The sequence below is a fragment of the Chiroxiphia lanceolata genome, chromosome 12 (assembly GCF_009829145.1).
Source record: "Chiroxiphia lanceolata isolate bChiLan1 chromosome 12, bChiLan1.pri, whole genome shotgun sequence".
NCBI classification, from domain to species: domain Eukaryota; kingdom Metazoa; phylum Chordata; class Aves; order Passeriformes; family Pipridae; genus Chiroxiphia; species Chiroxiphia lanceolata.
The window spans coordinates 8,238,948-8,377,941 of record NC_045648.1 but is presented as its reverse complement, the minus strand read 5'-3'; the positions used below and the strand labels follow the sequence as shown (position 1 = coordinate 8,377,941).

The 138,994-nt window shown below is 48.2% G+C and overlaps 7 protein-coding genes across 14 annotated transcripts; 4 read left to right on the top strand and 3 right to left on the bottom strand.

Moving 5' to 3' along the window:
* Positions 1–52,159: 52,159 nt before the first annotated feature.
* On the bottom strand, positions 52,160–63,775 carry WDR93 (WD repeat domain 93). 3 transcript variants are annotated; one of them, XM_032700707.1, is made up of 17 exons: positions 63,533–63,775; positions 62,878–63,189; positions 61,919–62,114; positions 61,201–61,265; positions 60,879–60,957; positions 59,895–60,022; positions 59,300–59,338; positions 58,325–58,412; positions 57,564–57,741; positions 57,289–57,359; positions 56,757–56,843; positions 56,304–56,435; positions 55,568–55,784; positions 54,828–54,888; positions 53,938–54,094; positions 53,633–53,807; positions 52,160–52,457 (listed from the first exon to the last, which is right to left on the bottom strand). In XM_032700707.1, exons 2-17 carry the CDS (start codon positions 63,139–63,141, stop codon positions 52,346–52,348), a joined length of 2,049 nt encoding a protein of 682 aa, XP_032556598.1. In that variant the 5' UTR covers positions 63,142–63,189; positions 63,533–63,775; the 3' UTR covers positions 52,160–52,345. The 3 variants fall into 3 exon arrangements, with proteins under 3 accessions (XP_032556598.1, XP_032556597.1, XP_032556599.1); XM_032700706.1 differs by having other exon boundaries at positions 63,639–63,775; XM_032700708.1 differs by lacking the exon at positions 63,533–63,775 and adding an exon at positions 63,348–63,502.
* An 82-nt stretch (positions 63,776–63,857) lies between these two features.
* On the top strand, positions 63,858–69,579 carry PEX11A (peroxisomal biogenesis factor 11 alpha). The gene is made up of 3 exons (XM_032700405.1): positions 63,858–63,978; positions 64,722–64,837; positions 66,341–69,579. Exons 1-3 carry the CDS (start codon positions 63,923–63,925, stop codon positions 66,904–66,906), a joined length of 738 nt encoding a protein of 245 aa, XP_032556296.1. The 5' UTR covers positions 63,858–63,922; the 3' UTR covers positions 66,907–69,579.
* A 488-nt stretch (positions 69,580–70,067) lies between these two features.
* PLIN1 (perilipin 1) lies at positions 70,068–78,866 on the top strand. Of its 6 annotated transcripts, XM_032700404.1 has the most exons (11): positions 70,068–70,320; positions 72,597–72,881; positions 73,541–73,631; positions 74,256–74,454; positions 74,584–74,666; positions 74,988–75,240; positions 75,426–75,697; positions 76,215–76,364; positions 77,062–77,295; positions 77,785–78,069; positions 78,614–78,866. In XM_032700404.1, exons 3-11 carry the CDS (start codon positions 73,587–73,589, stop codon positions 78,683–78,685), a joined length of 1,593 nt encoding a protein of 530 aa, XP_032556295.1. In that variant the 5' UTR covers positions 70,068–70,320; positions 72,597–72,881; positions 73,541–73,586; the 3' UTR covers positions 78,686–78,866. The 6 variants fall into 6 exon arrangements, with proteins under 6 accessions (XP_032556295.1, XP_032556293.1, XP_032556290.1 ...); XM_032700402.1 differs by having other exon boundaries at positions 73,573–73,631; positions 77,785–78,866; XM_032700399.1 differs by having other exon boundaries at positions 77,785–78,866.
* A 206-nt stretch (positions 78,867–79,072) lies between these two features.
* Positions 79,073–82,517, bottom strand: LOC116792808 (ras-related and estrogen-regulated growth inhibitor-like protein). Its single transcript, XM_032700166.1, has 4 exons — positions 81,760–82,517; positions 81,325–81,378; positions 80,989–81,065; positions 79,073–80,459 (listed from the first exon to the last, which is right to left on the bottom strand). Exons 1-4 carry the CDS (start codon positions 82,076–82,078, stop codon positions 80,034–80,036), a joined length of 876 nt encoding a protein of 291 aa, XP_032556057.1. The 5' UTR covers positions 82,079–82,517; the 3' UTR covers positions 79,073–80,033.
* A 266-nt stretch (positions 82,518–82,783) lies between these two features.
* On the top strand, positions 82,784–93,216 carry KIF7 (kinesin family member 7). The gene is made up of 18 exons (XM_032700664.1): positions 82,784–83,084; positions 84,447–84,647; positions 84,901–85,312; positions 85,872–86,403; positions 86,718–86,855; positions 87,001–87,225; positions 87,646–87,845; positions 88,126–88,232; positions 88,542–88,697; positions 88,998–89,200; positions 89,313–89,510; positions 89,740–89,865; positions 90,186–90,362; positions 90,644–90,859; positions 91,081–91,287; positions 91,759–91,957; positions 92,050–92,199; positions 92,385–93,216. The coding sequence occupies exons 1-18, from the start codon at positions 82,784–82,786 to the stop codon at positions 92,768–92,770; spliced, it is 4,134 nt and encodes a 1,377-aa protein (XP_032556555.1). The 3' UTR covers positions 92,771–93,216.
* A 1,706-nt stretch (positions 93,217–94,922) lies between these two features.
* TICRR (TOPBP1 interacting checkpoint and replication regulator) lies at positions 94,923–111,816 on the bottom strand. Its single transcript, XM_032700592.1, has 22 exons — positions 111,166–111,816; positions 110,334–110,607; positions 109,519–109,760; positions 109,021–109,264; positions 108,394–108,529; positions 107,558–107,700; positions 106,663–106,875; positions 105,989–106,137; positions 105,230–105,324; positions 104,779–104,872; positions 104,532–104,611; positions 104,190–104,426; positions 103,514–103,610; positions 103,223–103,295; positions 102,376–102,516; positions 101,798–101,888; positions 101,225–101,286; positions 100,246–100,401; positions 99,350–99,507; positions 96,845–99,140; positions 95,487–95,591; positions 94,923–95,391 (listed from the first exon to the last, which is right to left on the bottom strand). The coding sequence occupies exons 1-22, from the start codon at positions 111,814–111,816 to the stop codon at positions 95,273–95,275; spliced, it is 5,856 nt and encodes a 1,951-aa protein (XP_032556483.1). The 3' UTR covers positions 94,923–95,272.
* A 4,011-nt stretch (positions 111,817–115,827) lies between these two features.
* Positions 115,828–124,261, top strand: RHCG (Rh family C glycoprotein). Its single transcript, XM_032700698.1, has 10 exons — positions 115,828–116,343; positions 119,453–119,639; positions 120,118–120,268; positions 121,012–121,159; positions 121,546–121,712; positions 122,402–122,539; positions 122,888–123,024; positions 123,531–123,655; positions 123,865–123,938; positions 124,039–124,261. Exons 1-10 carry the CDS (start codon positions 116,133–116,135, stop codon positions 124,102–124,104), a joined length of 1,404 nt encoding a protein of 467 aa, XP_032556589.1. The 5' UTR covers positions 115,828–116,132; the 3' UTR covers positions 124,105–124,261.
* The last annotated feature ends 14,733 nt before the right edge of the window (positions 124,262–138,994 follow it).

Sequence of the window (138,994 nt, the reverse complement as noted above, 5' to 3'; positions counted from 1 at the left end):
CATCCAACTTCACTTTCGCTATGGCTTGTGGAGGTAACAGCTATTGATCTACAACTATTTTGACAAGGAGAGGTGCTGCAGAAACAGCAGAAATCTCCTCAGGTCGTTGTCAGCTAATCTGGCCACGCAGTAAGGGAGCAAACAATTAACACCAAGCAGTAGCTGCTGGGCTTATCATTATCCAGCAAGTATAAGGTCCTCTGAGGACTTGAATTCACATTTGGGTCCAGCTCATAATATAAAAGCCACACCTGAGTAACATGCCAACAGAGCTGATTTCACAGAGTACAGAAATACAAGCACAGGAGCTGCAAACATGTTTTCCATTGACTAGAGCGTGCAATGTCTTATTTATCACGAGTCATTTGATGACTAAACTCACCCAGCAAAGTCATAAAAGCATTAGTTTGTATTTGTTGTTCACATTCAGAGACATTATACATCAAAAAGGTCAATGCTTCCCAACTAATTCAATTATAACACAGCCATCTATCATACTAGTTCAGTTACTACTACCTTAGCTTGCCATTTCTGAGGAATGATAGAAGTTGGAGTGTCTGTATAGGATATTCCACTTTAATGACAAACCTGTTAGAGATAACAGAGCTCATTGCAAACCTTTCTGCAGCCATTCTTTGCCAAATGCTTTGTATATCTGAACAAGTCTTTGCAGGTGGCAGGGTGTGTAAATGCACTGAGAGACAGTGCTGCAGCCTGAAGCCATGCTACCTATACAGAGCTTGAAAAATGAGAGTCTCCAAGGATGTTTTGTTTGCCTGCATCTGTTATTAAATGCATGGTGACCGGGATTCATTTGTTGGTTTGTTTTCAAGAGATTTCATCAAAGAAAGAACCAGCGTCCTCCCTGCACAGGTTTGAAAATCTGGATGTAAGATAGCTACAAGGCAAGGATTTATTTAATAAATCTGTGCAATCAGACAGAATAAGAAAATATGATATTCCAATTTTTTTAGAAGTACAGGCAAGCAATCTGGACAGCTACGGGTTCTTCAGTTTGATTTCACAGGCAAGTGAGGCTTTTTAATACGTGTTGAAGGAAAGGGCTCTGGAAGCAAATGATGGCAGGAGAAAATGCACCAAGATAAATCACACTCAGAGACACCATTATCTTTCTCTGATAAAAATCCTCATTTTTTAAAGCAGCACATATAACCTATCAGGACTTCAGCAAAACAGCTGATATGGAAAATTAAGTTCACTGGAAATTATTTGGATTAATTCACAACTGCTAGCTACTTCCCCACCCACCCAGTAGGATGCTGACATACCATTTCCAAAGGAGGATGAGCAGGCTGGGGGAGGTTACTAGAGGAATTCCTCCATGACTGGGATGCATTTCCATTATGCTTTACATTAATTACTCCTGGACAGAGCAGAAAGGCACTTCAGTGCCTTCAGTGGCATTAGACAGAAAGCTGGGAAACATTCTTAGAGAAAACCAGAATACTGCACAGAATGAGAGGCCGAGGGATGGGTCAAACACAAAGACATTGATTCTGTACTGAAGGACCAGCAAGAATATCTGTGAGCACCTGGGAGCTCATCAGTTGGGAGGAAGGGGAAGAGCGAAGCATTAGTCTAGCACGGGATGCTTATGAGCATTTGACACACTGTGATCAGAGACAAGCAAAGGGAAATGATGAGTAGCTCTGTACTGTAGAGGGGTGTTGGCACATTTACAGGGCACAGATGAACATCATTGGGAAGGATGAGCACAACCTTGCTGGGAATACCCTGCCCTGCACAGTCCCCCGTGCTCAGCAATGCCCAATTCAGAACAAGAACTAACTGGGATGAGCCAGTGTTGTAAGAGGATACTGGACAAGCTGCTTCATTTAGCTTTGCAAAATGAAGCCTGAGAGGGGCTGTGATTATTTTCTATAAATACATCAAGGGGGTAAACACAGGGGAGAGAGAAGAGCTATTTAAGCTGAGGAAGAATATTGGCACAAGAACAAATAGATGTAAATTGATGGAGAATAAATTTAGACTAAAAAAAACTTCTTCAGAGAAGTGAATTTTTGAAATAGCCACATAGGCACAGGGAATAAACTTTCCCTCTTTCCTCACAACCTTGCCCAGTTGCTGAGCAGGTTTATATGGCATATTTTGGTGGTGTGATAGCACTCTGCTCCCAAGCCGTCCTCACAGGTCTGGGTTCTCACACCAAGCAGACACCAGACAGGCTAGTTTGGTATTTTTGATATCACAGAGGTCTGCAAGCCTCCATTCAGCCCATACCATCTGCACTGTTTCCAAGAGTTTCATACTTTCTGGTTTTTAAGTGGTGAGGTTTTCCCCACGGCTGTGTTTTCCCAGTTGCAGGCCAGTGGCCAGGAGTGCCATGGAACATCCTGCCCTGGACACCAGCATCAGGTACCCATGCAGAGGACTGGGACAGATGCAGTCAAAATCTGTTGACATCCACACAGTGTCATGGTTTGAGATCTCAAACCATGACACACAGACACCTGGGACCTTCTGTCACTGCAGGACCAACCTGCTGATTGCTGTCCTGTGCCTGTGCTGACAGGCATAGGCACCCAAAGGCAGCAGAAGGATTCATACAAAGAAGAGCTCAGAATGATGGGATTTTTAACATTAATGAAGATCAGAGACCATAATTCTGGACTCAGTCCTTATGCTAGCAGCAGAGCAGGTTTTTAAATCACAGAAAATAACCATTATCTATACTTACACAGCTTCATTATAAACAGACTCAGAAAATACCATGGCTAATCATACTGTACCAGGATACCAAGATGAGGGAAACTGAGGCACAGAAAGTCAATGTCACAACTCATCAGTACTTTGATCATTTCATTTTGATCGTAGTGTTCAGTTGAATTATCCTGCTCTAGCCTTACAAGAGGCAAAAGTTCATGGCTGTCAACATCAGAGAGGAGATCTGCACCGACACCAGGGATGGCTTTGCCCAGCTCTGTAGCACCTTGCTGAAGCCACAGCCGTGACCTCAGAGGCACAGCTCCACACGAAGGCATTTCCTCAGGCTGAAGCTTTCAGTGCAGCACATTCACACTCACTGGCTGGATGGTGCTTGTCTGTCAGTTAATACATTTTAGCATCTTCTCCAAGCAGCTTTTTCTCAGGGCAAATACATCATCTTCTCGAGCACTTTTACCTTATCGCAGCAGAGCTGATCTGATGACACACAACTAATGTGGGGCTTTGCTTTTACATTTCGTTACAGTCTGCAGTGAAAGTAGATGGAGGGCTCTTGAGGCACACATTTCAAGTCCTTGCATATCACACTGGAGAGTGCCAACAGGTCTAGCAACGAATGAGTCAAATTCAGAAGCAGAGGCTTTAGTGTTTACTGGTATTTCAATGAGTGGGGCAATAGCACCATAATTCTCATTGCTCTTTCTCTGAGTCATGCATGAGGACTCTCCTGCAGACCCAAATGAGCTCATATATCCCTCAAGTGCAAATAGGAAATGCAGTCCTCTCCTCTGGACATCAGCTACCAATTTGTGTGTTGCTTCATAGTGCTCAGATCATATTGTGGGCTGATATTATCACTTTTACCATTAAGTTTATTGATTTTATTAATGCCAGTTGGAGCCATTTGTTTTAACATAGACTAACACTGTTCTTTATAAATCTTATCACAGGATAAATCAAGAATAACATATATTCTTTGCTAGTCTATGAATCGGTAATTGGGATTTGCTCTCTGATGTTTTATGCAGATGAGGATCTCTCTCAATACATTACTACACATGCAAAAAACCCCCCATGTGCTTCTCTAGAAAACCCAATGAATTTTAAATTGAAACCTTCCATGTTTTCTGTGCGTGAGGGTTGATTTTATTTGCACATTGAACAAACTCCTGGAAGAGAAACACATTCATTTTAACACCTACTGCTGGATCTTAAAACACACCTTCAGAAAAAATATTAATAGAGTATTTGCTCAAAAGCTCTTCTGGCTCTGGGGACTTTCTCTCTGAAACATGAAAGATGCTATGTGGCAGGGGCACGGGGGAGTCCCAGGACCTCAGGGCCCACATCCTCTCTCCCTTTTCCAAGCATCAACTCAGAAGCCCCCAGTGGGGCACAAATCAGAGATGGCTCCAACTGATGCAATGGTCACCAAGAGTTACAAAAAATGGCATCAAAGGCAGATGCACACACCCCAGCCCTTGCTTTTATTCTGATGGACTGTAAATCTTCCTAACGTGCTAGGGCTTTAGGAGAAGGAAAAACTTATTTTAATCTGAATCCATAGCAGAGAAAACAAGGTGTCATGAGTGTGATTCTGCTTGGGGGAACATTGTCGCTTCTTCCTCTTTCCCTAGCATGATATAAAGGGTCTATTAAGAGAGAAAATACCAGTTTCTCATAGAAAATAAAAAACCCATGCCATTTCAAGAGGAATAGGTGTCAGTCCAAACTGATGGCTTAAATTAAATATTAAAGATTAAAAAAAAAAAAAAACCTCCTGAACCAGAATTTGATTTATATAGTACTGTTCCTTTGGAGAGGATTTGTGGAAATGAGAACTCTCTCTCTGTTGTTCTTTGTAAAAGAAAAAGAACAAAATCAATTTCTATAAAGCAAGATTATTTTAGGAGTCAAGTTATCAGAAATGCTGGCTGTATCTGGGACATCTGTTTTTCTCTCCCCCAACCTTTCTCTCATAAGGCAGTAACTGCAGAAAAAACTGTAAAAGAGCCCAGAACCTGCCCAAAACTAGGTTATTACCGCTTTTCTCAATCTGATTAAACTTGTCTTTATTGTGATCTCACCCATTTTCAGCTAATGTGAGCAGCAGAAGAACAGACCCAGCTTTACTGCAGTCAGCAGCACCCCTGGTCTCATTAGGTGGTCTTTCATGCTCTCCTCATGTCAGCAGGACACAGCTTAGAGCACATGGGCATCCAGTAACCAAAAATCACCACTATCACCAGCAGGGCCCTCTCGTGTACAGGAATGCTGCTGGCAGCATTTGTTAACAAAGCCAAAACAATTATTTCTCCAGCAAACCCTGGACTCCCAAACAGGTAATTATGGGGTGATGTTTAATAGCAGTTATGAACCTTGTGCCCCATTCCCAAAAACAGAGACACGGCTCTTTAGTCTCCCAGGCTCTTCTGGAAGGGATATTTACAGCATCTAGCACTGGTATCCAGAATTTTGCTAAGCGTTCCCATCTTTCAGAAGCACGTGCCAGAACACAGCCCAGGAGACAGCAAATGTTAAAGGCTTCTTATGCACAGCCAGTGTTTTACATCTTGTGGTTGGCCTGGCACCAAATCCTCAGCTGCTCAAAGCAACCCATCCCCTGGATTTGGTGGACCAAATCCAGACCTAAACTATGTGAGGAGGTGACCCAGGTTGCCTGGGAGCAAGTAGGAAAACATGAGTGAGAGGAGCTGGTGTGGGGCTGAAAAGGCAGCTTAAGGTGTGGGAGAGCTTAAAAAATGTGGTGGGCACAAGCTGTCCATGGCAGTGGGAGTGTTAATCACATGACAGCTCTCATGAGGGCCTGTCTCACAAAGGCTGTCTTTCAAGGGGAGAAAAATGAGAAAACAGCTGCTAAAAAGAGAGAAAAGATGCTGTGGCGTTAGAAAACTCCTCTGGGCTTGCAATAAGTCACTGGAGCAAGTTTGTTCTTAAATGTGTCTGAAATGCCTCCAAAGGAAACACGTTATTTTGAAGAAGGATGTTTTTATATGGAGCATAAAAGAGATTAGTTGCCAATAGAAGAGCAGAGCAGAAGAAAATACTGAAAAACAACTGGAGACTGTACTAGTGGTTATTACACAGGTCAGCAGTCAATGTTAAACTAATGCTGCCATGCATTAATTTAAACATATTAGAAACTCAAATGAACTAAGGAAACCCACATAAACATAGTGAAATCTGTTCATTCACCTGCCTCCAACCAATTTAGAGAAGCAGTTTTCTCCCATCCCTCATCTGTGGTCACTTGTACAAGTGACATATGAGTTAACAGCAGAATTTCAAACAGTGGAAAACCCAGAAAAATGTTCAAATCAAGTTGGATTTGGCTCCATGACTGCAAATAGCAAATGCAAATCTTGTTATGTGGTACCCACTTGTAGCAGGGTAAAGATAGAGCAAGGGAACTGCTGGGACCTTTGGTAAAGCAACTGACACAAAACTTGCCCTGGATTTCACCAAATTCCCAGAAAGGCTGTCCTTGCTTGTTAGTGTTTTCTCCATGTCTATTTTCTCCCCAGAAAATGCTAAAATATTTATCCAGCTGCTGGTTTTTAATGTTGTCTATGCCAAAGGAACTGGAAATATTTAACAGCTCTTTTAGCAAATTGGTTTTTATGAAAAAAAAAAAAAAAGAAAGAAAATTGAGGATCTGGGTAACTGCGTAAACTTCAACTTGCAGTTATGTGAAGTGCTGTTAGGCAAAACAAGAAGATTTTATTAAATGAGAGATGTGCCTCTTGCCATATATTATTATATGCCTTCCTGAATGCTTACAGAAGCTGATGCTTAAGGCTACAGGATGTTTATCAGGGATCCAGCCTGATCTATGCTACTGGGCAGTGGGTAAAACAGCCCTTAAAAACAAACAATCAAAACCCAAAAAAACCTCACTCAACCAAAACTCCTGAGTTTTCCTAGGCAAACCAGCTTCATCCACTCCCCTTCACCTAATTAACCCAAAACCTTTAAATCTTACAGAAAACCCACCAACCTAAACTCACAGACTTTGAGAGACAAAGTCGACTGGCTGCTGAAAGTTGATTTCTAGCCCATTGGAAGATACTTTATGTGTATGGCTCAGTTGGCTCCGTTATTAAATTAGCAGGTTACAAAGCTGTTGGTACACCATGCTGTGCACTGGGACATTAAGCTTTGGGAATTTTCCTCTCAACACTGGCATTTCATTATCTGCTTCTGTTGATTATTCAGACTGCATTAGATGTCAAGGCTTGCTAGATTCAAAGACCTCACCAAGACAAAGACAGTTATATCCATCACAGACAACGCCGAGGAAATGAGTACAAAAGCTACACCATCCCTCAGGATAACAAGTGAACGGTATGATATAAAATATACCACACCATGCTTTATTTAAAAGCCTCTTGAAATGTCATAATAGCTTAGATTTGATAGGGGAGGTGAGGAGGAGGGGGAAATCCCCCCAGTTTCAAGATCCCAGTCTACAGACAGAGCTCAGTGAATTGCACTGGTTTTGGTTCTCACATCTACAGTTCATACCTAGCTGACTTCTGCAGTACAGACACATTCCAACTCTGAAAAGTGGGAGGCATTTATACAACAGAGGAACAAACTAATCAAGAAATTACACTTCCATGTCCCCTTCCAAAAAGAGAGTTTGTGTAAGAGCAGGTCCAGTCCCCCAGTGCCCCAGCAGCCTGAAATATCCTCTATGGACAAATAACAGCTGCACCTAAAGATAAAGCAACCCCATGGTCTCCAGCTCCAAGGCAGCCTCCTCCTTCCTGCCCCAAGGGCAGCCCCAATGGGACCCTCCAGCAGCACCTCAGTGCTCCAAGCCCTGCTGAGGCTCCCTCCTGCCTGCCACAGGCACCATCAGACTCTCCAAATCAGAGATATTCGATCCCACAGCCTCACTCAGACGCGAACAGTGGAAAATAGCCTGCACAGCCAGAAAATTGAATTTGCTTTTGTTTAATACCAACAAGAAAGGAAAAAAAAAAGTGGAGATTGCCTAATTATTCTCTCAGCTAACCATTTTAACTTTGTTTCCTCCTACTAAGTGAATATCTTATGTGATTTCTGTGCTAAAAGCAGCTGAATGTCAGAGACATTGATCTTGGCTCCAGCCTTAGTTTTTGTAGGGTTTGGATCTACTCTGGTTTGGCAGCACATTATTGGTTTCTGTCAGTGTCAAAGTGCCCCTTTCTGGCTTGTTTTTGCTTGCTCACAAACATCAGTCCTTTGGAGGGCAAGCACCAGCCTAAGTACTTGGGGCAGTTAAACTGTCGTGCGAGGAGACACTTCTCATATCCCCAGAGCATCCTCTTGGTGCTTACAGGGCCACTCAGATGTACCAATGGGGTGAGAAAATTATTTTCACATTAATTCACTGCCTCACTTCTATACCAAAATCACTGTGGACATCACTGCCATCAGGTACCCATCCACCAGCACAGTGGGAGCAGGCAATGATGGTGTTGAAGCAGCAGGACTTACACTCCTGGCTTGGAACCACAATTTTAGTTTGGAAGATGACAGGTATGTCAAATGAGAGGGAAAAACCTTCTGCTCTGTGCAAGCCCAAGGCTCATTAAATTATTTTTCTTTTTTCATAAAAACCTTCAGCATTCACAGCATCCTTGTGGCTTTTATTTCTGTTACCTTCTCCCCAAATACTGGGTGCTGTCTCCAGCTCACTGCACACTCTCTGGAAAACAAGTACAAAGCATTTTTCCCCCATTCTAGGATGATACACTATAAAGGCACATTAATCACAGAGCTCATATTCATTTATTCATGCCATTATAGACAAGAAATATTCTTTGGTTTTAAAGGTTTCTTTCTTTAACAAATGAAGGTTGAGGTGCCAAAAGAGAAAAAGAAAGAAGGAAATGGAAATAAAAGAAAGCTACATCAAAACATTAAACATGGGAGAATATCGAGCCAGTGCACGCATGGATCTTGCCAAAATCACTTGAAAGACTTTCACAACTGAAACCAGGGTACAATAAAAGGAATGAAAATTTTGAACAATTGAAAACAAAAAAGGTGAACATAGTCTGGCTGAAGAAACTTAACTGTGCTCCAAAGGCATTCCCACTATCGACAAGAGCCCAAGAACTTCTCAGGGGCTGGAGTTACCCTTCCCTTGTCAGGCAGTGCCAGGACAGGGGTCCTGTTGATGACACTACTCAGTCAGCATTTCACATCCAGCCACAAACCATAACCCCAGGTGCCAGGTTCTGGAGGAACAGCTTCTGCAGATGGCTCAAAGCAGGGGAAGGGACAAGCATGGTGCTATTTGGGAAAACAAGCAAATGTAGCCCAGTTCCGATTCAGGCTCAGGGGACCATCAGCCATCCCTTCCCTAGTGGGCATGAGAAATGTGAAAGCAGAGAGGGACAGGGACATATGGACAGAAAGACGTATGGACAGGGCCAGTGTTGGATCTGGACCATCTGTCAGAGAAGGCTACTCATTTCCAGCTCAGCCTGCTTTGAAGACTCAAGAGCATCAAAGACAAGTAACAGATGTGGGTTTTGGAGCAAACAGCAGGAACAGCCAAGAAGGTGCAGTGAAATCCAAGAGCTTCTTGTTGTCCACATTAAAAGCCTAATGAGGCAGAGGGTCCTGTGAACACCTCCTGTGGGAAGATGTTATCCACAGGAACAGCGACTGCTCTTGAAACCTAATTAGGTGCCTTGCCTGCATCAAAATGTCAGAAGGAAATAAAGGTGTCTGATCCAAAATTGTCAAGTGCCTCCCAGCATTTCCATAACAGATGGTGTGATTTTTGACAGAACTGTGATGCGTGAAGTCAAGATTCATCTGCAAACTGCAGATGATGAAGACATGATTAAGGAATTAGGAATCACTCTTGGAGCTGGTGGTCTCAATCAATTAGTTTCCATTTCTTGAATGCTTGCCAGTGTAAAGTCTGTTCTATAGACCATTTGCAAATGACCAAGGACACTTAAGTTGCCAGTAGTTTCCTGTAACAGACAGAAAACACAGTAACTGATAAAGCAAAAGGTGAATGCAAGTTATTAAGTCTTCCAAAACTCCTTGTTCAAATTCCAAGTTGGCCATTATTTTATAGTTAATCTTCTGTCTGTTTGTGGTGATGAGGGAGGCAGATGTTTAATTAGTTTTAACAAAAAATTCCATTAAAAATTGTCTTGCTTCTACTGAACTAGATTTATAACCTGTATAGACAGAGACAATTGAAAAGCCAGAGAAAAATATTCCATGGGGAATCCAAGAAAATCTGTATCTCAGAACATTTTCTCCTACACTTGGGGGACCTTCAAGGTCTGTAGACTCGGATAGAAAAACCACTTGCATTTTTCAGCTGTCACCATCACTTATTCACTTAACAAAGGAAAAAGAAAAGCCTAATTACTCATGGGCCCCTTTTTAATTTGCAGGGTTAGCGAAGTTTGAGAGAGGGGAAAAAAAAAAAAAAAAAAGGGAAAGAAAAGAAAAACACACAGATGAATTATCCCTGCACTTAGAGCAGTAAGAAGATAACAATGTTTCCAAGGCAGGTTGGTCCAGAGGGGAGTCTTCGGGAGGCATTACAACCCACAGTGCTATTCCAGCCTACCACTAACATCACAGGGCAGCAACCAGTTTGCAACCCTCTGCATTTTTTTTATTTTCATGTTTTTAAGTAATATTTTGCTCAGGGACTTGTTTTAATGTTATTCTACCCAAACAACCTCTTCAAGGCAATTTGTATACCCACCCTCCTCATGCACCACTTCCCCAGAATCCTCAATTCAGCAGGTCCAGCAAGCAGAGAATTTTTTTCCTGTACCAACAAAACAAAACAAAAAACCTAAGCTAGATTACTTAAAATAAAAAGTGTCTTTTCATCATAGCCTCACCAGCTGTAATAGGAAAACCCTTCTCATGCAGACAAACTGTTGTGAACAAACAACTAAAAAGCAGTTCCAAGATAATGTTTTGCAATCATATATTTTACTATCATTCTGTTGAGCACAGAAAGACTTACAGTTGTGGTTATTTTGGCTCTTCAACCCTGAAAGTGCCCCACACATACTGCTGTTACTGAGAACAGATCCATCCCCAGGAGGCTGCTAACATGACTTCACACGTGTTGCAATTTTCTTTCCTGTTCTCCTAATTAACACTGCTGTGAAACTGGTTGCTCTCCCTTAACCTAACAAATTTTAACATATGAAATAACATCAACAAACCCATCAATTAATTATTTGAAAGTACCAATAAAAACATGTTTTGGGGCACTGTACAACCACCTTGACGTAAATTGGGCTTAGATATAAAGCAGTTCCCTGCCTGAGCTGAAAGGACTTGCTTCTGATCACAGAAAAAGCCTGTAAGTACAATGAGATCTTGGCCTTTTTCAGGCTGCATTCTCATGTTTTCCAATATGAAAGGAAAAAAAATGGCAAGCTCATTGCTTTCAGGGCAGATTTCAGCCTTACACAGAATTGAAATTTTTGTCTTAAATAACTCTAACCTTTTGCCATTGTGAGCAGTAAACTACATTAGTCAAGACCATTTTTTAAACTGCTGTTAAGAAAAATAAGTTTTGCTAGTAAACAGAATCCTGTGTCTAGATTGGGTCTGAAAAGCATCTGCTAAAACCATCCAAAGAGAAAGATGTAGCAACAGCAGATTCTCCTTCATGCCGGAAAAGTTCTTTCCTGGAGATAAAATCTCTCCCCAGGCTCAGCCCCCAGCCCTTTCCCAGGGTGTTCAGATGCATCTGACAGGAAATTTTGGACTCTTTCTCAGTGGGGTCAGGCCTCTGAAGAGTTTTTGCAACACCCGACACCTTGGTCAATAATTGCATCATTAGATGTTGCATCCCTGCCCTTCACCAGCAAATTTCCTCCCTGGCACCAGGGAGAGAGCCTTTGGAGGCTCACACTTCATGGGGAGCAAGAGCTGTGAATCAATATACAGAAGCAAATCCCAGAAGAAAAGGGTCATATCAAGGAGAGGTCATGAAGGTCTTTGCATTTCCATCAGGAGCGGGGAGAGCACAGGAGGTGGCTGCAGCCCCAGGGTTCAGCTCCTGCCTCTGGATCCATCCCACTTCCATGGCTGGCCTGACCCAGCAAACCTCCACTGTCACCTCAAGGCCAGTCCCTGCTCAGAAAAAGCTCAGACGGTTTAGATTATCCTCCTCCCTTTCTAAAATGTGTCTTGTACTTGTGCCCAGGGCAGGAGCAGTTTAGATAGCATAAATAGAAATAAATGATAACTATAAAGCAAATAACAGCAGTGTGGAGGGAATGGCATCTCCCAGAATGTGTTAAGGCAGTGTTAAGAAACATGGAACAAGCACTGAATATCAGATCAGGAAGAATGTCTTTTTTCTCCCTCCTCTTCTCTCTGGTGAAACCCCAAGGCTCTGCTCTGAGGCACAGTGCCAGCGCCTCATTTAACAGAAACTTGTTTTCTGGCCAAGCATGGAGACTGGGAAACTCTGGTCAATCAGAAAATGTCCTGCTCTCAGTAGTCCAGTGGGTGCTGGGATTTTCTAAAGCTCTTCTTTACCTCCCATGACAGCAACCTACAGAAAGCACCAGCAGGAAGACTCTGTTTACTCTGTTTTCTCTCCCTTTCCCCAGTTGAAGTCATCCCTCCCTCCTCCCCAGCTCAGACACAGGCCCACTTCCCTGAGCACATCCTATTCACCAACCTTCCTCAGGGACACTTCTACTCTCTTACTCTTCTGAACTTATCACTTCCATCTGGTGTCTCCCTCTTCATCATTGAAGGGATGGTTTGTAGAAAGCAGTATGGAAGCATGATGTGTGCATGGTACAGGTGCCTAAGGAATCTGTTGAGAACTATTCACCCAAAGAAGATATTTTACTACACCACGTCACTCATCCATTTGGTCTGGTCAATGGATGTGAACAGAGGGCACTGCTTGCAAAGGCTTTAGAGCCCTGCATGGATAATAATGCAGGGCATCAAAATACAAGGAAGAAAATAAATGCCAGATGTAGAGTGATACTAATGTCACAACAGACTTGGGAATTTCCCACATCTCAAACAAGGTGAATCCAAGGAGGATTCCCAGAGAGCTGCTTTTCCCCACCCAAAGCAGGGCTAAGATGCCTGAGCACAGGGAGGGGAAGTGAAGAAACACCCCAGGGATGTTGCAAGCAGAGTGTTCAAGGCAGTGATGGAGTTAATGAAACTTCAGCTTTTTGAGGGAATTGAATATGGAATTGAGTATGGCAGGTGAGAAACAACCAAAGGATGTGTGTGACAGTACAACAACACTGAGCAAGAGCCTTCAGGATCTAGATGACTTTGGCAGGATCCAGAGCCAGCCCCAGGGTAATAGAAACACTGCTGCCCAAACAAACTAGAGCAAGCATCAAGATGCTGTTCAGCATATAAAACAGATGGCAAAAAGGCACAGGGCTCCTCCTGGCAGGTTCAAAGCAAATCACCAAGAACTGGAGGATTATACCAGGGAAGAGTCACTGCATGCCCTGCTTCTCATATAAGGCCACCATTTCAGACTAAGGTCTCTTCAATGCAGCATCACTGAGGGGAGTGAGGGGGAACTCTTGCATGGCAGGAATGGAATAAAAAATAAATATAACTTGCTATGGTTCCAAAACTAAATGAATACTTAACTTCAATTTGCACTCAAAAAAGTGGATTTTGAGTGCTGGGACACAAATAGGATGACTAATACGAATGAGTTAATAGAAACGAAAATCACACCCATCTGAAGTGGAAGTAAAAGCCAGAGCTTAACGCACTCAAGTTAGGAGAATTGGGTAATTCCCTAGGATAATGATAATTAAAAAAAATAAATCTATCAAGGCATAAATGGCAGTGTGTGCTAGGAAACAGCAAATATAAAACTATGTTTAAGAGAAGCCCATTAATCTGACTGCAATAGTGTGCAAGATTTCCTGAACAAGTTATGAGGGGAAAAATAATTAAAAGATATGGTATTTAATGGAAAGCTGTATAAAATGTATCACGGGTGTACAAAGAGAACCTCATGCCAGACTGAATCCAATATCTTTTTTTAGAAAGATAACTGGTTTTCAACAGGAAAAATGTGGTTGGTCTAATCTATTTGGACATCTGTAAGAAACTTGGAAATAAAACTGCATGGGAAATTGCTGGTTGGAACCAGAAAAAAGAAGAGGTACTACAAGAATTAATAACAGGTGAGGAACTCACCAAGGAGGTGACCAGAGGGGATATCAGTCCTGAAGGAGGATCAGCTCTCGTGGACTGAGCTCAAGGACAACCTTGCCTGGCACTGTTGGTTGTATCGTGGCTCAAACAGGACAACTGCAGACTCTGATGGAAACATGGGTGGGAGACACCAGCTCCAATAAGGCTGGGCTTTACTTCACAGGGGGCAGAGGGTGACCTCCAGGACTGAATTAATAAAGCAGGACTAAAAAGAAAAAAACCCCAACTCTAAATTCACTCCTGCATTTAGGCATTAATGAACCTCTGTGGTCTGACGTGAGAGCTCACCAGTTGGAAAGGCAGAGATCAGCCCATCTCAGAGTACGCAAAGTAGCCATGAAAAAGAGAAAATTAGTCCTAAAATGCACCAAATCAGGAATTTCTGTGTAGAAGCCACTCAAAACCTTCATATCAGATTAAAGAGAGGAGTGAGGTGCCCACTAGGGATAAACACACCACTTCATTGCTCACATTTTGGAAAGCTTGAATGGCAGCCGTTATTCAGACATGCACATGTCCTTTCCATCAATGGCTATAAAACTACCACCTTGAGGTCAGTAATATTGTTTAAAAAACCCCAAACCACACACATACACACACAACCTCACCCCCCCAAACAAACAAACAAAACCAACAACCCCAAAAAAACCACACCACAAAACAAAACACAAAAAATCCACACCAAAAAAACTCCCAAAACCACAAAAAAACCCACACCAAAGAACTCCCAAAACCACAAAAAAACCCCCCAAAACAACCAAAACCAAAAAACCCACCAACCAAAATTCCCCTCAGGTTGTGTTTGGCTGAAAACAAATAGCCAACAGATCCTTCCTGCTGATACACACAAGTCCCAGCTCAGCATTCCCTATCTGATAGCTGTATCCCACTTGGAACAGACTGCCAACAAAACATTTTTTCCATGCTATGTTCTCACCCTCCCATCTTTTATCTTAGACTAACCTTAAAAATTTAAGCCACTGCTGGGTTTCTGTGGTTGGTAAAAATTCAGTTCTCACATCTTAGGTACTTAATAAACCTACATGCAGAATGAGCTTTTTTGTTCTGTTCTGTTTGTTTGTTTTTAAAGAGAATGTAGCAATTTATTGTCCTTTGAAGTAGATAGGGACAGTGGTGTATGTCCTTAGTTTTAGCAAAGTTCCACAGAAATTTTATGTTTTAAACCATGCAGTTTCTTCCATTTGTCTCCACAGCTGCAGCACAGTTTTGTTTCTTCACATAGTTTCAGTCCATCCTCTGTCTCTCCTCTGCAAGCTCAGTCACATCATTGCAAATTACACAATGTGAAGTTTGCTCTGTAGTGGCAAAGAGGAGGTCCAGATAAACCACCCCCAACTTTACAGTATGGATATGGCTGAGGCACCAAAGACAGACGTGTGGCAAATCACCTGCCCCATGAGGACCAGCAGCACTGATGTGTAGCTTAGAAAAATACATCCCTTGGCAAAGGAGAGGACCAGGGCCATTCTCCTGCCATCAGTGAGGGAAACTCAGTGTTTATTTATGGCTATTAATCAATATAGCCCTGGCACCAGTCAAACCCAACCTATTGTGGAAAAGCCCAAAGCACAGCTTCCCTGGGCCGTGCCGGGCAAGTCCAATACCAAACAGGAATAACACTGGTCTGGACTGCAGCTGGCTGTGTTGCCACTTGGGAGACCTTTCCACCAAGGCACCTTCTCATTGCCTTGCAGAAGCAAATTCCCGCCCCGAGTTTTCCCCAGGCACAGTGACTCCTCAGCTCTGAGACCACAAGCGCAATTCTCCCCATATTGGCAGAGTGGCAGATACTTTGTCAGCATGAAAATGTCTGTATGGCTATTAAAGAAATAAAATCCGGAAAGGCTGCGCACACCAAGTGGTACTAAACTGCTATAAAATTCAAATCGAGCTGCATTGCATTGCACAAACTTCCCCCAAACCCACCCTAAGTAAGGTTATTAAATGGAAGTGACTCAAGAGCTGTAGAGAAAAAACAATATGAAAATTCCTGAGAAGCCAATGCATAATTTTCCCATCTCAAGGCCATAATGTGGCAGTGCTAGGAAGGTTTCCTATTTTGGAAACATCAGGCAGGCACATTCTGTCTCCATCCCAGCATGCCCTAATCAAAAGCATCCTGATCTCAGGTTCAGCAGCTATTTGCAGGAACAGCCAGCAGCACACAAACGATCAGAGATATTACAGGAGGGATGAGTCCTGCACAAGCAGCCTTAGCGGGGCTAAATATGTTTTGTGCTTTAATATCTCCATATACTGCTGAAGGAACCAAACAGGAACAATATAGCCAAGATGTAGCTGTACAGTCAAACCAGGATTTCCAGAGCATTGCTCAGTCAGGGATGCTGAAAATAATTTGGTTTAATTGTACTTTCTGTGGCTAGTCATGCAGCCTTTGGGTACAGTGAAAAGAGCAGGGAGGAGGTTGGGAGCAGGGCAAGAAGGTGCTGAACCAGCCTGCGAAGCACCTGCAAAGAGCAACAGCGTGTAAAATTAGAAGTTGGCTTTCTAATAGGAGACAGAAGAAGGTCCAGTCCTGATGTAATTTAAGGTTTAACTGTTTTAAAGAGGCTCAGCCATGCAGTGACTCACAGCTCTGCCCTCCCAGAAACCAGAGGTTCAGACATTGTGAAATGGAAATCAATGTTGATGAGCCAGACCTCACTTTTCATTACAGAAATAATGAATAAACAGCTACTCCTCGCAGAGGGCAATAGAAAACTTTACAAGACTATCAACAATTTGAATCTTAACAAGCTTAAAATATATGAATACCACAAGTATCTGATCTTTTATGAGAGAGAGAAGAATATTAATTTACTGCTGAAGAATATTTTGTTTTTTCACCTCCTGTGATGAATATCTCAGTCAAGACAAAATCAAATCAGTTTGCATTACTAGTTGTGTGTCATCAGATCATGCTCCTCAGCATTCAGAAGGTAATTGAATAAAGTTTTTAATCTTAGATGACATTCAAACATAAGTAAACAGTTTTCTCACTATAAAAAAAAAAAATCACCCTTACTTAACAGGCAGCAGACACAATAATGGCTTTTAAAGAGATTGCAGTATTAAGCTGAACAAAGGGACAGAGTTGACAGTGTCTCTTCACTAGTCTGTTGAAAACAGTTCGCTTGCAAACATTAGAGTCACTGTCTCAGAAGCTCTCTGAGAAGATTAGCCATACATGGAGATGTCCAGAAATTTATAGAAGACAAATTATATTTGCAGAAGGTTAAATGCAAGTTTTAAAAAATACACAAGAAAACTGGTACAATTTATATTCCAGTTTCTTATTATTTCTCTTAATTATTCTGTTTCTGCTATTAGCTTTTGGGGAAAATATGAGCATTTTGTCCTAAGAGTTGATATTTAATTGAAATAATAATCATGAGAAAAGACAGTACATAAGCTTAGTAATCAGTATTTTTTTATTTCTGTTCATCCCTATAAAGAAATACCTGGAAATACTGCCATTGAAAAACTGCAATAGCTTTCACCAAAAGCCCTCTTTAAAAGAAAAGAAAAGAGGGCTTTGTTTCTGACACATGGGCAGCTTGCACAGCTGCTCCCTGCTCTCCCAGGTGCCCTCTCCAGTGCCCAGTCCAGATGGACCCTCACAGTTCTGGAGAGAGCACACAGCCACAGGAAAGCTTATGGGATCACTGAAAAAACACCCACAATTACAACTCCAGTTTTCTTTATAACCTGCCTGCAGTCAGTGGTTTGCTGCCCCCAGGCCCCGTGCAGGAGGAGGACAGGCTGCAGTGCTGGCACAGGGAGAGGATGCTCGTGCTGCTGAGCCACAGGGCAACACAGCCTGGGCCACCTCCCAGGGCTCAGCCACCACAGGCCCACAGGAACCACCACAAAAGCAGTGCCAAAAAAGCTGCTTAAGGGTGTTTCCCCCCCTTTTACTTTTGGTTGAGTCCCCTCAGGAGACAGTCCTCATTTCTCCTGTGCCTGTTCTGACAGCACTGGGGAAGCCAGTGCAGCTCAGGTACTGGCATTCAACCCTGCCTCCACTCACTACCTTTTTGGGCATATCTGCCCTTTGGAGGATTTAAGGAAATCAATATCCTCTGGTCTATAAGTGAGACACAGTACTTCTTCCTTGAAGCCTTATATTTTATTAAAACAGTGATGTAGTTTAAAAAAAAAAAAAAAGAATAAAAAACAAAGTAGGAAGGAACACACTTGCCTGGAAGCCTTCCCCACTGCCTTCTATAACCTTAATACAGATATTGCAAACCTCCTTCTTTAGACATATGAACTTTTAAAGAGCTTGCAGAATTTGCTGAACACTGTGAAACTGGCTCCACCTTGACACAACAGTTTCCCACAGTACCTGCAATATTATCCACCTGAAAGCGTCATTGCCATCAAAACCCAGCCTGCCTGCTAAATTGAACGGTCCTCCACAGACTGCAAAATTCCCCCAAGATGAAGGCAAAGTAGTTCATAAGAAAACAATAACCTCCAGATTAGCACTGAGTTCACCCAAGCCAAAATCCCCCAGGGATTTCTTCAGAAGTCTCAGCTCCTGGTTTCAGGGAACCAGCCTCCCCCTCGCTGCCCAATCTATGCATCAAAATATCCCCTGTCCTGCTGCCCTGCACCAGGCTTGGTCCTGCTTAACCTGCATAGTGCCCACTATGTCCCCACACATTTGGGAAACCCCTGCAGTCAGAATTGCTCCCTGTTGAGAATGGTTAACAATCCAATTAGCTCAAAATTAGCTGTTTTTAAGGTGCAAGGCAAGAAGATGTTTAAGTCAGGAGGAATCCTCCTCTTTAATTAACTTTGGTGGAAAACAAGTTTGTCAGATCAGGTATGGATATGTTTGTTTTGGTTCACTAGATTTCTTAATAAACACATTAGGTGTAACGTTCTAAGCTGAGCTTAATTGCACAGCTATAACAAAATTCAATAAAGAACATAGTTAACAATTGCTAAACTGCAGCAGCTCCTGTTATTGCTGCTAGAGTTATTACAGATGGTGGTGGTCATCTGGTTCCTCTGGAGCCGAGCAGGGACTGCGCCAACCCATAAAAGAGGCAGAGAAGGGGAGAGACTAATATACACTTAAATAACTGTGTAGCAGGGTCTTGTAAATTCCAATTTCTGTTAACGCTGCTTCCCATGGAGAACAAACAGCTTTGGCTGGCGTGGTCCATGCTTCTCCCACCCAGGAGCTGTTCTGTTCCCTCACTAAGAGCTGAACTCACTGTGAGCTTTTCTGCAGAGATGCCCCAAGCAAAGGACTAGTCCTGCCAAGCTCTCCAGCAACACCCCAGGATGGAGGATCATGGCATCAATTGCTCCTGTAGTGTTCACTCATAGGCCAGGTAGGAGTAATGAATTGTTTTTCTCTGTAAGACAGTAGGTGGCTTTAAGAATTTCTGTTCATGACCTGGAAATTCTTGGAGGGAAGAGCAGAAGGAAAAGACACCACCAGCAACTCCCAGCTACCAGGGACATGCCATCACAGCTCCAAGGATTATGAGGCTTTGCCCATTTCTCTACCAGAAGGGCACAGCAAACCAAAATGCAGCCTGTTGTTCATTATCAGCATCACTGGAGCCTCAGACAGTTTTTTGGGTGTTTTTTGCCCATGTGCTGCACAAACTTGACTGATGAGGAGCACTCATTTTGCAGAAAGAGGAGTCACTGCTTCCACACCCATAATCTTGCTCTGACAGCAGAGGAAAGCTGGACTGGAGCTGTTGGAGAGTCATCCTGCATGCTGCTAGTGCAGAGTGACTGATTATGCAGGAGCATGGCAAAGGTAGATCAGATGAGCCCCTATACCACAAGCAGCACAGAGCAGCTCTGCACACTTCGGATGAGACAAATCCCACTCCAGGAAACCCTTTGGGCACAGACCCTTCACATCCCAACCCATGCAAGTCCCACACTCTGTACAAGCTGACCCAGCCAAGGCAAGGAGCAGCAGTGACAGAGACACAAATAATTCTAGTTTTGTTTGACATAGCTTCAAATTTCTATTCCTCCTGATAAGCTGAGCAGCTGATCCCAATACATATATATATATAGAACACATTCCTGTGATGGATGTCTTCCCTTCCTACCATATCGCTCAGTCAGCACACAAATTAACCTCAGTCAATCAATCATTCTGCTATCAGCACCTATCACCATATATTAACTCCAGTGATAAGACAAAGTTTAGAAATAGACCTCTAACCTCTGGCTGGTGCAAATGAGTTTACACAGCCCATACTTTCACAATCCCATGAGAAGCAATAATACTTACTACCTCTGGTTTAATGATGAGCACAGACTGTGTATCCGTACTTTTACAGATACCCTGGAGAAAGGTGAGGGAAAATGCACTCCATAAGCATACTGATGAGTTATGTAGAAGTGCTCCCAGTACTCATTAGATCCTTTAATATGATGTACTCTATTAAGAGGAACGGAGACTGGACAAATCACTGTACTCTGTTATTTTGCAAGTGATAGGCAGAGAGGCTGTGGACAGTGGGAAGTTCTCTGACCAAAATTTAAGCAGACAGAAGACAGTACACAGGGTTTTTGCTGCTCTTCTACTCATCGTCCCTGAAGAGGAAAATAATGATCCTTGCTCGGTTGTGCTGGTGGAGAAGAATTACTGCCATGCTGGGGGCGAGGGTTGAGGGCATTTCCTTCACAAAATTGTCTCCAAGAGCTGTTCACTTGGTTTTGCCTCTTCCCAAAAGCCAACCATGTCCCAAGCCATCCATTGTACATACCCTCAAAATGGTATAATTTGTTCCACTCCTTGGTAAAGTCCATTTTGGCCTAAAACAGGGACAATTTAGAAAAGCAAAATATGTTTGACTTGTTTTGGTAGATAAAGCATATCAGTCATGGAAAACGTCTGTAATTTTCCTCCCTCCGCTTGGAATTGCAGACTGTACTTGGCCTCAGGTGGTTCAAAGCATTTATGTTTGGAAATTCTGGTTGTCTGCAACTAAAATTGTGCATTGCCAATCAAGGGAGAATGCAAACATTGTCCCCAAGGGATTTGTGGGTGCCTGACTGACATACTCCTCTCCAGACCACTCAGCCTTCTGAAGTGGCATCATCAGTGACTCAGCTGTCATTCCCCCACTATTTGGTGAATATTCTCTATTCAAAGGCAATAAGAGCCAGAAGAAAGAAATAACCCATTTCAGTTGTGTCACAGCAGAAAGCCTGGAGATCATCAATTAAGGTCAAGGGAAAGAGTTAGGAGGACTAAGAGCACAGGAGCAGTCAGCAGCAAAATACTGCCAATTAACATAAAAAAATGCACAAGTTGTTCATTCTATTTAAGCTAGTTAAGTATTGAAATTAATTCTTATGAACTATTAAATAAGATTAAAGTCAAAATTAACTGCCATGCTTGTTACGCTTCGCCTTATAATGGCTTAGTAGTGGTGCTTGCCCAGGAGCATCACCCCACACACAGCACTGATGCTGCTCCCTCTGGGATCTGCCTGTGGATAGTTCCCGTGCATCAGGCAAGTGCTTGACACTTGTGGATCGGGAGCCAGCCTTGTCCATTGGAGCCACACACATCTAGAGAGGCATTATAGCCAGCAATCACCTCCTGAACATTTCAAGTGACAGCACTCTTCTCAGAGCAGCTTTAAAATCCCCCCCTTCCACATGTTGGCTAATTAGTCTCTCCTAAAAATATGTCGTTTGCCCCGGAGACCAAGAGGATTAAGTCACAGACTTATTTTTTTTCTAAAGACATGATATTTTTATAGGAAGAAAATTTGGTAAATAAATGGAAATGAGCAAACTCTCCTAAAAGGTTCTCTGATTTTAAGTAAAGACTGTTCTGCATCACCAGCTTTTTATATGCGCTGATTGAAGGCTTAATTGACAAGGGGTAATTGCTTATTCTTTCTAATATATGATGAATTACATTTTTATGACTCAGCACACCGTGCTGATGAGAAGCCTGGCTAAACACTTGAGACAGAATCAGTTCAGAGAGCAGGAGCCGCACACACTTTTCAACAGAAGGGGGTCACTTGTCTACCCTGACTGTGTGTGCCTTGTCCCAGGCTCTGGAGAGCCATGCTGAGTCTTGAAGGAAGCTGTGACACCACCCAGGAGGGCTGGATCTCCCTGGCACTCTGAAATAGCTCCGCTGATGGTGCTGCAGTGGTGCCAGCACATCATCCCTGGTATGAATCTGCCATCAAAAACAGACATATTCCAAGTGTACAACAGGATCAGAGTTCAAAACTATGAGAGGGCTTAAACACTGAGTAATCACTAATCAGGTAAATGTAAGACCTACTTAAGACTACAAGCATTTAATAATGCTGATAAAAATTAGCAAAGGCTGATAATTGCCTTGCAGAAAATGCAGCCCAAGGAATGAGTGGGAAGAGGATTTAAACCCCTGTAGTATTTGAAAGTAAAAGATTTTTGTCTGTCCTTAAAATGCTTCACAGTACTTTAAACTAGGCAAAGGGTTTTCAGGAAGGGTTTTATGGATTTGAGAAGTGCATGTGGGAATCTTTCCAGAAGTCTTAGCAATTAAGTTGGAAGAAGGTATTACTGAGTGACCTCAAGTCGAACCAATTCCACAGGCTTAGCCCAAGAGCAGAAAAATGCCTCATTGGTTTAGCATGGCTGTCAGGTTGGTACAAGGTCTGGTTGGTGTTGACACACACAATTCTTCCTTGATCAAACACTAATTTCAGTGCAAATGCTTCAGACAAGTGAGACAGGCCCTGGTGGTACATTATGGATGCTCTCACAACCCACCCCAACCCTAGAGACTTCAAAGGCTTTGGATGAGGCAGTCATAATCCAGGAGTATCTCCAGCTCCGTTTTATCAGATGAGAAGCTTTTTGAAATCTAAGGCAAGGATATTCTAAGGCTCTTCCTTTTCTGGATGTTCATCCTGTTTGTGTGGTCAGTTATTTTACCTAATGCTTTTTAATTCTGGCTACAGAGTGTAATTGGTCGAGATTGGTAGGTATGCAGTTAAAAGTTTGCAGTTCCTTTTTAAATTAAGGCTTTCTTGAAAATAACCTATATCATATATTTAATGAACTCAAAAATATTTAATGCTTATTCAGTAAGTTTCACCGGAATTAATTTTTGTTTTATATCCAAACAACACTCCTGATAGGCTGAAATACAGTATGTCTTAAAATTAAAATCTGCTGTTGGGAGATGTAATTTAGTATTTCCTTCAGATGAAGGCCAACACTAATGAAGACATTTCTTGAGCAACTTTACTGTTCCAAAGAGCTATTAAAGGATGGAAAATATGTTACATATGCAGAGGCCCAGGGTTCATCTTCCATTGTGGGGCACCCAAAGGGTGCTTTTCCGAGTCAAAGCTGGACAAGGAAGAATCAAGGTTGGACTATATCAACTTGATCAGATCTTAAGATGCAGTGATATTGTCCTAGAAAGTGCCACTGAAGAGTCTCAGCAAAAGGCAGAGAAGCACTAACAAGACACAGACTAATAGTCACTTCGGCTTTTCTGTTCTTTCCTAAGGGAGGGAAGAGTCTGTAACAGCAGGAGAAGTGGTCCCAAGCAGCAGTTGAAGCTCCAGGAAGCCTTCCAACCCCACCATGTCCCCAGGTGGAGTACACTCTCTTTGTCACACCAAGGACCAGCCCTTATTCAGTGCAGTGACTTGCCACACAGTGTTAAAGGCTTTGCAGTGGGACATGGGCATACAACTCACGTAAAAATCACCACTTCAGGTTTCTGCTGTTTAATTCAGGAAGACAACAAGGGAATGGTGGAAAGCTGTGAGGCTGGTTTGTGTCTTCGAGGCTTTTTAGGGCTCCAGCAGCGATGCCCAATTAACACAAACAGCCAGTGCCAAGCACACTCCAAAGCACAAGATGCAGATTACTCTGCAAAATAGACATCAGCTTCCCACCTCCATGCAGTGTGTTTTCCAGAGGCTCTGCTGCATTCCACCAAGTTGAATTGTTTTCTTAACCTACTGCTGTAAGCTATGGGTTAAGAAACAATACAACAGAAAAGAGGAAAAATGAGGACAACACAAAGAAAATAAATCTGCACTTGCTCTCAAGGAAGCTGCTGGCACACTCACAAAACACAGCACAGCACTAAGACTACCAGAGTTCAAGAATTGTTTGGACAACACGCTCAGGTACATGAAGTGATTCTTAGGGTGGTCCTGTGCAGGGTCAGTTGGACTTTGATGACCCTTGTGGGTTCCTCCCAGCTCAGAATATTCTATGATTGAATAGCCAAGAATTAAATGGCAGTGGCTGTTCAGCATGGGGTTTGCTGGCTATGAGTATTTGCTGCATGAGCATCAGGTGAGCTGTTAGGTAATAGGGAGCAGAAAGGGTTAAAAGGCCACTTCCAAGGCAGGCAGGTTTGGCATTTCAATAGGGTACTTCTAATTAATTATTAGGACCACAGTCTGGGAACAAGAGAGGGACAGCCAGCCTAAGACCCAGCACAGCAGACAGTTGTGTTTTACAGGGACCACTGGTCTTACCCAGGGCCATTGGAACATGCAGAGCAAAAGGCTCAAAGAAAGCTGAGGAAATGAGTAAGGAAAGTAAGTGTGCTAGAGATGCAGACCTTTTAATTACAGGCACAGAGAGACTCCTGGCTGGCTTAAAGACAGAGGTAAATGAACTTAAGTTTGTTAAGGATCTAACACAAGACAGCCACTGACCTCAAGTGTCAGCACTAAATAGGGTGTAGGAAATTAGCTCTTCAGGTTCATCACTGGTTTGTTTTGCATATCAGGATCCCAGCAGGGCAGCCTGAGCATATCTGGGAGTGAGAAGCAAGCAAGATTTTCCTGCAAACTCATATGGAGAGGACAACACAGGGAGACCAGGGAAAACCAGGAGATCAGCCAAGGCACTCAGAGCAGGGACTTTGCAGTCACAAACCTGTCTTAGTTTTGCAGCAGCTGGGAGATGCCTCTTCCCACACAGCAGCTCTGGCTTATTATGACAGCCTTGTGCCACCAGCTCCACATTCAGACAGAAAATAGCTTTTTCAGCCTTAAGCTCACAGCACCCAAGAGGCCACTGACTTTGTGCTGGCCAACCCCTACCTGATGTGTTAATGAGGACAGTGCAAGGAACCAGAGGTTCAGAAAGAAAAGGTTCTGAGAGTTTCTGAGCTTCAAAAACACACTTGGCTTCTAGTGCCTTCTTCATACTACATAGCTGGGAAAAAACCTAAATCTAAACATAGGCTACCAGGATTGCAGCAGCACTCTTTGCACTAACATACATTAGTTTGTGCTGCCTTCTTGCTCTGTCCTTAGCCTTTTCAACCCAGCCACCACCTAAAGAAAGATGGCAAGAAATTGGAAAAAAAATCCACTTTCCTAGACTCTATCAAAGCTGCTGGCAAAGGAAAGGAGAACTTGAGCCTCCTTCTTGCAGGAGATGCTGAGTGAACAGCAAGCTGTACCCAGAGCAAGACCACTGAGGGCACCAGCTGCTTGGCAGAGCTGGACACTGAGACATGTATTGCCATCCCACTTCTGTTGGCAGTTTGTGTCCCAGACCCTGGTGGAAGCCACCCCCAATGGCACAGGTGCTGCCTCACAGCAGCACAGGGATGCACACAGTGCTCCAGAAGAGAATAAGCTGCCTCAGACAAACAAGAGAACTTGAATTCCTGCCCAGCAAACCATCCCCTTGAAAGGGAACTTTCAGATCAGCATTTGTTAATTCTGGAGTATGATTTTTGTTTCCAAGAAACTTTCTCAGCTGAAACAATGAAAAAAATTGCTGGTTTGGCAAAGTTTCTGATTGAGAATTCAAGTGACAGCATGAGTGTTTTGCTGATAACGAAATCATATACATTTTTATTTTATAGCCACAGCTATTTGCTGCAGAATATTTATGGAATGTGAAAAAAACCTACACACTCAGCACAACTTAAACTTCTTTCCCCAGCCAGGTCTTTACCGAATCAGAAGTTTTGTCTGAACAAAGTGCAGATGTTAGTGCAGATGTTACCTCCCAGAGGTCCAAACAGACACCTCTGCTGCACATATGGGCCAGCTCATCCTTGTGTATAGGACCAGGACTGCCAAGAGCCATTAGATGCAGCATCTAGGAGCTGCACAAGACTCATCCATGTCCTCAAATTCCTGTTAACTGGGATGGAACAGCCCCTGCTGCTTCGAAGCCCCCAGACTCCCTCCTGTTCCTGGTAGAGCCTCAACCCAGCCACAGCAGCAGCTGGCCAGAGCCCTCCAGCCACAGCATTGCTTTATGCAGCATCCAGCCAAGCCTTCACCAAACAGATCTCACCTGGGAGACCACAGAGGTACACACAGTTGTCCTGCCCCTATGCACAAAGCACATAAAAGCCCACTCAACAGCTCTGTTTTCCTCCTATATTTTAAATTGAATCAAATCAACATGAGTACAAATAGATGCTCTCATATAAGCTGTTTCTAGGCAGCCTGGTATATGAATGTGGTTTTTTATGACTTAAAAGTCTTTTTTTTTTTTTTTTCTTTTTAAACACCTCTGGCAGTTAAGACTAGAATCATAAGGCAATTTCCAGCTCTGGCTCTTGCCTTGCTCAGTTTGCCTAATAGATCTTCAGGCAATGCTGCAGATTACTTGATTGTTGTAGATCTCACACTGCCACCTCTGAAAAACGGTGTTGACAGACACCGGTGACTGTAGGTCAGAGCAAGCAGCTGGCAAATGGCTACTAGTGCTGCTGTGGGGGAAGCAAGACTATCAAGACTGGAGCATTTATCAGACTGCAGGAGAGCTGACTTGCCTGCTAAAAAGGGTGGGTTGGGTTTTTTCCCTCCATTCAGATGAGGAGGGAGTTGGAATCTCATATGGCTATTTGCTGGAAAGGAACAGCTTTCCAGTCCAGCAATAGCAGTCCTGCCCGAATTACCACTACCCTGACAGCCAGGATATATTGCCATACTACCTTTTTTAAGAGCAAAATTCATGGATTTGCAGCTACTACCCCTACCATTAATCATCTGTGCTCAGAGGTTTGACTTTTGTGCATCTCCAGAAGAGCCCTTTGATATGCAAAAGCTGTATTAGCCCCCAGGTGATGGCTGTGAGTTTTCATTTGGACAAAAGACCATGGCAGGAGTGTCACCACACCACAAAGACCCTAGAAACCATCCTTGATACCTATTTTCCTTAAGGACATGCACATGCTGGACATGTAGAAGTCTCTGACTCAACTGAGAATTGCAGTCCCCATGCATCAGGTTGGGACACCTTGCTGAACTCTTCAGGCCCAAGTTTCCCAGGTACATGCAGACAGGGCACCCCTTGGAAGCTGTGATGTATCTGCCATCATTACTGAACACAGCTGGTTTCCTTCATTTCTCAGCTGAGCTCATCAATCCATGGAGAGGCTATTACTGTTATTGATGTGCCTCAGACCTCAGGAGGCCTCAGACTTCCAACCCCAAGAGCTTTAAAGTCATGAATTAAGCCCTAAGAGTCATTATTAAAAAAGCTGCAACCATTGCATTATTTTCATCTGCCGTCTGTTTAAATGCTTTAGGCTATACTTAGCTCAAGGTTTCTCTCCACAAGAGCTAGAAATTTACTTGCTCTTAATGAAAAAAAAAGTCCAATAGTCCTGCAGTTATGCAGTGATTTGAACTGAAGTTTTCATTATTGTGATACTTGCAGTTTAGGCAAAATGCTCCAGTGCTTCTAACTTGTCCTTGAGGACAAGTTCAAGGTAGGGAAGGATGAAAATCCAGGATCTGGAAAGAGCTCATCTCACATCATGTGTTCCCACACACCTTTGGAAGACAGAAGTGACACTGTGACATTAAGTCAGTGATTTCCTCAGGTACTTGCCTGCACTCCTCATCATTGATTTTAAACCACTAGATCAAGACTAACTTGGTTTACCTTAACTTTTTCACTTGGATTCATTTTCAAGCCATCACAGGTAAATTGGAAAGTAAATCAGATTCAGTTTCCTTATCCACTCTGATGGATCCTCCCCACTCATCACAGACTTCATTCACCTGCTTTCATCAAGAACAGCACTGATGGCAAAGAATACAGAAAAGAGAATATCTACCCTCAAAACCAAATTAATTTATTTTTTTAAAATTTTGCATTTTCCTCTTTACCGAATTCCCATTCCCCCAAGTCCTAAACAGGAGCAAAACTCAAGTACAGCTGATTAAAAGATGTTACAGTATCAGAAGTCCATAGGCCCCAGCCAGAAATAGCCTGTTTAGATTTTAATTACTTCAGCTCATGTAGCAGAAAGTTTGTGGTTGCAAATTAGAACCCAGTGCTCCTTGAAATCAGTGAAAAAGTGGCACTGAGATCAAACTTGGCCTTGCAAGGAAAGAAAAACCTTCTCTTTCTTTAAGAAGAGCTTTAATTTTTATATTCAGTAGGAATTCAAGGAAAAAAGAATCCAGTATATTTCTCAAGCTGAATAGTGCTTTGGTTTATTTTCTGCTTTATAAAATAATCCTATTGGAAACATCTCTGTGCATACATTCAGTAACTCTATTCCAACAGAACAGGAAGCCCTACCCAATACTGTAGATAGCTTTAACAAATATTGAAAGGATTGCTCTACAAATACCACAGCTCTGCACAGCATTGAAATCAAGAGCATTGCTGGAAGGTGGATGCATCCTCCCCACACGAGGCTCCCCCCCCTCCTTCCACACACCCTTGTTGTGCAATAATCCCCTCTAAGTGGGTATCAACTTAGTCAATAGCAATGTGAAGCAGATTTATAGCAAGACAGTCGCAAGAGAAAACAGTGAGGAAACACAGCTTCCCATTGCTGGAAAGGTAATCGCTCCATTAAGGAATGAGACCATTCCCTGAAGTCAGTGGAAAGGGTTTTTCTTTGTAAATGAGTGTCCACAAGTATATCTGTGCCTTCTACTGTGCCCCAAGCAGTCCCAACCCAGACAGATTGACTCCTTGGAAGTTGTGAACAGACTCAGACATATGTGGGTCCTCACACTCTTGACAAGGACCAGGCCCTTTGCACAAACCCCGTTGCATTTTTGGGTGGCTAGATGCCTACAGGGAAAAACTAAAGGACTCAATTTCTCTTAAGACCCTGAACAAATCTGAGTTAAAGTAATTTTCTGATTCAAAACACAACCCTCCTGCCTGAATCAATTAGTATTTCCTGCTGCTGATACCAAGGTCTCCTTTCCAGGGAGTACCAAAAGCTCTAAAGGACCTGGATCACTCGCAAGGGCAATAACAATTCCTTTAATAAGAAATTTTTAAACCACCTACAACACTCAGCTATTCATGTCTTTGATACTCATCTGCTGCTTTACTGAGGCCCTTTGTTAAGGCACAACATGATAGACCTGAAGCTCTCTAGGGTGAGCCAATTTTCACAGAATATGGCTTTAACAAATTCTATGTAGCCAACTGGAAAATTAAGAACTGGTCTTTTTTTCTCTGGAATTTATTAAGGTTGAAGTGGTCTTTATAAGTGTTTTCTCAACATGTCAGTGCTACCTAATCAATTGAAGATGAATTAAGGGTTTGATCAGACTTTCTTTCGTGGGAATTGACCTGATGATTAGAGACAATACCTTGTGTGTTGCTTCATCCAGTGCAAGGGGAAGAAAAAAAAAAAAAATCAACTGTACCTTGCTACAAGTGGCCAATTTTGGGTACTTGAGTCCACCTGACCTATGAAGCACCACTCAGCACTGCTGTTGCCTGTACAACATTCTTGCTTTGCACTTGACTTTGCAGGAGAATAGTCATAATTATTATTTAAATAGCTTAAAATTGGGACAACTTGAAGTGCAAAGGAGCAGACTGGACCATGCAAACCCAAGCAGCACCATGCAACACCCTGAGGTCACAACAATGCCTCCTCTAAAGCCTTCCTGAGAGAAGAGACAGAAACACCTGATTTTTCTTCTCAAAAAGACAACAGCACAGTCTCCAAGCAGTCAAGGGTGGTTAACAGAGGTAAACCACAGATCTACATTAAAATCAATAAAATCTCTAAGGTTAGAAAAGACCTCTAAGATCGAGTCCAATCATTAAACCAGTGCCACCATGTTCACCCATAAACCACATCCCCAAGTGCCACATACATGCCACATGCCTTTTGAACTCTTCCAGGAGTGGTGATTCCACCACTTCCCTGGGCAGCCTGTTCTAATGCTTGGCCACCCTTTCAGTGAAGAAATTTTTTGTAATGTCCGTTCTAAACCTCCCCTGCTGCAACTTTAGGCCATTTCCTCTCATCCTGTCACCTTCAGGCATTCAAATTCCCAGATCAGGTAACCAGCCATTTCCTAAACCAGTTAAAGAAAAGGCTGGAAAACCCACACTGCCTTCCCTCCAGCCACCTGCATGGTCTGTAGAAATAACCCCACAAAGAGAGAAAAAGGATCACCATGGAGGCATCTTCCCAGCATCCACAGTGTAGTCCTTCCCTCTCTTAATGCACAGAGCAGCCAGACACTAACCTTAACACAGCTACTTTGACTTGCTGTCAAGGAGTTAGAACTGCTGGGCAATATTGACAAATTTGGCCTGATATCCTCCATCCTGAGATGCTTCTCAGACACACAGTTACTGATGTCTGCCAGAGATCCCAAAACAACCAGGTATTCATTTCAGCTAAATTGTCGAAACAGGAATAGGAAAAAATAATACCCACAGGAAAAAATAGTTTCTATTTAAGTATAATGGATGCCCCTGGGAAGACAATCTTTGTGTATTTGTTGATAGAACAAACTGGCGATGTGACTGGGCCACAAGAGCAGCTAATGAGTTTCTGCAATTATTACAGAAGGTCTGCTCAGGAGAAGCTGGAGATTAGTGTCATGGCTCAGGCCCAGGCATCCCAATTCAGGAGAGATCTCATTCAGACTGTACAGAGAACCATAGATGTTTAGTTAATCTCACAAAAGGAGGTTAAAAATAACTCATTTCAGTTTGCAAATGAAAGTCTAGTGGTACAATTGCAGTCTTTGAATAGATCAGGGAGATTACCAGCATCAGACCCTGCCTATTTTTACACTGAGAGCCCCAAGAGTTCCAGTGACCCGTGCCTCCAACAACAACGTGCAAGACAAAAAGCAGTTTGGGCAAAAAAGAAATTTTTTCATTTATTTCCAGCACAAACTCACTGGTTAGTTAAATGTCTAAGCATTACATAAAGGCAAGTCTGGAAAAGCTTTCCCATAGGAGAAGAGGGATAAATAGACATCCTTTATTAAAAGGATCCCACCTGTTTGCAAGTTTCCTGAACAGGACTGGGATCCTTCTTTGAGATAAACTCAATTAAACTTTCAGATACTTGCCTTTTTCCCTGACCCCACACAACAATTTGTGTGGATAAAAACAGCCTCAGTAGCATCTGCAAAGCCATTCCTATTTTTCAGTCTCTCCATCACTGAATATTTCCATGAAGCAATTGCAATTTTTTCAGAAGAGGGAGGAAGCAAGTTTAACATACTGAAAAATTAAAAATTAAAAATTTAGGGCCAGGATAAAACTAATTGAATCTTATGTTAAATTATACAACTGCAGAAATGCCAGTGCAATTTTATCATTCATGCTTAGTCTAATAAAACCCTCAGGCCTTTAATTTATCTCCACTCCAGCTCCATCCTGCACCATGAAAGGGTTTTGCCACAGAGCAGAGGTCAGGCTGCAGAGCACCACAAGCTGTAAATACAGCAACTGGCTTCAGCTGCTTCCCCTGTGGGAATGACATCAGGATGCTTTTTCCTAAGGATAAATCAGAGATAAGCACAGCACCTGAGAGCTTATTTGCTTTCATGTTCTGTACAACTGCTTTGCTCTCAAAAGTAGGTATAAACTTATGCAAAGCAAGGATGGAGAAGTCTCAGCTGGTCTTGGCATCCAGCACAGTGTCCCCACCAGGGGACAATTGTCCACAGGGACAATTCCAAGCTTCTGCAGTTGCTGCTCATCAAGAGGAGAGAACAGCTTTCCTTTTTCCAATGCCGTGGTCCATCCCTTCACTCTGCAAGGTATTTAAGGCATCCTCAGGATTTAGCCATCTTCCTCAGACCAGTCCCAAATCCATTGTAAAGGGGCAGGGCTGTGTACCAACCAGTGGCCACATCTGACCCTAGGAGACAGAAGAGCTAATGCTGGAACTTGCATAACCTGTGAGACCTGATGTACTTTAGTCCCCAGACCTGTAGAGATATGTGACATATTTTGTGCATCTTCTGGACTACAGATTTATTTCACAGTTACCTGAGCTCAGTGTGCCACCTGTCCCACATTAGCCCCATGCCCCTGTATTCCTTTGAAGCCCTATTTTGAGTTGATTGTCTCAAGATAGGAACTCAACATATTCTGAAAGATCCATGTGGCTCCACCTGCCTGAGATCTATGTGGATTTTAACTTTACACATGACGTTGCTCAGCGAAACCTTCCTACTCCATATCTATTTCCCAGTAGGATTCCCAGAACCATGCACTGTAAGGAATATTGAACCCTGCCAGTCACTCGCCCCACTCAAGCCCAGTCCGTGCACCAGTCACCCCAAAATGGGCAGAGTATAATTTCCACAGTGCCTTTTTAAGAAAACTGTGACTTTAAAAAGCCAACAAGAAAATGAACAGCTGACTAAACTGTTGCATGGTTTTGAGGAATTATTAACTTCCCTTATTGGTACAGGCTATGCATTTGTAAGCAGCTCAGTGCCTCACCAGACTCCTGCCAGACTGAATCATTTTAGCTGGAAGATGAGACACTGCAAAAGTTCAAGGTTGCCACAACTGCAATCAGGCTTTATGTCTGGAAATACTATAGACAAGTAAGCAAAATATCTCCCAGCCTCGGGACGCTGTTAGATGAAATTGAATCCCCAGAGTCAGGCACGTGAGATCCACTGGAGGTGGTGATGGGGCTGTGTGAGCTCCCCAGTGGCCCCATCCCAAAATAGCACAGGACTTTAGCACACATGGGATGGAGGGACTCATCAGGTACCAAAGGGTACCCTAGAGACATCAGTATTTCTTTACTGCAGAGATGCCCTTCAGATAGTTCTTACAAGTTTTAACCTACCCCGGGATGAAAATGACCATCAGAGCATCTCTCCCAGACTGAGAAAGGCAACATGACTGTGCTGTTCTGCTGCCTCTGCAGGGACATCTCGGACAGCAACGTGTAGAGCTGCACTAAGTAGGTACATATGGTCAGGGACCACCTTCAAAACACGACAGTTTTAATTATTCTTACTCCTGTGCCAGACATATGGCATTTTACCTTCACTTTAAATGCCATCAGCTTCATTCCCATATTGTTGCTTTCCAAAACTTGTTCTCTTTCTCCCCATTTTAATATTTTAAGCTGCAGTGGAACTGGATTTTTTCAAAGAAAAAGTTTATAGCCAAACAAACGTGTCCATGTCATAAGATGATTGATTGTGCAGTTAAGGCACAATCAGGATGTTTTCAGGATTAATCTTACCTAAATATTTCATTTCTTCATTTTGAATTATGAACATCTTTTTACATAAGTACTGATAGACTTTATAGATCATTTTGATTAAAGTAACTAGAAAACCACTTGGAGAAGAGGACTTCAGTCTTATATAAAGGACAGTTTTTGCTACTGCCCGTGGTAAGATGATAGATAGGTCATTTGTTTTTGATAGTATTTTTATTTTGGCAAAAAGGACTATCATAAGTCTTGTGCTACTTTTGCCATTGTTGGATTAATATAATGAAACACTTACTTGAGTATAAAACCATTAGGCATTGTCAGGGACTATCTGGGACTGAGTGTTCTGCAAGGATTTGGCATCACATGCACCTCTTTGTACTGTGGGATTCATTGAGAGCTGTCGATACACATTTCCTTCAGAAAATCAGAAAGCATAAGAAACCCTGTGGCAGACAAGATGCAAGACTGATGAGCTGCAATCAGTATAAATTAGCACCTGCAAAGGATAAATCCAATACACAAGGAAAGAAAAAGTATCTATTATGACTATCAGAAAAATTCCAGGTGCAACACAAACTTGAGGAAGTCACAAGGTTGTTATTTGCAGCAAGACCTCTTCAACAACTGGAGCTCTGCAAGAAAAACAAAACAAAACCAAACACCACCACCAAGACTGGGCACCGTCCTTCTCAGCTGTTAGTTAACATGCAAGAGCTCCTGGAAAGCCCCCAGATAGGCTGCTCCCCAACAGCTTGTGCTGGGAGATCCTGGAGGCAAACCTCTTCCTCCAGCACAGAACACTTCTGTTCTAAATGTTCCTGAGGCCCCTGCTTTGGGGTTCTTGCTATTCCCCCCAGCCAGCGTTCTGTGTTTTCTGTGTGCTGGCCAGAATCCCAAAATTTTCCACCCATGTTCTGATATGCAGTCTTGCTCCAGCCAGGACTTCCCATGCCTTGATTTCTCACAGCTCACTCCCACCTGAAGACCACCTAGTCCATGACTTGGGGTAGCTCCAGAACTTTTGTCTTCCCTTAATAATCCAGCTAATATGGAAAAGCCTCTCCCACATGGTTCTGGGTGTATCTGTCCCCAGGTACTGTCCATGCTGCTTGCATCAAAGCCAGATGCTCAACCCCCAGCTAGGAAGTGTTGGAGGACTAGCTGGAGTGAAAGAAGTGTTAGATCTGCCAGAGGAAGAGTTCTGCAGGAGGTTTCTGCATGTTGTGCCGGTCCAACAAAAGCCCATTTCCCCCCTAAGCATTGCTGTGCAGTCAGGACAGAGACCCAGACTGGACTGGAAATGCTCTAATAGACCAAGCAGATGAGAAAAGGAGATTTTGTCAAGGACAAACACAGCCCAGTGTCACCAGGCACCCCAGCAGGTGACATAAAGCATCTAAGTTATAATTTCATTTACATCTCCATGTTTTTACTACACCTGCACAATCCAGGTACCAATCTCATCCAACAGCTCCTGTTAACTAGGAGATAAGTACCATTAATTACCAGGAGGCCTGAGGATATCTCCTTTCACTACTAACCCACTCTCGAGTGCTTTGATAAATACCGAATTTCCTCTTGCAGGGGGAGGGATCATATCTGCAAAGTGTTAGTGGTCTAAAGCCACTCTGAAAATAGCTTCTACCAGCTGATAACTTTATCCTACATCTAAGCACTTTAAAAACAGCAGCTCCAAACATTTTCCCTGGAACCAATTTATCAAGATTTATATCAGATTTGGGTCCCCTATTCCAGCTTGACTTGCCCCATATTTCAGCATTCCGTAATCAAACCCCAAGAGGCCCATGACTCGCAGGCACCACATCTTCTGATTTTGAGATGCTCCTGTGCTAAGAAATAGAGAAGAGAATATTTCATGAAGACAAAAGAAATAATTAAGACTCAGCAATTTATTTGGGAACATGCATGTGCTTTTGTTGGTAGGAGAATGTCATCCCCAGCTTTTTTAATCTTGGGATGGGCTGACGTATTGTGACACTTTGTGGTTTTCAATGCCATGAATTTCCATCCATTTCCTTCTCTCGAGTGGGGCAGGCTTTCCAATGGGTTGTCACCATTTAGTAATTACAAATATAAATGTCACTGCTGTCAAATAATATAACGCACCTCACGCATCAGGACACAAGCTGTTTAAAATCGAGCTATTATGGCAAAGCCACCGCTGTGTGAACATGCCTTGATTAAATTCATAGACATTAATCATTTTAAATAAAAACTGAGTTTTGTCAAGGCAGCAATGAACTTTCCAGAAGATATAGGAGTGATGTTTCCAGAAGGCACTGTTTCTCCAGGCATTGCTTTAGCACTGGAGAACAGTTGGAGTACATGATGCATAGCTGCAAAAAAGCAGTTTTAAGAGTGAGTTCCATAGAGCAGTTCAGTACCACAAAACCCCTGAAAGCTGCAACCCTCAACATATGGCAACTGCTCACCTGAGCCCAAGCAGAGCCATCACAGTCAGGAGTGTTGTCTGCATAGGCACAGCCCCAGCGAGCCGAGGCTGGGGTCCAGGGTAATTGGTTTTACCATGCTGTCAATCCCACCCCCAGGAAGAGGTTTCCCTGCCAGCTTGCTCAGTGCCAAGACAGTTTCTGTTTTCCACACTGTCAGTCTCAAATCCTATCAGGTTTCAGGCTGTAGAAGATAGATTATCTCAGCAGCATTATGACAGATGCACTGCTGAGGATGTCCAGTTACTCAAAGAGAAAAGGGTAAATTTCTTCCCCTACGCCTTTCTGTCTGTGTCAGACCCATCTGCCATCCACTGGCTGTTCATCTTGGTCACACCTGGGAACAGCAACTCCACCAAAGGGTCTGCAGGATGCATTAATTAGGTGGAAACACGGTTTGATGGAAGGATTTAGTTTCTTTATCTTTCCAGAGAAGGGATATCCTGGGAAAACAAGCTATGATTATTTCCCCTATATGCTAAAGAAGTTATTCTGCATAGGGATCAAGCTGCAGTCACAGAGTGGAGCAGCCACTTGGCACAATGACAGATTGCTGTATCAATCATACCTGTAAACCTTATTTACAGGAGCACCACTAAAATATTTGAGCTGGCAGCTGTTCCATTTTGAGAGCAAATATAGCTAAAAAGGTTTTCTATTTTGCAGAATTTCCAACTTTTTTCCAAAAAAAAGCTTGTGTAAAACACATCTCTCTCCTCACAGTCCTTCAGCACCTGCCCACCCCTTAAAATAAAGAGAAGCATCTTATAAGCATGAAGTATTTGCTAAAATACAGAGAATCATGTTGCTGTCACTGTTCATTCTACTTATGAGAGCCCAACTATGAGACCAAGAGCAGATAAAAGAGAGAAATCTCATTTGGAGTCAGATGGTGCTCAGCCCCAGCTTGCTGCATGTCCAGCCAAGTTGGAGGTTGTGTTCTGAATTTACTCCATCACTAAGTCAGCTTGCACTTAAAATACTGGTTTCCCAGGTGGGACTGAACCTTGCCCAGTTTGGATACTGGTGCCAGATATAGGGACAGCAGAAGACCCTTGGGGCCGTGTCACAGCTGCAGCAGCTAACCAGCATTAGACAAACCTCAAATACCAAATTCCTAACCCTCCTGTCTCACTTTAAAGCCAAGGAGAGCTCAGAGCCCTCCCATGAAGTGGGCATAGCCACATGCACACCCCTGCTGATCCCTCCCCTGCCCTCAGCCCTGTGCTGCTCCCTCCAACACCCGAGTACAGCTGCACATGCAGCTGCACAGCAAAAGCAGAGTGAGGAATGGAGGGCTAAAAAAAGAGGCAAGTCTTTGCAAATAAACTCTTAAATTTAGCTTCAGAAGATGCAACAAAACTCTACTTGATTGAGGCTGGTCTGCTGGGAGCAAGACGCCTCCTGGTATGGAACACCCATGGTGGCATGCTCGGTTCTTCCCTGGAGGTGTAGGGTTTCTCTGTGCTGCCCTCATACACACCAGCATCACACACCACAAAGCCTCTGGTCTCCAGAAACACCTTGGTCCTCGCTGGGCCATTCCCACCAGGCCCTGCCAGCCTGACACAAAGCATTGCAAGGCAGCTCATCTGACCTGCACCAAAGGTACCCAGTGCCTTTATCACATACCCTCAGCCAACAGCAGAAGTCCTTAGATTTTGGGGTTTGCTATTTTCTATAAGCTTTCCTGATAAGCTGAAACATGCATGGATACATTCCACAAAAGTTATCTCTCTGCAGCCAAAGAGAAGCAGACAGGTAAAACACAAAAAGGCAATACTTGTTATAAATGCAAGAGCCAGAGCCCACAGCCCTTCCCCTTCCATCCCCCAGACCTCAGTTGAGCACATTAATCAGCTGTGCAGCTCAGCCTCTTTTTCCTGATGAAAATCCGTATCAGAAGGGAAATTGTGCCGGGACACAGAACATGTTGTCACCTACCAACAGGGCCAGTGCTGCATTTGATACCTGAAAATCTCTCCTCACTTCAAACTCAGGTCAACATTTGATTCCCCTGGCATCAAGTGGAGCAGCTCTACTGAAACCTGCTTGAACTGCAAGAGCTTGCACTAGTACAGCCCCCTCTCTCCAAGCTTGTTCCCTTAAAGCCCAGAAGACCTCACCATATTTAAGGAGTTTTGCTTTCTCACTTGCTTTGCTAAGTAAGCCCTCTCCTGCTCCTCAGCACCCCTTTAGAAGACACTGAACGTCACAGGAAAGCAGCTTTTCCAAGCACAAATAAAAACAGAGCAGACACCACCCCAACTTACCATCCAGGCTCCCAAGCAGCTCCTCTTCCCACAACCATTCTCCACTGCAAAGGCTCTTCATCCTGCAAACCTTCAACCTGAGCACCTCACCTACCACCAGCCCTCTGAGCTGGGGAAGAGCTTTATATAAACTCACAGCCCTTTATGATTTGTCAGGTGGCCTGGATTCAATGTACCAATGAAGCTCATCTTCTCCACCTGAAAACACCCCACTCTACTGGATTGCCCTCGAAGGAAATGTATGAGTTTCATGACACATTATTTGTGTTCCTTCATGGGGAAGAGAGGCCAGCCTAGAGGAAAGGGCTGGTACAGTGTCCAAATGGAAGTACTCTGGGTGTATTTGGTTTGTTTTTGTTCTTTCTGGATAAACAAAAACTTTTCTATACAGTGGAAGTATAAAAATGTTAGGGGTCAATTCAGCAGCAAAGCACACATCTCTAACTGAAAGAATACGTGTGTACAGGTGTAATAAAAGCATTTGGGTCTCTCTGTGCACTTCAGTGATGGAAAAACAACCTGGACTCTGGTGTGCCTCATAAATCATTGGCACAATTGTCCTGTGCAGAAAGCCCTCACTGCAGCTGGGCTGGGGGTGGCAGGAAGAGCAGAGCTCAGCATTGTCACCCAGTGTGGCGGCCAGCAGGGCTGGTTAGCAGCCACAACCTGTCAGAGTGGCATCTCCAACCACAGTGTGCTGTCTTGCCCTTCACTTTTCAGCTTCTGTTTTTAGTGTGCAGAGTTAAACTAGTTTGTATTAGCTTCAGAAGTCAGAACAGGCTCTCAGCAGACTCCAGCACTACCTCCCTGTCACCGCTCACTGCTGCGTGTGGTGAGGCATCCCCTACTCTTACCCACACATTACAAATTAAATTCAGAGTAACAGCAGTGTCTTACAGTCAAAGGGAACCTTCTTGTGGACCGTTGCAGAAACAATTCTCTGCAAAGCATGGTTTTGCTCTGCACATGCAGAACATGAGCTCACTGAGACCACACAGGAGCTACTTGCAGGACTGGAGCCTGGAAACCCCTGTGTGTGGCCAGCCCAGGGCAGATGAGTGGGATGTGCACCCAGCGAGGATGTGCACCTGGATTCTCCCTCCCAAAGCAACTCAGAGAACACAGCATCCTACTCAGCTCCATAGTTCTGCACAAGAGCAGAAGGAGGGAGCACTGGGGGGCTGAGAGAGACGCTCACCCTGCTGGGAGAGCTCCAGGAGCTACAAAAGCAGTTTTGTCGAAGGGATGGCCACACGTGGTGCTTTAGCAATAACACAGCCATGGACCTGAGCTCCAACCTCCACAAACATTGTCTGGCTGATCGAAATCTGAAAATCTTTAAAAACCCCTTTCATACACCTCAATTATTTTAACCACTTAACCATCACGTTCCAGTATTGATTTGAACACATACCAATTATTTAAGTCAATTGCCTATTAAAATTCATTTTCGGTGAAAGGTCAAACCTGCAAATTGAAACCAGATGCAATATATTATGCCTATCAGTACTGTGATCTGCACACAAGTTCATTATTATGTTTCTGCAGAAGTAATTTCTCTTGTCAAATTTTGCTCTGCATGCCAGTGTGGCTGTTACAAGCTCTATTAATTAAGAGGCCTTTTTACTCTTATTAACAGAAAGTTTTAAATACTGCAGTCTCAAATAAAGATATATAAAAAGGCATTGGGACTTAGCCACCTATAACACGCTGCTCTTGATGTTCAGAAGGAAAGGAAAAGGAATTAATTTTACAGCTGATGTGTGTTTTATTCGGTTACAGAAGATCCGGGGAGCTTTAATGCTCCTTGAAGTGAGTAACAGTGACAAGTGGCACCCTCCTCCAAAGCCATCAGAAACATCTCTGCACACAGGACTGCATTTCTGGTAGAGTGCAGTGACTTCTGGGCAGATGTTAACCCGCTTGAAGCCAGCCCATCAAGAGGAAAAGGCCACAGGAATGGCCTCTCCGTGTCACCTTGAAACCTCCCTCGGCTCCTGATGAAAGGCAGCAGAAGTACAGCAAACCTCAAAGTAGCCCCGAAGTGTTTACACTGCTCTTTCCCTCAGCAGCCAGAGCTGGGAAATCCTGCCCTGACTTGCTTTGGGTTGCATCTGATTTTATGGTCTTAGAAAAATAAAGGCCAATTACTTGTGGGTTGCTGTGCCACTGCTTGCATGTGTCTTGCCCCAACACACACGCTGCCCTTTCTGTCCTTCTTTATGTGACAGGATACAAGTTGCTTATGCAGTAAAGGGGGCATTGGACCACAGGGAAACAAGGCATTTTATCCCAGAGTCTCAGAAGTGTTTTGTTTTCTTTGAGACTGACCCTGTAACTACTGTCCCAAGAGAAAAATTAGTTCTCTTCCAAACTAAAAATCATTTGAAAGGAAGGCAGCAGTTCCAGTGGGAAAATGCTGTCATTCCCCTTGGGAAAACTGAAAACAAACCAAAATGGAAATTTTAATTTCATTTTAAAAAGCCATCTTGAAATAGGACATTTGCATTTCTGCCCTCCAATAGCAGGCATGTTTTTCCTATTAAGATGTTTTTCAAAAGGCAATGTTTTGGTGGCAGGAGGGGGTGTTTTGTACTTCTGATAGGGAAATCTGATCTCTGACCATCTCTGAACATCTGAAAGTGTTTTGAGCTCTTTTCAGCCTACATTCACATTTCAGAGTGTTAGAAGTAACACAGATCAAGTCAACAAATTTTAAGCATCTTATGAGTAATTCAGTTCATAAAATCTCTCCCAGCCCAGGCAACCACTTTACTTGCACATTGCACCAACACAAACCTAGGCTGTACCTTAGTTACACCTACTTCCACAGTTCTTCCAAGATTTCTTAATAGCTCTTTAAGATAATTGCCAGGGGAAAGTGCAACAGAAAAGCCAAGAGAAGAGAAGTGCCAAGCATAGCTGATGGTTCAGCAAGCACAAACAGACACATCTTCTCTTTGCCAAAAGTTAACCCTTTTCTTCCTAAAGTTCTCATTAGTTTCTTATATAATATTTCTTTTTAGTGGAGGTCTATAAAATCTTTCCAGTTTCCTTACACTGTATTTGCTGGAACAAGGAGCCTGGCAGTCCCAGCCGGTCACCCTGGGAGCAAGTGGGAGCATGTGGGTGTCACAGGGAGGATGGGTGGGTGAGTGAAGGGGCTGCACCCAGAGCAGATGTCTCCCTGCAGCACAACTCGTGGGAAATGAGAAGGTATCTCCTGAAACCAGGATCATTATGCAAAAAACCACAGAAAAGGGGTTGAGGAGGGGAAAGGCATCAAAAAGCAAGAGTCTGGTTTGAAGAGACAGTGTTGGTCCTGCCTCTGGTTGGGTTGGGCTTAACTTGTCTCTCTTAAGTTTTTTGAAAATAACTCTGTGGAAACAGCCTCAAGGAAGGACCAGTGGAAGGGATCAAGCTGCTCTCTCAGAGCCCATCATATTCCCAGCTCAGCTGCAGAGGCAGCTGCTCTACAGGCAGGTCAGGGCCTCTCTTGCAGTGGGATTTGTGACACAAGCACCATCCTGCTGGGCAGGGAGTGGCGTGGCCAGGCCGGCACCGTTAGCAGATGGCGAGGATCTTCCATCTCAGCACAAGCCACAGGGCAGTCTCAGGAGGAGGGGAGGCTTGACACCTGCTCTTCCAGTCACACATGGCTCTGTGCGTGCAGAGGGATGATCCAGGAGCAGGAGACGCACTGCTCAGGGTGTCGCCTCCCCACCTGTGGTTTCTGAAGCCATTGCAAGAGGTCTGCAGGACCACAGCTTGGGGAGGACCCTGCTGGGGATTGAAACTGCCCCATTTAGTCACAAGAAACCATGGCATGGGCTAGTGCTCTAGGGCTACGTTATACAGGGGTTAAGAAACTAATTTCAATATCATCTCTCCATCTCTCTTCCTTACTTTCTTAAAACAAGGATGACATTCAGTAAGAACCCAGCCCTGGGCAGGACTTCATAGCCTGTGGCAGGCAAGTACTGCCACTCTGAATGCCATTTGCAGAGGTGAGGCATCCCAGAGCAACTTCCAAATGACCAACATCAAGGGGTTATAACAATTTGGCTGAGCTCATCCCAGTGCCAATGTGAGATGGTCCCTGGGTAGGGTACACAGCTGATGCAAAACCAATGCTACACTTGATCTTAGCTGAAAGGCCATTAAAGAGAAATCAGAAGAGACTGGCTAAAAGCAATTTATGGGGTTACAAAATGATGTATTACATGCACCATGGCTCCAGGTTTGCAGTAATTTAGGCTGGTATTGATTGAGGAGAGACTGGGGCATATTCCACCACCTTTTTAATTTCAGTCTGATTTGGCCACCGCTTGCAGGTCAGCAGGCAATTTGATGAGACAAAAACAAACCAAGCATTAGAGCAACCTAAATCACACGCTTTTAGAAGTACCTTGTAAATAACTTTTAAGGCTGAACAAGGAGAACAAAATGAAAGAACTGGCTATGGAGGAAATCGAGACTGAAGTTTCAGGCTGAGAAAAATGGTTTCTTGGCACAGCTAAGAACGAATATCACTCTACACCTACCATCGTTGCCTGCCCGTATTTTCCCAAACAAATATGCTGTCTTTTTCCTCATATTACAGTGATAATTCTGATTCAATGTGCACTGATTAGATACCAAAATAAAGCCAAGGGTCATGCGATTTCTTACAAAGGCTCTAATCATATCATTGCAGCAATGGAATGGATGACTTGGTAGGATTCCAGATTATTCAAACCATATAATGGTGTAGGATTGTCTCTATGTTCTGAGGAAAGGGACGGGCTGTAAATCTGAGTGTAAATCTCCTATAAGAGTAAATCTGAGATGATTTTGCTCCTGGAGGGAGTGATTACAGTACTAAGCATACTGGCATATGGAAGGCGTTAGTGAATAGTGAAAACCCACCAGTATTTGAGGTGGGGAAATTGCCCATTGACTTATATCAGAGGAGAAAACTTGCCACATACCAGGTGATATTGAGGAGACAAAGCACAGGCAGAGAAAGTGTGAGGAAAAGGTTATTTAATTCCATATTATTCCCTTTTGATTCTAGGGTTGTAGTGGTCCCTTCCTCAGAACACTGCATCAACGTGCATGAAATCCCAGACCCTTGTCCCTTTCCCTTCTTAGAAATATGCCCTGTAATGTATCAAGCACATCCACAGTCTCACAAGGCAAGAGGGTGGAGGAGGGACATGGTAAAGGGGGGAAGCCTGTCAAACCAAAGAGTGTATCCAACTGCAAATTGTCTGAATTCAGTGTCAGCTACAGCCCTGAGCTCGCCTCTGCTGTGTTTGCATATTGATGGCATTTAGGTCATGGGCAAAGGTCTAAGTAAAGAAGATCGATTATGTCACTGATATATATATACACCAGCCATCAGGTGTGGATATAAATGGATTTTCCAAGTTTACTGTGACTACCAAAAGCTTGAACTCTGATGTGCACGGGTAGAGAGAGGCACAGAAATCTCTGATTGGAGTAATTAGCACTTTCCTGCCAAAGGCTTCTCTGATCTCTAATTGCATGTTCATTTCAGTCTTTTAATAGCATACTTGTGAGGTGCTTTTCTACTTGCTGCAGGTAAAGGGAGACATGACCTTGTATTCTATCACACGTGTTAGTAAAGCAGTAGATGTGATGTCCAGACTTGCAGAAGCTTGGGAGGGAGCAGGAAAATTCTCTGCATTTACTTCAGACCAAGCAATTGCTGAGAACTCAGTTCATTATTTCTGGCTAGCGGGGCGTTTGATCCAATGGTATCCCAGGCAAGATGAGGTCCCACTGTTTTGGCTTATAATAAAATCAAGTTGAGGGGAGTGAGGGACAGTATCATCTCCTTCCATTGGCCTGTGGAAATGACAACCTGTTCTCAAATAAGCATATGTGTTGGGAAAGCCAGTCTTGCTGGGCTCTGATGGTGGCTCTGATACTGGCTCAACCAGCACGGAAACTGCAGGGCTCAGCTGCCAGTGAACCTGGTTCCACCCTTCTAATAATTCATTTTACAACCAAATGAAACTACCTGAGCGTCTTGTTCTTTGTTTCAACTCCAGAAGTCAAACACCTCAAAAGTTATTGGCAGTTTTAATTAAAACTAGCTTTGAGACACAGAGCAACGTATAATGGTTATGGCTCATTCTAGATAATATTGTAATAACCCTCCCTCATATTAAATATAGCAGCAATATCGTTCACCAGAGATGAGGACATTAGCACAAATAATCAGCCTCACTGTTGTGGGGCAGGCACTAAAACCAAAAGGGGGTCTAAAATGATTGTATAAAAGGCATTTGCTCCTGAAAAAGAGACATCCTGCAGCTCCCTGCCCTCTTCAGCATCCTTCCCAGAAGGCCCCTGAGTCTCCAGCAGATTTAGTTCAACCCCGCCATGCTATCTCAGCAACGTGCTGCCAGCGGGAAGCTACACTGTCTCTGCTGGACAATCTCATTCACAGGAACCATTTGTCACCAGCACAGAGCTCTAGCAGGGAAGGCTCTGATTGCCAATGTGGCCACAGTTTCAGCCCTGCTCAGCTTTTCTGATTCCAGGCCCTGGGCTCTGCAAAAGCAGGGCTCGGCTCACAGTTCACCGGACCTTGATGTTCAAGTAGGCTGATAAATAGAATCATTGCTTTGCTGCATTTCAGAGTGGCCATGGTGCTCCAGCAGAAGGGTTTGGTTGGAAGCCCATGAAGCTCTGCCTTGGCCTGGAGATGCAGAGAGCCAGGGCAGATTATCAGACCCTTGCTCTGAAGCAGTGAAGCCCAATAGCTCTGCAAATGCACCCCTGGTGCAATGCCTGAGGGACGTATCGAGGGTACGCCAGTAATACCTTCCTTCTGCTCATTTACAAATCCTCAGTGTGGCTGCAATTAACTGAAGTTCCCTCCTGATGATTTAAACAGGAGAAGTTTTTCTCCTCTGGTGTAAATCCATTGGAGTCAACACATTCAGGGAAGCCACATGAGGGATGAATTTGATCTGGGGAAGTTCATGTCACAGTCTCAGGTGTACATTGAAACTCTCCAAGTCCAATGGCCTTTGCAGCATCAGCTCAGCGCAATTTCATGAGGCAATGGAAAATTTAGTTGTTTCCTCACATGAATGACAGCCAAATATTCAGTGCATTTTCTAAGGAAATATCTCAAGTTCATCTGAAATGGAAATGCTCTGATTTGATTTGAAGGAGGCCTTTGAGGGACAATAAAAACAGTCCATTTGAAGGAACTCTAGTTTAGTACTACGAGGTAAAGGCATCCAAGATCACTCATTTCTTTTGAAAGCCACACGTGTTTTTTGGTTGGTTTTTTTTTTTTTTTTGGTCAAAATACTGAGGATGTGCATGGAGCTTGCTGAAACAAGTTTTTCTTCAAAAGACCATTTCAGTGAAAAGGATTATGGTCTTTTAAACTAATGAAACAAAATATGGCAATATTTATCCTTTGAGAGAAATAAAAAAAATAGAACTCTCTTCCTTAGAGTTCTTACTCCTTCTTCACCCTGTGTCTGTAATTAGATAACAAAGACAAGCGAAAAAACACTGGCTTCGTACGTACTCAAAATTTAAAACATCTTCACAAGATTTTTTACAGACTTCTTGGGGAAATGCTTAGCTCTCCAACAGATGATACATACCTTACTTATAGAACCATAAGCTACTGCTAACTTAAAATCCCTCACATATGAAATGCACTTCAGTGGCCATTCTGTTCAGGAACGGTTCATCCTTGGGAAAATATTATTGCTGGAATGCTACGTGAGTCCACAGCTTAGAGCTGGAGGATGCATTTAAATTCTCTAAAGAGGCTTTAGGAATTCATAACAGCACTTGATCTACCTTTGGGGGAGGGAATATGTCTGTTTTTTGTGCTGCAACAGCTGAAAGCATTAATTGGCTGATCTTTTCGCCAGCAATTCATTGTATTTCATTACGTGCCTTTTATGTGTCTGTTCTGTTGCCCCAGTGCCTTGCTAAATATTTCCTAGCTGCAGCCTGGCATCTTTGGAAGAGGGAGGGGTGCTCCAGCCATTGCTCTGTTCCCAAAGAATGAAAGCGAAGTCAAAATTAAATGGGAAAACAACTGTCACCACAATGATAATCAAACTGCAGACTGCATTAGTGTTTTTCCTTCAGAAGCCCTGGAATGAGGCTACAAGATGCATGTCTTTGCACAAAATAATTATGTTATAATGAGAATGCCTTAATGTGTTCAGAAAGAGAAACTGTTGTTAAGGCTGACTAAATGGAAGCTCATAAGCAGAACAGGTAGCCTAAAAGGCAGATAGGCTTTATATTTTCTTCCCCAGACCAGAAGATTAGAATCAGTGTGATCATAGCAAGATACAAGTACAAAATCCAGATCTGGATTTCAGGTTTTCCCTCAAGAGGTGGAAGAAGGCTTCTGATTCAGATTCATTTTGTAAAGGAAATGTGTAAGTCTCTATCTGTTCACTCTGGTTCTAACAAGTAAATAACATCAGCCTCTCTGATCCCTGAGGAATGATGATTTACAACACTGGTAATGCGCACTGAAGAAAAATACAACTTGTTCCTGAAAACCACTGATTAAAGTGATCATAGCAAAGCCAAATAACTCAGGGCTTCCTCCTTTTATCACTCATACCTGCCTTACCCCTTGTTACTTCACTCAGCAGCACTGACTCTGATTTAATTTGCAGGAATGGGGCTTGTCTGCAATGCTGATCAACACAATTCAGCCTTTGCAAACACTTGCCATTGCCAAGGGACCTGCTGGTAATGCTTTTAGCAGAAATAATTTTAAGAAAATGAACTGCTAAAATATGAACTTCCACAGAGACAGCACCAGGCAAAAAAAAATGACAAAACCATAGTATGCACTGCCTACTGGGAAGTAGCACCGTGAAGGGCATGAGCTATTGAAGCAGGAGGGAAGTACAGCCTGGCAGATCTGTTTAGTCCTGTCTCATCCACTATCGCTACCTCAGTCTCTGCCAGGAGTCCCATAAAGAGCAAAAGCTACTAGGGATGGAACTGAGCATTCCATACACATTTGGGCAATTGCAAATCTTGTGCCTGGTCTCTCTCCTGTTGCCTCTCTGCCCTGCTCCAGGATTTCAGTGAAATGATCGTCCCATTTCCTTGTGCCACACTAGGGCGTGTGTTTTAGCCCTCATGGAGAGCAGAGACCCAAGAGCTGAGTGTGTAGGGAATGCTTCTGGAACCCAGACCATTTCAATTCTAGAAACTCAGAATTATGGGAAATTTGGGCTAGAAGGAACTCAAGAGTTGCCCCTATCCTAGTGAATCTTCCTGGCCAGGGCAGACTACACCAATGCTGCCTCCACATCCAGTACAAATTTCCCTTCACATCTCGCCTGAACCCACTACTTATGTCCTCCTGGACCTAAGGACACTATGGACACCTATGGACACTACAGTCTGTTTAGTCTCCCTACATCTGTTTTGCTTACATATATGGCTTCTAAGTCCCTCCACAAAACCCACATGTTTTGCTGGTGGACTCTTCCATCTCCCAGAGGTCCAGCAAGGTCCAGTGACTGGAAGCTGGAACGTGACCTATTCAGATGAGAAGCAGGGCTTAAATTCAAACAACACAGGTAATTTAACAACTGTGACAATTTACCACAGGCTGTGCTGGCATCAGTGATGGGCAGTTTAAAATTAGGATACCGGAAATTTTTAAACCATCGTTGTGTTTCAAAAAGGAATTAATCCAGAAGCATCCTCTACTTAGTGTTTACCCTGTGCTATATTATCCTATAATTGGTTGTTAGGTCAGGATTGCAACCTGGCAGGTTCCTCTTCCTTGCCTAATTAGTGCTTCTTCCTCATTGTTCAGTGAAGGACTTGTTATTTTCCCCCCACAAAATCTCCTTCTCCTGTGCACAGTTCTTCACAACACAAACTTATACCCTCTTCCCCCGACAGTGATCCAGCCCTTCACATGCAGAAGAGCTGCTGTTGGCTCAAGCTGACACGAAGCTTCTAAATAACGAGCTGTTCAGTCTGACGGGCTCGAGGCAGTCGAAGTGTTCCAAACCTGGCAGCCCAGCCAATTCACCACTCAGACACTGCACATTTCCCTCCTGCCTGATCGGCAGCCCTGCAGTGACATGAGTCATTTGCCTTCCCCTCCTCTTAAACCCTGGACTTTCCTGGGGCCGAGCCAACACATGGCACTGCACAGAGGTGTGCCCCGTGAAGACCTGGCTCCTGCTGTGACAAATCCTCCTCTATGGCACAACGAGTCTGCTGTGCCTTACCCCAGCCCTGGCACTTGGCTTACGTAGGGTATAAGCTCCTCATAGCAAGAGCCCTGTCTGTCTTCAGCTGCATGAAGTGCCTGTAAATCCACGGGGCGAGAGCCAAAACACAGCATCACCCTAGTCATACTGCAAATCTCTTATCTCTCTAGCACCCTGAGCTAGGCTCAGCCAACTGCATCCTGTGTCTTGGCCTTGAAAACATGGCTCATTTCTCATCCCAGCCAATGATCCTGCTCTTGCAAAATCCGATATCAAGGCCAGCAGAACCTGGCTTCTCATGTGAGACCACACATGAATATTGTACCGGGTCCTAGACAGAGCAGTACCAGAAACACTGGGCAACATCAAACTGGAATGGAAAGAGAGGCAAACTGGAAGGGTTTTGCAGAAACCCCAAATTAAACCAGAGTGAGATGTCTGCCACAATGCATTAGGGAAGATTAAAAGAGTTAATCTGCATGGCTTTGCTGAACAGCACAACTCGACAGCAATAGCCTGGATTCAGAGGAAGACAAGACACTGCACCCTGGTACAGGGAACTGGTATTAGAGGTAATGAGGTGACACAAGTTTGGACAACGAGAGCTATTTGAGCAATTAGGAATAGGACACAGTAGCTGGCTCACCTATATCTAGACACAAATTTGTACAGCAGGGGAAGAAGCTTGGCCTTCCATTGCTACTTCCAGAGCAAACAGAGCAAGCAGTTGCTGGGACTGCCTTGCCCTAGCACCACTGTATGTCCCACAGTGTTTTGCAAGGACATTATTTACCCCAGGTAGGATACAGAGGTCTTTGCAGATTCCTCCTTAGGACTGCTTGAGGCTCTATGTGGTGAGGCACTACAGGATATGTGGGTTGTTGCATTAAAGCTGGCAACACGGGCAACAAGGAGTGCAGATCCCGGAGCACACAGCACTTCAGCTCCTCAGAGGACCATACTCCTTCCAACAGCACAGAGTGGCTTACCCAAACAGCCCTCAGGAGTGGGGGGAATCTTATCAGATCAGCCTCTAATTTCCTCTGCTTCCACAGCACAAGCAAGTATGCAAAGAAGTAAGATGACATTTGGCTTCTTGCAGAAAACAGCAGATAATTTAGCGAGATTAAAGGACAGCCTCCTCTCCCACAGAAACTCTCTCTGCATGGCTGGGCAGTAACCTGGCTCTGCTGGAACGATGCTGCTCGAGCGCCTCTCTGTGGATATGAGCTCCTCTTCCTCCCTCTCACAGCCTTCTTAATCCTTCAAATGATTTTTAACTTTATTTTACTTTTTTAAAATACAGAGCCAAATGGCTCCTATTATACCCAGGCAGTACCTCTGAGTTCACTGAACTTGGCACTGAGCTAGGAGTTGGCCAAGCCAGAACTCTTACAGTTTTATCATTTGATGGTTATATATATATATATGATACCTCTCAAGGCCTTTCTATAGTTTCCAGCAGCAGAATAGCTCAAATTGGAACAGACCTACAGCTGCCTAAGGCTCACGGAGTGACCAGGAATGAAAGCATAGCTGGCAAGGGCATTGTCTTTGAAATAAACAATCAGGTGCCTGTGTTTCTCTCCAGAACGTGCTGTGGAGCTCAGCACACAGCTCCATCACCAACACACATGTCAACACACTGATCATGCCAATTTCTCTGTATCCCTTCGAAGAAGCAGGAAACAAATGGTCCCCTGCCGAAATCATGAGTAAAAACAAAGGCTCTTCATCAGCCTCCTGCAGCTGCTTGTTGTTTTCCTTTCTCTGTGGAGCCTGCCAGCTCCTGGTTATCTTGCCAAGCACATGATTAGAGTCTTAGAGCAAATTCTAACTGCAAACAAACAAGTACATCTTGAGATGAATACACACAAACTGGCGGATGTCTAACTGTTTGGCACATCCTGTCCTGCCTCTTCTGGTATTAGGCAGGCCCTGCTCCTCTACTGGATGGAAAGCAGATGGGGTAGGATTGAGGGTAAAGATCCCCAAGCCCTTTACAATTTGCACAAATAGCAAGAACTATACCCAGTGCTGTTCAAGGGGCCACGTATTAGTTGTACTGGCTTTCTGCAGCATGGGAAGCAATGTGGGAATAGGAATTCCTGCCCCAAGTAACCCCCCATGCCTGATTATGCCAGGAGGTGCATTGTTTCTAGAAGTACCATAGAAACAAAATAACTAAGTTGTATGGTCATCACAACAAGAACAGAAGAAAGGATCAAGGACTGTTCCTTGTTCATTTTGGTGCTGAACCAGGTGGCTCAGTTTAAACTGGCATTGAAGGTTGGTTTGAGCTAACCTGCTTCACTTCTCACTGAAGCAGATGGCAAGTGCTCACACAACCCAGTATCAATATCTGTAACAATCAGATGAGCTGTGAAGCTGTAATCTGTGGCAGATGGAAAACGACAGCACAAAAGGTTTTACTACAGCCCTCAAAGGTAGCAAAGCCCTTCACAAAGGTAGCAAATAGGAAGGTTTAATTCAAATAACTTGTCCTTCTCCAGAGCAAAGCCAGGTATCTGAGACTGTGAAACAAGGGGGATGCTTCTCCCTTTTCCTACCTCCCCAAAAGACTGGCTGACTTCATTTCCAGAGGATGAAATGAAATCTCTCATCAAAACTCAGCCGAAAACATGACAACTTGCTGTGAAAAACTGAAATGGGACCTTGCCATGGGAGCATCTACACAGCTCCATCTGTGCTGAATCCCTGCACCCTGCTTTGCTGAACCTCTGTGGGAGGCACTAGAGTGAGACCTGGAAAAAAACCAACTCCCCCATGCACACAGATTGGAGTGGTTCCTGGCAGATTTGTCAAATTCCTTGTGGGTTATGCAGTTATCCTGGAAGCACAATCAGTTTGAGAAAGACTGGGGATTTCTCATGGAGTTTATGCTCAAGAAAGCATATGTTTGCTATGGTGGAGAATGGATGTTTTGAGTCATCTCATCTAAAGCCCTTCAGGTTCCAGAGGGCCCCTGACCACCTGAAGAGCAACAAAGATACCCAGTGCAAAATGCAGGTAGGCTCTAAGCTCCCAACTGAGCAACTACAGTTGAGATGCTGCCAGTCTCCCACAGGACTACAGACCTGAAAATACTGACAAGTGAAAGACTGACCAGGGAGCCTGCATACTTTTTTGCCCCATCGGTCAAGTATACAGGGCAAGCTATTAACTTAATACACTTCTGGAGTAAGAAACAAATGCATGGCTGCTTGGCCTTGCATTGTCCCTGCCAGTTCTTTGTCCTGTATTGCCTGTAAGAGGGATGCTTCAGCTTTTTATGGCCTTTGACCATTGTGCTGGTCATGTTCCGACTTCTCCAAACCCCTCAGCTTTCTGTCCTGCTCTTTAGTGACATTCTTGGCTCTAATACCGGTTTTATCCTGACCTTAACCCAGAGAGCTTGTCCACACATTTCCAGGCTGCAATTCCTAAGCAGTCTTATCCCCAAACTGCCTGCTTTGAAGTCAAAAGAAACAACTAGCCTGCAGAACAGCCTATGTCAGCCTGTCACACTCTGCTGTGTCACTGCTGCTTAGCACTGCTATGCTCTGGGGGATGACACCTTCATGGTCAATTTGCTGCCTGCTTTGAAATGACCAGGTTTCTTGTTAAGCACAAGGATGCTGCGGGCTGCCCATCTAGGTGGGAGCAGAAGATGAAACTCACTGGTGAGCCTCAGCAACACAAAGACAGAACAGAGTCTGATAAAATGCCAGTCCTATGAAGAACAAGAGATTTTTACTGAAGAAAAGGTTTTATTAAGGGCCATTGTTATAATAATAACATACCATATTGCTCTGATGCTCCAGGTCTCTGGGAGCGTGATGATTTGAATAGAGTATCTGTCAAAACATCAGTTCTGGATCAGGGATCTACAGGACTGTGATAGAGCAGAGCCTTCCCCTCAGGATGCAAGGCTGGCTACTGCTTCTTCTGTCCCTTCACTTTCTGTTTCTCCTTGTCCATGGCAGCTGCTCGTGCCTTCAGACGACTCCAGTACTTAGGCTCCTCCAGTCCCAGCGGGCTCTGCTGCCTGATGAGGGGGGAGAAAGGGTGGTTAAAACAAAAACGTCCCTGACATTCCCCTGGTGCTCAGACAACTCCCCCCGGGGTGCCCGGGGCCCACTACAAATTAACCAGTTCGACTTCTTATGTCCAAAAAACCTCAGTGATTCCCTCACAAGAATCAACGCTGGAGTTTACTGCTCTTGACAGCAATGACCTCTGAATTACTTGTTGCCTGTAACCTCTGTAGACATAGGTCTCACTGGAGCTGTATTTGCACTGCTCTTGCTTCAGGTCTCAGTTCCCAGGGAGTAAAATAACTCTTCAGTACCCAGGGAGCAAGATATTCCTGGAGGTGGCGTCTCCCCAGTTTTTCTGGTATAAGGTAGACAAGAATCTCCAGCTTTATGAGAAGGAGGGACAGAACTGGCGGCTGGTAACATAGGAGTAATTTTTCTGCACTTAATTAGCCAGACAACACCACAGGATTCACCCTAGAGACAAGGAATTAGGGAAGGCTACCAGACTGTGCTGTAAGGTCATACCTGCACCCACCTGTTACGTTTCAAATTGTGAAAAGAAGATAAAAAACATTGACACGGATCTGGCTCCAGGTTCCCAAAGCAGTAATTCAAGGCAAAGGACCCAAAAAAGAGATGTCACAGTGCCATCTAGTGACGGCATCAATGCAATGCATCAGCTAAACTGCGACCTCGGCTCGAGAGTGATGGTGGTCTCAAACCGAAGAACCTCCAAGACTAACCTACTTAAACATCAAATAAACCCGTGAGTGGAGGGGAGAAGAGAGGTATAAAGAGACCGCAGCTCTGCCTGGCTGTGGGATCAAAATGAAGATGCAGACACTTGAGGATCATAATCCATAACAAGCTTGCACAATCTGTGTCGCAGAAAAGCACATTAGAACTAGCAAGCTCTCACCGCCTGGAAAGACAACCCTGTCCCAGGTATCCTGACTTACATCTGAAGCTGTTGTAGGAAGGACAGAAGGGAGAAGAGGAAAGGTTCTGGGAGGCTGTCAGGAATCCAGCTTCCTGAACATCAACCTCACCCAGACACAAATCTGTCACAGCACACAGAACAACCCAGAAGATCCAGGGTGAGACCTTGCACGAACCTCAGCAACACTAGGGCTTTTACAATAATGCAGGTGCACTTACCTCTCAGGTAGAAGGAGAAACTTACCTATCACGCAAGAAAACATTACATCTCTCAAACCATGGCAGGTTCTGCAAGGATTTGAGAGGCAAATCTGGTTCCTTTGGGAAAGCCTCCTTCAGTGGGTTGAAATCAAAAAGGAAGATGGTGCTGTGACTGGCTTTGTTCTGTGCCAATTCATTGTCCTGCTGCTGCTCATCTCCTAGACAGAAATGAGCACAGTGAGCTGCTGCATCAGAAGTCATCCAATAAGAACTATCAAGGATCAGGGCACAGCTGAATGCACCCAGAGATCATGTATCTATGACCACTCCAAGGTCATAGACACCCACCTCGAAGCAGCAAGCACGAATTTACACTATCCACTGTGAACACTGGCTGCCAGGGGGATGCTACAGCATGAGAAGGTGGAGTACGGAAGCAGTAAACAGTCTGTGATGTGTCAGTGTTCATCAGGGACACTGTGCCATCCCAGAAGAAGATCAGGACCTGAAACAGCAAATTGATGCTTAGAAATAGATGTAAAAGAAGTGAAAAACATTTCCTGGAAAGGACATGGAATGACATTCAGAACTTTACATCCACAACTATGATGCTGTTTTCTTTGCCTGCCCCATAGTCATATGGCAACAGCAGATCAAGAGCAGGTCATGCAGGGAACTTTAACTGAATTGCTGCACGTTGGGATTGGAAAAGGGCAACAGGGCACATTAGAAATGAACTAGATCCAGCCTTCTGCATGGCTGCTATGGTGAGTGGCTTTTAGTCCTTGTCTCCACCTTTCTGAGGCCACTTGAAAGGTCTGGCTGGACTTGTGTTTGTAACTTCCTCACCATGATGCCCCCACATATTTGACCCTGATGCCTGAAGTTTCATGGCTGAACCCTCTCCTCTTTCAGTTGGACACTTGTCCATGTGCAGAGGGCCTCTAGTGCCTCCCACCTCAGTGGTCAACTAGAGGGCACCGGTGCAAGGGCATACTGAGCAATGGAAGAGAAACCCTTTGACCATTGCCAGCTACATATAGACCTATAACTGAGGCAGGCAGTCTTCATGTTAAAAATAGCTGGAGGCTGGGAAAGGATGTGAGGGCAGAACTATATCTGATTGCCCTGTTCTTTATCTTCTAGGCACCCAGTTACAGTCATTACTGGAAACAAGATCCTACATCAACTGGACATGTGTTCTCAGCCAGTTCTCAAGAGCTGGCAGTAATACTCACTGCACTGGGGAAGGCCAGGATGGGCACCACTGCACTGACAGTAAGATTTGGGTCTTCAGGCCTGTAAAAGAACAGGTTTATGTCGCTGTTCCATGTACCTGGTACATACTGAGAGGCTGTGATAAAGACAGTGGCAGTTTGTGGCACACTGGCTGGCATAAAGTTCCAGCCAAGCCCCTTCCCTATACAGACAAAGCCTGTCTCCTTCTGCGTAGGAACCCCTGAGGCCTATCCCTGTGCAAACCTGCCTAGCAACTATACTGGAGTTACAAATCTCCTGCCTGCCATGGAGGCATGGATCCAGAGTCTTCAGAGCAGCAGCTTCTCTTCTCCTCAAACCAAGGGGATAAGTGAACACAAAAATGATAGCAAGATGGCAACAAATGTTCATTTTGACTTTTAGGGGGAAGTTACACTGTTAAGGGCAAAAAAGAGAAGAAAAAATTCCCCTGGGTACCTGACAGAGACAGAAATAGTTCAACGTCAGTTCTGGAGCTGTGCTACAAGTACTTGTGTTTTGGTGCACAGAAGAGCTGAGAAACACCTCTAATTCTGGCATAATCACTGAATTTTAGCACGAGCAAAACCACACTTGCCGATGACAGCAGCATGGCAGAGCCCTCTGGGTAAAAGCAGTAGAAAGTTCTCTACTCTACAGAAATCTGGGGCTCCCTGTTAGACCTGACCACTGTACCCAGGGCTTCTTTGGCTGGAGTGAGGTCTATCAGAGTTCACCTCACCTGTCTGCCAGGAGTGTGATGCTGGACTTCCCGGCCCTGGGTGCTTTCACCAAATAGTAAGAGCTGTCTGTACATAGCACGAGAAGCTGCACAATGGGACAGACAGGATCTGTACCAGGACAAGGTGTGTCATCACTGGCAGCTGCAGAACTCCGCAGAAAGTGGATACTACGGATGAAACGTTCCTCTAGAATGGCAGTCACAGACAGTGGGAATCCTGAGGAAGGAAAAGGAACTGGCAATTTATCCAAGGAAAGCTTAGCTTGGACTGTGGCCTGCTCAGAGGAAGCAGCCACTAGAACAAGCTTGATGGCAGAAGAAGACTCTTCTGCCAGGAGAAACCCTGCATCATGGTAGGATGACACTGGCGCACTGATGGCAGCCTGAACTGTGATGCCACAACAGTCTCAAAGATGACCTGAGAGTACAGTGGCAAAGCAGTGACTGACACTGTCTCCCAGCCTCAGGGCAAGACCATTGTCAGTCCTCCCTGCAGCAGTTCCAGCCCCTGCAGTGCTGTGGATGGGAATGGCTCTGCAAGGGCAAGGGAAATCACACTGTGCTGGCGACTTCTGGCCAAGCATCCGATGGACTATCGAATCCAAACTATTTACAGACTTGCTTGTGAACTCACTACCAGCCACTTGTTCACACTAAGCCAGAGCCTCAGGCTCCTAGGGAAGGGAGTAATTTATCCACAGTGATCCCAATACACAGTCCCAAAGGGCAAGCTCACCTAAGTGTTTATCCCAAATAGTTATTGTTGCATCTTCACCTGCCAGTGCCAGGTACCTGGAGCAGGAACTGACAGCTGAGCACGCAATTGGAGCTGCACAAGGCCACACAACATCAGGTTTCAGATCAGAATCTAAACAGAATGACATGAAGAGACACAACTGTAAGAAGGTGCAGAGCATTCTCTCTCATGGTACTAGCATCCATTTTCCCAATAAAACATGCACCATTCTGCAGTCTCCTGCCAGAGTGGTTTCACTAAAAAGACTGTCAGCCTGTGCAACACAGAGCCCCACAATCCCAATGCCAGTCTAACCCACAAGATATGAGTCAGCTCTCCTCCCAGTTCCTCATTTCCCTGAATCACAAAGACCTGGCAGAATGACAGCCACTGGCCACAGAACACTCCCAGTCCCCACAGAGTGCTCTGCTAGAGAAAGCAAGACTTTCTTACCCACTTGCTCATTGAGTGGATGGCTAAGTAAGTACAAGCAGAAATTGTGGTTTCCACCCCAGTGCACACCAATGCCAGCTGGAACATCTGGTACAGAGAAGAGGACAACAAAAAGAGAAGGAGACTTGGGACAAAGAAAGGAACAATCCAAGACAAAAAACATCATTAAAAAGCTCTCATTAGAGGATTCATGGTTTCCCTGATGGAAACTCTGCTCATACAGAAACTAAACCAGATAACCTCTCCCTTTGTTTGTTATTTTTATCTTGCCTACGTGCCTCCAGTTTTTGGGTGGTTTTGAGGGGTAGGAGAGTTGTGGGGTTTTTTTTAAACTATGGAGATAAGTTTTCTTTGCTCCATGCTGGTAACTGACTAACAAGTCTTAGGGCTGACAGTTTTACCGAGGCTTTTGTCCTTAGAGGTGGAATTTATAGAGTGAACCCAAGCCAGAACCACTGAGCTCTAAGTGGAGCTCGACGTCATGCAAACAATGTACTTCATAGATTAACAGCTTTTTGCCCATTTGGATTACCTGGTTGTACTTCCATATCAGGTCCCACCTGTAGGACCTGGCTAGGCAAAAGGAAATGAAAGGTAGCATGTCTGAAAAAAAGGAAGAAATATATGTAAAAGAAAGGCTTTTATAACAGCACAGCACTGTGACAAGACCTGAAATGTCTGCAGCCCCCTGCCATGAAGCCTTGGGATGAAGGAGGCAAAGATAAGACAGAGGCTTCCATCTACACTTGCTGAGTGCCCTGTGTTGATGACTCATGGACTGAAATCCTGGTTGGTGCTCCCACTCACCTGGGGACCTCCTCCTTGATCACACCCTCAGCCTCCAGATACTCCCGGTACGTGCTACGGAAGATTGCTTCCTGCAGCTCCCACTGGAAATCCTTGATCAGGTGCTTGTACCCCAAGCCAAGCATGCTGCCATCATCCACTTCCTTCAAGGCATCCAATGGGCTTTCAAAACTACTGCCTGGATTGAGAACACAAAGGCACAAGGCATGACCCTGGAGGAGCAGACAGCATGGAGGCATTTTGACTATCCCTCCTTTGGGGTGGCATTGTCTTGAAGCAGGACACTGCAACTGCTGTGGGAATTTCCATATCACTAGTCCATTTTCCAGTATTTGAAGGTAGGGGCTAGGGCAAGACTTCTGAGGACCCTGCTCACCTTGCCTTTCTGTGGCATTCTCCCAGCATAAAGTCTGTTCCCTCCACATCCTCAGTATTTTCCTATAAATCCAGAGTGATGAACTAGGGGTGCTATCAGGGTCCAGGAAGCAACCTCCTCCCTCTCCAATGACACTGAAGCCAAGGGTGTATGACACCCACTTTGAGACACACTGAAATATTTTGTGCTGACAAGGATGACATGTGAGATGGCCCAGTAGGAAACAACTACCAGTACAGGATTACTTGTAACTAGAAAGACAAGTCAGGAAGGGACCATGGAGCATGTTACTGAAACTTTCTGACCTGTTCTATATTTATAAGGGCCATGATTCCTTTGCCACCTGAAACAGGCTGCAGGTTGCACATGCAGAATGAGTTCTGACCTGTAATGGGTTCGGGTGGCTTCACTGTCAGCAGCAGCACTGGGAGATCCAGCTTTGGATCACCTTGGTTTGCAGACACTGGAAAGTCCTGCAACGGAAAAGTGTTGAAAACTGCATTGTGCACTACACTGATGAGTTTTCAGCTGTTCATGGGAATCAAAGGCTTCCTAAAGAATGTGTATGCAAAGGTTGGCTGGCACTGTTTAGGAGATACTGGCTTTAGGCTCATTCTTCAGGCCAAAACACAGAAGTGTCACTGCTTTCTCAACAACAGGGGACAACATTACAAAGGATGTCCTGTCCAGACTCCTGGTTTTGTGCCATCTCTGAATTACTCTTGTTACAGCACAGGCCTGTGTGAGTCATAGCAGTGCTCAGAAAATACAGGGGGAAAAAAAAAAAGAAAGAAAAAAAAGGAAAATAAGCAGGACTAAAGGTTGAGTGGTGCTACTGAAGACAAGAACCAGATTTTACTTCATAGAACTCAGGACTGGAAAAAGTGACTTATATGCTTGTCTGGAAATACAAAATTGTATCGGGGACCAGTACTGGCATGTGCCCACCATCACCACCCCACACACATTTAGACCTGGCTAAACAGAAAAGGTCTGCCTAAATAATCAACCATGTCTGAGAAGGAAGGGGCAGGAACTTGGGTAGTTTACATGGAATCAGCAAAGAGGGACTGCCTAGGTGTTTGCTTTTGGCTCGGCTAAGTTAAGGGGGATGTTTGCCCTAAAGGCAGGGCTGAGAAGCAGCTCCCTCATAAATGTCCAGGAAAGTCTTTGCCGAAGGAAGAGGAAACAGTTAGGAGGCAGGTATCACAGAGGGTTAGCTGAAGGTGCTGGTCAGGGCATGCCTGTGTGTTGAGAGGTGAAATCTAGCAGGGTGAAAGTGATAGAGGGGATGGTTATGCCCTGACTCAGCATTTAAAATTCCCCGTAACAGCTCAGGATAGTCACTGAGGGCATTTACCATCTCTGCAGAACTGTCTCCATGCAGTTCCTGAGTTTCCTGCACAAGAACCAGAGGTGACAGTGGTTAGTGCACACAGACAAAGACTCTGCCCTGCTCAGGTGGGTGAGGCCATTACCCACCAGGCTCCTCATGTTAGGTAGTCTAAAACACAAACCCTGGCTCAGGGACAGACTCCCCAAGGGAGGCATCCTGCCTGATTCCCACTCCTCTTCACCTTCCCCTAGTAAAGTAAGAGAGAAGCCCTGTGGGAATACCCTTACACGGGGCCCTCTCAAATGGGGCAATACTGCTGGGAAATCAGCTGCCAGTTTCAGGGAGGGGCAGCAGGAACACTAACCCTGGGACCAAGGGAATCTCGTTGGAAAGCCTGTCTTGGGAGAGTAAACATGGCCCAATAACACAAAGGCCTTATGAAATGTGGGATGGGCAGCTGTAGTAGTTGAAGAGACACACACACCATCCCCTTGGGCCAACAGACTTGTTCAGCCTGTATCTTGCTGTCACTGTCTGCAGCAGCAAGGCTTGGGGAAAGACCTGTGGGCAAAAGGGTATAAGGAAAAATAGCACAGTGGGAGATGGAACTGTTTTGTACCGCAGATGTAAAGCTTGGCCTCCTCTCACTGCAAGCCAGCCCTGCTGCAGCTTCTGATTTCTCTTCCATCTCCCTCAGCCAGGAATCCTTAGGCAATTGGTAGATCTCCAGCCAAGCTTTTGTGCTTTCTGCATTGGGAAACCATGTTGAGCAATTAGAAATGAGGAGAAAAGGTCTTTCAAGCAAGCAGCCTCTGTTATCGTGTATTTTTTGAATATAAAATCTCTGAACTCCATGCAGTCCACCTCTCCTCCCACTGAAGGCCTGACATGCTCGACTGAAACTCACATCTCAGCCTCCAGCTCAAGTCCCTGAGGTCCCATACCCACCAAAGAAATTCCATGAAGCTACTCAGTCAAGAATTTGACCTGTAGCCTCTGAGTAGCAGAGTAGAAAGTAGAAAGTGAGACGTGATCTCACATTAGTTCTCTGTGGATGCTACATATCTCATACTCAGCATGTGTCCAGGCAGATTCCACCAAACATGGGTCCAGAAAACCTGCCTGCAGTGGATTCACTAAGACAACTGCCATGAAACAGAAGAATGTTGTAGCAAGGAGTTTCTTGTCAAGTTTTTAGAAATTCTCTATGCTGTCTGACTTTTGTCTACTGAGAAAATTCTTCAGGTCTACCTATTCCCAGTGTAAAAGTGAGCCATGGCAAAACAGAGGAAAAACTGAGTTTGGGACTCCTGGAGAAGAAGGGGAAATCTGCTTTCACTGAGCCTTCTGGGAGCTGGGAACTGCACTGACTGGTTCCAGACAGCTCACTTTTAGGATCAGTCCTGGTCCCCACCAAGCCTTTTAGAGAGGACAGGGAGTGGTAGGAGCAGTTCTCTAAGCTGGAGGAGGGACTGGGAGGGCTATAACAGGATCCCTGTGTACCCAGAACACTTGCAGCATTTTAAAAGCATTGCTGCTGGCCCCTCTGCTGTGTGACAGAACACAGCAGTTGTCACCCAACACACCATGTTTCTGCACTTGCCTTGCAGCAGGACTCCTGCGTAATCACCGCCCGGGGACAGTACCACCTCCACACAAGTGCTTCTCTTGCTGATATCCCCCTGCCAAAGGAAAACAGGCTGGCATCAAAGCAAGGATCACTGATTCAGAGAGCTCCGTGGCCTTATGCAGCTCTCAACAGGCTGAAGGCCAGGCAGATTGTTGGATGAATGGGAATAAATATTGGGCAGCACTCTTGGAGTGCTGCCGCCCGTGGCAGAAATTCCTGATGGCAATTAGTACTCCTCATGATTGATTACTTACCAGCCTGTGCCCAGGGTCTATGGAATTAACTCAGTACTTACCACTTCATTTAGGGCTTTAATGAGCAGGAAGCTTTCCTTATGAAAGCAGAAGAGCCAGACAAGCCCTGGAATAGAAATACAGAAGTAGCAGGAGGAGGGGAAGAAAAGTGAACAGATGGTAGCCATGGTTTTGGGAGATGGTTGTTACAACATGTGCAGGAGAGTGAACAGGACTACATTGTTTTCCTGGGCTCAAGGAGCAATATCCCACTGTTTCCAGCACTAAACTTTTGCTGGCTTCCTTATGCCATCACCAGCAAACATTTGATTGTGCATGGAGATGGATAAGCCACTTTGAAAAGTATCTCCACCAGAACTGATAGGTTTCAGATGAACCAACAAACTAATCTCTTTCCCGCAGGGAAATCACAGGTGCAGAAACAGTCGTGGGCAGGAGGTCATACCAAGCAGTGCTCTTTCTGTCCAGTCCAAGGTGTTCCTAAAATTTGCTGTGCTTCACCCTCAGCTCTGCACCTGCCTCTCCTGCTCCAGAGAGGACATCAAACCCACACCCTGTGCTAATCACAAGGCCCTAGGGCCACTCTGTCACCCTACAACCTGATAGGTATCTAACGCCCTCTTTGCAGGGCTTTCTAGGAAACCTGTCAGCCACCCTAATGTTCCTCCTGATTTAGCACTCTTCCATAATGCAGCTGCCTATTCAGCTCCAGAGCACAGTTATCCCTGGCTAGGGCAAGGAAATCCATGTCACACTAACCCATTTCATCCACAGCAAGCAGAACATGGCTCTCATTCCCCAAATCCGAGGCATGGAGGGCACAGATCTCTGTCTTGACTGCATCCCAAGCACAGATTTCCTTACAGTCACATGTGCTGAAGGCAGCCAGACCCACAGACACACCAACAAAGATGTATTTTCCAGACACTGCAAGGCAATTGGCTCTTCCAGTCACCTACCAAGAAAGGGAAAACATGAGTGTAGTACCTGACTGCCTTCCCAGAGGAAGATACATCAACCATGCTAACGATATACTCACGGGCTTTCACCAACAGAAAATGATGATTTATTCCACAAGGGAAAAATTTTGACATGTGCTTTCATGAGAAGAGCAGGGGAGCATCAGAGAGCAGGCTCTCATCCCTGTCACAGAAATTGTTTTGTGTTGGGAATGAGAAAGTTTGTTCCCACCTTTCCCCTTCCCATAAACAGGAGGGGCTTTAAAGGCCAAGAGCTCAGGAGCACTCAGCCTTCCCACAGCTAACACAGAGCTGTGCTGAACCCCTCCAGGCAGCTGCAGCACACCAGTGTATCCTCCTGGATTCTCTACATAATGATGGAGAAGGCAGCACTGCCCTTCTGCTCACAGTGCTCCCATTGGAGTGTTCACTACAGCACATAGCCGAGCTTGCCCATTTATGTGCTACTGGCTAATTACCTTCTCCTCAGCAGACAAGGGTGGAGCCAGCCTGGGAAGCACAAGGTGAATTTAGTGTTTAATATCGGCTTCTCTCTTTTCAGAGAGGTGTGATAGACGAGTGGGAAGCAGAACCTGCCAGACAAGCTTAGAAGCTGCAGGCTTTTAAAGTGAACTAGTGAGATGGTGGCAGATCCTGAGGAAGGTCATGAACAGAAGAATGTAAAATCAACTGAAGGGATATTCTTTAGGAAAGCTGCTACAGTGGTTAATGCTGTCTCTGGTGTGGGGGGCTCTGTACCTGGAATTCAGCTGTAGGAGAGCATTTTGTGGGCTGGACCTTCCGTTTTTGTGCTTCTCGGAGCATCTCCCTTCTCTCAATGATTTCCATAGCACTCTCAAAGACCTGCATCACCACTTTGTTGATCATCTTGAAGGGCTGAGGCAACGCATCGCACTTCCGATCAGGATCCTGCAGGAAGAAATCTTCCTCATCATCCTTCGGCCAGTCGTTTTCAGATGGTGGGGGAATCTCCAGGGGATGCCTCCGGATATTCGCAGCCATGGCTCTGCCTTTCCAGGTGCAAAGCACGCCACAGATGCAGGAATCACCCTGGGTGCAGAAGAATGAAGAGTCCTGCAATATCTACTTTAATGAGGTAATGGGGGAAAAAATGATTAATAATCTCTAAGAGGGAGTTCCTTTCAGTACTGGCAGCCAGAGCAACCCTGTTCTATACAGCTTATTTCTGCTCGTATCCCCTCTGTTACCCAGGGGTTTTGTCCTGCTCTGGGAATATCAGTCACACAGGAATCTGCAGGCTGCCTGCAGGGAAAAGGGAGCCTAAACAACTTTGGCACGAGGTTGTATAAAAATTATGACAAAGCTTCAAAAATATTAGCTTGAATTAATAGACTTATTCGGCTTGGGGAAAAAAAACCAAACGACAATTAACTTGGAAGAGCAGGTGTTTCCACTGGAAGTTATAAACTTCATTTCCAAGCCACTGGATGCTTCATAAGCTTCACCCCCACCGCCGTCACCGCACACATCGGCCTGACCTCGGAGTGGGGCCGGAGGCCGAGAGTCCGGGCCGTGCTCCTCCAGCTTTCCCGGCGGGACTCGCCGCAGGAGCCGCCGGCGGCTCCCGGGCGGGGGAAGCCTTTAGCAGTAACACCGTCGCGGCCCCGCTGTTGACGGTCGCCGTGGTAACGGCGCGTCGCTGCCGTGGCCCGGCCGGGAACGCGGCCCCGCAGCTCCCGCGTTCCCCCGGCGGGGCGGGGCCCGGGCGCAGCGGGGCGGAGCGGCCGCGGCCCCCGCGCAGCTCCTGCGGTGCCACCGGGCCATGGAGGGGTTCGTGGACTTCACCAACCGCTGCCAGGGCCGCGACCAGCTCTTCCGGTGAGTGCGGGCACAGGCTGCCTCTCTCTGCCCCCCTGGATCGGGCGGGCCCCGGCCCCGCGCCCATCCCGCCCCTCGGCCCCGACCTCGGCCCCGGCCCCGGCCCCGCTCATGCACCTGCCCTGGCACTGCGGGGGGACCCTCGGATCGGGCTTTAGGCTCGGACATTAAGCTTTACTCTGTCCAGTTCTGGGCTCCTCAGTACAAGAGACAAGGAGCTGCTGGAGATGGTCCGGCAGAGGCCGCAAAGGTGGTGAGGGGTCCGGAGCATCACTGTTCTGAGGAGAGGCTGAGGGAGCTGCTGGGCCTGGTTAGTCTGGAGAAGACTGAAAGGGGATCTCATTAATGTGTACAGATATCTCAAAGGGGTGTCAGAGGATGGTGTCATACTCTTTTCAGTGGTGCCCAGTGACAGGACAAGGAGCATAAACTAAAGCACAAGAAGTTTCACCTCAACATGAGGAAGAACTTGTTTCGATTGAGGGTGGCAGAGCACTGGAACAGCTGCCCAGGGAGGTCATGGAGTCTCCCTCTCTGGAGACGTTCCAAACCCACGTGGACACGTTCCTCTGTCACCTGCTCTAAGTGACCCTGCCTGGCAGGGGGGTTGGACTGGGTGATCTCCAGAGGTCCCTTCCAACCTTAAATCTGTGGTTCTGTGAAATAAACCCACCCTGCTGGTGCCATCCCATGATTGTCCATGTCTCACCTGTGTCCCCTTCTCCTCGTTTTTTCCCTTCCAGAGCCACTCAGTACACATGCATGTTGCTTAGCTATTTAATAAAGAATAAGGCCGATAAAAAGAAGCTGGTAATGAAACTCAAGCAGTTGGAATCTAGCATGAGCTCTGGCCGGAAAAGTAAGTACCTGCTGTCTAGAGGGATAAAACCTTCTTTACTTGCTCCTTCCAGCAAAACAGCTCCTGGCCTTGTGTTTTCTGTAGTTAACCAAAAAACTCTTTTAGTGTATTTACAAAGTTGTCAACAGGCCTTATCCCTGCTGTGGCTTGCCAGGCTGGGTATGGCCAAATAGACACTAATTTTTCCCTCAGCCTCCTCTCCAATTGGGCAGTCAGAATTGTTGCTGGAAGAACGAGAGTAACAAAAGTTAACAGTCAGCTTGCTGCAGAGGTGGAGTTGTCATCTCTGTTCAAGGACAGACCAGAGTTACAAGGCAAGGCTGTCTCTCTGTGGGCTCATTAGTCCTTCCAGCTGATGGGCTGAGACAACCCAGAGTTAAAGATCATCATCCCAATAAAATCAGCTCTGAAGGACCATCCTTCAATATGGCTTTTTAATATATAATTTTTTTTTATGTCCTACTTCACATATTAATTTTCTCTAGCATTTATACTCTACTAAATCACCTACCCTCCACGCTTTCCTCACAGCCTGTTTGCATCACTCCATTCTGTGTCAGGGCTGCATCCAAGATGGTTACACTGTTGCTGTAGTTGTATCACTTGCTTTCGGGCTGATCTTACACCTACTTACCAGTTGCTCAATTCTGGAACAGCTGCAACGCATGAAGCAAATATTCTAATTTAATGTGTTGCCATGGGTTTGTTTATTATTCCAGTTTGCTCCAGAGTATGGCATTTTCTAGTGGAGAGGCCAGCTGGTTTATCAACAGAGCCATAATTCTCTCACTTCTAAACAAATCACTAATAGACATCAGGCCTAAACTCAGGGCTCTGGTGGTTCCACCAAGCTCAGGTGCTGCCAACATCTGTCACTGCGACAGTGCAGCAGGGTGTAAAAAGTGTGTTGCATAATATTGCATTAACATTCACGGGGACGTGCCGCAGGTGAACTCAGGTATGCCATATATTGAAATGGAATACACTGTTCCACACAGTTTGCAGGGAACTATGTGTCTCTGACAAACTCATGGGAAGGATTTGTGCTCAGCATGCGAATCACCAGCTTTCACAAATGCTTAGGAAAGCTGAAGCTCCTGTTTGCAATAGGATTAATGCAGCAACATCTCGTGTCCACAGAGTTAGGTGAAATCCAGTGAAATGTACAGCTAAGATTAGAGGCTCTGTTTGTGTCCCCTTATTGCTGACAGTGACTCCTGCAGACCCAAGGGTGACACTGGTCCAGAGGACACCCAGGCGCTGAGAACAGAGTGGCAGGAGGGGCTGCAAGTCTGGCTATTGACAAAATAGGCGTGTAGGTCCTGGGTTTATGATGTTCACACAGAATTGAGATGTTTAGACCCCATTCCTCACTAATGCAAGTACCTAAGCATACAAACACCCAAAGCTCTCTAAGTTTTTTTAAAGCACGTGTGGACAGTGACAGGCTGCATTTTCCTGCATAAGACCAGGCCACACTAACCTTTGTGGGGTTTCTTGCAGTGTTCAGACTGGGCAACATGGTGCACGCCTTGGTGGCAGCCAGGAAAACTGCAGAGCTGCCAGATGTGGTTCCTCGTTTCTGCCTCACAGCCTCCAACCTGACCCGTGCCCTGTACTTCGTGTGCGACGCCGTGCTCTGGGTGAGGAGCGTCGGGCTCCAGCCTGACATCGACAAGCCCAAGTGGAGCAATTGGGCCACCAAGTGCTACTACTACTCAGTCCTGTTGAATCTAGCCAGAGACTGCTATGAGATCTCCCAGAGGCTGGAACAAGCTGCACAGGAAGAAAAGGCAAAGGAGAATTCCTGCTGGGACAAACACAACGGGGAGCTAAACTGTGTGAAATGTGATGGTTCACGCGGTTTTCTCCTCCTGCTCTTTCAGATCCTGAAAAGAAATCCTCCTTTGCTGCTGGACTTGGTGAAGAACCTCTGTGATCTCTCAGGCCCTTTGAATACACTGGGAATCTACAAGACCAACCCTGGAGTGATTGGTTTCTGCGGTGTCCTCTCCTCCCTGGTGGGGATCCTCACATTAGCAAGCCCACATCTGAAGCTTAAACAGTGACATAAAAGGAGCTGCATACTATGAGGCTGCAGCTTTGATCCTCTGATAGATTTTTATCTTCATATGGCACTTTCAAATGAACCTGTCTTACAATAACCTCAAGATTAATTCTGTCCTTTGAATAAGTGAATTCTACCCTTCTTCCTTCCCTGTGCCTTTGCAGATGAGTTTGGTGCCATTACACACCCCCTAATGGAGTGGAGATAGGAAAAGGCAGAGTAATATTTCACCAGCAGAAACAAGACTTGGAACATGGCTGCTAGATAAGAAAATATTCCTTTATTTTAATACAGGGTTGTGAAATAGCTGCATAGGCAACTGTCATAGGTAAATGACTGATGACTAATCATGTTTACACTGGAAAGCTGCAATTCACTAATTCAAGATTCCTACAGTCAGATTGTCTGTACTGGGCTCAGGCAAGTTAGGAGCTGCTGTTAAAATGGCCTGAAGTCAAGGATGAGTGTTTTGATGGTTTGAGTTGATGGATCCTGTTTCCTGCAGGCAGTGGTCTGGGTGCAGTGTGATGGTAACTGAAGGGTGGTATGATCTGACCTTCGATGATCTCTGTGGTGTGCACTGGTGGTGCTGGAGCTGTAGTCTAGTGAGTGCCAACTTGTGTCCCAAGAAATCAGCACTTTCTTCTTTTCCTTTGATACTGTGAGCCAAGGACCGTTGGCCAGTGACTCTGACTCCTCCAGCAGGCCATGGCTGAGGGTTTTGGTGGAGGACAGTGTGTGGAGAAGCTCATTTGATTGTTGGTGATGCCATGATTTGTAGGGAACTGGGTTTCCAAAACTGTGAATCTGAAACCACTCACGAACACTAAACCTCCCATTACACAAGCACCTGAACTTCCAAACCACTGTGACTGCAAGTGCAACAATTTTCCATTAATTGTGTTGTGATAAGGAGCTTATTTTGCAGTTTTAATTTTACATGAAAAATTCCAGTATAATAAGGAGCTTGGAACCTGCAGTTAAGGAGAGAAGCCTGGCTCAGAGCTAGTTGAGTCAGACAGACTGCAAGGGTGTGTTTCTAACTGTGTAAGCTCCCAGAGGGAAGCTAGTCATGATAATATCTGAATCCCCTGTGAGAAGAAAAGCTTCTTACTGAATTTGGGCATTTATGGTTTAGATTTTCCTATCTGGTCCTCCCTATCCTCCCTGTTCATGACCACAAGATTTCTTGTGTGTTCCCTTGCTGGCTGAATGGGTTTTACCATTTGAAAATGCCTCATATTTGCCCTGCAAGTGCATTATTGTTCATCACTGACCTCACTGGGAATGATGCCTGGCAGTATAATTAGGTTAAAAGAGAAATGCTGTGTCCAGCTGTCTAACATGGCATACAGTCTTTGCTGCTCCTGACTTTGCAGAGTACCAGTTTGGACACCATCTGAGAAAAAATGCACATTACATAGGAGATAAAATTAACATTTTTCTTCATCAGAGTAAGGCCTGTGTGTTCTGCTACTTTCTGGTGTAAGAACTCCTTGTTTAATCTATCAGGAGATGTGACAGACACTCTTACCTGGACCAAAGTGTTCTCTTATTATTTCTGATGCTATCTGAAAACAGAAATTAAAAGATGCTGGTCTCTTTTATTAAAAGGCAAAGGTTATGGAATTAAGTAGGCAGGTAAGGCAGTGCCCCAGTTTACCTTAAGTCATTGTGGCTGGGCTTGGAATTACTTCCAGTTTGAATATGAAGTGTTAGCCTGCCAGTGAAGTGTTTGAAAAGAAAGAGGTTGCTGGGCAGGATAATTAAGTGTTCTTGAAGACCAGATGTGGCCTGCAGCAGCTCTTCTTTTTAATATGGAAATGAATAGCATTCAAAGTAGAGCATATTGGCAGTTCAGACCACAATGGAGCATTGTGCATGGGATATATTGTATTCAAGGGCTTCCTCTCCTTTATAACAATGGATTTTTTTTGTTTCATTCTCCGTTTGCCTTTGATCTCCTGGCAATATGGAACCCATCCCTGCCTTGGTCAGATTTGATCATTGTCCCAGTGTGTAGCAACTCCTGGAAGGAAGGGAGAGCAGTCTTGATTATCTGACAGTGGAGGTTTGGCCACCTTTTGTCTACAAAATTCCATCTTGCAAAAAAAAAGTGTTCTCAATCCCACCCAGGGGAGCTCTCGGATGCAAAATACTTCACGAAATACTTGTGTGTGAACTGCTTTCTCTTTCTCTCTTTTACTTTGCAGGGAAAGGGAAAAGCATTGATATAGTGATGTAGCCCCTGTGCCCTGCAGAGAAGGGTGGGTTTTTCCCTGTGCAGGCAAACACTGTGCAAAGCCATAAGCCAGGCTTTGATGTTTCTCCTGTAGGTACTGGCATGGATTAGCAAGGACAGCCTTAATGTGGGAGATGGGGAGGTGAGCTTTCAGCCTGTCTGAGCCTTACCTGTCCCATTCTACATGATGCAGGCTGGAACATACAGGAGTAGCTCTGTTTACTGGATGTTAAGCACTAATATTTGCCTTCTGCTCCCCTGCTGGAGGCTGGTGATTTAAGGTACCTTAATGTAATGTGACTGAAGCCATAGAATCATGATCATATGGAGAAAATCCTTTTAGTGCCTTTTTTTGTATCTGTTTCTAGTACAGCAGTTGAAATAAGGACAAGATGTTTGAACACAAGCAATAAACTGCAATGAGTGTTGAGACCATGTCTGTGTGTGTAACTTGGTGGTATAAAGATATGCTGAAGGAGGGAGGATTCCTCCCACCTCTGAATTTTATGGTGATACTGTTCAAGAAACATAGCCTCTGGTTGGGTTCTAGAGCTTTCCTTCTGCAGTAGCCAAGTGGCAGCCAGATTCATCTGGCTAATTTACAATCCCTATTTCAGCTGCAAAAATATGATTTCCAGATAAAACTGCATCTGTGAAATGCCCTGAAGCAAGGTGACATTTTGGGAATTGCCATCAGCTGCCCTTGAGTACCAGCAGTGAGGGTTGGAACCTTGTGCCCAGCGTAGGCACAGCTGTGGTGACAGGAACGGGTACACCTGCATTTTCAGTATCTTATAAACAACCTTTCATTGGGATGGTCATAATTTAATGACAAATGCCAGTTCAGGGCACGGAGCAAAGGGTAACATCTCCAGCAGAGATGGCAAGGGGTGGAGCCAGGATAACCATTAAACTGAGTTTACTGTTAGCTCCTGTCCCCTGTAGTAAGGGCCTCATGACCTTGGAAGCTCCAAAATGTCAGCTCCTGAACAATGTATAAAGCATTGCATTCAGCAGTGTTTTAGCAAGAGTTTCCTTCTGGATTAGTGGCCTTATACACATTTTGTAATAGAAACAGCAGGAGAATGGTCGTCTTCTGCTTACAGACAAGGCCTTCCTAGTGTTAACACTGTGCTTGGCATGATATTTCAAGGAATTCCCAAGGATTCCCAGGTGAGTGGCAGGAACAATCAAACGTTAAAACCCAACAGTTCCAGGGAGACACCAAATGAACCAGTTCTGTAGTGGAAGGGTGACTAGGGGAGGGTGTCTGAGGTCTTCAAGTGTCTAAAAGGTTTTCTGCCTAGAGAAAGGCAATAATTTGGTCTCTAAATCCATCCAGGAAGTAATGTGATTATATTGCAGCAAAGAATTAAATCACTCTTAATTTTTGAACTGCAAGTGAAATAAAAGTCTAAATAGATTGCCCTGGAAAGCAGTGCTTAAAAAGAAACTGGACAGGCATCTGTCAGCAGTGGTTATGGTGTTGCTGATCCTGCATGGAAATGGAGTTAACTCCCCAGCCCCCTCCCAGACCAAAGTGTAAAGAAGTCTTGCTGGGCTTTGGGGATCTGGCTCATCCCCTCACTGTGGTATGTTAATGGTGCAGAGGAGACTGCAGAGGCAAGGGTGTGAAACTGCTTCCCTGCACCCCACAGATTCACAGAACTCTAAATGTTGCCTGCAGGGACACAGGAAGCATTTCTGGTGTGAGCTGGAGCGGTGGAGGCTGTGGTACCTTTGCACTGCAGAGCCTGGGGCTGGCACAGCCTTTGCCCCAGAGGAAGGGGAGGGGCTGAGCGAAGGCGTCAGTAGGGCAAAGGCTGTGTTGTCAGTTGATCCTGACTCCAGCCAAGGCAGAGAGGAGGTTGGCATGCCCCCTGCACTTTTAGCCAGGCCAGCAGGGCTGGAAAAAGTCTCAGTGCCAAGAGAGCAAACTTTTGAGCAGGCTGGTGCCCCTTGTCCCGCTGTCTGGAGGGCAGGGACTCACCCCAGCACTGAGCTGGAGGCAGTCCAGCACATTCATGTGCCTCTGTACCCAGCCAGCAAGGCAGGCCTGCAAGCTTTGCATGGCCCCAGGCTGGAAGCAAACTCTGGACTCTTAGGGGAAGAAAGGGGGGGTATTTACCTCCCATGTGTGGCTTTCCCATGTCCCTGGGAAGTCTCCCACCCCTGTGTACAGGCAGCACGGCCAGGAGCAGGGAACCATGGAGTCATGTTGGGTTCACACCTCTGTGTCCTGCACGGGGTGGTTGGAAGCTGAAGGCGTTCTGAGCCACGTGCCAGAGGTCTCCCTGCCTCACACCAGGTGGTCCAGGACACACAGCAGCCCCGTGTCAGCAGGCTGCCTGGATCACTCATCTGCACTGATCCCCTTGGTTATTGCCTTGTCCTCTGGCACTTGTCCTCTGTGTTGTCCTTGTCTCATCAGTGTAGCTCATCCTTGGTCTCTGTAGTCAGTAACCAAGACCTGATATAGCTCCATGCAGGTGATGTCTTTTCTTATTCCAGTCAGTACCACAAATGGATTTGCTGATGATGGAATGAGTTGTCAGTGTGCCTCCTGTGCAGCAAGGCCATGGAAGAGCAGCATTTCAGTTGCTGGCGGGTCAAAGAGGGCAGTTGTTCCTCTGTGAAGCATTTGTGAGCTTACATTTGGGAAACTGTGTCCTACTTCGGTCCCACCAGCACAGGAGAGATCTTGACTAGAGTCCAGCAGAGGATCAATCACTGAAAGGATAAGCATTTAGAGGAATGGAGCACATGCTGTACCGGCACTGACTGGAGCACAAACTCTGCTCAGAGGTGCACAGAGCAAAGGTAGAAGATGGCAGGCACCAATTGCAAGAGAGAAAATTCCATCTGGACATAAGGAAAAGCTACTTTACCTTTATTATAGTTAGCACAAGTCCCAGAGAGATGGGAATCTGGTCCTTGGAGATTTTCAATACTGAAGATCTTAAGCACCCTGATCTACCTTTGAGGGTAGCCCTACTTTTGAGTAATGCAACCTCCAGAGATCACTTCCAACTTGATTTTTTCCTCCATTTCTGTCTAGTCCAAATGCCTAGAGCTTGCCTAATGCAGTGTCTGCCCTGACCCTCAGCTAAAAACCTCCTCACCAAGACCAATGGTGCAGTCTTAGAAACTGCAGACCTGGCCAAACCAGATTGTTTAATGCAGGATGTGTCCCCTACATCTGCCTTCTGCTCCTTCTGCTCAATAAACTCTCCCAGGGAGAAACTATGTTCTTGGTCTGTGTTAGGCTTCCCTGCAGGGGATGGTATCCTTGTCTGCCATGGGGCAAAACAGGGGCTACAGAAATGCAGGAAGGTTTTAATATCTTGAGAAACTCTGCCTGTCTCTGCACCTTCTCCCTGGCTGCTCATGATCTGTTGCTTTTGAGCTGGTGAAGTCCAAAGGCAGCTTCTTCTCATCTTCTCCTGAAGGAGTGGTGTTAAATCCCCGTGCATCCCAGCTGTACCACAGGCTGTGCAGGGAAGACAACAAAGGGGATTTTCTGCCATCATCTGTTCCCAATTACAGTGGCTTCAGGGAACTTTTTGGCCAGTTTCCACAATCCGTCAGCTTCCAAACCCACGCAACTGGGAGGTGGGGCCTCGTAGTGGTGGTAGTGGCCAGAGCACAGAGCATCACCCTCAGAGGACCCGGGTGAAGGGACAGTGCAGCCACCAACCTCTGCTCCTGCTCTGCTGGGAACGGGCTGCCCCTCAGTGAGTAGCCTGTGCCCACAGCTTCAATGGGACTGGGGGGTGAAAGCAGGGATCACTCACTCTTTTTAGATTTCCAGAATTTCATCTGCTGCTAAGAAAAGGGAGCCTGTGCTGGGGCTGGGAGCTGGAGTTGTGTTTTCGGCTGTCACCCAACCAGGAGCAGTGGAGGGGAGTGTTTTACAGTGCTTTTGTCCCCTGCATCAAGCTGGAGCTGCACAGGAACGGGCACTGACATTACAAACAGCAGATGTATGAGGAGGGGATGCTGACCTCAGCTGGACATCTCACGACATCCCTACCCACAGCTCCTCTCTCTGCTCTTTCTCAGCCTGAGTCTGAGAAAGAGCACATCTGTCAGCACCCTGGTTACTCTGAGTTTGCTTTGCCAATGCCCTTTATCCTGCCTGTACTGTAACTACTGCTAACTAGATGTCTCTCAGCTCATTTTGTGCATCTTTAGGTGTTAGGACACACTGTCAGGGGAGGGCTGTGTGGAGACATTGGTTTTACAGCTTAACTGGTAAAAAGTCAAGCATTGGGCAATGCCACCTCCACTGCACCCGTGGGAGGTGTGTGTCTCAGCCCAGCTCCCGGCCCTGCTGTGCTTGGAGGGGTGCAGGACTGAGGGAGGGAGCCTGAGCACAGCCCTGCCTTCGCAGTGGGGTCTGCGGCTCCCAACTTTGCTTTGCAGGTGGATGCGCCACGATGACGGTGAAGAAGAGTCAGACTCTGCAGAATGGAAGTGCCAAGGTGGGTGTGGGAAGAGGGAGAGAGGGGAGGGCAGAAGTGTGCCAAGGGGGCCAGGTAGCACATACCAACTCTGCCAGGTGAACAGCAGTCACATCTCACGCTGTCCCACATGTCACTGTGTTATCTCTTTATGGATCTTTACCTGCAACAGTATAGAGCATCATCAAAGAGAAAAAAATAAACCTTTTTGCTTGCTTGAAATGAAATAGTTCGGATTCCAAAAGGTTAACCCTGAGCTGATGTGAGCCCTGGGTGACAGCTGCCGGCAGTGCCTGTCCTTCATCTGTGGCCCCACTGTAGCCCCAAACCTCCATCAGACATAGAGGTTTCCACCAGAGTGGAAAGCCAGAGGGAGAACCCGGGCAGTTGGGCTTGGGAGATGGGAAGAGTAGGGACTGTCATCCCTTTGACACTGCCTGTGATGTCCTCGCTCCTTCAGTGGCAGCAGACAGCCTGCTTGTCCATGGCTATGTCTTACAGGACATAGATGGGAGACCCTCAATAGGGTTTGAGAAATGGCCTTTTCAGTGCTCTCTGAAACACATCAAATGCCACCAGTATGTGGGTGATGGGGCATTCCTCAGGGAAAGGCTGTTGGCTAACTGATACCCATCTGATGTGCAGGAGAACGTGCTGCAGAGAGTCCTGCAGCTGCCAGTGGTGAGCTCAACCTGCGAGAGCCTCCAGCGGACCTACACCAGCACCAAGGAGGCCCACCCACTGATGGCCTCGGTGTGTGAGGTGTACGAGTGGGGCGTGCAGGGCGCCGGCGCCTTGGCCATGTGGGGCATGGAGCCCGTGGTGCGCAGGCTGGAGCCGCAGTGTGAGTGCCAGTACCGGGGGGGCATGGCAGGGGTGCCCACCAGAGCCTCCCTTGGTGGGACAGTGGTGGCACGAGCATGTGCCTGGACAGCCCGGAGTACTTTTCTTACCATGCTTTTGCCCAAGGTAGTCGCTGTGGCCAACAACCTGGCTTGCCGTGGCTTGGACCACCTGGAGGAGAAGATCCCTGCCCTGCAGTATCCAGTTGATAAGGTAAGTCATAGGCAGGGCAATCTGAAACCCCCGCTCTCACTGCAGACCCCACAGCACATCTTCTCTGGTCTTGTTTCTGGATGGTGAGGGGCTGCTGGGTGGAAAACAAGGCAGCCTAAGTGAAGGCTCCCAGATACAGATCAAAAATGTCCTGTGTCCCATTCCTGCCAGCTACCTCCATCCCAGGCAGGAGAGAGCTGCTATGCCCCTCTCTGAGCTGTTTACTGGCACGGCTATGGCTGGGGTCCCTCTGGTTCCCCCAGCTGTCCCATGCCACCCCAAGCTCACCAGCAGGGCTGTTCTCCATCTCTCTGCTGGCAGCTTGCATCTGAACTGAAGGACACCATCTCCTGCCCCCTCCAAAGTGCCAAAAGCACCATTGGCAGCTCCATGGATAAGATCATAGAGCTGGCAGCAGAGGGCTATGAGGCCACCAAGAGCACGGTGGAAACGACAGCAAAGTACACGAGGAAGAACTCAGTGACCCAGATGGCAGCTGCGGGGGTCGACACAGCCCTGGGAGGGCTGGAGAAGTTGATGGAGTACCTGCTGCCAGAGGAGGATGAAGAAGCAGGTAGTCCTGATGCCTAAATCCCCTCTGAGGGTGTCTGGTGATGGCTGGCTTGGCAGCTCCTCACTTGTGGAGTGTATGAGGCAGGAGGCAGCCTCTGGATTTTTGTGTAGGGCTGCCTCGGAGGGTTGTCCCACCAGCTTGTAATCTTTCCACCATTCTTCTGCCTGTGCTCTTCTGCCTTTTAGATCAGAAGCCCAAAAAGAAACATCAGTCAACAGCAAAGGTCTCCCAGCAGCAGGCCAGCACTGCCAGCTCTGCCAGCTCTGCCAGTGCTCCCAGTGCTCCCAGTGCTCCCAGCATACCCAGTGCACCCAGCACTCCCAGTTCTCCCAGCACCCTGGGCCGGATTGGTGCCTTGGTTAGCTCTGTCTCCCACCGTGCTTACCAGCAAACCACTCAAAGCCTCCAGCGTGCCAAAACCAAAGGGCAGGAGCTGGCCACCTGGATCCCCATCGTGGTGAGTGCCAAATCCCACCTGCTGGGTTTCTGCACCCCATACCCTCTTTGGGGCTAATTTTCACATGAGACACTGCAGGCAGCTTGGAGGAAGTCCAAGCGCAGAGTATGTTTCTCCTGCTCAGCAGGACAAGGTGGGGCCATTGGTTCCTGCGTGATGTTCACACACAACCATGTACCACATCAGCGGGACAAGTTATTTTTAGCAGACTCCCAGTGTATAATTGTTGATTTATGGCATTGCCATAACATCCTTCCTAAAGCAAAAAGCCCCTTCAGAGACCCAGAGGAGATGAGGAGACAGAGGCCCCTCTCCCACCCCGTGCTGCAGTGGGAACCCCTTCCGTGGCCTGTCCCAAAATCCCAGAGCTCCCGTCTGCTGTTGGGGTTTCTTCTCGGGTGCACAAATGAACTCCCTGCTCCCTGTGCACCCGAAGGTCCCTGAAAAATCCTCAGGCTAAGCAGGATGGAGTGGATGCCAGCTCCCTCTGAGAGATGGCTTTTTGCTGCTCTTCCAGGGCAACCTGGCCAAGCCGAGCACACCCACAGCGCCACCGGCCCACAGTGATGGGCAGAGCAGCACGGGCGGCTGGCTGAGCCGGCGGCAGAGCAAGGCACCAGAGCAGAAGCAGGAGAAGGCAGGGAAGAAAGACAACAACCACAGCAAGGTATGGAGAAAAGGAGGGCAGTGAGCCAGGGATACCCCAAAGCATCCTCCTACCCATGGACCATGACAGCATGGAAGCTGTTTCCCCCACAACCCTGGGGACCAGGCCCCCATCCCTGCTGAACCCTGAACTGCAGCTTGGAGGAGATGAGTTGGGGGCTTGGCAGGGGGGCAGTCCCAGCAGTCCTCTTCCCTGATTCCCCAAAGCTGGGGGCTGTGGGCAGCCTCTGTGCAGGCAGGGTCATGCTGTCCTATGTGTTCAAGACTCCTTTGGAGCTGTAGGGTATCAGCACAGAGCTCACAACTGAGCCCCAGAACACTCCTGAACCCCCCCCTCCATGGTCCCAGCAGCAAGGGGTGGTGTGAGCTGGAGGGGCTGGGAACAGTCTCCGGCACTGGCTCCACTGGGACGTGGGGACGGGAAGCGGCAGGTTGGGGTCACTGCCCTTCGCCTCTGCCTGCAGCGGAAGCACAGCCTGGAGCAGAGGGTCCCCGGGGGCCTGGAGTGGGGGGAGCTGGTGGGGACAGGGAGCGACCCTGCTGCAAAGGGCTGCAGTGGCTCTTCCAGAGCAGTGAGCTGAAAGCACTCAGGCTTCAAGCTGTGAAGGGGAAGGGGAACCCAGGGCCAGCCCATCCCGCATGAAGGGGCCGGTGGGGAAGGGGCCAGGATCAAGATCTGGGCTGGTTTTTCTTGGCAGGCAGGGGAGGACCCTGGGCTGGTGGGCAGCGTGGCTCACAACCTGCAAAGCGCCTGCGCCTCCGGCATCTCCACCGTGAAGAAGGTCCCAGCTGTGGCCTGGGATGCGGCAGAGGGGTTGATCCTCTTCACCCCCCGCAGGTTGTCCAGGGCCATGGAAACAGTGGATGCTCTCGGGGGGACCCTCGTCAGTGCCCCTAAGCATCTGCTGGGCACCCTGTACAGCTTCGTGCCGGTGAGTTTGTCCCCAGCCAGGTCCTGTCCCTTTCCTGCAAACCCCATTTTCCCCAGCCTCCTCCCATGAGCATCTCATAGCTCCAGGCAATGTCAGGAGGTACCAGAGTGGGGAGATGGGGTGCTGTGAGGACACCTCAGTCCGACCCTCCTCCTGAAGCATCCCCCAAGCTGTGACAGTAGTTCCCGAATAGAAACAATAGGTTGGACAGTGGTGGCACCTTCACACAGTTCATTTCCAAGCCAGGATGTGACCACACACTTCTGGGAAGGTGCAAGTTCAGGTTGAGACTATGTCCCCTCTTCTTTACCCCACCCTGTTGTTCCCCTGGGATCATTTCTCCACCACAGCTGCTCAGGGGTTGCCCCTCTGGGGGCAAACTGGCTTATCCTGAGGTTCTCCCAGTTTGGGATGGGGGGCTGCGTAGCACAGGTAGGGCAGGGCTGGCAGGTGGGTACAGCCTGGCTGGGTCCTCACCCCATCTCTCAGCTCCGCAGGCAGTCAGTGAAGGAAGCAGAGGCACCCAAGGGCAGCAAGTCTGACCCGGAGAAGACAGAGAAGAAGGAAGAGAAGGAGGACACCAAGGCTGCTGCCCCCTCCGCTGAGGAGAAATCCCAGCTGAGAGGCGACTGGCGGTACCGTGGCCATCACCCCCTCTCCTTCCTGGGGCTCGAGGACCCCCTCTTCCTGCGGCACAACTACTACCGCAGCCCTGCCTTCGAGCCTGAGTACCCCTTCCCACGGAAATCCGCCTTCTCCCCCTACAACAGGCGGGTGAGTGAGGGCTCCTACCGCTTCAGCCCCGAGCCCATGTACAGCCGGGCTTACTATGGCAACCTCTACACTCCTGTCTTCAAGAAAGATTGAGCTAGTGGGGAGGACAAGCACATCCCACCCCCGTTCTAATCCCCCCACAGCACGCTTTGCCCAGGCCCCTGCCAGCTGCCCACATGCACCCCTGTGCCAGGACAGGAGCTTTAAGTGGTAGACAGGCCATAGGATGTCTTATTCCAGAGTGCATCAAGGTCAGGGTGAGGTAATAAAGGCAGACAAAAGCCCTGCTGCTGGAAGGAGAAAGTAGGGGGAGGTGGGACCAGAGGGGAGTAGTGAGGTCAAAGAGGTGTGGAAAGAGTGGTGAGACCAGAAAAGAAGAAAAGGGACCAGCCACGGCTAGCACTAGGTTACCCTGGTCCCTGCTGAGCAGATAGCCCACTTATATGGGCTTCACACTGAGAGAGCAGGGAGGACAGCAAAGCCATCAAACATCACCATAGCAAGCCTGGTTCTCTGTCCTTCCTCCCTCCATCTCCCCTTGCAGGGCCCATCCCTGGCCACAGATTGCTCCTCCATGGAGGGGCTGAAGATTCCCACTGACCAGCAGGATTCATGAGTAGGAAAGCCCAGGGCATCTCCCTCCCAGCTGGTGGTGGGATAGATGGTGGGGTCAGGAAAATGACTGATGAAAACAAGTGGAGCTCCTGGAGCCCCTCTCCCACAGGATCACCTGGCTTCCCACAACGCCTTGTTGTATTCACTGCAATAATAAACCTTCCTACCTGCTGCTCGCCCCATCTGCTTGGCTGCTTTATGGGAGTGAGACACCAAACAAGGTAACAGAGTGGGGTGAGACCCCCAAACCAGGGCCAAGGGAGTGGGTGCGGGAAACACCCTCGGGTAGCTGCCACAGGGACAGTGGGTGCTCATGCCCAGCACGGTACGTGCTTCTTCCCATGCCCCAAGTAAGAATTCACAGCTCCAAGGAGCCAGGGCTTCCTGCCAAAGACAATTTATTGCATTTCCAGAAGAACACAGCAGAGAAATCAAGTGTCCGTACAGCACACACAAACCCTCTTCCAACACAGTTTTCCCAGGGCACGAGGGGAAGGGTTTGGGGAGAGGCAGAAAAAACCTCCCAGCAGCAGAAGGGTTCAGCGACGAGCCCAGACACCCCCTTTCCCACTTCCTTTCCTCCCCAGGGAGAGGCAGCCTTACAGAAGGAGTGGCTTGAGAAGGCCTGTGGTACCATCCCCATCCTGGGAACAAGCCCACTGCCTGTTTTTTCCCAGGCACAGCCTGTTGAGCGCTCACTCGCACAAGGGAATGGGCTGTGATCACTGAAAGGCTGTGGGAGAGAGGATGGTTCAAAAGCAAGGCGGGTGGGATGGGAGGCATCAGCCCTCACCGAGGACCTCCAGGGTCAGCCAGAGCCGTGGGCTCTGGGACACGCTGGCACAATGAGACACACGTGGGAACTGCCAGTGCCTCCCGGTGGAGAAACCCCCACCTTGCCAGCTCACGGGAGCGTTTAACAGGAATAAGGATCCCAGGGTAGGAGTGGAGAGACAAGGACTAGGGTGCTGTACAGAAGCAGCGTGTCACCCCTGCTCACCGACAGCCTGGGCAGCTCCTGCTGTAGGAGCTGGGGATGCTGCTGCCTGGAGCTGTGGCAAAATCGCCCAGTGGTTTCCAGTGTTGGGGGATAGAAGGAATAAGCGGGAGGCACCTAAAAAGCTGGTACAGCAGAGAGTAGAGATTCTGTCCCGTTGCAGAGCCAAGAGTAATGCATTCAGTCCTTGGCTGCATTGGCTGTGTATGGCAGGACACCCAGACCCTGACATTAGGAGGACAGCAAGGAACCCATCATACTTATGGAAAGACTCACACCACCTCATGGGCACCCAGGGAGGAGGCCTGGCCCAGCTGGGCAGCACAGAGAGCAGCAACATCCACGCTGTAGCTCAGAGGGAATCCGTTCGTTTGCGGGTAAACACAGCCGACATGGTCTTGACGATGCCACGGATCCCTGTACCCTTTTTCAGTGCCAGTTTGGTGTCTGGGATGCGCTTGGCCAGTCCATGGAAGACCATGAGGGCCCCATGATAAGCCTCAGCTGCAGAGACCTCATAGAAACCACAGTCTAAAGAGAGGGCGAGGAGCCGACCCTCCTCGCTGGACACCACCCGCTGGTGGTGCAGGTCCCGTTTGTTGCCCACAATGACGATGGGCACCTTCTCCTGGCTCTGCCCCTCCTTGGCTGCCTTGATGAACTGGATTTTAAGGGGCAGGATGTTGAAACTGGCACGGTCACAGATACTGTAGACCAGGACAAAGCTGTCTGCCCATTGGATTCGCTTCTCCTCTGAGGAGCCATCCTCTGTCTGCTCCTGGGGAAAGAGAAAAGGGAGGGCGTTTTTATCTGGCTCCCTCCCTCCACATCTACCTGCTAGAAGAGGGTGCAGCAATCCTAAGCCTAACAAACAGCAAAAGGGGAGAGAGAAAGAGGAGTACTGAGAAAGGCAGAGCAGCACCTGGCAGACCTCACCAAGGGGGACAATTTGGCCTTCAGCATCCCGGGTCCTCACCTCACCCAGCTGCCAAGCACTGCAGGCTGTAGGTGCAAACAGCATGGGGACCTCAGAGCAACATTTCCATTTCTCTAGCACAGTCCTGTCCTCACTCTGGGCTGGCAGTATTAGTGCTTTGGCTCCAATGTCCTCAGTCACAGGACCATGGGCTACAGTGACTATTGCTACCCTGCCCCATGCTCGGCAGGTGAGAAGGGTTTGGTCACCTCTGATGTGTGAGCTTTGCTCAGCTAGAGCTCCCAGCCTGTGGTTTCCCACAGGTAACTTTCAATAAAGCATTTTTTTGTCCCTGGGGTGGAAATGGTTGACAGGAGTGGAGTCCTCTCACCTGAGAACTGGGGGCATCCCAGATGTGGAAGAGAATTTCTCGGCCATCCACCGTCACGTTGTGGCTGTAGATGAATTCTGTGTCGTCCCCCCCCCCAAAAAAAAAAAAGTTATCCTCATGGTATCACCAGCTGCTACCCAGGACCTTTTGCACCCCAGAGAATCAGTTCTGGAGCAAAGAGATGGTTCAGCGAATAAATACAACCACTGAGCCTCTGAGAGAAGGCAAAGGCTCTGGAGAAAGGCAGGAGAGGATGGGCAGGAAGGAAATCCTGTGGGCAGAAGCAGGGCTGCCTCCTGACCCCAGTCCCTAATGGGAACCTGGCCTGGCACTCACCCATGTCTCCATACTCCCCGATGAAGCGCCGGGTCAGGAAACGCACAGTCAGAGCTGCAGAGGGAAAGATAAGAATCACCAGAATAACCCTAAACCAGAAGAATTCTCCTTTCTAGATTCAGAGCAGAGTCGGGCACTATCCTCCTGTAAACTCCCAACAGCATGAACGACTTCTGTTTTTCCCCTGGCCACCAGCAGTCTGCGAGCGGAGCAGAGGCACAGCATGACCCCACCGCATCAGCAAACTGCAGCTCAGTGGAAAATACCTTCCCTCGTCCCTCACCTGATGCCTACAAGGTTGTGCTCACCTTCCCCAGCTCAAATCACAAGGGCTCAGCCCCATCTCACCAGTTTGCTCCACAGGCTGCTCCCTGCAGCTGGTTCTCCAAACACTGCTGCAGTTTGCAGCCTGGGAACCCCATGCTCCCAGCTCACCTGATTTCCCCACATTGTCCGCTCCCATAACAAGGACATTTGCTTCCATCTTCAGGGCAGTGGGGCCAGGCACCTCCATGAGGGCAGGGTGGTCGGGGGTGAAGCTGGTGCTCCGGCGCAGAGGCAGCCGGAGCCCCATTCCGAGCGTGGCCGTGGCTCTCCAGCAGTCCCAGCAGCGTGTGTACAACTCCTCTCGGCACAGCCGACAGTCCAGTGCTTCCCACGGCACCCAGGGGACCCGCGAGGACCATACCCCTCCCCGCAGCCGCAGGGGCGGTGCAGAGGGAACTGCAGGCAGCCGGATGAAAAACTTTGTCATCGCTCAGACTGTCCTGAACATACGTCAGTGCCTGGAGCCGGCCGTGCCAGCCCCCAGCGCAGCAGGCGGCCGGGAAGCTCCGGCTGTCTGCACCAGCTGCTCTGCAAACTGCATCCCAGGAGGTGCCCACGCCTGCACCTCGAGCACTTTGCCCCTTGGCAGCGCCACGTAGCCCCTTGTCCCTTCCCCATGGCGACCGTGGGAATGCCCGCGAGGAGTGGAGGAGTGTCTGACACGTGCTGGGGAGTCTCGTCAGGGACGGAGCATCTCATGAGAGATGGAGCCCCTTGTAAGTGACTCTCCAGCACCTCACGGAGTTGGGGAACATTGTTTCACGAGAGATGGAGCATCTCACGACTGACGGAGCATTGTCCCACACGTGATGAAGCACCGCACGAGGGATGGAGTCCCTTGTGAGTGATGGAGCATCCTACGAATGATGGAACATCTCCTGAGTGATGGAGCATCTCTGGAGCGACGGAGCTCGTCGGGAGCACCCACCGCTTGCCTGGACCCGCCGCACAGCCCCCGCAGCCCTCCCGCATCCCCCGTTCCCCCCCGGCCGCTCTCTCCCGGGTGCTGCCCGGGGCTTGCGAGGACCGGCCGCCCGACCCCGCCGCATCCTCCGTTCCCTCTCTCCCTCCCTCCCTCCTTCCCCTGCCCGGGCGGAGCCTTTGACGCCATCGCGGGGCGCCCGGCGCGGCCATGGCGGCGGAGGGGGCTGCGGTGCGGGTGGCGGTGCGGGTGCGGCCGCTGCTGCCCCGGGAGGCGCTGCGGGGGCACCGGCCCTGCCTGCGGGGCGATGCCGCCACCGGCGAGGTGTCGCTGGGCCGCCGCCGGTTCCGCTTCGCCGCCGTGCTGCCCGAGGCGGCGGGGCAGGCGGCCGTGTACCGGGCCTGCGTCCAGCCGCTGCTGCGCGCCTTCTTCCGCGGCTTCAACGCCACCGTCTTCGCCTACGGGCAGACGGGCTCCGGCAAGACCTACACCATCGGGGAGGCCAGCGTCGGTGAGTCGCGCCGGGACCGGCAGCGCCGCGCCCGCCAGCATCCCTGTTCCTCCAGCATCCCAGTTCTACCAGCATCCCTGCTCCGCCAGCATCCCTGCTCCGCCAGCATCCCTGCTCCGCCAGCATCCCTGTTCCACCAGCATCCCTGTTCTGCCAGAATCCCTGCTCCGCCAGCATCCCTGTTCCTCCAGCATCCCTGTTCCTCCAGCATCCCTGTTCCGCCAGCATCTCTGTCCCTCCAGCATTCCCACCACTCTTGGTTCTCCCCACCAGTCCCACACTGCACCTTTTTCCATCCCCACCTCCTTCCATCCCCAGCCAAGCCACCACCACCACCATCATCCCAGCCATCTCTCCCAATCCTCCAGCCTCACCGTCCACCCCCATTTCAGCACCTGTGCTCTCTCTCTATCTAAACCCTAAGCATCATCATCTCCATCACTTCCAGCATCACTGTCCTAACCAACCCTTCCACCCTGTCAGCCCCCACCAGCCCAACCCCACTCCTGTACCACCCCTCCAGCAGCCTTTCCTTCTCTCCACCCATGCTGCTGTAACCACCCCCAAGGAAACCACCTTTGAGATCACAGCATGTAGGGTTTCTCCTTTTCCACTGCAGGACCTGATCCTCCACCTGCTCTGGAGGTGGTGGTGATCTTCCTAGGTCCTGAAATAAACCTGAAGGAGAGTAAGGTTTGCAGGGGTTAATCCTGTTAGTTTGTTTATGTGAAGAAATTGGGGAAAGAGAAAAACTTTTCATCCTGGTTTAGTAGCATTGTGATCTCTTTCAGGGGACATACAGTAAATGTTTCAGTCAGCTTTAGTTAATTGCATAGTTTGTAAACATTGAATTGTTTCCATACTTTCAGTCTACCTCTGTTTTCAGTTTCCCGGTTTAGACTATCATTGCACCATATTTGGGAATCACCTTTTTACACAGCTGTTGGAGAAAAAAGGAAAACTATTTTAAACTCAGATAGCGGAGTGCTGCTTGCAGGCTGCAAGCACAAAAAAAAAATTTCTCAGAGAAGGGAAAAGTTGTGGAGTCATGCTGGCTTCAAAGGACAGCACACTATAGCTGCAGGCATGGTGTTTGCTACGTGCTAAAATGCTAAGAAGCATTCCTGAGCCTTCTTGAGGAAGGACTGGAAATGAGCAGCTTTGCTGGAATCCAACACGGCAGTGGGATAGGATTTGCCCAAAGGTCCTGTGGGATGTTTAACCCGGGCTGTGAGGGTTGAGCTGTGGGAGGATTGTGAGGTTGCTCCTTTCCAGCTGGTGTATGCTGCTGGCAGGCTTCTGTCTATGGCTCTGTCCCCAGACATTCCCTGCTCCCTGTGACCCTGTGCCTCTCTTTGCCAGCTTCCATCAACGAAGATGAGCAGGGCATCATCCCACGAGCCATGGCTGAGGCCTTCAGGCTCATCGATGAGAATGACCTGATCGACTACACGGTACGAGTGTCCTACCTGGAGGTGTACAAGGAGGAGTTTCGGGACTTGCTGCAGGTGGATACAGCCAGCAAAGACATCCAGATCCGGGAGGATGACAAGGGGAACATTGGTATGTGTAGCTGCGCACAGGCTCCTTTTCTGCCCATGTCAGAGCTCAGGGCTGGGTTATCTATCTCTGAAGAGAGAGCCAGGTCTTCTCCCTCCATCCCTTTGTCCATCTCCTGCAGCAGACTGCTGTGCTTAGTGCTGAAAGCCGGTCTGTGCACAGCACAGTATGAGCAGGGTGACAGAACCAGGCGTGCAGAGGAGCTGCAACCTTGGGCAGCCCATCCCTCCCAACCACAGCTCCCTCTGCTTTGCAGTGCTCTGCGGTGTGAAGGAGTCGGAAGTGGAAGGGCTGGACGAGGTGCTGAGCCTGCTGGAGATGGGGAACACAGCCAAGCACACGGGAGCTACCCACATCAACAGGCAGTCGAGCCGCTCACACACCATCTTCACGGTGACCATGGAGCAGCGGCGTGGGGCTGGACGGCTCCCCCTGCACCACCGCCCGCCCTCCGTCCCCGCCGCGGGACAGGTCCTGGTCTCCAAGTTTCACTTTGTGGATCTGGCAGGCTCAGAGCGAATTGTGAAGACAGGAAACACAGGGGAGAGACTAAAGGAGAGTATCCAGATCAACTGTGGCCTCCTGGCCTTGGGCAACGTCATCAGTGCGTTGGGAGATCCTCGGAGAAAGACCACCCACATCCCATACAGGGACTCCAAAATCACCAGGTACCGCTGGGACCAGGACACCCCATGTGTTATGGGCTCATTTTACAGGTCTACCCTCTCTGCAGGTTTTCATTTAAGGAAGCTTGAGGAGCAGTGAGGCCAGGATAGAAATGACAGTAGCTCATTGCAGCGCTGGCGAAGACAAGGCTTGTATGAGTCATGCTGCTGAAGCTGAGATGGGGTGCCACTGTGGCTTTTTCTGCGCTTCCTGCCTGGCAGGGAATAAAAAAAGCTTCCCATAGGCTTGTTTGATGGCCTGCAGTTAGTTCTCAGCTCAAGCAGGTGGCCTTTGCAATCTCTAGCAGGATCCCTTGCAGCACGTGCCTAGCTAGCAGTGATCACAGTGGGGGAGCCTCCGGAATTATTCAAATGGAAACTTGCCATGGTGCAAACTGTAAATCCTCCGCTTAATGATTCCACTCACCTCACTAGTGCCAAACCAACTACTGAACAAGAATATCGTTTTCCTTAAGCTTAACTTCTGAAAAAGATTGAAAACATTCTGATTCCTGTGTTATTTTTGTATTTCAGCTATTATTATCACTGTGCTCTTCCCTAGAATCCTGAAAGACTCTCTGGGGGGGAACGCCCAGACTGTGATGATAGCCTGTGTCAGCCCATCCTCCTCAGATTTCGACGAGACCCTCAACACACTGAATTACGCCAACCGGGCTCAGAACATCCAGAACAAGGCGGTGGTGAACTGCCGCAAGGAAACGGAGAACATTGAGGAGCTTCACCTGCAGATAAAGAACCTGCAGAAGGCGCTGGAGCAGCGGCAGCGCTCCGAGACCCGCATCATCAACCGCTCAGGCAGCGCCAAGCGCTGCGCGCCCGACCCCACAGCCCGGCTGCTGGCAGAGTGCGCCCATTACCGCACCTGCACCGACGCCGCTTACCGGCTGCTGATGGAGCTCCAGGAGGACAGTAACCTGACAGTGGAGCAGATCCTGCGGGTCAAGGAGTGGCTGTGCACTGTGGAGAGCGAGAGGAGCGAGCTGACCTCGGCTGGGCTGGACAGCGGCATTGAGAGCACCTCCATGGAGGACCAAAGCGCTGAGGCGCAAAGTTCAAAGCTGGCAAAAGCCCAGGTAACAGCTGGGGTGTTGCAGCTCTGAGGTTGGGTTCATCTGGCGCCCACTGGAGGCAGCAGCCCCAGCATGGCATGATGGAAGAGTCAGGAGAGGGAGAGGAGGAGAAGAATCCTATTCAGGAGGCCACAGGGAGGCAGAAAGACATGGTTGTCCCGGCAGGCAGGAAGAAGTTGGATTCAGCTGCAGCTGAGAGATTTATTTTGCAGGAAAAATCTGGGTCTGTGGAGCTGCTATGCCCTTGCAGAGTACAGCATGGGAAGGGAAGGGCAAAGGTGGATGCTGACACTGTACTCGTGTATTTTGGGGAGCAGGTGAACACTGAGAAGAAATGTGAGTCCGTCAAAGATGAGCAGGTGGCCAAACTGCAGAGGCAAGTGGAGCGCCTGGAAGAGGAGAACCGTGATTTCCTGGCTGCCCTGGAGGATGCCATGGAGCAGTATAAGCTGCAGGTATTTCTGGGCTCTGCTCTCTTTGTAGGGACCTGCCCCACTCCTCCCTGTCCTGCCCAGAGAAGGCCAGCCCAGCTTTCAGGTTCCTCTGTAGCAGGTCCAAGATCTACATGTATATAACCACATTTTTCTCATTGTTTCCTAGAGTGACAAACTGCAGGAGCAGCAGGATAAGATCTCAGAGCTGCATGTGCGCTTGGAGATGGCAATGCCAAACATGTGTGTGCCAGGATTGCTGGAAAACCTTCACCTGGTGACTGCCAGCCAGAGACCTCACACGGCCCCACTGGATGCTGCCCCATCCCACGGCCTTGGTGGGGTTCTCTCAGGGCTCCTTCCTGAGCAGAGTGGAAGAGCCCTGTGCAGGAAGGTGAGGGCACAAGGCTGTGCTGTTGAAGAACTGCTGCCTCTTCATTTGGCTGCTCTCCACTGCAAGAATTGCTTTTCCACTGCTGTTGAACGTGACCCATGTCAGAAGTGTAGTCCAGAGGACTGCACTCCATGTTCAAATCCGGGGAGTTTCACAACTCTGGCAAAAACAGCCCAGCTTCAGTAGTGAGGCTTTTACTTTGATGTTATGGGTGAGTCCCAGATTTGCTCAGTGTCTGAGCAGCGGAAGGCAGGAGGGCAGGAAGCTGGGTCTGGCAACACACCAGTGCTACTGAAAATAGGCTCAACTCCATTTTTTTGCTTCTCTTTGTGTCTAGCAGTGATGCCCAGCTGGGAGCTGCTTTTTCTGACACTGGCTCTCATGCAGCATGTTTCCTTTCTTTCCAATTCCGTGCCCCAGCAGCTCAACAGCAACTTCTCCTTGCAGGAGGAGGAGCTGGCAGGATGGCACCTGAACCACACACAGTCCCTGACTGGTGATCCTGAGGTCAGAGATGTGGTGCTGAGGAGGGAGCTCAGCCAGGACTCAGAGAAGCCATCAGAGTTGTCCTCAGGAGAGGAGGTGGAGTGGGAACAGAAGCGGTCCCTGTCCCAGCGCCGGTGAGTTGGGTCTGTCCCAGCCCTGTGCAGTGCCCTGTCAGTTGTGTGACAGGCTGTCCCACCACTGCAGCTCAGCTCTCACGTCTGAGAGCAAATGCTGCCTGTGGGGTCAGTGATTCTGCTGAGATGTTTTACTGCTCCCTGGGGAGCTAATTACTATCTTTCCTGACCACAGCTACTGTTTTCATCTCCTTCTGAAGTTTGTGGATCATAAGGGTCCTTACTGGGAACAGCTGTAGCAATGCACAGACCCAACTGATTAATTTGCTGCTTTTTCTAGAAATGGGATCCAAAATTGGAGCAAGAAAGAGATTTGCATGTTGAGTGAGGAGCCAAGTAGAGGCAATGCCCACTCGATTCAGGAGGAGCAGCTGGAGCTGTCAAAAGGCAAGTAGCAACCATAGGTTGTTGGGCAGTCTCCTGCAGGCTGCTGGGTGCTTCGCTGGGTGTTCTTCATGTCCCACCTGGATAATCCCAGAGGACAAAACTGGAGCAGATGACAGTCCAACTGTTGTTGTTAAGGAGAAACTTGAACTACTAGGGTTAGGAGTTCTGGCAAGAGTGTGTGTTTTGGTGGAAGCTGCAGGTGACTCTGGGCAATGCTGTGCCAGACTCTGGCTACAGATGTGAGATCAGATTGTCCTGTCACCCAACTACTAAGATGAGGCCTTCCTTACCTGGGAATCTGTGTTGCAGAGGTCTGTGGGAAGCGGGAACCGCTGGTCAGTTACTGGGAGCGCCTGTCAGGAAAGGACTCTGAGTGGAGGCTGGTGCAAGCACAGCAGAAGATCCGAGAGCTGGCGATCAACATCCGCATGAAGGAGGAGCTGATCACAGAGCTCATTAAGACAGGTGCAGAGCTACTGTACAGAAAATGCACCCCTTTCCCATGAAATGGCCTCCTAGTTATGATGTGTGGTCTGAGCTTCCATCCTCATCTTCCTGTGTTGCTTGTGCTCAGCCCCTTCTCCTGTAGATAGTGGAGCCCTGTTTCTCCCTTCCTCTAGCTGACAGAAACCCTTCCCACTAGTTTCTCCCTTCCCTGGAGTGGCTGAGCGAAAGGGAGCAGTTGGTCTCTGTAGCCAGAAATACTTGGAGGGAGAGAGAGGAAAGGTGAGGATCTTGGCTGTGAGGGAGGGGACTGTGTTGCAGGCAAGGATGCCCAGGCTCTGAACAGGCAGTACAGCCAGAAGATCAGCGAGCTGGAGGAGGAAGCAGAGCAGGTGCGGGCAGAGCTGAGTGACAGCCAGAAGCAGCTCCAGGAGCTGGAGGGCAAGGAGCCATGGGACCCCGGGGAGAAGCGCAAGCTGCAGGAGTACCGCACACGTGTGGCGGCCGCGCAGAGCAAGGCACAGGTGAGTGGGAAGAACTCTGGCCACCCGAGAGCCAACGGCGGCAGACTGGGGGCACCTCTGCAAAGGGCACAGGGGAGGTGCCAAGGCCAAGGGCAGCTTTCCCCTCTGGCAGGTTCTGTGCAAGAAGAAGCAGGCGACAGAGAGGCTGGTGTCACTCTCAGCCCAGAGCGAGAAGCGGGTGCAGGAGCTGGAGAGGAACATCCAGCTGATGCGGCGGCAGCAGGGGCAGCTGCAGCGGCGGCTGCGGGAGGAGAGCGAGCAGAAACGGCGGCTGGAGACAGAGGTGAACAAGGGACAGCACCGAGTCAAGGTAGGAATGGGCAGGGGCAGCTGTGCCACTGTGGTATTTGTGAGGTTGGCGATGGGTGGGCTCTGCAAGCTGGTAGCTCTGATGTGGTCTCTGATTGTCTTGGAGAGCATGGAGATGGAGAGAGAATATCCAAAGAGCTAGAGGAGAACATAACCTGTCCCTCAGCCCCTGGCTGTAGGGCAAACAGCTTCTGCTCCCTCCATGCTCATGGCTGGTCTTTCACACCCAGGAACTGGAACTGAAGCACGAGCAGCACCAGAAAATCCTGCGCATCAAAACTGAGGAAATTGCGGCTTTCCAGAGGAAGCGGCGGAGCGGCAGCAATGGTTCTGTGATCAGCCTGGAGCAGCAGCAGGTACAGAGCGAGTCTGCCTCCTCTTTCCTGCTCAGAGGGGATGCTTGGCAGACTGTAGGTTGACAGGGGAGATATGAAAACAGGGACCTCAGCCCATCCTGCCCTTGAGGAGGACAGCCCATAGTATCACTTGCATCTAGTAGCAGAAGACTTAGATCTTGGAGCTGGAAGGATAAAACCAGCCAAGTCTGTGCTGTCAGTAGCAGAGATGGAATCGAGACTCTCATTCTGGTCTCAACCCCATTGCTCTTAGCAGTCCTGTGCACTGCTGCTGCTATCTGCACACACACACACATGCCTTTTACCTCTCTCTCCATCAGAAAATTGAGGAACAGAAGAAGTGGCTGGACATGGAGATGGATAAAGTTCTCGAGCAGCGCCGAGCCCTGGATGAGCTGGAAGATGAGCTGAGGAAGCGGGAAGCTATCGTGGCCAAAAAGGAAGCCCTGCTGCAGGAAAAGAATGGCCTGGAAAGCAAACGACTGCGCTCCAGCCAGGTAGGACAAGAGTGACACCCCAACCCCTTGCTTGATTTCCAGCAGAGGTGGAGGCTGGAAAACCTGGGTGCTATCTTGGTTACAGCAGAGGGCTGCAGGCCAGGACAAAGTGTTGTTGGGAAGTGAGTGGAAATCTGCCTCTATGTAACAGCCTGGTTGTGCTGTGCCTCTGAGCTAGTTGGTTTGTTAGCCCTTGGCTTATGACTGCGGGGTCATTTGACCTACAGAGAAAGGGGCTGAGGGCCTGACTTGCCTTTAGAGCAGATCCCCTTGTGCTGCAGGCCCTCACAGATGACATAGTGCGCGTTTCCAGCCGCCTGGAGCACCTGGAGAAGGAACTGACTGAGAAGAACGGGCAGCTGCGTCACGGCAGTGCCCATGACCAGCAGCAGATCCGCCAGGAGATCAACAGCCTGCGCCAGGAGAAGGACCAGCTGCTCAAACAGAGGCTGGAGCTTGACAACAAGCTCCGTCATGGCACCTTGCTGTCCCCAGAGGTACCTCTGCTTGGGCTGGGCCGCTCCGCTTGCAAGAGCGTGAGGTAGCAGGAGAGAAGTAAAGATCAGAGCACAGGGTTGTTGGCAAATGCTCCCTCACATCCCCAAACTGTGCATATCCCAGCTTCTCACTGGCACTATTGAGATGACAGGGAAAGTTGGGGCGGGGTGAGACAGAGCAAACCCTTTGCTCCCTATTAACTGCAGCTCTGCCCTGGCAGGAGGAACGGATCTTGTTCCAGCTGGATGAGGCAATCGAGGCTCTGGATGCAGCCATCGAGTACAAGAATGAATCCATCACGTGCAGGCAACGAGTCCTGCGGGCCTCAGCCAGCCTGCTGTCCCAGTGTGAGATGAACCTCATGGCCAAGCTCAGCTACCTCTCCTCCTCCGAGACCCGAGCTCTGCTCTGCAAGTACTTTGACAAGGTGGGAGACAAATGCTCTCTGTGCTGGTGGGAGCTGTAGTTAATTTACTGGCTATTAGTGATTAAATTATTAGCCAGCCAGAACACACAATTAATATAACATGGTTTGAAAGCAATTGTTAACAGAAATGATGATCTGACCAAAATCTTTGTTTTCCTCAGTTTCAAGCTTTCTCCCTGCCTCCTACTGTAGTTTTGCCCTGTAAAGTCAGGCCACAAAGCCACAGCACCATGACCCCCAGCTGGGAGAGGGGCTTAACTAATCATAGGATGCATGGATCCCTGCAGTGGCTCTGCCACATCAGTGCAGCCACACCTTGCTCTCCCCTCCACGAGGCAGCTCTGACATCCCAGCACTACTAACCTTTGTAAGCTGTACCAAAAAACTAACTTGATCGGGGCTCAGTGGGGCAGGAGATCTTCCGGGGTGCTGAAGGAGCTGAGGTGTTCCTTGCTCTTGGGCCCTGGCCAGGTGGTGACCCTGCGAGAGGATCAGCACAGGCAGCACATTGCCTTCTCAGAGCTGGAGATGCAGCTGGAGGAGCAGCAGCAGCTGGTGTACTGGCTGGAGGCGGCCGTGGAGCGCCAGCGCCTGGAGATGGACCGGCAGCTCACCCTGCAGCAGAAGGAGCACGAGCAGAACATGCAGTTACTGCTGCAGCAGAGCCGTGGTAACCCCCCAGCCCCCGACATCGGCAGCACTGCCACTGCTTTTGTCTCTCAGGGGTCTTGCATGCTGAAGTGGCCTTGTTTTTTCTTGTAGAGCACATGGATGAGGGGCTGGCCAGCAGCAGGCTGCAGTATGAGGCAAGGATTCAGGTGTTGGAAAAGGAGCTGAGCCGTTACATGTGGGCAAACCAGGAGCTGAACCAGAGACTGAGTAACATGAATCTCCATCCTGGACAGGCCAAAGGTGAGAGGAAACCCAGGCTGGGGCTTTGCTGTTCCTGCCAAGTTAAAAGGGAGTTCCAATTCCCATCCCAAAAGCTTGGAGCAGTTAGGGTACAGGTCTTTCAGCAAGTGCTCTACAGGCACCAATTCTGATGAGGAAAGTAGAGATCCTGATACTCACCTTGCTGTACCCTCAATTTTTCCCAGCAGGGATGGAGAGAAGCATTCATGGGGCTGGGGACAGAGCTGCCCCTGTGCTCGGGACCTGTGAGGAATCCAGCCCTGGGGAACAGCCCGTGCCTCTGGCTGTCACTGAAGAGAGCCATCGGGTCAGGGAGGAGAGCAGGGACCTGGTGCACGCCCCTTTGCCCTCCACATGGAGACGTTCCTCCCTGCCCAACGACAGCCCCGGGGACCTCCGGCAGAGGGATGTGGAGCACTTGCTGAGGGCGGGGCAGCCCCACGAGCTGCACCCACCCCGGAGCCTCGCTCCTGCTTCCAAGCCCCGCTGGGAACTGCGCAGAGCCAGCCTGAACATGAGCCCAGTGCCTCACCACCCAGCCATGATCGACGTGAGGAAAAACCCCCTCTAGACACGGGCTTAACACCCACCTGGCACAGGGCAGGGAGGAGCAGGTAGTGCTGACATGGCTTGAGCGCCTTCCTGCCCCACAAGCCAGCCTGGCTCCAACCCTGTTCCATTTCAGAGGCCTGAGGAAAAGAAAGGTGACCTTTCATCATAAGCATGTAAGGTGGGAGCACCAGCCTGCATTCTCCATGTTGCTGCCAGTCCAGACAGCACTGACAGGACACTTTGCCCCTGCAGCAGCTGAAACACTGTGAAGCAGGATACACCTTCCACCCTGGTCTCTTAACACTAAAAACTTGTTTACAATTTGGAAACCGCTGCTGCAGGGCTTGCTCAGCCCTGGCAGCCTTGGAGGGGGATGCTCTGCAGTCCTGCAGAATTTGTACATACATTTTTTTGTAGTAACTTGGAGGTTTTTACATTTCTACTATAACTTTTTTAATAAAGCAGAGTGAGTTTTATGAAGCAGTCACTTGGCATAGGGGCCACTGGTCACTTACTCCAGGTACACAAGAAAAGAGCTTTATTTTAATCTCACTGCATGGGAACTCAGCTGCTCTCAAAGTGTTGCCTTAAGGTTTGAAGATCTGCTTTGTTTAAGTGCTCCCTGCTAGAGGTGGCTTCCTACACTAAGTTGCCACAGGAAAAGCATCTCCAGCCAGCAGCAGAATTGTCTGAAACATCCAGGATAAAAGTAACTCTGGTTCTGTTTTCCTGTTGCAGACTATAAGCTGCTTTAAGCAGTCTTTTTATATTCCTGGGAGAACTTCCAGTATGGATGTAAGGGTGACTAAATACACTGACAGCTCAGGAAGGGGGACATAAGTTTAATTCTGGCAGAGCAAGAAATGAAAGCCCAGGTATTTGCTTTAAGAAGGGCAAGGGAGAAGGGCAGCTTGGCCACCTGACCCCAAAAAGCAAGCAACTGCTTCAGCCTGAAATCATGAGGCACACAGCTACCACAACCACCACTTGAGGAGTAACACACTAAAAAGCCAGCATCTGATGTAGGAACCACCTTCTGATCTTCCTCCTTGCTAGCAGTACTATGGCAGTGGGGGGGGGGGATATTACTGGGGGCTCTGGGTGTGGCTGAGTTGCACAAGATTAAGTTCAGAGACTTTATTTTCTGCCATTGAAACAAAAATCTTCAATAGGGAAAACAGGAATCCATCCTACTTGGAAGTAAGTAGTAGATTTGGATCTCCATGCCTGTGTATCAGTCTACCTCCTTGAAGCAGGTGCACCTCTCTCAGAAGCAAAATAACCACTAGTGAGTACCCGCTTCCTCCCTTCTTTGCAGAGGGAAACCGACAGTTTTCCCCATAACACACAGTGTTCCCAGGAAACAAGCTCCATTCAATCCCATCTAACCCCTTAAAGCCATCTAACAAACCTTGGCATTGCCATGCCTGGTTTTGGGATGACCTCACATTACGTTCATAGCTCTCCCCTTCCTGTGCATTCAGTAGACACAGTGGGGTGAATTCTCTGAAATCCAACCATGCACATCACTATCCTAAGGCAAAGGATCCTTCTGGGTCCCTTTCAACTCGGAATATTCTGTGATTCTGATTCTGTGAAAAAATTCGTCTCAAGATCACATGCCATTTTAGCCCCTTGTAGGCTACATCTCCGGCACTGAATCACAGCTCCTGCTCTCTGCATGGGGTTAGAATGCAAACGTGGCACAGGCAACCAAGTCACCATTTAATCAGTGACTCAGCTGGGTAGTCTTGGAGGTGTCATCTCCAGTTATTCCATCCAAGTTTTACCTCTCAAGGTCATTTCCCCAGCCAGTCTTCTCTGGCTCACTGCAAGTTTGCAGAAAAGGACAATGAAGTCACTCCATCAGCACCTGCTTATCCAGCAGTGGCCAGGAGCAGATGCACCAAACCATTCATCATCTACAAAGATGTTCCCAGCCAAGTTATTTTTCCCCTCCTCTGTACTCTTAGCAGTTGAGTAATTAATTAATGCGCTTGCTATTTTCCACTAAGCTGTGGCAAACTGGAGCACTGAGGGATCCAGTTAGTATGAGGACAAGACACAGCAGGAGCATGCAGCTTGTTTTGTACCCGTTCACCCCCAGCATCCTCCTTCCTGCAGCCCCCATCCCTCAGACTAAAGACAAATTTTTGGATTAAGGGACATGATGAAAATTCACATCAGTTTATTTTACAAGAAAGCTGTAGAAAAGTGACAATTCTCCCTCTTGACTTGGGAGAATTGAACCTTCACTACAGAGCTCACTGCAAGCTACCATAAGCAGAAGTGTCAGAAAGACTGAGCCAGGTTTTGTGTGGATGGAGAGATGCTGCAAGTGATGTTTAAAAACACCACAAACTTTTACAGTGGTCCTTAATTCCACTGCCATGTGCTTGCATCCAGTCTCCTACCAACTCAAGGCAGCTCCCATCCAGCACCAAATACAAGGTCCTTGTTAAAAAGTGTGTTGTCCAGCCAGGATAATGCTAAGTTTCCCATGCTGTCCTGGCTCCAAACTTCAGCAGAGAAGCTTTTTCCGTGAGTAAGTCCTGCTAAGGGGACGCTTCCTGGAAACCCTCATGTGGAAGGGAGACAGCTCCTGGTTGGCAGCAATTTGGGCAGCATCAGATTCCTCTTCTACAAAAAACAGAAAGAATACATGAAAGCCACAGTTTGCCAGAGTTCACTGGTGACTCCAAGAAGCCAAGTGACAATGGGAGACAAGTTGTTACCTTGGACACACTTCCTCTGAGCCAGTGGTGGGGACAGCAGTGGGGACTGGGTCAGGGCTAGAAGGCTGCTGGTCGAGAGCGTGCTCTTCAAGGGTGGAGTTGAGCCTGGGGAAGCACAGTGAGAAGCTGCAGCAAAACCACTCAACAACTCCAATGTTAAGTCTCACACACAGCCTTTATGCTGCCTCGAAATCGCCAACAGTACAAGGGATACTTTATCTGAAACAAACCCTAGGTTGGCACAGTGGGTTTCTGGCATTCAAGGAAGGTAAACAGCAGCCTGGAACTAGCTTTTAGCACATTTAGTTTTCTGAGGTGGTTCAGCAGAAGAATGCTTCACTCATATTAAACACATTTAGTCTTCAAGTAACTCACATGTCCTGGAAGAAAACTGTTACAATCATGATGATCTGTAAATACAACCCAAGGGCTGTAGGTACAGAAACTCTCTTACAGGACCATCTTACAGCTAAACACTTATTATTTCATTTCCTAACTATGGACTGATGTTGCTTTAAAGTTTGCCTGTTTTCCTCTGTAATAACTGTTGAATAAATAAGACACTGCCTCTGTATACAAACCTTTCTTTACAAGAGGAAACAGACACTGAAACTTAATGCAATGACTACAGAACACTTGCCACAGTCTCCTGTAACGTGTAATTTCTACAACAATACTGGATTAAGTTATTTGGATTAAGTATTTGCATTAAGGCCTTGTTTATGGATCTGAGACAGCCTGTTTCACAGAGGTCAGCTGAATCATCTGTACCCACAGCAAAAGCAAAGAGGCAGCTTAAACTTACACACCTACTGACACAACATTATTGCCAGCAAGGGAATCATTTCTGATACCCACTTGCAACAGGCCCACGACGGGGCAGATGGAAAAACTGGTGCACCAAATAAATACCAATATCCATAGGACTAACCCTGTCATGGCTCCAAGTCTACACTGAAACAGCCAAACTTCAGACTTAAGACAGTTGGTTTCAGAGCTGGACACTGGGCAGAAACAGCTAGTGGCATCAACGTGAACCCAAATAAATCACCAGCTGGGTGCAAATGGGATCCTCCCTCCTCAAGTTCTCAAACTTTCCTTTTAATTCCTCCAGCCTCCTGCTCTTTCATATTTCTCCGATATCTCTCCCATCATTAATACGCCGTTGATGAACTCCTCACGTCCAGTCTGCCTCTCCACATAATTAACTTCCATGTCTCCTACAAGCCACTCTCCCCTTCCACCTCATTTTCCCTCAGATAGTTATACAGAAAACAACTGTGTTCTTGTTTTTGTCTAATCCTCATTTTTAACCAAATCTGAATTTCAGTGGAGCATCTTTCATGCCACTTAATTACCTGACAAAAGGAAGACATCGTCATCCCCTAGATTACTGTGCTGCTCAAGTGTTTTGAGTGCACACATTCCTCGTTTCTCAGGAAGTACAGAGTCTGTCCTTGATTTGCTTCTGTTTCCCTCATCTGTGGAAAAGCCAGTGAGATCCAAGCTGCACCTATCAGTGCACGATCTCTTGGCATTGTGATTCTCCTCCTTTTCTGGTGATAGATAAGTAAAGACCCGCTTCTGAGACTTCAAGCCAAAAGTTCCCATGGCAGAGTCCTCATCAGCCCTGGGTTCAGAGTCACTGGGAGATGCCTGATCCTGGAGCCTGCAAATCCCTTCCAGTTCAAATTCCCCAGGAGTATTTGTTACTTTGCTGCTGAGATGCTCTGAGATCCTCATCACTCTTTCTCTGCCTGCTGACATCCATGTCCGTTCATCAGCATTCCTCTCGCTCTGACCACAGCTCGTGCTGGCAGTGCTGCCCGCTGCTCTCTTTCTCCGAGGCCAGTCCTTGATGGCATCTGGGGTAGTCTTCCCCTTCTGCTTTGGAGAAGGCGTCTGGAAAACTCCTGCTTCCATGGGGAAGGGGGAAGTGACGTTAGAGGCACAGCTTGTTGGGGTGTATGACTGGCATATGTAGGTCTGGCCCGCACCTTTCCCAGGTGTACTGTGGAAAGAACGACAGCAGGACGGTGAAACACAGGCAGCTGCCAGTTTTCCTGGGTGCTTGCTACACAAGGTCATAGCAAGATCACTAAAGGGGCTTTCTCCTCCCTTGGATTTGCTGGCACTTGCTTCAGGTTGAACTTCCAATGATGAGCAAGAGCCAATTTTCTTAATGCGAAGTTTGGGCAGGCCTGAAGCTTGCATTTCCATTTCAACTTCATAGGTCGGTGGGCTGGCAGAAGGCAGTTTGTTACTGTTTTTAGGAGTGGAGAACTTGGCTACAAGCTGAGGATCTCCCATCCGTGCTGCAGCCTCCCGCTGCCTCCTGTCTGCAGTGCAGCGCAAGGAATAGGCTGTGGCAGACTTTGGCACAGGAGGCGACGCGTTCAGGGCAAATCTGGAGCGTCTCTTGAGACTTGGAGCCTTCGGCCCCATATCTTCTTCCCTCATCAGAGTTCTTGGTTCCAAGTCATCACTAACTGTTTGCAAATCACTTAGGGAGGACTCACAGGTGTTTGCTTTGGAGATCCCCTCCTTAACCAATGGCTCACAGTCTATCTCAGCATCCTGTGCATGCATCTGCTCTCCAGCAAAAGGCTTTGAAGACAAATGCTCTTCCAAGTTTTCAAAGTCCTCTCTTGAAGGAGACTTTTGAGATGCTACATCCATCTGTTTATTTTTCTGCAATACAGAGGTATTTTCAGTAACTTGAGACTGATGAGGCTGAAGGCTTTCTACAGAACAGTTACCACTATCATGATGACTGTCCCTATTTTCAGAAGGTGCTGCACATGCAAGCATGAGGTTCTCTTCTCCAGAATCTGGTTCACAATTAGCCTGCTTGGATGTGTGAAGCAGGGACCTCAGTGAAGTGCCAGTAATACCTGGAGACTTCTGAGAAGATGGTTTAGATGCACTAAGTTCCCAGTCAGACTCCCCAGCCTGTGCACGGGAAGCAGAGCAGATTGTCACAGTGTTCATGGAACCTCCACAGAGCAGAGAACTGCAGAGAGGCTCGAGCCTCACAACGAGCTGAGGTATTTCTGTACTCAGTGGGCTTGTAAACAACTTTGAACCTGGACCTTCGGGTTTCCTGGGAGCCCTTTTAGTTGCTTCAGATAACAGATCAGACTGCACTTGAATTTCCTTTGTGAGGATTTGCCTCCCAGCACCAACTGGAGATGCTAATTTTGAGAGGTATCTCAAGGAACGTCTTGGAGTTTGCAGTTCTGTAAAACACCTTTCCTGGATGGGAGAGGGGGAAGAAGTAGTTGGATTTGAATCTGTTGGAGGTAATAATGAGGCACTGAGTGCTGTGAACCCTTCGTGTTCTGATGTTTGTAAGACAGACTCTTTGCAAGGAGGGGAAAGTCTTTGTGCTGTAGAACAGTCCTCAGAAGTTACCTGCAGAAAGTGAACCCTCTTACTTTCAGTTAACGCAGATGGCGACTTAACCCTTTGTGCAGGAGGAGAAAAGTACTTTCCCAAACACTTAGCTACAGTCTGCTTAGCTGCTGGACTTTTGCCAGGAGTCTTCTCCAGCTTCTGTGGTGTCCTGTGGGCAATGCGAGGTGATCTCCTTGGTGGCTTACTGGCAGAATTCAGCAGCTTGGAGGCAAACTTATGAGGTGTTTTCCTAGGAGTCTGCAGGGGAAAAAATAAGTTAAAGAATCATGCTTGTTCTATTCCAACAGTATCATCTACCCATCTCCTTATTTACTTCCTAAAATTTAAAACACAACCCCCCATTTGATTAGACTTAACAAACACTAAATTTAAGATGCATAGGTCTGATTAAACATGAATAGAAAAACAGGATGGGAAGAAAGAGAGAGGGAGGTAATTGTTTCTACCTGACAGGAGGTTACTTCCTCTAAGTGTAAGGAGTCTTTTCTCATTCTCCTCTTTCCAGGTGAATGCTTCACTGCAGGACTACACTTGTCAGTGACTGCACCAAAGAAAAACCTCTTGGGAGTCTGCACAGGGGGGATCTCTGAATGTTGCTTAAGGCCTATAAAATGAAACAGTACAATTCAACTAACACCAACTAATGTGCCACAATTGTCTGAATCATTTCAGTTGTAGGAAAAAGTAGTGTATAAAGCTCATATCCCTGGCATGTTCTTTTCTAGTCAAATGTTAAAGCTTCACCAGAATTATGGTTATTTCCCAATATGAAATTAATATCCATCTGTAGAAAGAGCACTTCAATGGCAAAAAAATGTACAAAATAGCTCAGCCTCTTATTCTATTTATAGCTTGTAGTTTTAGATAGTTCTAGTTCATGACTAAGGATTCTAGTAAGTACAATATAAAGAACTAAGTGTCACCATTTTTAGCTGATAATCCTACTGAGAAAGCCAGCAAAGAAGATCCCATCAGTCACTGCTTTATGCTGCCACAGAGCAGACTGAAAGTAAGCTTCAGGATTTCTGTCCCATATTTTACAAGGATTTCACTGCATTTAAGGAATACAGACTGACAATCAGTGGTATTCTGTTAGATGGGCCTGACTGGTTTCTTAAGTTGGCAGTGAATTCATCATAGAAATAGCTGCCTTACCATCCTCCAAATTCAGATTACCAATTAAAAATAATTACTGGGGATGAATTTCTGTCTACAGAAGATATTACATGACAGCTCTTAGCTTCTTACAGTCTCTTGTAGAGCCAAATCAAATCAAACTCAGAGCTATCCATGTCAGCTTTTCAGATCAGCAGTATCAGTCTGCTCAAATCCCAGTCAGTACCTTCTACATCCTGCAGTGCACAGCTCTCCTCTTCCTGTCCCTGGTGGACGCGCTGTGAGTTCTTTGAGCTTGGCTGTGTAGTGGAATAGAAAGTGCTGGAGCAGGTCCTGTTCAAAGACAGCTGTTTGATGCGTGGGCTTCTTCTCAAACTTGCTTCTGAAAAGGTAAGAACATTGGAGACTGAGCCTTCCTTCTCCCTCAGCAATGGGAACATCATCAGGAACAGTTTGTAACTGAAACAGGCACACTCCAAGAAGAAAATTCCCTACAACAAACTACCTCTCACATGGAGGCAAGTGTGTGAAGAAGAAAGCTTCAACTTTCTTGAGTATTTGGAATTCTTATGCATATAAATCTCCTTCTAAACTATGATGCCCCCTCCTCTAAGTCATAGTTACTCTCATTCCTCTCTAGCAATTATATGGAAAGGAATGCTAGAAAAGCCATGTTCAATGCAAGTTATATCCAGGTTAAAAGACTGGTTAATTCTCTTGTCTCTTTTTTCTCGTAATTTCATCTTCCTGCTTGCCCAGCCACGCTGTTTTCCTCTTCCTTCCTGGGTTAAGGAGCAGCAGTAGCCAACATAAGAGACACTCCACAGAGCCAGGTGGCTGCTGTCTGTTACAGCAGGAATCAGAGCAGTATTAAGGTCACAGTAAAATATGGTGAAGTTACATTAAAAAAAAAGCATGTGCTGGTTTGACAGTAATTACAGAAGCTCAAAATCTTGTTCATCTTCAAAGTCCTTCATGCATTTTCATTTACAAGAGTTACTATCTACCTCTCTTTCCTAACTTCTACTACACAGGGCTGTTAAAGCAGTGAGCAGCAAGTGGTTCTATCAGAGGCAGCTGTGCTCCACCAACAGAACAGTACAACACTTCTGTACTGACTACTCGTGAATTACGTAAATTGAAACACGCTTATCTTACAAGCTACAACACAGCCAAAGCACCTTTCATGAAAAATCAGTGCTTACCATATATAGCCTTCTCTGGAGATTCTTCTACAACACCAGTGTCACAACCTGGATCGGAAGACCTTGAGAAACAACAGACATTTTGGTCTTAGCACACTAAGCACATTGACAGGAACTGAACTTTTCCCAGAGACTGAAAAGCAGTACTCCATCCTACACCAGTATGTTGCTTTGTGGGCTACTCTAAGTGAGCAATTACTGAGTGCTTTGCCTCCTATTAACAGACAATTTAGCATGGGTTACTCCCTAGCTGTACAGGTAGCAGTTCTACGTGGAAGTAAATGCTAGAATTCAACCTGGAGTCCACAAAATACAGCATAGGCCTTTTCAGAAGCCCTTGAATCAGCAACTGAACCTCAAGAGACATTAGCTGCAGGAATTAAAGCAGCCTGACTTACATGATGAAAGCAGCAGTATTCCCCCCCACTTAAGCAATGGAACTCAGCCTCCACTGGTTCTCTTACTGCCTTAAGTAAAGATGACACTTTGACCACAAAGATACCTGGTACTTGTGCTCATAATCATTTAGACATCCAATACTTACTGAAGAAACTCAGAAAGAACTTAACTCACCGGCCTTTGATCTGCTTATGTAGGAGTCTCCTGGAGACCTGCTTATGTAGTGGTGTTTCTGCAACTCTCTTGGTCAACAACTTGCGATGATCTAAAAATCATGCAAGAGCTATAACATCACACAGTTATAAAGCACTTGGGACAAGTAAATAAATAGACTTTTGTACAGGCTTCAGCTTAAGGACAGTCTGTACAGAATCACTGTGCACCAGCCTCCCAGCATTCACAAGCTATCATGATTTCAGAGTCCAGTGTCCACACCTCCTTCCCACTCAGTATTATTAATAGTACCATGTCAGACAGAGTTAATCTACTGAGATTTCTTCATCTTTCTTTCACAGATCCTTTTTTAACCAAAAATTCTTAACACTGGATTTCTTTGAGATGTAGAGTTCAGTAAAAAATAGGTTTCAGTTTCAACACCATCAATATTCACCCTCCGAACACCACAGCAATGGCCACCTTTTCTCTTTATTGAAAAACAGATTATAATTGTTTCATAGAACTGAGAAAGCAAAAATAGGAATTTTAGCAAAAACTCCTCCACAACAATTCTACACATGCAAGTCATGTCCTACCTTTGGTGCCTTCATCAGTGTATTTGTATTTTAAGCCTTCCACAGCAGATACTGACTGGCTTCTAAGCATCTTTTTCAGAGACCTTTTCGATGGTGAAAGTATCTCTTCATTGAAGAGGTTCCTCCTTACCTTTGTAACCTCTGTGAAGCAAGAAAAGATCAAATTAAAAATAGGAGGAAAAAAAGGAAAAAAAAAAAAAAAAATCACAGGAAGGTAATTTTGTCAGGACACCAGAGATGGGAGAAATACACCAGCATGGAAAGACAACTTTTTAGAGGCCACAAAGCATTAAAAAGTTGTTTTTTCTGCTACTGGAACATGTCCTCCTCTAAATCCACTCCAGACTTCTCTTATAAATTTGTATTATTTGCATTATCCCAACAATAAGCTACAAGAAGGCGCCACAGCAGAACAAGCAGCCAGTCAGTGTCCATGTGGAGTAGCATTAGGTGCACTACAAAATCTCAACTGAAACACATTGGTTCAGAGAACAATAAATGTGGGATTTATTTTTATTAATTATTTCATGGGGTGATATCCTGTTTCCAGATATAGGAATTCAATCTCGTCCCGATTTTCTTTTCAGAACAGAGAAGATGGAAATAATTTCAAGATTCAAGGAAGAATGGAAAGAGGTTTTTTTGGAGGATGCAGGATTTAACTTTTCTGCATTTGAGCACACAGAATACCCTGTGTATTTTCCACAAAGTTTTTACAGAATTCAGCAAAACTTCCTTCTGATTTCCAGTGTGCCTCAGCGTAATTTCATCATGGCTCACTAAATTTTACAGGGAGAACACGTGCTGAAGATGCACCTTTCCATGAAAAAGCTAAAAGTCAATATACCTTGCACTGCTTCTTTCTGCAACAAAGGCATCTGTTGGGACTTCTCAGGTGCAAGGTAAGAACGGGAGTTCTCCTGAAACAAAGAAGAAATCAGCCTCACCAGCAGCACAATGTTATGTTTAATTAAGCATATTAACTGTCAGCTCTGAACTACACACTTCAATTTCTCCTTCAAGGCAATTTGATCTCTGTACAGCTTACATAGAGTACACTTACTAGGGGAATACAGAGCAAGAGTTTTTTGCACTCAAGTGTCACAACTCACACACAACCCTTTTGGAAGAGTTTTACCTTTTTCATGGGATTCTTTGCCATCTTGGGAATTTCAATTTGACGCAAGTTCTGTGGTGCTTCTGTCATGCTCCTGTGTCTGGCTAACACGTGATTCCTTTAGAAAATATACAAAGATTAAGTTAGCATAAGATCAGAAGCACAGTTACCAACCTACTGACAATTAAAGTTAGGTTTGACTCTAGAGATAGGAAGTGTTTACCTAAATTGATTGCAAACTGCATTAGTACCTCCCTTACTACAACACTGAGGGATGATTTGCAATATAAATAGCTATTCCTAACTTTAAGGTTGGTATTGAAGCTTATTCACAATTTGTTAAAACATACACAGAAATCTCAACATAGAAAACTACAGTAAATCAGTTTTAACTTTAACAATACAGGGTCACCTACTGCAGAGCAGAATATCCTTTTCCTTCCATGGAAGATGCTCATGAACTTTACTTTTGCATAAGATGCAAATACACAATCAAGATTATGTTTTCATACAGTCAACAATGGCTAGTTAAAATGAAAAATTAGAGCCCCTAATATTTCTTTCAGGCTTGCAGAGTTACGAGCAGGTGTCTGTTTGCCCCAACCAGCTATTCAGCAACAGAAACCTGCAGCTTAGATAACTCCTCAGTCACAGCCCAGGCTGCAACAAAAAGCTGCCTCCTGTTTGGAATTATTACCTTCTCTTTTGGGCAGATCTGGTGCGCAGCTCCTCCAGCTGGTCACTCTCTGTACGAACAGTGCTGGGAGTCAAGACAGATGATAAAGACGGTGGAAGGCCTGGAGATTTGCTGTCCAGAGTCATGGAGTCATCACTGAAGAAGTCTGAAGGCAGAACAGCTGCCAGCTTTGGAGGTATTTGTGTACCGAGACCATAGTAAATATCTCCAAGAGTCTTTGGTATAGAATTCATGTACCTGGAGTACCAGAGAGAACCCACATCGAATACATTCCACATCACAGACAACATCCAACCAAAACCACAGTCCCCAGTAACACTTCAGTCATGCTAAAGAACTTACAATTCCAGTATTTCCTCTAGAAACTTTGTAAGATACCCCGGGTCTTCGGTCAGACATAAAATGCGCAGCACGTCTGTCATCTGGAAGAGAAAGTCAGGTGGGAAAATGGATTAAGTTGCGACAGCTGCGGCATCAGATATTTTAGCAAGGAATATAGTGTTAGAGTAATATCAGAGGAAAACTGCAGGTTCCAGGTCTGTATTTCTAGTGCCACCCAGAAACACAACTCGGTCTATAATTTACTTGCCTCTTCCAACAGCTGCTCCATTTCGTCAGCATTGCTTTGCAGCGAAGGGCACTGAAGGCACAACTCAAGGCGCAAAAATACCTGAAGTCGGCACCTAAGAAAACAAGTAATTATCCACTACCTTTTTTCTAATGGAAGCAGCATATTTACTGCAAAAGGTGTGCTCAAAAAAGCAATGGGAAGGGAAGTAGCTCCTTTTGACAGCGTAATCTAGTTAGCATTTCATTTTGGTGGCAGGGGAGATGCCTCATTTCAGATATAGGCTGCACTGCTTATCACACAGCATGGGCATATTTGCATTTAATGAAATGGTTTTACTGTGACCAGAGATTCTCCTTGAAATTTTTGCCCCATGTCAATACTTTTCCATTTGTACAAAAATGCCACCATTAAAAATTGCTAACCAACTCCACAGAATCTCAGAAGCTGAAGTAAATACAGTGTCTCATACTCTCTGACTTTGGTCTCCTTCTGTGAGCCGTGCTGTTGTCTGAGCATTTTGCTGGTCTTCAGGAGATGGTTTCTGACTCTTTCCACACAGGCCACCTGCAAACACACATAATTACAATAAAACCTTCAATTCTGTTCCCTGTCTGTAGGGCAGGTTCCCCCCTGGCTTCAGTCATCCCCCTAAGCCGTTCTTTTGGGAATAGCCCAACTTTTTTCTTTCAAGGAAAGGAATTATCTTTTTCTTTCAGCAGCAAAGTCACAATGAGAAAGAGAAAAACTGTGAGCCTGAAATCACAGAGGTCGCTTGCAGCTTCAGGTCCTCCTCAGTTACTACGGATTTGTTTCTCACGGTATTTTTCTTCAATTATTCACAAGTTTACCAATTTTGGTTTCAGGTTATTTTGAGTCTATGCATAGTATTAAAGACTGTAAATACCTTCTTTAAAATACGTTTTTTCAAGAATGTATTTAAAAATACTGTCTTTGAAATTAGGATTTGGAAGGAGGTCAATGTAAAGGGAGGACATCTGTTGCAACCTTTAGCAAAGGTGTAAATGGGTAACTGAACTGGATTTTCCTACGTTCTTCACAACTACCCAGTTTGTCAGTATTAAATCAACAGACAGAAGCAGTTAGTGGTTGTGGTTTTGACTACATGCAACTGCACATAAAACTTCAGAGATGAAGGAAAGGTAGCCTGAAATAGTAAAAACTCCAACTTCCAGATCAGTAACAACTCTGCTCACATGCTCTTACCTACCTCTTTCTCTTTGAAATCTTGTACTTTCAAGAACCTTTTAATGGCCATGATCATATTCTGGGCACACACAGATAACTGAATTCCCTCAGCAACAGCCTTCTGGTAGCTCTCTATTAAGTGGGACTGCAGCTCCTCCTCTGTTTGGAAGTCTGCAAGAGAAATGGTCTGTGTTAACTAAATGCCTGTTTACCACAACTCATCCCAGCCGAGGAGGGGAACAAAGGAGGTCAAAAATACTTTCTCCAGCAAAGACGCATCAAGCCCACAGACCACTAACAGAACCAGTCCCAGGTCCAGACCCATAACATTATTATAAGTTAAATCAAGTTTATAATCAAAAATCAAAGTTTGCTTAAGGTGAGCAAACTTTCAGGCTGCTACAGCAGTCAAGAAATGCCTTCTATTTCTACCTAATTAGTAAAGAGGACTACATTTCCAGTTGCACCTTGATGGGTGTTTCCCTCTACCTCTTTTGGTTAAAAAGTAAAGAGAGAGAAGGGTGGAAAAAATTACTATTCTTTGCAACGCTGAAGATACAGAAACCCAAACATTGATCTGCTCCCTGGCACCGAATACTCCATTATTAACCTTCCCTTTCCCTTCCATAAAAATCCTGTATGAACTCCTGTATCAGGATATATCAGGATAGGAAGGTATCAGGACTTAACACTCACCAATTGGTATTTTAAGTGCCTTTTCCTTTCCTTCCACCTTTTCATCCAATCTTTTTGCTGAAAGCTTCTGTGGAACCTTCTCATTCACTGCAGGTGGCACAGCATCAGGTTGAAACTTCTGAGCTTTTACGTTCAGTCTTGCTACGTTGAGCATCTGCAGGGATCTGGACATGGTCTTCATCTTCTGCCTGACTGGAGTTCGGGGAACTCCACCTGCAGTGCCATAAAAAAAAAAAAAAGGAGTTTTACCATCAGGGACACTGGGGCAGGAACTCTGCCCGAGGCAGAGCACAACACTGAACTCTGTGTTATCGTCAAGTGAGATCAGTAACCTTCTGGAGGAAAACATGGCCCAAAAGGTTGGCATTTCTCCATGAAATCAATGTACAGGCAGTGGAGCAGGCAGCTACTTCTCCAAGTAAAAAGTGGATGAAAACTACTGCTCTGCATAAGAACTTACATAGGTATAATGAAAAGTTATATATATAGGAAGCAATTTTATATCACAGAAATAGAACCAGCTGACAGAGCAGGGCTTGGGGATACATCAACTGTGGTTAGTGTAGGGAAATGCAATGACTAAATTCTTCTAGAAGAAAATGTTTTATTTCTCTAATGAGAACAAAGTTGAGAGGTTGTAATATTTACTAGTAGTTGGAGTAGTCCTTGTTTCAAACTGCAGAGCTCTGCATGCTGCTTTTGTCAGTCACTGCACAGCCTTGAATGGCAGTAATTTGGCTTCTACTACAGGACAAACCTAATACTAATATGCAAATGAGACCATCCCTAAACAAAAAAATCTGAAGCATGCCACTACCCAGCAGAGCACAGATCTCTGGGGTTCACACATCATCTTTACTGACAACAGGCACACATAATCCCAAAGTATACATACGTCTTTTTTTGTTATTTCCTGGTCCAGCTGTAGCAGATGTTTCACTGAATTTTCTCTGGTACAGATCAGATAGACTTTCTGAGAGCTCCACATCAGACTGGTCTGCATCATCCTTCCCATTAGCACAAGGAACTTGCAGAAGCCTATAATGAAGGAGCAAATGAATACAGTTATCAAAAAAAAGATGGGAATGGGAGGCATATCCCTGCGGACAAAAACAAGGCTTTTCTAGGTCCCAGTCCACAACAATATAGTGCAAGTAGCACATGCCAGTAACTCCTTCATCACCTGTTCCCCAACATACTTAAGAGAGACAGAAAACCCAAACCACCTTTAAAAGGGTCACACCAAGTTGGAAACAAGCGTTGTATTGATGTACAATGGATACACCACTGCCCTGTACCCCAAAACCACATAAGTAGCTTTGTGCTTTCTAAATTACCCTGTATTACACTTTTTTTTCTTCACTCAGCAAGCTCTTTGAAGAAAGCAAGCTCATTCATTACAAGTAAATACCAACTGTGAGAATACAACCACTATCTTCAGTATCTTGCAGTGGATCTTATCATACCATAAGAAAAGCTGAAGTCTGACATTTCCCAAGTAAGGTCATTTTAAGTGACCTATATCACTCCTGAGACTGTCAAGATTTTAATCCACACAAACTGCTACCAACAGATAATGAAGTAAAAGCCCACAAAAAACTGAGTACAGAAATAAAAGCACTAGAAAAGCACTTAATTCTAGAACTCTAAGCAATGCTACAGCCATACTCCCTTGACAGGAAGCAGGAATCCTTGACTATTACTCATGAGAGATACGTTTCAGAAAAATACCTGAACGACTCCATCAGATCTGAGCTTGCTCCACAAGCATTCGATGCAGGATACCATGTTTCCAGCACTGAAGGATGCCAGCCCCCTGTATGGGACAGCTCCCGTTGGACCCACTCTGGCACTGGAGTTTCTTCTCCTGTGAGCACATACACACAAATTAGAAAAACTAAATTAAGTGGCAAAAGGTCTCAGCCTTCATAGAGGCTCCCCAGCCTTTGATCATGGAGAGGCAATTTCATAGCTAATACAACAGGCCTTGAGACTCCTGAGGAAGATTCACTGGAACACAAAACAGCTGCCTTGCAACCACACCCAAAGGCTTTACTGGCCAGGGATGGCCTATGTGACACATTCTAGGAAACCTCCTTCTAAAAACCTGTCCCCAAGGACACATAGCTGCACTTTATCTACAAGCTAATGGAAGGTAACACTTTGTCAATAAAACAGAAAGGTACAACCATGCAGATTTCTGCATCACCTCACAAGGCTTGAGCTACAGTTGACAAAATGAACAAGTCATGAAAATGAGAGACGCCTCACTGAGAAAACCATTAGCTTTAGATTCTTCCACTCTAAGTCAGATCTAGAGATTAAAAGAGGGAGAGTTTTGCACTTCCTGACACCTACCCAGTCTGGCCAGAGGATCTTCCACTGACATGTCAATTTTACTCAAAACACTATTCACAATCTCTGGGAGATGAAGAGCAGAGTCTTGGGAAGAGTCCTCCACTACAGCTCCTTCCAGGCTGCATCGCTGAACTTCAGCAGTCCTCTCAGTACCAAGCACAGTCAGAACTGCAGCACCCTCAGAAAGCGGTGACAGAACAGCAGTGCAGGGGCACCAAGTTTTAGACAGAGATACCTCAGCAACCTACATTTAAAAAGAAAAAAAAGGGAAAAGAAAAATGTTTATCTATAAATATGGAGACCTAAGGAGCACAGATACTTTCCAAACCAGTTATAGACTTGCATGACCTTCTAAAGAAGGTCCTTCTAAGATTCAAATGAGCAATTTGCAGTGCAGCAATTACCACTATCATTGTCTTCACAACACAATACTGTCACCCCTTTTGTCACAGGTCATTTCAGAATAGGTATTAGTTTGAGACAAAGAGGAATATTTACCATGTGCAGTCCTTCAGTCACCAGAGTCCTTAACAGCTGATGAAACAGTGACCTGTTACATCCTGCCTGCTCAGCCTGAGAGCTCTGCAGCATCCAGCTCTCCGTGAGAAAGTGGCGAGCCTGTACCAAGTTCCAATCCATCAAGTTTCCCTTCAGGAAGATGTTGACTGGACACTGCAGTTGTCTTTGGCCCATGGCAAGAGGTTCCAGGATCACAGCACAGCTTTCCTGCTTCTTTCCTCCTGTGCAAGGATAGGATAAAGTAAGAGTCTGAAGGGAAGTAAAATGGGTCTTCCAATCCAGGTAAAGAGACAACTTCAATGCAAAAAAGACGATTTCCAAGATTAAAGGGGGAATATACTCAAACATAAGTGTATTACAGAACTGACCTCCTCTCCAAGCCCTGAAGGAGCTGATTGCATGAAGGGACCACTGAAGAAAGGGCCCGTGCATGCTGCATGTTGCTTTAAAGCTAACCTGTTTTCTTTTGAAGGGGCTTTTTATCTGTATCCTTATTTTAGATAAACTGAATAATTGTATAAGAAAAGGGAGTACGCTGCTATAAGGTGGGACCAGCAAAGAGCTCTTCACCCAAAAATCTAGAAGCACGGAAAACTGAAGAGGCTAAATCAGAAATATACGCTAACAGCTCTCAGAGGAACTAGAGCATATCCTGAACTTTTTTTAAAAAAAACCTAGGCTTTTAAATACTGAAGTTACTTCCACACATACTATTCACAAGGTAAGGTCATCAAGGACCCTGCATGAGAGCTGTTACTAGCATGCACATCTATATTTTTCTTTTCTTTTATTACCAGGCATGCTGAGAAACAACGTTCCTTCTTGCTGGGGAAACACTGATCGATACACAGAGGGCTTTGAGAACAAGCAGTTCAGAGTCGCATCCAGGGGCAGGAGTGTGGTCCAAGACACTGGGAAACTGAAGTCTCCAAGGAAGGACTGAGCAACGTCTGCCCTAGGGTGACTCAAACAGTGCACCAAGGCTTCAGCTGGCAAAATGGTGCCTCCCGTCTGACAGATCAGTTCAAACATTGTCCAGTATCCAACATGATCTGGGGCTTCGATCAGCTGGAATAAAGGAACAGAGAGGTCTCAAGTTAACGTTGGCAGTGAGAGAACCTTCATCCAAAGAAAGAAAGATTGAATGTTTTTAACAAAACTGGCATATGAAAGAGATACAAAGCATCTAAACATGGTGCTTTCCAAGTGTTTTTATGGACTTTATCAGCCTTCACAGGAATCCGATAAAGAAAACACACTTCCCACTGAATTAAGAGCTAGCCAAAATTTTCAAGCTTGGGTTTTTGAATCTGGTATCCACACACCTGAACCATGAGACTGCTTATCTGCAAATCTTAATAGCTGTAACTCCCCTCTGACTCAAAGCACAAGTGGACCCATCAATAAACACTGTACAGCTACTCAGTTGTATCTCAGCCTCCACGTGGATGATTCTATCTGAGTTTTCAGTCCCTTCCTGAAGATTATGTGGCAGTAACTGAGGAGCTTTCACTACCACCCAAAGAATACAGCAGAAAACTGTCCCCCCTTGTTATACAGGAGGGCAGCGTGGCAGGCGGCCCGCCACTGCTCAGAGCTGAAAGCTGTGCGGTATAACCTCGTTACCTGAGCCCGCTCGGCGGTGTCCACCCAGAACAGCGTGATTTTCTGCTCCGCCAGCAGCTCCTGGACACTCCTGGGCAGGAGTTTCTCCGCCAGCTCCTGCGCCGTGGGCGGCTCTCCAGGGGAGGAGGGGGCATCGCTCCCCGACACGAACCGCCGGAGTTCCCTCCGCGAGTGCGGGCAGGGCGAGAACACGAACACGGCGTTCACGAAGCCCTCAGGGGGCGCCTCGGGGGGCTCTGGGCCGGCCGGCCCCGTCCTGCGGCTCCTGCGGGGCGGCTTGGCCGGGGACGCGATCTCCGGGCGGTCCCACTGGAAGTCGAGCAGCGTCTCCTTGAGGCCGCTGTGGGTGAGGGCGGCGCGGGACGCTGGGCCGGGCAGGGCGGCCGAGGGTCCCCGCGCCCGGAGCCGCTCCGCCAGCTCTTCCTCGAACCGCTCCCAGGCGCGGGGGCCCGGCGGGCGGAACCCGCCGCCCCGCGAGGCGCCACCGCGGCCGCCGAGCGAGTCGAAGAAGCGGAATGCCCAGCGGAGGCGGGCGAGGCCGAAGCGGCAGCCCAGAAGCGTGAGGAGGCGGAGGGCGCCGCGCTGGAGCGGCTCCCGGCGCGCGGGGCCGGCGGTGTCCACCAGGAACACGGCGCTGCGGGAGCTCGACATGGCGCGCGCCCCTCACGCCGCCACCGGCCACCCGGCCTCGCCCGGCCCGGCCTGGCCCGGCTACTCGCGCCCTCGGCCTGCGCGTGCCCCCATTGGCTGCCGCAGAGAGCCCCGCCCCACCCACCGGCCCCTTCCTCGCTCTCCCATTGGCGGGAGCACACCTGACGACAGGGAGGGGCGGGGCCAGCGTGCGGGACGAGCCCATTGGCCGCCGCCGTTTTAAAATTTAAAGACGGCGAAAGCGCGCGTAACGGTGACGTCAGGGGCGTGGTGACGTGACGTCACGTGTTGCGGTCGGGACGTCACGGAGGCGGCCGGCGGGTCCTGCAGGGTACCGGGGTTGAGCCGCGGGACCGGCCCTGCCCGCCTCGCACCCCGGCAGGCCCCGCTCGCCGCTAGAGGTCCGCGCCTCCCCGCACACGGCACCTCCCCATCCCCAACACCCCCCAGCCGCCCGCGGGCGGGGGCGGGCAGAGCCCTGCTGGCTGCCCCATACGGCACCTCCCCCTGAGCATCCCCGCGGCAACGGCACAGACAGCTCAGGGCCCGTATGGGTGAAGTTCAGGTTCAAATTCAGATTAGATATTAGGAAAAAAAATATTTTTTAGGGTGGTCGGGCACCGGAATAGGTTGCACAGGAAGGTGGTGGAGTCACCGCCCCTCTAAGTGTTCAAGACCTGTCTGGATCTGGCTCTGGGTGATGTGGTTTGCTGGTCGCACTGATGGTGATGGGTTGATGGTTGGGCTGGATGATCTTAAAGGTCTCTTCCAGCCTTGATGGTTCTATGGAAAGTCGTAGGGTCACGGCACCTGGACAAGGGCTGACACGTGGGGAGGTCCAGGTGTGATCGCGCAGGGTAGCAACAGAGGAAGCCCTGCAGACCAGAGCCGCCCCACCCTTCTCTCCAGAGCTCGAATGTCCCAGCCTAAACCAGTGTCACCAGCAGCCAGTTGTATTTATAAAGCAACAAAGACAAGTGAGCAATAAATGGCCCATTTGGCTTTGCTGGTGACTCTGAGCACAAGCAGGTTTAACGAGCTGGAACAAGGAGCTGATCCACTTGGGTGCCCAGGACTAACCTGCCACCAAGAGCAAGGGAAGGACAACAGGTCTCTCTGACTGGAAGTGTGGAGGGCAGCCTGCAGTCTTGGGGTTGGAGGTTCCCTGGGGAGCCATGGGTCCCTCCTCCTCGCTGGGGGCTGCTCTTGGCCCATGAGTCGCCTCTTGTTGCTTGTTGATATATCATTGTCCTGTTTGATCCCTGAAGAAGAGCCAACCCCATTATGCTCTCGCTGCCATTGCCCAGTGTCTGTCCCAGCAGCCCACTGAGGACATTTAGCAGAGTGTGACCAAAACCTGCCTTATCACAGTCCACCTGGGACCAAAAACAAGCTCGGGGCAAAGGGGAGTTTCCCAGCAAATCCTGGCAGCTTCCAGCACAGGAACTGCTGCCAGCTACTCAAGCTCCTCCTCCTTTCCTGCCCACTCCAGTGTATTTGCTCTTGAAGACCATCCAGCTCTTGGGAAAGCCGTCAGAGATATTGGCTGAGCCCTGGTGACCGTGTTTCCCAGTGTGACAGCCAGAGTCACTCACACCTCTGCTTCTTGCATAGTGCTTGAAGCACTCACAGAGACATTTGCCCTCTCTGCCTGCTGCCCAAGGACACTGGCCTCTCTCAAACAGTCATTTACTTGCTGATAAATGTGGCATCTTGGGAGGAGGGAGAAGGCACAAGAAAAATCGTTCATAAACTGGGCTCACATTTGGTTGACACTTTGATCCAGACAGGATTTCTTTTAACTTAAAAAAGTCTTGCTTTATTTTGTCCTGCTTCCAGCATTTCTCTCCAAGGGATACGTGGGGGCTGAAAAAAGGGCTGCTTTCCCCTGGGCACCCCCAGACCCCTGGGGTCCACAGCTTTAAGGTCACCTCTCAGAGCCAGCACAGTGCCTTGGCCCAGCGTTGGCTGGGATAAGATTTGCCAGGACAGTTCACAGTGACCCAAGGAGCCCCCATTCCTTCCTTTCCAGGGGGAAGCTGCCCCAAGGCCTCCAGGCAAGAGGGAGGGGTTTCAGTGTAATTTAGATTTTGTCTCTACATCTTTCAAATATTTTTAGTGCTCATTAAAGTTCGAAAGTGGGAGAGACCCAGCTGGGACCAGCACTATACAACCTTCACCCAAGGCAACTGCCTGACCACTGCCAGACCTAGTCTCATGTCTCTTCAACAGAAAAACAAACATTCCTTTTCCCCCAACATCATTTCAGTGATTTTCTGGGGGAAACCCATCACTGGAGGCACTCTGCCTGCACTGCTGCAGGCACTTGTGCTGGCATGGCCCTGTCAACCTTTCCAGTGTTATCCTGGCCCTGCAAAGGAGCCTGGAGAGTAGCTGGTCCTTTAATGGGCTCTCCTGGCATGGGCAGCCAGTGGAGCATGCCAGCCCTTATGGGACTGCAGTGACAAAGTGCTGATCTGGGAGCCGATAAGGAGCGGCAGCGCCAGGCAGTGCAGCAAGGTGAGACAATCAGGCCAGCAGAAAAGCCATTAGCTTTGTCCTGGGCTTTCAGACATGGGGAGAGGGGCTGGGGACAGCAGATGGGACAGACCTGCTCCCTCCTGGGGCTGTGCAAGGGCTTTGCAAGCTGCTTTTCTGGAGACACTGCCATTTCAGTGAGACCATGGATTAGAAAAGCTCTGCGGTTAGTTTTGCTGAAGAGTAGTCACAAAGCATAACTGCTGGTGGCTACAGTACCTTAGCAAGTTTAAAACCCTTCGGTTTTAAAATGCTCTTCTGTGCCTCTGCTGCCTTTCTCAAGGTGTCTAGGAGCTGCTCTAGGGCAGGGCAGAATACTGGTCCTACCACGTAGTTGGCAGAAGAACATGCAACTGTCAACAGTGCTTCCAGCAATTAGAGCTCAAGTATTGTTTAGGGATTTCAGCTTCTTTCTAGATGGAAGTCTTTTGTTTCCTGGTGTGTACAGCTGAGACTGCCCTGCAGAAACCATGTTTAATGGGAGACTCAGAAACACACCCTGAGCAGCATCGCTTGAGGGAGTGCTCGTCCTCCAGACAACAGCAACATCCAATTGCTTTAGGTGTCCCCACCAAGTGACCCCAGTCACAAGAAGCTCTGCTCATGAAGGGTAAGGGCCAGGCAGATGGGCTTCTCTCTCCTTCACAACGCTGCCTCTGCTGCCTGCACGGGGTTCAAATGAGATTGGAGAATGGTTTTGTGTGGCCGTCAGTCACTTCAAGACCATCCGCAGCATTTTTCTGCCATCTGTCATTTTGAGAAGAAAGCAAACAAGAAAAAATAATAAACTCAAATTATTGCCTAATCAACACCAAAATCAGTGCTGCTTGCTCAGCCTGCGGCCACAATTAGATGCCATCAGCAAATTTGGGCAGCTTGCCTGGGCTGCAGTCTTTTATCTCTTGAAGACTGACAGGCATCCCAGGGATCTACAGGCAGAGGAAGGAGCTGTGATCTGTTTGAAGGACTCGCCTAGCTCTTTGAGGAAAGAGCACATAGTTCAAAACAGTAGGAAAAAAAGGAGTTTTTTGTTTGTGTTTGTTAATTAAAGGATGCCCCATACCAGAGGAGGGAACGTTTTGGTCTCCAGTCCCAGCCACAGCACCATCTCACAGTAATGCCCTGCTTCGTGCAGCCCCAGCACAGTTTATCTTACCAGGAGGATGCACTGGGTAACTTGGGAAATAAAGGAACATGTGTCACTTGAACATCCTCATAGCTATATGGCAGCCTTGGGCCATTGCATGTCTGTGTGTGCATGCAGGATCTTGGTTAGAGTCACATATCTCCTCTTCCTCCTATGGCTGCACCACAGTCTGCTTTTCCAAAAGCTGAGAGCTGAAGCAAAAGGCACTCTGCCTTCACCTCAGTTGCAGCTGGGGAAGGGTGCAGAGCCAGGAGGGTGGTGAGGGGACCACCCAGTGCAGGGAGGGAGGGTGCTCAGGACAGCAGGGTGTGGGAATGGGCAGAGCAGGGGGCTGGACGCCCAGGCTCCACTTCCCACTCTCACATCTTCTACTTGTCCCTGTGCAGGCAGGGCTCAGAGGTGCTCAGAGCAGCTCGGGGGAAAGGTACCTCGTCCTGTCCCGCCTCCCAGGGAGGAAGGTGGGTTAGAGGAACAAGCCTGCTGGGGCTCCAGTGCTCTGAAATGTGATCCTGCCGCAGGCACCTCCCTGGGCCCCACCTCGCCCTCCCCGACTTATATATGTCCCTGGCAGTGCCCGGGCACAGGGGACACGGGCTCACACAGGCTGCCGGGCCCCTGCAGATCCCTGTGGATGGACAGGCCGAGGCACCAGGGCATGGTGAAGAACACGTACATGCGCTGGCGGCTCCCGCTCGTCTGCCTCCTCTGGGAGGTGGCCATGATCGTCCTCTTTGGGGTCTTCGTGCGCTTCGGCCCCGAAGCTGACGCACACTGGGAGGAAGAGAAGCGAGAGCTGAACCTGACCAGTGACATGGAGAATGATTTCTACTTCCGATACCCATGTGAGTATTCTGGAAGTGTAGTCCTGCTGCTGGCTAGTCCCCACCAATCCATCCCATCCCAACCCATCACATCCATCCTATTCTGTCCTGCGGCAGAGCCTGTCAGAGGCAATCTCTCCACCTATTGCTAGAAAGACAGGCTCTTGCCTTGTGGTTGGTTTGGGGTGCACCAAAGAGCAAGAGAAAAACCTCGTGGCCCTCCAGGCACTCTTGGGGCTCTGTCAGCAGGGTACTGTGACGTCTTTTTTCCAGGAATAGGGCTGACGTGTTCCCAGCACCCTGCAAGTTTCAGCTTGCTGCCCCCTCCCTCAGCTCTGGATCAGAGCAAGCCTTTCTGTGCATACAGAGGAATGGCTGTCGAGATCCTGTGACATCTTCCTCCCCTTCCTACGTCCTCCCCCTCACTAGCGAATTACCCTTTAGCAACTGGCATTTCAATGCCAGAGTCTTCCTAAGTTGCCAGGTTCCCAGGGCTCTTGGGTCACTGCACGGTAGTGCCACAGGGATTATTCAGGTGGTTAAAGCCCTTCTGGCTGGGAAGTGCCTTTGGGTGGCTTTGATCTACAGGGCTGGTCATCTCTGTGAGCCTTTCAGAACAAGCTGCTTCTGTAGGCAATTGTTTCCAAGGAAGCAACAGGCCTGAGTCATGCATCTATTTAGAACATTTCCATTAAAAACACCTGCTAAATCAAAGAAGCTATAGCAACCTGTGGCTGCTGAGGATTAGCTAGTTCAGAGAAGGATTTGCTTACAGTAACCCACTGCTCAGCCAGCCTCTGAGTTAGTGTATGGCTGTGGCTGCCCTGGGCTCTCCCTGGAGATCTGCCCTTGGGACTAGCCCCACACAGGTTGGCATGAAGCAGCAGCAGTGCCTGAGAGCTGCTCTTGTCACTGATGTGCTGCGAGGACGTCAGGAGTCCAAGGAAGAGCTTGTAGGAACTAAGAACGTGACGTTTCTTCTGTCCTCATATCCCACTCCTGCTCCACAGTGCCAAATAATCCCCCTCAAATGGCTGAGTAGATTCACTCAGCTAAGTCAGTCTATGGGCAACTGCTCAGTTTAGCTTTGAATTAAGTTTCTGTTTCAGACCCAAGGAAGGGTTCACGTGCCCAAAAGCAGAGCTGGTTTTTATCCCTTATCTAATCAGAAATAGTCTCTTTCTGCAAAGATGGACAAACACAACAAGGCAGCCAAGCCCTGGAATTTTGATCCCTGTGTTCATCCAGCGCTTCTCAGAAGAGAGTGTGGTGGTTGAACACCTGAGGATCATTTATATCAACATATCTGTGCCTGCTGCTGTCCCCAGGACCTGTCTGCAGTGGCAGAGGGATAGAAGTAACAACCTGACACATCCTTTGAGACAGAGATGGTTGGGAAGGCAGGCAGAGGGAATCCAGGTCCAGTCAGTGTGACAATTCCTTCTCATTTTGAATCGCACATGGATATTCCCTGATGGGTGACTCATCTGCTCTCTAGGGGAGAAGAAATGAGATTCCTTGTCTGGGTAACTTCCCAAAGCCCAAACACTTCCATTCGATAGTTATGGCAATCGTCCTCCCACAAAAGGAGGCTCACAAAACCTTTAGGGCATGGCAGTGCCTGGGCTGCCTCTTAGTGATGCCAATGTTATTCTTCACAAGGGAAAACAAAGACAAGGGTTAGAAAAGGGTTTTAGACTGGGTGCAGTTTGAAGAAAGGCCTACTCTTCCTCCTGGGTTTGTACAGGGTCTAACACACAGTGGGATCCTCTGTGTTTTTGGAGGATACACAGTCTGCAGCTTTAACTCTGACCTGTGTATTTCTGCTTTTAGGATGAAAGAAAGAATATATAATACAAATGGCAGCAGATAATTCCAGCTTTGTATTATGCTGCTCACACTAGAGAAGAGAGAGAGGGAGAATAAACACAGCTGCAGAGGGAAAGTCTGTGGGACTGTATGGTAAAACCAGAGTAAGAAAGGATGGTTCTTAGGACATGTGGAAAAGTACATTTGAAGTGACCTCTGCTGAACAGTTCCAGCTGCAGATCTTGTCTCCTTCCTTTTTTATGAGTGATTTCATAGGCATGGGAGGCATTTTAAAAAACAAGCAGATTAACATGGCACTACATGGCTTAAGCCTGTCCAAGCTCTAGTTTGGGGTAGAGTGGATTGGGGGTAGAGTGTATTTACCATCACTGAACTTTTTTGCCCTGAGCTTATGCCCTCTCTGAGGTGCACAGACATTGCTTGTTATAATGGTTTGTGCACTTGCTGGTGTGGCTCCGTCAATGCTGTGTTCATCTGTTCTACAGATCCCCAGTGGGGGATCCCAGCCTTGGGTCTCCTGTTTATTCATGGGCACAGTGGCCTGCAGTGAGAGGGCTTGCATGGTAAGTATGCAAGCACTTCAGCTCACTTAACTGCAAAGCGATGCTTATCTGATCGAAATGTGCAGCATTAAGAAGTACAGCAGGTTTACTGCACCAAGAAGGTCTTTCAAGAGGCTCACACAGGTCTGGCTTCCCCCGGGGAAGGGCACCTGAGGGGCTCGACTGAGCAGGTCTGAGCATTAGTGGGAAGAACTGGGTCTCTCTGGTTTAAGCACTATAAATCTCACAAGGTGGATTTCTGGTCTCAAGGGTATTTTGGCACTGATTTCAGCAGCATTTAAAAATGCACTTGTAAACTTTCCTTGTTCTTGTGCTCTCCTTGCTCTGGGCCATTGCCAGGACCCTGCATCAGACAGACCTACCCAAAATGATCGTTCATGTGTTTTAACAAAACTTCACTGTTCATTTCATATGACATTTTCCAAGTCTTTTACAGAAGGGGAGAAACAATCTGAGTAGAAATATGTTTTCTTCTGTACACTCCATTAGCCTCTGGTCTTCTCTTGCACACAGCTTTTAATAAGCATTTACTTAAAAGACTGAGCCTTTTTAACCAAAAGCCAGTTTCTGAAAACTGAGCCATTTTCAGGCTTAGAACAGGGGGACATGAGACAAACACACATTGTCACTTGAATTCCCTACTGCCCGTGATGCAGTTGGTTTCTTTTCAACACCAAATGCAAGTGGCACTTGTTCTGCTCTCCTTGCAGAACTGACAGTCCCTTCCCTCTGCTCAGCTTTCCAGGATGTCCATGTGATGATCTTTGTGGGCTTTGGCTTCCTCATGACGTTCCTCAAGCGTTATGGATTCGGAGCTGTGGGTTTCAATTTCCTCCTTGCTGCCTTTGGGATCCAGTGGGCTCTCCTGATGCAAGGATGGTTCCACTCTTTCAAGAATGGGAAGATCCTCATTGGAGTGGAGAAGTAAGGAGGAGATGGGCTCTGGGATGCCACCTCTTGACTGGCCAGTGGAAGGGCTGGAATGGGGGCCAAGCAGCTGCCGACACCTGTCCCTCAGTTATGTCAAATCAGTCTCTAAACTGCTCTCTTCTCTGCACATACCTCCATTTGCCTTCCACCTTTTGGTCCAAAGGTACCTGCCATTATGGTGGTACTTCTCAAAGGAAAACATGAGAGGAGTGTCCCATCTTAGTCCCAAGCCAAGCACTGTGGATGCCAGTGCTGAGAACATGTATAATCCACATTATCTAAATAATCTGGGGGAAAGCATATTTCCTGGCCAGTATGTAAGGATGGGAGGAAAGCCAATGGGAAAAACCTGGGGATGTCTCCTAATCACCTGCTTGCCTTTGGGTGGGATCTCTAGAGCTGGGGATGAGTGAGGGTGAGTTACAGAGGAGTATTTCCTTATCAAACCACAATTTTCCTTCCCCTTTTCCAGCCTCATCAATGCTGATTTCTGCGTGGGCTCTGTGTGCATTGCCTTTGGGGCCATCCTGGGCAAAACCAGCCCCATACAACTCCTCGTCATGACTTTGTTTCAAGTCACACTCTTTTCAGTGAATGAGTACATCCTCCTCAACCTGCTCCATGTAAGGCTTTAGGTAGTACCCTCTTGGTTCTGTTCCTTCCTTTCTGCATCTGTCCAAATTGTCTCCCCTTGCTATAGCTCCACCAAGCTATAATTCCTTCACAAGCATTTAAAATGCAAGAATTCAAGCAGAAAAATTAGGCAGATTATGAAGGAAAGGGTCAGCGGGTGTTACTTCCCCGAGAAGGGAGATCTTCTAGGATTTTAAACACCATCCTGACAATTCAGGAGCACTGGGTCCCTCTGTCACAGCTCCCAAAGCAGACAAAGAGTCTTAGCACAAATGACCAGCCACTCTCTTTGTGCCTGAGCTTTCCATCTCGTCTGTTTTCCCTGCTGGAGTATGGGTATTGTAGAAGGAAATCAAGTGACAAAGAGGACGAGATGTCTGCTGACAGAGGCAGGGTTCCTGCCCTCTGAAAGAGGGCTTGGAGGGCTGGAAGCAAGCAGGCTCTCACAAGACTGCACCTGGGAGCCAATCTGGCTGTCTCTGCAACCTTCTTGCCACTGGGACAGGTCAGAAACTCCTCTCTGCCTCAATGCCTTCCAAGCAGAAGCTTGTGCTCAGGACCAAGTGAGCAGGACAGAGAGCAGGACCAGAGCAGTTTTGTCCACCTCTCCATATGACTGTGTGCAGGCAGAAATGTTGAATGGGCAAACAAGTCGGTCACGATGCAAATCAGGCCTCAGCTCCAGAATGAGTGGCCATGGCAGAAGCAAACCTCTGTTTCCCCACGGCTGCAGGTAAAGGACGCGGGTGGCTCCATGACCATCCACACCTTCGGAGCTTACTTTGGCCTCACAGTGACACGCATCCTGTACAGACCCAACCTGGAGCAGAGTAAGGACAAGCAGGGCTCCGTGTACCACTCCGACCTCTTCGCTATGATCGGTGAGTCAACCCTTGTCTCAAGGACGCTGCTACATGTGGAGCACTCAGCTGCAGAGAGCTGGTTCTTCCTGTGTCCCTGGGAAAAAATGAAACCAGGATATGGAGCTAAGGAGCTCTGTATCCCAGAGGTCTTTCACCTTTCAGAGTTACTCAGTTCCCTTCATCAGTGGATGGGCTGAGACAGTGCTTGGGAAAACAAGGATGTATTTTCCTTCTCTGTGGCAGCCCTTCCTGATGCTGGTTGCATCATGTGGGGTGCAGCTCTGGGGCAGCAGGATTTAATTTCACCGTGTGCAGAAAGATGTTTAGAGGATTTTTTTTTTTCCAGTCCCTGTATTCTCACTTTTCCCCTTCTCTTCCTTGTCCCATCCTCCCCATCCCACCAGGTACCCTGTACCTATGGATGTACTGGCCCAGTTTTAACTCAGCCATTTCTGATCACGGGGATGCCCAGCACCGCTCGGCCATTAACACATACTGCTCACTGGCTGCCTGTGTCCTCACCACCATGGCCTTCTCCAGCATGCTGCAGAAGAAGGGCAAGCTTGACATGGTAAGCTGGGAGCAGAGAGCCCTGCAATGCCCAGGGGACTTATAATGAGGCTGATTGAGAGTCTAGGAAACGATTGGCACTTATCCTTTGCAGAACAGATGCAGGGTTTCAGGGCATAATGGTGAAACCAGCATCCAGGCAGAAACTGAGATTATGTTGAACAAAAAAGTGGGAAATGTGTCTTGCAGTGCTTGAGGAGTGGGGTGATGCCCTGCATTGCAGTGGACCCAAGTCACAGCAGGAACTGGACTTGCTTTGCCCAGAGCTAGGTGCGTTGCAGAGCCAAGCCATGTTTGGCAGCACTCTCCAGCAAGCAGGGCCTGTGCAGCAGCTCGTGAGCAATCGGGGGGCTGACTTGTGCGTGTTAGGTGTGTGGGTGACATGTCTTTGTGACAGCAGAGCTTGCGTGACACACGGGTGAGACAATTTCCATCTCATCGCAACTCCCCACCCAGATCTGTGGATGTAAAGAACGTGTGTGGTACAGGGAGTGGGAGTCTATGTGCACCTGTGCTACAGACAGAAACTGCCTGCTCTTCCCTTGTTTTTTCACGACCAAGCAGGAAAATGGGCCCTGATATTTACTCTGGAGACACTTTCAGAGCTGATTCTTCTGCTTTGCCATTTGCACCATGCCTGAGCAATTACGATCTCCCTGAGATGCCAAGACAGGGCGGTTACTCCTGCAGGTTCACATCCAGAACGCCACGCTGGCGGGCGGCGTGGCCGTGGGCACCAGCGCGGAGATGATGCTGACTCCATACGGCTCCCTCATTGTCGGGTCCATCTCTGGCATCGTGTCCACAGTGGGGTATGTCTACTTCACGGTGAGTGCTGCTTGAGGGGTCTGCAGCCCTGGTGTGGCTGAGGAGACCAGAAATGGATTCGCTGCCATTTGAGGATTCCTGTTTCCCAGAATCCCTTATGAGATGCACTTCTGACTCTATTACTGCCCCAAAATGCTCAGGAAGATGCAGACTCCCAAGAGGAGAGTGTTTGGAGGAAATTTTATTATTCCATCTTGATCTTGGCTCACATCTTTGTCTACAAGCTCTTAGCACTTTAATGGGACACAATATCACTCTTCCTTCTCTGCTTATCCTCTGTGGAAGGAACTAATACTTTCCAGGGCCATGTTCATCTCCCTGATCTCTCTCTACTTCCCTCTCCCTCAGCCTTTTTTGGAGTCTAGGTTGCACATTCAGGACACATGTGGCATCCACAACCTCCACGCCATGCCAGGCCTTATTGGTGGCATTGTAGGGGCCATCACAGCAGCTGCAGCTACAGAGGATGTATATGGAAAGGAAGGGTAAGATAGCTTGAAAATCTTCTCTGAGAATACATTTTACCTGAGGCTCCTTGGGCTGGGAGCAAGGAGCATTTAAAAGTCTTTGTGAATTGTTCAGTTGCCCCTAAAAAAACATGAGGTGCAATGAGTGTCTTGGACTTACTGAAGTGTAGAAGCCTCATCTCTTGCCTCTTCTCGTAGCCTCAAAAAGTGAGCCACAGTCCTGCTGCTTGGCATTTTTCTGGGCCACAATGGGTAGGGAAGTGTTCCTCCCTCCCCCCTGTATTGTTTTGGAGGGTCAGGTACGGCTGAAGGTCTGAAATACAAAGGGCATGTTTATATTTTGTGGTCCTCCTAGGTAAAGCTTTTCCAAGGGCCGGAGTAGAAGGAAATGAACAGTGTTTTGGTCATTGCAACACTCTCCTGGTCCGTTGCAGGGGAGGGATGGGGCTAGGGAGGAGTCCCCGAGGGAGCAGAGCAACACGCCTCCTGCCAGGAGCAATCCTCGCCGTTTCTGCCCTCGGCAGGTTCATCAAGGCATTTGACTTCACTGGCGTGTACCAGACGCGGACACCCAGTGTCCAAGGAGGGTTCCAGGCGGCCGGGATTGTGGTGTCTCTGCTGATGGCGTTTGTCGGAGGGGCTATTGTGGGTAAGCCAAAGGGGAGAGTTGTGCCCGCCTGCGGCTAAAACGGAGGCATCCACGTGCTCCTGCCCATGGCTGGATGCGCCCGGGGCGGGGGACGGCACCGAGCACCGTGCCAGGGCGGCGTTTGCCCCCTTGGGTGGACCATACGCATCCCGCCTGCATCCCCCCGGCATCACGGCCCCCTGCCCACCGCCCTGCCCGCCTCCTTCCAGGGGGCATCCTGAAGCTGCCCATCTGGGGGGACGCCGCCGCCGAGAACTGCTTCGAGGACGAGGTTTACTGGGAGGTGAGGGGGGTCCGGGGCGGGAGCGGGGCGGGGGGCACGAGATGGCGCTGTCGGCCCGCGGCCCGGCCCGGGGGGCTCAGGGGGCTCTGCCGCGCCGCAGGTGCCGGAGGACGAGGAGAGCGACGTGTACCACATGCACAACCCCGACAAACCCGCGTCGCCCTGAGCCGCCCCCGCCCCGCTCCTTCCCCGCCGCAGGACCGCGGGCCCCGCTCCGGGGCCGAAGGCTCGTTTACTCCCCGTGACGACGAGGGCTCTGCCCTACTCTCCTGCTTTTGTAACGCGCTGTTGTGGATAAAATAAAGACGTGTTCTTCTTTCCAGGCCTGTACTCCCGTGTGCCAGCGGCGGAGCGGGATGGGATGTCGCTCGGGCTCCTTCTCTCCCACCAGCGGCACAGGGCAGCTGCCGGGAGAGCTCTAGGCTGCCGGGGGCAAAGAGGAGGCACTGGGACACTCCTGACACCTGGGAGCCAAAGTGGAGGCATGAACGATGGCAATACAGGCTGGGGGTATTAGTTACATGATGTATTAGATAGTACAGGCTGGGGAGATGCCAGGGTTAGGACCTGACACCTTAAGATAGTGGTCCTGAAGGTGTCTGTGGCAGGAGCACAGGCCAGGCTGGTGCTTTTTGGGGAGGGGGTGCTGGGGTGCAACAGCTGTCCCTCTGCTCATCTAGCCATACACAGCGTGGGTGAAGGCAGCTGTGAGTCTGTCTACACTCCTACCTGTCTCTACCATCACCTTCCCTTGACCTGCTCTACTGAGGCCTCCATCAGCTCCTTGGGAACCTTGTTTGCACATACAGTATAGGATGGCAAGACCCTTTCCCTCTTTTTGGCTTCACTCATTTCTTCCCATGTCATCAGACAGCTCCTTCCACTTATTGGTGCTATATCATATGTATATAACTGCAAGAGTCCAAAGCCAGAGCATGGTGTCCCTCTTAGCTGGACTATCAGGCTTCAGCCAGAGCTGGAGGAAACAGGAATGAAAATTAGGCCTAAAATCTGCATGTTTTCCTGGTTGATTTAATGTGAGGAGCAGGAAAGGAAAAGAGAGAGGAGGGGGGAAAAGGAGGTAGGAGGGCTGATAGGTCTCTTCACTGCATCTAGCTGTAATTCTCACACCTGAGGGGGGGAGTCAAAAGTAGCTATTCACATCCCCTTGGGATATGACACCCTCATTTTCCATGCTGGGTAAAGACAAAAACCCTTTACAACATGTTTCTGGAATTTGTCAGCGGCTGCCAGCAGCAGCATGTTAATTAAATGTCGGCAAAGATGGAAGCAAGAGGCTCTGCTCTAATTGGGCACTTTGCTTGGTGGAGCTGAAAAACATTGTGACAGAGGAGGAGGTGCCAAAACACTGTGTTCCCCCGCCATGGCGGGGGGACGGGGACAGCCAGGCACGGGAGATGCTCTCGTCTGAACACCCGTTGCCTCTGTTTGGCCTGAAACAACCTCACCATTGAAAAAAAGAAGAGTAATACAGGACCTAAAATCCTCCATAGGATTGGTCTCAACCATGACACTAGCGTGGGACGCAGGGAAGTGGTTGCTTGGCTCAGGGGACATTCAGAAGTATCATAGCTGGGCCATCGGGAGCCCCAGCCCACTTGCCAGCAAGTGGTATATTGTACCTTCTTTTATGATGGCAAAGGCAGGGCTACCAGGGGTTAGAAATGGCCTCTGGAGAATGACCCCTGCAGAGGCTGAAGCATACATTGTGTTACATCCTTTACCCAGGACAGCGGTGGGAAAATGAAGGGCAATTCCTGATTTCCCTGTGCTAGGATCTGCTGAAGGAAGGAGATCACCTCCCAGCCTCTTTGCACTGGGGAAAGGATGTAAACAGCCATTTTCTGTTCACAGCTTCATTCAGAGAACCCATCAGAAACCACCACAGGGGTGTTTACTGACAGGCACCATAGACAATCTCATTTCAAAAAGGGAGTCCTAAACTTTTTGCCCCGAGCTGCAAAATTTGAAAGCAGAAGCAGACCTGTTGGGAACTGTATTTCCTACTGTGTCACTGGACCAGTGTCCCTCTGTCCCACCCTTTTGAGTTCTATCCATGTCCCAGATAAGCAGTCATCCAGCTGTGTGTCCCTATGGCCTCCGATCTTCCTTCCCAGCACCTTGGCCATGAGAATCAGCAATGGCAAAGAATGGGTGACCCTCATTGCTTTAGTGAGGTGGCCAGCCCACATCTCTGGTGAGGCAGGTCTGTGAGCACCAGGAGATGGTCCTGCCCCATGTGCACATGCTGGAAGAAGAAGCCCCGACCCAGCTCCCTGTCCCTCTGGGCTCTGCCTCCTCCTCGTGGGAAGACACCTCAATCGCCCAGGCTGCTGGGCAGCGAAGCGTTTTATTGCCCGTGCTCTTGTGGGGCTCAGTCTGGTCTCAGTACCTAAATCACTCGCTGGGGCTGGCCTTACAGTTTTAATTCTCTGGCAAACAATGCCAGGGTCGGACTGGCGTGTTTGAAGTGCGGTCGTGGCCCCGGCGGTGGATGGAGGGTTTCTCAACAGGGGAGCGTGGAGAGCAGAGGATTGGGCTGCTCAGGCAGGCAGGAGAATGTGTGAGAAAGGGGCTGTCGATACTCGCAGGGATTAGGTGGTACAAATTGGCTGGGAAGCACCGGAGGCATTGACCAAAGTTGTCCTGGGGCAGGTTCCCATGGGGGGGGGGGCTGAAACAACCTGCCTTCAAGGAGGTTGGAAGGCCCAGCCTGGCTGCTAATCCCCTGGGATCTGCGGGGCACAGAGCAGAAAAGAGGTTAAAAAAAAGGGAAAATCTCATGTAAAGGTGGTGGTTTCCCCAAGGGGATGATGTTAGAGAGAGCAGGAAGGGGGCGGGGAGTGAGGGGGGAACAGCATAATTTAATCCCGCTTTTAATAGGCAGGTGGTGAGCTTTGCTCGCACTCCTGCTCCTGCGAGTTGCTGCAGAGATTTTGGCAGAAGGCCTTTGCTCACCTCTTCTGTCCCCCACTCCTGTGCTTCTGCAGAGGGGCCCCATCTGTGGGCCTGCCCGGGAGAAGGTGGGGTTGCATGCTTACGTCTGTGCCCACGTGTGTGTTGGTGTGTGTGGGTGCAGGTACACGATGCACACCCTGGGTTTGGGCTGGAATGGGCTCACTGCACACCCCAGATGTTGGCCATGGTGTATCTGATGCTGGCATGCCCTGTGTCCCCATGATCCATGCCCTGTGTCCCCATGGCCATGCCTTCAGCCTTCTTGCCCCTGTACAGCCAGCACACTGAAATGCACACTGCCGATGTCGCTACCGATGTTGGTGTGTTGTTGGCCACAGTGCCAGTGTGCACATCCATCTGCCTTTGCCTTGCACATCCATCTACCTTTGCTGTGCCCTTCCCTCCACCTTTGCGCTGGAGCGAGCGAGTGCGTGTCCGACCCGGCATGTCCACACCTGCGTGAGCACCGCTCCAGCCCCTTCTGAGGGAGTGCTGTAAATTGTAATCAGATTAGGGCAGCCGGTCGCTTAGGGCCCTTGAAAAGGGCATACGTCCCCTCATCAGTACCTAGCATTGAGTCGCACAAAGGGTCTAAGTAACTCGGCAGGGGTCGGGCCCTCTGGAGCGCAGGGGAGGGGGCTCGTCTTTCTTTTCTCTCTGTCCCTTGTAATTATGTCAATTTGCTAGCCAAATTGTTTGCTTGAGTGGACAGTGGGGGCTTGCCCCCCTTCACGCCTCCCCCCCACCCCTAACCCCATTCATGTGCTAATGTGGGAAGGAGCATGGCCTCCTGACTTCGGGAGGTGGCCGTCAAGGAGCAAAGCACAGGGGGACACGGGCTAGGAGAGCCCCTCATTTACGTGCCCATGGATGCCCTGGCCTTGCAGCCCAGATGAACGGGGTACTCCTGTTTGGTTTAGCCCACAGCAGGGTGTGCAACACCGAGCCAGCCCCAGCCAACCCTGTTTTTTTCTGGCCGTCTCTCACCTGTGCCACATGCCTGCTCAGGCCACCGCATCCCCGGGGCCAGGAGCCGTGCCGCCGCACAGCGGTTTTCCCGGCACACCTCCCCACCCGCGCACCTCCCAGCATTTGCATATATTCTGCCTGCAAATCCTTGTCAAGGGGACCCTCTTTATTGCCTGTATAGATCACAGGGTGTTAGTTAAGGGGCTTCTTTGTATTGCCTCAGACAGCTGGGGTCATCAAAAGTCCTGTGGTGGGAAGGAGAGACAGGAGGAGGGGGGAAGCCCTGACAATACGGACTGAAGGATTAAAGAAGCATATAAAGTTCCTATTGAGTGAGACAAGAGGCTGTTCACTCCCAAGATTGACAGCAACCAGGAGGCGATTCCCAACACAATGTCCAATTAATTCTCTACCCTCTTCGCTGCCTTCTCCTCCCTCCCTCCTCTCCTGGGCTGGGGCATGAGCAGGGAAGGGCTGAAGCTAAGATCCTCAAGAAGGTAATTAATTATTCCTGACTGAGAGGAGCTTGCCAGGATGCAGGCTAGTCCCCAGGCTTGCTGGGAATCCATCCCCCTCCCACAGGCTACCATCAGTTTGGGCCACTTTGGGATAGTTTTCGTTTCTATCACAGGCAGAGCTGTCCCACCAAAGGTCCGTGTCCATAGCAGGTCCTGGACGATAACCATGGCTACTGCTGAGCCCAGAAGAGGCAGATTTAGGGCTAAAGCCAGGCTGGCAGTGGAATGTAGCAGGACAAGGCAGCAGCAGCAGGAGATCTAGGGAGCAGGGGAAGGTACATGGCCAGGATGTATGGGCATGCAGAGCCTCTGGGGAGAGGTAGAGCAGCATATGCCAGGCCTGGGGATCACTGCATGTGCAGTGGCAATGGTTAAAGCAGCTCTACCTACCCTGGTTCTGTAGGGAGAAGCAGGCTCCTGGCAATAAGGGTGCATTGCCACTGTCCCCTGGGCTGGCCACCCACACCTGCCCTAGCGCTGGGCGTAACAGGACATGTAGGAGATATTGGTGAGTGTGCTTCTACCTCATCTTCTAGCTGCATCTCTTTGTTGTACCCCCACGTAGAGGAGAGGAATCTGGGTCACCGTGTGAAATTCCTGCAAACCACTGAGTACAAACTGCTTGATTTGTCTGGTTGGGTTTTTCCCTGAGCCCAGAGGGAGGAAAACACCTTTTGCCGAGTTGGCCATCTTTTTCTTAGTACTGTCTGTGGTAATGAGGCTCCCAGACATGAGTGGCAAATGTCCTTCAACAGTGACAAACATCCCCAAACCACCTAACTTGGGAGAAAAAGCCATGCAACTAGGACAGCCCATTCTCACTGCAGGGACATTTTGGCCAGCCCATCTTCTCTGTTCCTACAGCTCAGCACTGACCCCTTCCCCTCTGCCACGTCTCACGGCTCTGAGAATGCCCTGGTCAGCACAGGGTGGGGGGACAAATGCTGAGCAGGAGATGCCCTCAGGATGCCGGCATGGGGCTGCCAGCGGCTCGGCATCTCCTGCCCGCTCCCTCCCGCCGCACACGCTCCCAGTGAAGTTGTTTGAAAGTCTTCCGGCAGTTTTCGCGGCCAGGAATAACAGATTAGCCATGATCTGATCAGCCCAGTATCTAAGCTGTATTCTCCCTGCTGACAAGTATTTGAAAGAGGGGAGGGGCCACTTTCAGCCCAACGATGAATCTTTCACCGACAAGAAAAGACCCTTTTTTCTCCCCGCCGGCCGCGGGCTGCTCCGTACCCTGTTGCTAAGTGAGACCCGGGGCTACCGCTTGCACGCGGCCGGCTCCAGCGGAGCCCTCGGGTTAGCAGGATCAGGATATTCACACCAGACATCTTGTTTTTCAGGGAGGGTGTTTCTTTTCTCACCCGCCTTTGGCTGGCAGATAACAGCTCGCTGGCGAGACCTGGGGTTGCCCCCACCGAGGCAGCTTGCCCTGAGAGGAAAGGGAGGGTGCAGAAGCTGTTGGAGGGCAGACTGGTGAGCTGGGCTCAGGTGCTCAGCCCTGAATGTCCAGGGTTTCTTGCCACACATGGGGGTGTTCCTATCTGGGCTGCAGAATGGCAGCCACCCCACAGCCCCCATGTCCTGGTGGGCTGGGGCACAGCAGAACCTTGGGGATGTGGCCTTGGGGGATGCTTGGTGCTGGTGGCCAAGAAAAAGCCTCGTGCAAGGGTGAGTCTGGGCGTGGTCTTGCAGGGGGACATGTGGCAGAAGAAACAGGAGGATGATCTCCAGGCTTGGGACAGTTTTTTGGTCCCTGCAACTTCACTCTGTTCCAGAGCACCTTCTTCCCCAGTCAGCACCAGTCGGAGCAAATGACCCTGAGAGAAAGAAGGGAAATCACTAAAACAAAGGCTTTCCAGGCTATTTCTGGAGCTGCCAGCATGAGGTGCCCTCGCCTAAGACATGGTGCTCACATCTCCCTCCTCCTGCACAGCAGCAGTCAGTGCAGGCAGGACTGCAGGCTGCCAGGGCCTGAGCTGGCACCTTCCCATAGCCCTGCCTGCCCTCCCTCGCAGGCAGGGTGCTGTGGGGGAAGAAGGCAGCTCTCCTTCATGCGTGTACCCCTCCAGTGACTCTCTAGTGCTGATGCCGAACCTCCCTCACCAGCTCCAAGCAAAGGCATCCCTGAGTATTACAGATGAATGTCAGCTCAGGCTCTTTGTGAGCAGCCCTGCACAGGAAATCTCCCTCTCCACTGCTGTAGGCAGCCTGGAGAAATCCCCTCATCCCTACCTCAGCCTAGGAAGTCTTTCTTGACTCCAGACTCCTGTGAGCCCTTGATATCCTGACAGAGAGAGGTGACCAGGGTTAATTTCACTGACATGCAGGACTGTGCAGAGAGGCTGTTGCCTTTTCCATGTGACAGATAAACCACTCTGGCACAGCACTACAATGGCTTCATCCCCACGGCCATGCCTTGTGCCCAGCTGGTATTAAAAAAAAAAACAGGGAAAGATGCCAGAGGGGCTGCAAAAGTTACTGCTGCTTTGAGCAACACAAAAAGGAAAGAAACCCTGAGCCTCTGGGTTTGAAACACAAAAGGCCGGATCTGTGGCTGTGATACAGCTCCTTTCTGGAGCTTCAGCAACACAAAGCAGCTGAAAAACTGGCTTCTCTGGCCCAGTGAGCTCTCCTCCGGTTTATAGAGGGTCACTCAGTGGCTGAAGGGGCAGCACCAGTACTGATGTCATGGCCACCTCCAGCACCATGGGCAATGGGACAGGATTCCCAGTGCCCAGAGGTTGCCCTGAGTCACATCAGAGGCATAATGACTTTCTCCAGTCTTCCCATAAATAAGAGTACCTACCTTTGGCATTCTGAGGGAAGGTGGTGTTACGGTGCAGGTGCTCTGTCAGTTTGTGCTTGCCGTGGAGAGCAGTGGCTGTGTGGGCTGCTTGCCATGCTTGGTACCCACCCCAAATAAATCCCTCCCAGCCAAAAGCTTCTGAAGGATATGCTCAAATCTCTCTAGGCTTGAGCCAGCAAATCACAGGCAGGGTCTGCTGACCTCTGAGACCCTCACACAATCCTACCTGTCCAGCTAGCTCTCACTGTCACCAGTGGCTCTTGGCTACTCTGGCAGGGGCAAGTTCCCAGCTTTGGGACCTTAACACTCCCCTGGTACTTCAGGCCAGATTTCTCACTCTTTTTATGTGTCCCTGCCAGCCATGAGTCATGTTCTCCACTGCACAGACAGGTCTCCTGCCTTGCTCTGCAGCCAGGCAGGAGGGGGGATTGGAGCACAACACCCTTCATTCTCTCCTGGGGAAGGCTGAAGGACTGTTAACATACATCTTAAAGTTTCCTGGCCCACTGCTTGGTTAAACCTGCAAATGACCTCTGTTTCTCTTGGATAAGCTGTCCAACTCATTCACTTTATCATCTGTAGTATGATGACCCACTGCTCATGCCAGGGACACAAAGACCCGTGTTTGGCTGTCACTGACCTTCACACCATCATGGCACCAACCAGGTTTTTGGGAGCTCAATGTGCTACAAAAAGCAAGTCCCCAGCATCAAAATTAATTGCTCCTGGCTTTATTCCTTTTGTCTCATTTGTTTCTTCTGGCTTTGCCTCCAAGCCTTGGCTTTGTCTTGGCTTGTGCTTAGCAGGTGCTGGAAGGTGCCTTGTGGGTGAGAGCAGGAACATCCCACTTGGCTGCAATTTTCTCTGGGGAATCTTGAACCACTAAAACAAATTTGCTCTAACTCTGGGTAGTCTCTACATTGAAAGTGCTCTATAAAACCCTCCTCTGGGAAGGATGTGGTCTGCAGAGAGACCTGACTGTCCTCCTGATGGTCTGATCATCAGCAGGAGAGCACAGGGGCTGTTCCACGGCCGGGGACTGAGCAACACCATGTCTTCTTGAGGAAGAAAGGAAAATTTGCCTTCAAGAACTAGTCAGTAAAACCTGAACTGAGAATTCATGTCCCAGTGCTGAAATAAACCATTGTGCAGCAAAGAATAGTACACAATGTAAGCACTCAGGAAAGAAGAAAATAATTTTATCCTGATTTCTAATGTCTTCTTGACTTGCGAGCACCCTTCCGTACTCACACATGTCAGCAGAACACCACGGAGATATATTTATATGAAAATCTGGCTGTCTCCACAGCTATCTATAGCATTCCTTCCCATGTCCTTAGCTCCATACTATGGCTATGGACTCCGTTTGGTTCCAGTGCCTGGAACATCCTTGTGCAAAGGGGCAGTGTCAGCACCCTGTGTCCAAAGGGAACCAAAATAAAGAGCCATCGTGGGACCAAAACAGTAGCTGGGATGGTTTGGGGGCACACAGGGCGCCTCAAGCATCGCAGCATCCTTTTCTGGGGTGCTGCCAGTGGGGAAGGGGGTCCTGCCACGGCCTCCCTGCAGACGAGGGCCCCCGCTCAGAAAGAAGTGGCGGCACATCAGTATGCAGAAGTGGTCGCTGCTCGCCAATAAATTAGCATAAACCACTCTAGGAGGTAAATAGACATACAAGGCGCCAGTGTGTGCAGCGTGGGCTGCGGCTTTGTCTCAGCCCCACTATTGTCACGGCCCCTGCTGCACACTGACCGAGTGGGGCCGGTGTGGTGGGCTCTTACACTTTTGACTGCTGGATAAAAGGGGGGAACATAAAGAGAGGGGAGAACTTTTTTTTGGGTTTTTTTATAAGTCCAGACGAAGTTACAGACGTCTGTTAAACGTCAATTACAGCTGAATAAAGACGTCTGCTTGAGGCTTAGTTATGGCTCCTTTCAGCCACCGAGATTTTTCCAGGGCTGGCCCGGGATGCCTTCGGCAACCTAATTTGGAGATTGTAACTCTATAAACAGGCTCTGGCATTAATGAAGGCTGGTGAAAATGCAAATGACGGCATGGAGGGGTCTTGAGTACAGGACGGGGTCCTGTGCCTTGCAACACGGGGCAGGGAGTAAAAAGAGGAAAGTAAAGGAGAGGAAGAAAGGGTCCATGAAGAGGAGTGGGGATCCATAAATAGAGAGCTTGATGGGGTTTGCTGACTTTCCTCCTGTCGCTCTGGGAATCTGGTCCCATCATCTGTTAACCCTCTGGTTAACCCTTGTGGTGCTCCTGGCCATACAAATCTGGTTGCCTATGTTTTTCCCTGCAAGACCAAAGCCCAAATACCCACAAATCAGGCATTTAATGCTTTAAAATCCTGGAGAATCCCTGGATGTTTTGAGGAGTCCAGACTAGATAAGAGAGGGTGTCAGAACAGTGTGGAGTCTGCAAGGAATCCTTTTCGAAGGATGGCTCATGTTCTCCATGGCGTCCTATTGCTTAATATGCATTTTGTTGATGTCTCCTTTTGTCACAGGGAAAAGGCCCCTCACCCCTCTAGCTGAGTAAGAGGGGAATGAAGCCCCAGGTCAGTGTTTTCCACACCAGTAAAAGTCATCCCGGTGACCATAAAGACCAAAACACTCTTCAGACTGGAAAAGGAACTTGGGGACCTCCTTCCCCCTTGGATATATCCATGTCAAGAGGCCGAGGGCAGAGGGATGGAACTCCCTTTGGCCTCATTAGCAATACTGCATCGTGTCCTGGGACAAGTCAGCAACTGGTGAGGGGAACCAGGTCCTATCATATAGCCATGTCATAGCCAGATGTTGAAACCCAGAATATAAGTAATAAGCCTGAAAATCAGAGTGGAAACAGCACTGATGCTGAAGGCAAACTGTGTCTGATGTGTCCTATAGAGGAGGCTCACTCCTCGCTCCCCTGGCCCATGGAACATCCTTTCCATGCTCTGTCCTGGGGCTCAGTGCTGTGCTGAGCCATGCAGTGACTGTGGGATTGATGATCCAAAGGAGCTCCAATCTCCCTCTTTTCCTCAGATCTTCTGGAGATCTTCTATTTTGGAAACATTTGAGAAGAGGGCTGAGGATTTTAGGGATAACAGTAACAAAGGAAGGCCCTTCCCATTCCTCTTCTTTGGGAAAGCATTTTCTTCTCACATTTCCACTCTGTGGGGAGCATCCTCTTCCCATTCCAGCCTCTCTTTTTTTCTTCTCTATTATTCCCTTTCCCCCATCTCACATTGGTAAGACACTTCCCTGTCTCCTCTCTATTTTCATATCAGAAAAATCAAACTGGGAGAGAGACACAGAAACTCTAAAGACACTCCACAACCCTCACACACCCCATTTTCCTTGGAGAAACTGTGTATATTGTACTAAATTCAGTAGACTCAGAGTACTAGGTTCTTCCTCAGTTCACAAGGTTGGGAGCTGCAGTCCCATCCACCTCACAGACCTGCATGGGACTGGCTTGAGGGGTGAGGATTTATTGCAGAGCATTGAAACATCAGAAATGTGCATTCCAGGTTCTTCCCCTTTGGGTCATGATCAGGAAGGAGCCTGCCCTTCCCAAGCCATTATCCTGACACTGCTGGGGACTGAAAAAAGATGTATTTTCCATCCACTCATAGTTTCACCACAATGGCCTGAAAAACCAACAGCATGCTTCTAGAAAACACCTGAAAGATTCCCTTCAACCTAAAGAGCATCTACAGGATAGATTTAGGCCAGAAGACCTTCTTCTGTTTGTGGTTTCTACATAGTTGAGCACTTTTCCTGCTGAAGCATCCTGAGAAACCCCTAGTTGGTCCTTGGGAAGTGTGAATGAGGTGATATGCTGAGGCTATGGGGACCCCTTGCAGGGAGGTGGCACATGTTCATGAGTGTCTTCTGCAGGATTTGATTTTTTGCAGGGGGATGTGGTTCCCGGCAAAGCCAAGGGAAGGACAGGAGGGTGCAGCCTCAGAGGGCTGCAAATGCTGGCTTAGACAGAGATGCAGAGCAGCAGTACCTGAACAGGCATCTGGTTTTATGGGCTGGACTGGGATTGCTGGCTCTCCAAGGCATCTGGTTGATGTTACTGTGCATTCACATCCTTTCACCTTTCACCTGGGAAGAGGTGTACCAGGTAGCTTTTTGGGAAGCTGACTGTACTTCCAAGGAAAGGAAGGTCAGACTTTGCACTGAAAAAGTATCACTGAGCCCAGAAACCAAGAGACAGCAGAAGCAGAAGGAATGGAAGTAGGAAGGAGGATGGAGATGAGAGGATAAAAAGGGGGGATGTGAATCAGGGCACAGAGCCAGCCTGGCGGACAACGCCCAGGGCTTCCCAAAAAAAAAAAAAAAAAAAAAAAAAAAAAAAAGGAGGATGGGGTGGACCAGCGACAGCTGGAAGATTTAATTGCTCCTCTCCACAGACCTGCTCGGCTCCCTCCCTCTCAGATCTGCATTTCAATATGAGAGCAGCAGTAAGTGGGATGCCGCTGGAAGGGGTTAGAATGATTAATCATTTAAAAAGCAAGATCTTAATTACAGGGTGCAATTTTTGCTATTTAAGGAGTCCATTAGTTTCCAGAAAGGAAAAAAAATATATATATACTGCAGGTTATTCTCCTTTTGAAGAAAAGGGGAGGGGGGGGAAGAGGGGGGCCGTGGCACCCAGGCTGGCGTGGCCGCCCCTGCCTGGGCGAGGGCGTTGGTGTGCGAGGATGGCGAGGGGGAGGTGGTGTCATTTGTTCCCCGAGTGATATTTTTGAAGGGTGCTGGCTGCGAGCGTTCGCCGCGCTCAACCACGCGTTGGCACAATCTGTGCCGGAGCAGGCAGACGGCTTGTGCTCAGCCTCCCCCGGCACGGCTCCTCCTCCACCGGGAGCAAGGGGAGTATTCGGCCGCTGTCAGCGCCACTGACCTCTCGGCCAAAATAGCTCCCAAAGGATGTATTGTGGGGTAATTGCCGTGATAACATCTTGTCTGCTGGGAACCGGGCGGAGACCTCGGGCGGCTTATCTTGCCCCCGGCTGGGGCAGCTCCGACCATGCCGGGGGACTGCAGAGAGCCATGGGCCACAATGCTATCCCTGATGGGTGGCACGGGGCGTTGCGACACAAGGGGACACCAGCTCAGCTGATGCCCGGCCCGGCGGCTGCGGGCCCGGCCCCGTCTCTCTCCGCGCCGCAGCCTGGAGGGAGGTGACGGGGGTTAATCGCCCACCGCCTCCCCTCTGACCCCTCTGTGGGTTTTTCTCTTGTATGGTCATTTAGCCGTCCCCTGACACAAAAGGGAGCGATTAAACACAGCTCAGGCCCTTCATGCTTTAGTGGATTAATTTGCTGATCCCCCACGGATTAAAGGTCTCGACAGGATCAGCGGGAGCAGCGGGGCAGACCCCGGCGGGAGGAGGCCAGCGATAGTCCCGGGCAAGCCCCAGCCCGCAGCAATCTCCCTCTCCTGGGACCTCGCGGTGTCACCGAGCCGTGTCAGGGTTCAAGGCATCGGAAGCTTGCCTAAATACCGCACCCCCAACCCTCCTGCTCGCGTTGCCGACAGCCGAGGGATGCAGGGTCGCTATCTCACAGCTCGCTTCAGGGAGCAGAGCCTGTTCCTGTGCACCCACCAAAGGCGAATGGGGGCAGCGTGACCGGCTCTTCCAAAGGAAAGGGGGAATCGTGGTGACTTCGGGGGGCTACACCGCAATGAGGGGGGAGCGCCGTTGCCCTCCCCAGGCCTGCGGGAAGCAGAGATTGCATCTGCCTTTAATTACTCCCTCTCTGCATATCAGATGCTCGTGCACCTTCTGCACATGAATGCTGATTAATTGCAGGGTTAGGCTCCGAGGCAGGCCGGACCACATTATTTCTGATGTTTGCTCTTTTCACGAGGAGAATAAATGCCATGAATCCACAGTAATCAGTGGCTTTTAGCTTGTCACTCTTATGACACTCTTTACTTAGACCAGGAAATGGCAAATGTGGTGGAAATAAGAACTTTATTATCTTTTTTTTTTTTCTTTTCTCCCAAAAGGGAGGTATGTGGTGAGGAGGGGGAAGAACGTGGTAGGGGCATCTTGTGGCAAAGGGAGAAAGCAGTTCCATTTTCCTTGTGCCTGAGGAGCTGTGCTTTGCCCTGTTTCATGAGGGAGAGAAGAAAAGCAGCAACATCATCTTTGTGAAATGAGGATGGGATGGCACATCAGGCTGGGGCTGTCCTGGAGCAGTGGTGGCACCCTGGGCACAGTAGGGCTGGAAGGCAGAGGGGTCACTGCCACCCTCCATAGCGCCTGTGGCCTTGCCTGAAATGCCAAGCTTAGCATGCACTGTATGGCCACATCCCAGGACAGATGTCCACGTGGGCTGCATCCAGTCTTGGAGACACAGCCCAACTAGAGAGGAGCAAGGCCGGGGGAAATCCCAGAAGGATCATCTTAGAACGGGCTGGATAGGAAGGGACCTTAGAAATCATCTAGTTCCAACGCCCTCATTCCAAGGGTGCTGGGACTCCTGGCAGGAATGGGCTCTGGGAGATAAACGACAGCATCCCACCACTCGTCCCTCGCCTTCCCTCGCCAGCAAGCCCCGTTCTCCTCCCAGCAGAGCCCCATCGGCTCAGGTGGGAAACCCTTTCACCGCCTCCCTCAATGCCCTGCTACCGATCTCATTGCCACCGCTTAGCTCAGTGCGAGGGCAGCCCTCGGCTTTTCAGCAGCGAACATCTGGCGTGCGGCGGGCGGCTGGCCACCGGCCGCCCCGGCCCCCTCCCCGCGCCGCCCCGCCGGGGATGCCCGCAATTAGGCAGCCCCGAGCCCCTGACCGTGGCCCCACTCAGGTGAGTGCCCGGTTCCGAGGATGGAGGTGTAATTAAGGTTAATCAGAGGGCCGGGGGTCAGGGTGGTGGTGGGGAGACCCAGCGAGCCTAATGGCGGCCGTAATTAGGCAGCTGTGGAGAAGCAGTTAATGAAGACGGGAACCGTTAATAAAGCTCTTCCTGAGCAGCCTTCTGGCCCGGGTAATTGAGGGATTTGCAAGTGCCATCTCCCCCTTAACCCTGTAATGAGCAGACCCATGGCAGCCCGCATTAACCCTTCCAGGGACAGAGGCGATGGCGGCGGGGCCATCGGCCGCTTTGCGGGGATGTGCCAGCAGGGCTGGGGTCGTGGGATGTGGGTTTGAGCATCTCTCCTTGCCACCGGGTCCCCAGGGCTTCCTCTGCCCTGTGGCTTCCCTGGGAGCCCTTTGAGCCATGCTCAAAGCGGCTGGCAGAGACTTTTCTCGCAGATGCTGTGGTTTCCCACGCCTGCCTCGGCATTATGCAATCCCCCCCCAGCCCTCGCCGCCCCCCCGGCCCCACCACCCACCAGCGCCGGGATGTCATCATCAGCCCAGGCCCTGGGAACCCACATTGTTAGCTTAGTAAATAGAGAAATCCCCACTCAAGCATTGCAAATGAGGGCAGAGGGGGAGCTGGGGAACCGCGCCGGCCACGGCGGGCCGCAGGGTCTCTCCCCTCTCTCTCTCTCTTTGAGTTGTCAGATGAATTCAGTGGTTAACAAAGAGCAAGGGAGGGAGCTGAGCTGCCGTCGCAGCTGGGCAGGGCAGTAAGAGGAGGCAGGACTGCAATGCCACCACTCCAGCGAGCAGCTTTGGCCCTGCAATACCTGCTGCAGGTGGGCAGGAGCCCGGTGTACCCCCGAGGCTGTGCTGGCCGTGTACCTGAGCATCAGTAACTCTGCACCCTGAGGCTTGTACTGCAGCAGGGGGTGACGTTCCAGGGAGTGAGACAGCTGGG

Excerpts from the sequence above, each read along its gene's own strand:
- TICRR (XM_032700592.1), bottom strand. The coding sequence starts at position 111,816 with ATGTCGAGCTCCCGCAGCGCCGTGTTCCTGGTGGACACCGCCGGCCCC. Across the intron at positions 108,530-109,020 it reads AGATCCTCTGGCCAGACTGG|GAGAAGAAACTCCAGTGCCA; the intron begins GTAGGTGTCAGG and ends ATGTGCTCACAG. Across the intron at positions 103,611-104,189 it reads AGATCTGCCCAAAAGAGAAG|GAATCACGTGTTAGCCAGAC; the intron begins GTAATAATTCCA and ends TATTTTCTAAAG.
- PLIN1 (XM_032700403.1), top strand. The coding sequence starts at position 73,587 with ATGACGGTGAAGAAGAGTCAGACTCTGCAGAATGGAAGTGCCAAG. Across the intron at positions 74,667-74,987 it reads TGCAGTATCCAGTTGATAAG|CTTGCATCTGAACTGAAGGA; the intron begins GTAAGTCATAGG and ends CTCTGCTGGCAG. Across the intron at positions 75,241-75,425 it reads AGAGGAGGATGAAGAAGCAG|ATCAGAAGCCCAAAAAGAAA; the intron begins GTAGTCCTGATG and ends TCTGCCTTTTAG.
- RHCG (XM_032700698.1), top strand. The coding sequence starts at position 116,133 with ATGGACAGGCCGAGGCACCAGGGCATGGTGAAGAACACGTACATGCGC. Across the intron at positions 116,344-119,452 it reads TTTCTACTTCCGATACCCAT|CTTTCCAGGATGTCCATGTG; the intron begins GTGAGTATTCTG and ends CCCTCTGCTCAG. Across the intron at positions 122,540-122,887 it reads TGGGGTATGTCTACTTCACG|CCTTTTTTGGAGTCTAGGTT; the intron begins GTGAGTGCTGCT and ends CCTCTCCCTCAG.
- KIF7 (XM_032700664.1), top strand. The coding sequence starts at position 82,784 with ATGGCGGCGGAGGGGGCTGCGGTGCGGGTGGCGGTGCGGGTGCGGCCG. Across the intron at positions 86,404-86,717 it reads CAAAGCTGGCAAAAGCCCAG|GTGAACACTGAGAAGAAATG; the intron begins GTAACAGCTGGG and ends TTTGGGGAGCAG. Across the intron at positions 87,846-88,125 it reads CGGTCCCTGTCCCAGCGCCG|AAATGGGATCCAAAATTGGA; the intron begins GTGAGTTGGGTC and ends TGCTTTTTCTAG.
- WDR93 (XM_032700707.1), bottom strand. The coding sequence starts at position 63,141 with ATGGCTGCGAATATCCGGAGGCATCCCCTGGAGATTCCCCCACCATCT. Across the intron at positions 56,844-57,288 it reads TGATATGGAAGTACAACCAG|ATGTTCCAGCTGGCATTGGT; the intron begins GTAATCCAAATG and ends TCTCTGTACCAG. Across the intron at positions 52,458-53,632 it reads AATGTTTTCTTGCGTGATAG|GCAGCAGAGCCCGCTGGGAC; the intron begins GTAAGTTTCTCC and ends CCCCCTCATCAG.
- PEX11A (XM_032700405.1), top strand. The coding sequence starts at position 63,923 with ATGGAGGGGTTCGTGGACTTCACCAACCGCTGCCAGGGCCGCGACCAG. Across the intron at positions 63,979-64,721 it reads GGCCGCGACCAGCTCTTCCG|AGCCACTCAGTACACATGCA; the intron begins GTGAGTGCGGGC and ends TTTCCCTTCCAG. Across the intron at positions 64,838-66,340 it reads CATGAGCTCTGGCCGGAAAA|TGTTCAGACTGGGCAACATG; the intron begins GTAAGTACCTGC and ends GGTTTCTTGCAG.
- LOC116792808 (XM_032700166.1), bottom strand. The coding sequence starts at position 82,078 with ATGACAAAGTTTTTCATCCGGCTGCCTGCAGTTCCCTCTGCACCGCCC. Across the intron at positions 81,066-81,324 it reads CGGGGAGTATGGAGACATGG|AATTCATCTACAGCCACAAC; the intron begins GTGAGTGCCAGG and ends GGGACGACACAG. Across the intron at positions 80,460-80,988 it reads GGGATGCCCCCAGTTCTCAG|GAGCAGACAGAGGATGGCTC; the intron begins GTGAGAGGACTC and ends CTCTTTCCCCAG.